The sequence below is a fragment of the Oncorhynchus kisutch genome, linkage group LG4 (assembly GCF_002021735.2).
Source record: "Oncorhynchus kisutch isolate 150728-3 linkage group LG4, Okis_V2, whole genome shotgun sequence".
NCBI classification, from domain to species: domain Eukaryota; kingdom Metazoa; phylum Chordata; class Actinopteri; order Salmoniformes; family Salmonidae; genus Oncorhynchus; species Oncorhynchus kisutch.
In genome coordinates this window covers 9093933-9206981 of record NC_034177.2, presented here as the reverse complement: position 1 = coordinate 9206981, position 113049 = coordinate 9093933, and the positions used below count along the sequence as shown (strand labels likewise).

Genomic DNA, 113049 nt, shown 5'->3' with positions numbered 1-113049 from the left:
TTCTCATGCCGAAACCGGATTAAATACATACCGGTAGTCAAAAATTATGATATTCGCAATGTCATTAAGCAACAAAAAAAAAAAAAAACATAAATAGCTACTACAATTTCGAAACGTGATTTTGTCATCCATCATACCATTTGTTTGATTTTGTGGACCCACGACTAGACTTTATCCATGTTAGCTAGTCAGCATAGGCTGCTACGTGATAAACAGTTCGCGTTAGCGAATTAGCTACCTAGCTAGCCAGCCTAACAAGCTGTCAAATCCAATGGAAACCGATGCAACCCTGCTGGCAAATAAGGGCTAGCTAGATGACCCATGGTAACACTGAGGTCCCCATGAGTTTCAAGGCTTTAATAAGTGCGATCGTGTAGAAAAAAACTAATAAAATACTGGTTGATGAGCTAGCAAGACGGATATGACCGTTAACAGCGTGCATGCACAAATGCATGACGACACATTGTATCTCAGTGAAGCAGGCATGCAGAACGAGATCGCCCCACCAAGCCAGATAGTAGAGGGGTGCAACAACGCCGGTACACAGAGGCATAGCTCATACAATTATATTTTGTTCCAGACAATACATGTTGAATAATAAATACCTGTGTGAAATATATGGCATCGCATGCTAGTGCAAAGATAGCTTACATAGATTTTTTTTAAAACCGGTGACCACTAGATGTCCTCGTATACCCACATTTAGATCAAATGTACTTGATTTTTCATCAGTACTGTGAATGACAAGCCCACTGAATCTCGTTTAATAATCTTTTTACTCAGCAGGTAGAGGCCTAGGTACTTCAAAGCAGTGCTTAATTCGAGCAGGATCATGCCAGAACAGGATCCGGCACCGTTCTGTTCTGGACAGTTTTGTTCCGGAACCTATTTGGCCGAATCCGGTACCTCTCGTGCCATGAAAAATAATTTTCACTTTTTGCTATGTAACAATTATAATAAAAGCGATCAAAGTTCATTAGAGTTGCCTCTTCGTCAATTATCCTGCCCCCTCATCTCTCCAGAGTTGAACTTCATAATTTGTTTCCTTATAGAATCATAGCTGCATGAAGGGTTCTGGAGGAATTTTCTAAAGTCATGGAATTACTGCTGTCTGTTTTAGAAATAAATTAAATAATTCTGAATATTTTTAAACGTTATGAGAAGCCCTATAATTTAGCCACAGAGGACCAATAGCGTCTAAGAAGAAATTCTTATGACGGCTTACCAAAAGGCAAACGGCCTCCTGCGGGGACTGAGGCTGGTTCAAAAATAAATGAATAAAATAAAATAAAATATAGGAAAACACACACACACGACGAGACCTAAGACAACAACATAGCAAGGAAGCAACACATGACAACACAGCATGGTAGCAACACAACATAACCTGGTAGCGACACAACATGGTAGCAGCATAAAACATGGTACAAACATTATTGGGCATAGACAACAGCACAAAGGACAAGCACGTAGAGACAACAATACCTCATGCAAGGAATGCACAACTGTCAGTATGCGTGTCCATGATTGAGTCTTTGAATGAAGAGATGGAGATTAAACTGTCCAGTTTGAGTGATTGTTGCAACTCATTCCAGTCGTTAGCTGCAGCGAACTGAAAAGAGGAGCGACCCAGAGATGGGTGTGCTTTTGGGGCCTTAAACAGAATGTGACTGACAGAACGAACGGGTGTTGTATGTGGAGGATGAGGGCTGCAGTAGATATCTCAAATAGGGGGGGAGTGAGAACTAAGTGGTTCTTGCGACAGGTATACAGAGATGACGAGTTTACAGAGGAGTATGATGGAGATGGGGGTGTGAGCAGGTGTGATGTCGTTGATGTGTGTATGCTGTCGTATGTTTTGTAAAAAGAAGAAAATAAATATATATATATATATCTTACAAAAATATGAAATCATTTTGATATATGAGTATACGATGACACCTTGTGGTCGTAAGGGTGATTTGTCCCTAACCATCATTTAGCTTCAGTTTCTGTTTAGCCTGTTGCTATCTGGCAGTGATACTTACGTACATTTGGGGTATTTGAAAACTTAAAATATACTTCAATGTATGGGATACTTTTGTATCCCATACATTTTCCCTGATAGACCACCACAAGTACATTTTGAATGGTCAGGCATGACAGCCATCAAATCGTGTTGGTCACATGAACCTCCTGACCGCTCTGGAGCAGGTTGTCATTACAGATCTCTCTGTACTTCGCTCCGTTAATCTTACCCTTGATGCTGACTCGTTTCCCAGTCCCTGAAAAAAATCCCCACAGCATGATGCTGCCACAACCATGCGTCACTATAAGAATGGTGCCAGGTTTCCGCCAAACGTGACGCTTGGCATTCATGCCAAAGAGTTCAAGCTTATTTTCATCAGACCAGAGAATCTTGTTTCTTATGGTCAGAGTCCTTTAGGGACCTCTTGGCAAACTCCAAGTGGCCTGTTGTGCCTTTTACTGGGGAGTGGCTTCCATCTGGCCACTCAACCATAAAGGCCTGATTGGTGGAGTGGGGCAGAGATGGTTGTCCTTCTGGAATGTTCTCCCATCTCCACAGAAGAACTCTGGAGCTCTGTCATTAAGAATGGAGGCCACTGTGTTCTTGGGGACATTCAATGCTGTAGACATTTTTCAGTACACATCCACAGATCTGTACTTCGACAGAATCCTGTCTCAGCGCTCTACGGACAATTCCTTAGACCTGATGGCTTGGTTTTTGCTCTGATACGCACTGTCAACTGTGGGACCTTATATAGATAGGCGTGTTCCTTTCCAAATCATGTCCAATCAATTGAATTTACCACAGGTGGACTCCAATCAAGTTGTAGAAACATCTCAAGGATGATCAATGGAAACAGGATACACCTGAACTCAATTTTGAGTCTCATGACAAAGGGTCTGAATACGTATGTAAATAAGGTATTTCTGTTCTTTTTGAATACTTTTGCAAAAATGTCTAAAAACCTGTTTTCGCTTTATCGTTATGGGGTATTGTATGTAGATTGATGAGGAAAAATGTTTATTTCATCAATTTTATAAAAAGGCTGTAACGTAACAAAATATGGAAAAAGTATTAAAAGTATTACTATATATAGAGAGAGAGAGAGAGAGAGAGAGAGAGAGAGAGAGAGAGAGAGAGAGAGAGAGAGAGAGAGAGAGAGAGAGAGAGAGAGAGAGAGAGTTTACAAAACTGGAGTATGCGTATAACCCAGGGGTGGGCAATTCCAGTCCTCAAGGGCCTGATTGTTCTCACAGTTTTGCCCTGCCCCAGCAAACACACCTGACTCCAATAATCAACTAATTATGATCTTCATTTTAAAATGCAATTTGATTAATCAGCTGTGTTTTCTAGGGATGGAGACAAAGTGTGACACCAATCAGGACCTCGAGGACTGGAGTTGCCTACCCCTGAATTATAACCCAGTGCCACAATAAGTATGGCTACCATTGCAGGTCACTGGGAAGAATGCGTTGTTATAGCAACTCTATATTCTCGCGATGATAAAAAATAAGAGGGTGTCGGCGACGGTTGTCACTAGTTACCACAGCCATAAAATCAAAATGGTTTATATCGTCAAAAATCATGAAAACTAAAGCTTTTTGGTCCTAATGTAAGGTTAGACATAAAGTTGGCACTGAGGCTATAGTTAGGGTTAAGGGATTAGGTTTAGATTAAAATCAGATTTTAAGAGGAGGAATTGTAGAAACGGGCGGGGTTTATGACTTTGTGTCTGTGGTAAATCGTGACGACTGTCGGCGACTGCTGCGTTTTTGCCGCTAGTCGCCTCCTGTACTTCAGTGGTCGCCACAGACACAACAGCGTGCGACTTCGGGGGGCATGCCAAATACTTTCAGCGGTGAAGTTAAGCGTGTTAATGAGACAACCGAGAGTTTGGAGTGCAGGAACAGTTGTAACCTAATCGGGATTTTGTCTTTTTGAATCATAAAAGCAAAGGGCACAAAATTAAGGTGCATCCGCGTACCAACTAGTTCTGATAATTGACAACCACTCTCCAGTGAGTGACCTAGCGCTTGTGGAAATGGCAGCTCCCCGGCCAATAAAAGGTATTCTGAAGAACAAGAACAGCGGGACGGGTATCAAAGTGGGCCCAGTCGAAGAAGTGCCAGTAGAGACTCCAGAACAAGGCGATCCTGGACTTCTGGAAGATGACCAACAGTGAGTAGACAGACAGTCAGCTATCTTAGTTTCTTGTTGACACCGACAGTCTTGGTAGCGTTAGCTTAGCTTGCTCTGCGTTGTGTGCTGCCCTGGCTGAAAACTTTATGGACTTGCTAGCTAACGTAAACTCGTCAACAATGTGCCAGGTAGTGCATAACACGAACTAACTAGATAACGTTAGCAAGTCAGTTGTCATGCTTGCTTTCCAATTCACTCACATTCTTCTCACTAGGACTGTTAACGTACCAGTCAATGTTGGCTAGCCAATTTGCTAGCTAGTTTGCCCGAGAAGGTAACATTGGCTAGCTACGTTACCTAGCTAACGTTAGCAACGTCCCAAATATCTACTTGTCGATGTCAGTTGATAAGGTGGCTAGTTAATATTTTATCCAGTTTCACACCTGTAATCGCGAGTAAATGTGGCTTTATCATCAGCCAACTCACTGATGTTAGTTGTTTTCAAAGGTCGGCGATGAAATGGGTTGACTGGCTAGCTAGCCAAATTATAGTCTAGCCACAGATATTTTTACCAGCTCAAACAAACAATTCTGAAGTTTTTTTTTCTTCTACAGATATGTTTTTAGTAACAGACGATTTGAGTAATTTAGTTAAGATTTAAGAAACGTTATGTTGGCATCAGGTATGTTAGCCAGCAAGTTACCCATTCCTCCTCTCCATCACACACATGATGTACAGCAGTAGCTGAAGGATTCAGACCTGTAAATGATATTCACTTATCATTGTGTGGTGGGCACAGACTGTCCGATACAGTTTAGTTTCTAAGACTGTGGGTAAATGTGGAAGCTGGATGGTAGCTTACTGTACACTCCACCCTTAGTGTCTAGTGTGCCATCAGAGAGTGTCTGCTGTCAAGGCACTGACTTCCACATCCCAAGCTGTCACGTTATATTTACACCATTGCCCTCTGGGGTTGTCAGACCTGTGTTGAGTTTATGCCTGAAGTCAGGCATTGATCTAATTCACTTTGCACATTAAACTGTCAGTGAGCTAGTCCTTTTGAGCTGTTCAGTTGCTCAAATGATACCTCTAGCAAATACACCTCGGCTAATTGCACCATGAGTGTTTCTCAATTCCAGCTTGTCTTGAGCTGGTGGTCCATGTTTAGATGCACAGGTGGATAGAGATAGAGGTTGTTCGAGTTTCAATAATTCATGCATGTGATTTATGTAGTTCATTTATAGTGTTAGGTGGCTATCCTTCATATAACCTACTATGAGACTCATAACTTCCCGTCCATGTGAGACTGCCGTCCTTGTATGGCCTACTTATCAGTGAATTCCATTCCCAGCCGTAAGTCAAGCCAGTTCTGTGTTGATACCAAAATATTTTCTCTGTAAGAAATGGGTAAAAAGGTTTCCTGAACGATTCTCTTTCTTCAAATGGAGTGGGATGAGACCAGCACGGCTGGCTGCGCTGTAGCCTACTCCTTCAGTTCCAGCTATGTTTGTAGCAAACAAACAAGAACACACGCAGACAGCTGTATGCACACACCCCTTCAGCACCAGAACTCATAGGGTGTTGTTTATATCCTGTCTCTAACAGTCCTCAAACCAAAACCCACACACATGGCTTATTTTTTCATCACGACAATTTTTAGGCTCTTTCCCAAATGTTTTGCTTAATCCATCTGTCCATATTAGGGTACTACTTTCATTCTAAATCAGATTTAAATTTGATGGATGAGCAGTAGGGTTGGGACGACACCATTGTCACAACGTTTTTTCCATGCCAAAAATAAAAACACAAAGCAGGCAACTTTTTGGTCCTTTTAAAAACCTGCTTTATGTAAAATATTATGTGCCATAGCTTGGAAAATACATCTAATTTTGGATGACAACTGGTTGAGAGAATATCAAGGCAAAGGGTGGCTACTTTGAAGAATCTCAAATATAAAATATATTTATTTAGCACTTGTTTTTGCTTACTACATGATTCCATATGTGTTTTGATGTCTTCAGTATTATTCTACAATGTTGAAAATAGCTTTTAAAAAAACCTTGAATGAGTAGGTGTGTCCAAATGTTTGACTTGTACTGTATGTGCCAGGGAAATTATAACACTGCATGCTATTGTTATGGCGAAACAACAAGCCACATATTAAGTACTTTATCCTTCTACACCAACACTATTTGGCTATACCATCTCAAGGTTAGCTTACTTCGTTCAGTTTGCTGTGCTGGCAGACACATGAATGAACTAAAGCTATCGGAATTGTATCTATGTTAGGCTCATTGCCACAGCAGTGGAGTTTTCCCACGCTTTTCTAGATTTCAACAAAAAAAAAAAATCTCCAGGTAGGCTAGTTGAGAACAAGTTCTCATTTACACCTGCGACCTGGCCAAGATAAAGCAAAGCAGTGCGACACAAGCAACACAGAGTCAAACATGCAGTCAATAACACAATAGAAAGTCTATAGGCAATAAATAGGCCGTAGTGGCAAAATAATTACAATATAACAGTTAAACACTGGAGTGATAAATGTGCAGAAGATGAGTGTGCAAGTAGAGATACTGGGGTGCAAAGGAGCAAAATAAATAACAGTATGGGGGATGAGGTAGTTGGATGGGTTATTTACAGATGGGTTATGTGCAGTGATCTGTGAGCTGCTCTGACAGCTGGTGCTTAAAGCTAGTGAGGGAGATGAGTCTCCAGCTTCAGTGATTTTTGCAGTTCGTTCCAGTCATTGGCAGCAGAGAACTGGAAGGAAACGCGGCCAAAGGAGGAATTGGCTTTGGAGGTGACCAGTGAGAGAACTGCTGGAGCGAGTTCTACTGGTGGGTGCTGCTATGGTGACCAGTGAGCTGAAATAAGGCGGGGCTTTACCTAGCAGAGACTTTTATAGATGACCTGGAGCCAGTGGGTTTGGCGACGAATATGAAGCGAGGGCCAGCCAACGAGAGCATACAGGTTGCAGTGGTGGGTAGTATATGGGGCTTTGGTGACAAAACGGATGGCACTGTGATAGACTGCATCCAATTTGCTGAATAGAGTGTTGGAGGCTATTTTGTAAATGACATCGCCGAAGTCCAGGATCGGTAGGATAGTCAGTTGGGCATGAGTGAAGGAGGCTTTGTTGCAAAATAGGAAGCTGATTTTTAATTTTTTTTTAATTACATTTTGGATTGGAGATGCTTAATGTGAGTCTGGAAGGAGAGTTTACAGTCTAACCAGACACCCAGATATTTGTAGTTGTCCACATATTCTAAGTCAGAGCTGTCCAGAGTAGTGATGCTAGTCTGGCAGGTGGGTCCGGGCAGCGATTGGTTGAAAAGTATGCATTTAGTTTTACTTGCATTTAAGAGCAGTTGGAGGCAACGGAAGGAGTGTTGTATGGCATTGAAGCTCATCTGGAGGTTTGTTAGTACAGTGTCCAAAGAAGGGCCAGAAGTATACAGAATGGTGTCGTCTGCATAGAGGTGGATCAGAGAATCACCAGCAGCAAGAGTGACATAATTGATCTATACAGAGAAAAGAGTCTGCCCGAGAATTGAACCCTGTGGCACCCCAATAGAGACTGCCAGTTTCTCATTCTAGATACAGTTTCTCATTCTTTAAGTCATGTATTGTTTGGGAAAACGTGTTCCTATCTGTTGCTAGGTTTCCCTCCAATTGGTGGCAGATATTCTAAAACCTGCATAAAAACAATATGCACATTTTTTTCCACCTGAGATCGGTTTCCATCAAATTGACTTGTTTTCACTTAAAGGGTGTGCCTAACAAACTGCATTCTTTACTGAGTTGTAATGGGAGGGACCACACAACATACCATGGAAGTTTACTGCTTGTTATATCAATATTTGCGGTTTCCACTGCCTTTTCTCGCATGATTCATTTGACCAACTCAAAAAAGATCCTACCTTGACTAGCATATGTGGAAAATGTACAGATTTTTAAATTAGCTTTTTCCCATCAGGCCTGTGCGTAACATAACAAATCCAACATGCAACTTTATTCATGTGAAATGGTTGGATGGAACCCTGGAAAGGGTAAGTGGTACCTAGTCAGTTGTCCAAGTGAATGCATTCAACTGAAACTTCTGCATTTAACCCAACCCCTCTGAATCAGAGAGGTGAGGGACAATGACTACTGCCTTAATCCACGTCATTGGAGCCCGGGGAGCAGTTGTTGTTGGGGGTTAAGGGCATCTAGGGCAGATTTTTTAAATATTTTTTATATCACCTTTCCGGCTTGGGGATTCGAACCAGCGACCTTTCTATTACTGGCCCAACGCTCTTAACCACTAGGCTGTGTTGCCATCTCTTGTTTACCCAAAGGGGACAGAAAAGACTGGAGCTTTCAATTCATTATACAGCACCAAGGGGATATCCTGAGCCAGCTTTCCAAATATCCGTATTGCTGTCACAAAGAAGTTGTCCACTCTGCACCTGTCCAGAGTCCAAACAATCACAACTTCCTGCCATAGAGTTCTAGAAAGTGTCATGGGGCATGACTATTGGTGCCCCGTAAACAATAGTCAAGTATCTTCTCAATTTCAATGTAGGCCATTTCATTGCACTCACTAATCAGTCAACATTGACGCATGGACCCCCAAGCTCAGTCATTCATTATTCATGATAGTCAATGACTTTTAACTGAGTCACAGGCATGGTTCCATGAAACTCTATCTCTCCTCCATTGTCTTAGATGCCCAATCTGACCATTTCATGAGTGGGTTGAGGGACATTCATCGACTATCATGACTTTTGTGGGGAGAAAATGCCATTGGAGCAACCTGCATAGTAGCCTACTTCCTGCTCCAGTATAGTAGATCAAATGGGCACTGCAGTCCCTTGACAATGGGCTTCACTGGGTTCAAGCAACAACAACAAAAATAAAATTATTTTTAAACAGATTTATCTCAACATGAGTGGATTTTTTGTCTTTTCCCGCCTCTCCAAGTCCCTACTACTCCCTATATTGACTTTAGTGTGCTGGTTTTTTACAAACAACACATCTTAACATTTTAGTCATTTAACAGATGCTCTTATCCAGAGCGACTTACAGTAAAGCGGATGCATTTTTGTACTGGTCCCCCGTGGGAATCGAACCCACAACCCTGGCGTTTTTGAAAGCGCCATGCTCTACCAACTGAGCCACACATAGACCACGGCTGGAAAGCAGAGACCAGAGAGCTCTTTTAACACACTGCTTGTCTTGGCATATGCTATCTGATAGTGTAGTCACCTCCCACTTTTAGAGGGATGTACCCAGCTGTTGGCCTCTCCAAGAGATGCTCACTGCACACACACTGAATGGGAGAGTCAAATAGCATCCGTTCTCAAATCAAAGTTTATTAGTCACATCATGTGCCGAATACAACAGATGTAGACTTTACAGTGAAATGCTTACTTACGAGCCCTTAACCAACAAATCAGTTGAAAAATAATAATATAAGAATAACAGAAGTAATAAGATGTTGTTGTTTTACTTGAAGAGGTGGTTGTCGTCATTCCATTATGTATTTCTATTTTTTAGAAGAGAAAAAATCTGACTGGCTGCGTCAGGTCTTGAGTGGATTTGCACGGGTGCTGTGTACTGTAAATCAGGCCAGGCTGGCTGGCAGTGTCTGGGATGTGTTGTATAACCAACCCCCTCACACATACAGAAGGATAAAGACAGACGCAGAAATACACAGACTGACATACAGACATTTTAGAGCAGTGAAACTGGCTCCTCTCCTCTACTGGCTTGTCAACACTCCTCACATACATACAAAACTCACTACCTGCCCTGGCCCAGATGTAGTCACACTGGTTTGGCTAGTGTTTTTAAATGATTTAGCAATTGTCCATAAAGGTATGGTTCAAATGAGGTTAAAGTGCAGACTGTCAGCGTTAATTTGAGGATATTTTTATCCATATGGGATAAAACGTTTAGAAATTACTGCACTTTTTGTACATAGACCATTTTAGGCGACTAAAAGTATTGGGCCATTCACTTGTGTTCTCAAGCTTAGCATTTCATCACATATTCATAGCACGCAATGATTACATCAAGCTTGTGACTCTACAAACTTGTTGGATGCAGCTGCTGATTGTCTTTTGGTTGTTTCAGATGATTTTGTGCCCAATAGAAATTCATTGTAAGTAATGTATTTTGTCATTTTAGAGTGACTTTTATTGGAAATAAGAATATAATATGTTTCTAGACACTTCTACATTAATGTGGACGTGTACTATGATTACGTATAAAACTAGATGAATGAGAAATACACACGCACAAATATCATACCCCCAAGACATGCTAACCTTTCACCATTACAGTAACAGGGAATTGTTTTTTGTTTGTTTTGGTTATGATAATTATGCCTCTGAATTTATCATTCATCATTATTATTATTATTATTAATTCAGGATAATCCATAATTATGGTAGCTTCAACATTCATGTTGAAGTGTTTAGAAACATGCTATTCTTATTTACAATACATTCTTTACCATTTACATTGGGCACAAAATCATCTGAAACAAACTGCAAATGCATTCAACAAGTTTGTAGAGTAACAAGCTCGATGTAATCGTTGCTTGCTATGAATATAGGACCAAATACTCAACTTTTGACTACTTTAAGAAGCATATGAACCCAGCAAAAAAAAAAGAAACGCCCTCTCACTGTGTTTTATTTTCAGCAAATGTAATGTGTAAATATTTGTATGAACATAAGATTCAACAACTGAGACATAAACTGAACAAGTTCCATAGACATGTGACTAACAGAAATTGAATAATGTGTCCCTGAACAAAGTGGGGGTCAAAATCAAAAGCCAGCTGCATTAAGTACTGCAGTGCATCTCCTCATCATGGACAGCACCAGATTTTCCAGTTCTTGCTGTGAGATGTTACCCCACTCTTCCACCAAGGCACCTGCAAGTTCCCGGAAATGTCTGGGGGTAATGGCCCTATCCCTCACCCTCTGATAAAACAGGTCCCAGACGTGCTCAATGGGATTGAGATCCGTGCTCTTCACTGGCCATGGCAGAACACTGACATTCCTGTCTTGCAGGGGAAATCGCGCACAGAACGAGCAGTATGGCTGGTGGCATTGTCATGCTGTAGGGTCATGTCAGCATGAGCCTGCAGGAAGGGTACCACATGAGGGATGAGATTGCCTGCAATGGCAACAAGCTCAGTCAGATGATGCTGTGACACACTGCCCCAGACCATGACGAACCCTCCCCTCCAAATTGATCCTGCTCCAGAGTACAGGCCTTGGTGTAACGCTCATTCCTTCGACGATGAACGCGAATTCGACTATCACCCCTGGTGAGACAACCACGACTCGTCAGTGAAGAGCACTTTTTGCAAGTCCTGTCTGGTCCAGCGATGGTGGGTTTGTGCCCATAGGCAACGTTGTTGCTGGTGATGTAAGGCAGGTTTTCACCAGACAACAGGCCTACAAGCCCTCAGTCCAGCCTCTCTCAGCCTATTGCGGACAGTCTGAGCAACGATTGAGGGATCGTGCGTTCCTGGAGTAACTCGGGCAGTTGTTGTTACCATCCTGTACCTGTCCCTTAGGTGTGATGTTCGGATGTACCGATCCTGTGGTCTGCCACTGCGAGGATGATCAGCTGTCCGTCCTGTCTCCCTGTAGCTCTGTCTTTAGGTGTCTCACAGTACGGACATTGCAATTTATTGCCCTGGCCACATTTGCAGTCCTCATGCCTCCTTGCAGCATGCCTAAGACACGTTCACGCAGATGAGCAGGGACCCTGGGCATCTTTCTTTTGGTGTTTTTCAGAGTAAGTAGAAAGGCCTCTTTAGTTTCCTAAGTTTTCATAACTGTGACCTTAATTGCCTACCGTCTAAGCTGTTAGTGTCTTAACGACCGTTCCACAGGTGCATGTTCATTAATTGTTTATGGTTCATTGAACAAGCATGGTTAACAGTGATTAAACCCTTTACAATGAAGATCTGTGGAGTTATTTGGATTTTTACGAATTATCTTTGAAAGGCAGGGTCCTGAAAAGGGGACTTTTTGTTGTTGTTGCTGAGTGTAAGTGCATTTGTCCCCTACCATGGGGGGGACTAATGTACAGAAAGTGCTGTAATTTCTAAACGGTTCCCCTGATACGGATGAAAATACCTTCACGTTAAAGCTGACCGCCTGCCCTTTAACCTCAGTCATTATATAATTTCTGAAGTACAGAGCCAAAACAACATGTCTCACTGACATACTTTTGGAGCTCACTGTATGTCTGACAGTTTAATGTAATGATATCATATTATGTTTTGTGTTCACTAGCTTACATTGGTTTCTTACATGTATCCCATGGGTTATATATGTTGTGAAACAGTGGCTAAGAGCCGGCCTACCTCAGCAAGCCTGACTGAGCAGTATTGATATGTGCCTCATCCCATGATGTGCCATTTTAGTGTGAGACACAGCTGTACAGGGCACGTCTCCCATTGATTTAGCCCAGTGCCATCGACAGTCAAACTGCCTGCTGTGTGTGTGTGTGTGTGTGTGTGTGTGTGAGCAGCTAGCGATGGCTCTGCAGGATTACTGCAGCAGGGAGCAGATTTATCACCCCCCCCCCCGCCCCTCTCTACCATGATGGCAGGCCTCTGCCTCCATAAACACGTCCGGGAGGCTGGCTACTTTGACAAAGGGAGGGGGGCGCGCCAGCAGAGACAGTTTAACGGCTGTATTTGGCACTGTCTCCAAGTCCAGACAGCGGTGTTATTGAAGGCGCCAACTCTAGCCAGAAGCCCAGAGAGAGCCTACAATTTGTACCTGGGGAAAGTACATTCGTGAAGCATTTCAACCCACCCACTCACACTCACTCGCTTGATCAGCCTCAGCATCATGCTGAAGGTGAAGTGACCAACCTCTGTCATTTTTCCCAACAATGAATCATTTAATTGTACATAAGACCCTTATTTTTTTATTGCTGCCTTGTTTTTGTTCCCGAAATACACTATGGGAGTGAAAACTGGGTCACTGTGTAGTCCTAGATTAAATCTGCCAGGTCTCTAAGGTAATATCTGGTTGGTTTTTAGTACTACCCTGAGCTCATCTCTGGACTCATTCTTTCAGGAAGAAGTCACAGAAATGGGACGAGATGAACATCCTGGCCACGTACCACCCGGCAGACAAGGACTATGGGTTGATGAAGATCGACGAGCCCAGCACGCCCTACAACAGGTGAGTTGCCCCATTCGATGTGTAAAGCACGATGCAATTCATTCTCATGAACAGGTAAGGACAAAGTTACCCAGCTACTGTCAAAATGGCTTCCCATAGACAATGTTATCCAGTATTACCCGTTTTCAACTTTTTTTGTTTACGAATACCTCAATGGTATTCATTTATTCAATTAGTTAGGCCTATAACATGTGAAAATGACAGTTGGACTTTTCACACGACATATTCTTGGCCAAGGGAAAACCAAAAGACAAACTACTTTTCTCGAGTCAAATATACACGTTTGTTGAGAACAGAGATTTGTGATTGGCCTGAGAAGAAACTCTGCTCTGGTAAGTTTGGCGTCATCCTGCTTTTATAATGTGTGTGAACAGTCCCGAGATCCCAGACTAATGTGATGTAGAAAGGAGACTATAATTTGATCATTTTTGTAGAGAATATGCTCACCCCGGATTAGATACAATTTCGATAGCAGATTGGCCTGCTCTCACAGGGCACCTCAATTTTGCAGTGCAGGTTCAGTGTGTGTACGTGCGTGTGGATGAGTTTCTGCCTAGTCTGCATAAAGCGTAGGTGGGGTGGGCCATCTAAACTGGCACGTAACCCAATCTCCAAGGCCGCTGCATAGAAGGTCACCGTTGTGACACACTGTTCTCTCCTTCTCTCTTCCTCAGGATGGTGGGGGACGAGGAGGATGAAGGGGCGCACAGCGACTCAGAGGTCAACTTGCCCACTGTGGGTGACCTGGCCTCCAAGTAAGTTATTTCTGACTGAAGAGGTCTGGGAGGGTGAAGGAGGGTCATCACTGACTGAATAGGTCTGGGGGGAGGTCATCACTGACTGGATAGGTCTGGGGGGAGGTCATCACTGACTGGATAGGTCTGGGAGGGTGAAGGAGGGTCATCACTGACTGGATAGGTCTGGAAGGGGGGTCATCACTGACTGGATAGGTCTGGGAGGAGGGTCATCACTGACTGCATAGGTCTGGGGGGAGGTCATCACTGACTGGATAGGTCTGGGAGGGTGAAGGAGGGTCATCACTGACTGGATAGGTCTGGAAGGGGGAAGGGGGGTCATCACTGAATGGATAGGTCTGGGAGGAGGGTCATCACTGAATGGATAGGTCTGGGAGGAGGGTCATCACTGACTGGATAGGTCTGGGAGGAGGGTCATCACTGACTGCATAGGTCTGGGAGGAGGGTCATCACTGACTGCATAGGTCTGGGAGGAGGGTCATCACTGACTGGATAGGTCTGGGAGGAGGGTCATCACTGACTGGATAGGTCTGGAAGGGGGAAGGGGGGTCATCACTGACTGGATAGGTCTGGGAGGAGGGTCATCACTGACTGCATAGGTCTGGGAGGGGGAAGGAGGGTCATCACTGACTGGATAGGTCTGGAAGGGGGAAGGGGGGGGTCATCACTGACTGGATAGGTCTGGGAGGAGGGTCATCACTGACTGGATAGGTCTGGGAGGGGGAAGGAGGTTCATCACTGACTGGATAGGTCTGGGGGGGGGGGGGGGGGTCGTCATCACTGACTGGATAGGTCTGGGAGGAGGGTCATCACTGACTGGATAGGTCTGGGAGGGGGGGGGGGTCGTCATCACTGACTGGATAGGTCTGGGAGGAGGGTCATCACTGACTGGATAGGTCTGGGAGGGGGGGGGGGGGGGGGGTCGTCATCACTGACTGGATAGGTCTGGGAGGGGGAAGGAGGGCTGAAGTTAAGTTATTGGACTCAAAGGTTTGGAATGTTAAATGTATCAAGGCTGTATGAGAAGGGTAGTGATGCAACTCAAACATAGCATCTTGATACGTCTCGGTCTTATGAGACTGAAGGTGTGGGGGGGACTCCGTATGGAGTTACAGCTTGAACGCGCTGTATAACAGAATGTACTCATCTGGATTTCAACTATTTGCAATAGGGTCTGGCTGCAGCAGAAGCCTTCTTACAACATCAGACAGGATGTTGAATGGTGCCAGAGAAGATGGTGCGTTACCGCCACCAACAGCACAGGTGGTGAAATTACGTTTAGAATTAGAAGATGGGTACTTGCTAGTGTGTGCTAGCTAGCGTGTGCTAGAGAGAGTTTGTGCTAGCTAGCGTGTGCTAGAGAGAGTTTGTGCTAGCTAGCGTGTGCTAGAGAGAGTTTGTGCTAGCTAGCGTGTGCTAGAGAGAGTTTGTGCTAGCTAGCGTGTGCTAGAGAGAGTTTGTGCTAGAGAGCTGTTCAAGCAACGGTGGTTAACGCAACACCCTGGACCAGCGTTAGTGCGCCGACTGGTATGTGCACAGCACAGTGACGCCCTGGAATAAAGCCACTGACTCACGCGATACACCAGGCCCACAAAAGCCTACTGGTTGCACACAGCCGGATACTTCTCACTATTTGACATCAAGGGCATGCCCCCCCAATAACATTGAGTATAGAGTGAATGTTAATCTTGGTTAAATTGAATGAGCAGCTAAATACTTTTGTAGCTGTCAGAAGACGGTCTCAGCAGTTGAGTTAACAGTAGAGGTAAAACTGCAGAAGTGAAATCACCCCCATTAAAAAAAAAAAATATCTAAAATTAACACCCTTGCCTTTCGTGAACTTAAACTGTCGTATATTTTTTTCCTATTAGCACTGACTTTGCTGATAGCTACTTTATTGAGGAAAAATGTACTTATTATGACTGAGATGTGGTTGTCCCACCTAGCTGTCTTAAGATGAATGTACTAACGGTAAGCTTCACTGGAAAAGATTGTCTGCTAAATGACTCAAATCTAAATGTAATCCATTTGAACTCTGCCATCAAAAACCCTTATCCCATCAGATCCATTTGACTAAAGGAGAAGTAATTTTCCCCAATTAGCCTACAGTCCAAGATTTTTTAAATGTAACCTTTATTGAACTAGACAAGTCAGTTAAAAAAGAAATGATTATTTACAGTGACGGCCTTCTCTAACCCAGACGACGCTGGGCTAAATGTGCACCGCTCTCTGGGACTCCGAGCGCTCCGAGCGCTCTCTGGGACTCCGAGCGCTGGTTGTGACACAGCCTGTAAACTAACCAGGGTCTGTAGTGACGCCTCTAGCAATGCAGTGCTTTAGTCCACTGCGCCACTCGGGAGGTGTTAAGATAAGCCTCTTTCCAAACTCAAACATTGTGTGTGGTACACTTCCAGTAACTGATACCCTGTTTATTTACCTACAGTACCAGCCAAAAGTTTGGACACCTACTCCAATGGTTTTTCTTTATTTTTACTACTTTCTACATTGTAGAACAATAGTGAAGACATTAAACTATGAAATAACTAGTGAAGCACCGATATTACATTTTTGACAGATACCGATATCTGATATTTTCAAAGCCTGAAAAAACTATGCCAGTTATCTCAAATTTTAGCGGCATTTTAAACATTCTTTAAGTACAGGCACTGCTGCTGGCACAGCATACCACCCTGCATACCACTGCTGGCTTGCTTCTGAAGCTAAGCAGCGTTGGTCTTGGTCAGTTCCTGGATGGGAGACCAGATGCTGCTGGAAGTGGTGTCGGCGGGCCAGTAGGAGGCACTCTTTCCTCTGGTCTAAAAAAATATCCCTATGCCCCAGGGCTGTGATTGGGGACACTGTCCTGTGTAGTGTGCTGTCTTTCTGATGGGACGTTAAACGGGTGTCCTGACTCTCTGCGGTCATTAAAGATCCCATGGCACTTATCGTAAGAGTAGGGGTGTTAACCCCGGTGTCCTGGCTAAATTCCCAATCTGGCCATTAAACCATCACGGTCACCTAATAATCCCCAGTTTACAATTGGCTCATTCATCTCTCCCCTGTAACTATTCCCCAGCTCGTTGCTGCAAATGAGAATGTGTTCTCAGTCAACTTACCCGGTAAAATAACGGATATATAAGAGGCGTCACTACAGTCCCTTGGTTAGAATGCAGGCTGTAACACATCTGGTCGTGATTGGGAGTCCCATAGGGCGGCACACAATTGGCCCAGCGTCATCCGGGTTTGGGAGTCCCATAGGGCGGCACACAATTGGCCCAGCGTCATCCGGGTTTGGCCGCCCATTGGAAGTAAGAATTTGTTCTTAACTGACTTGCCTAGTTAAATAAAGGTTACACACACCACACTGACCAAATAGTAATTTTTTGGGCATTTATTCATGTCCCCATTACCAGTAAAACATAATCAAAACCTATTTCTTTCACTTACTTACTGTGCTGTTTCGTTGTTCAATCGTTTCATTCAACCAGGATTGCATCATACATGTCAAGCAGTGCAGTTTCAGCACTGTCTGTCCGAGGCCTCTTCCTCGGTGCGCACTGTCACTGTGTCCGTTTCCATCTTGTCCAGCTGTGTATGTAACATTTCACGTGAACCCTGTTTCTTGTCTGCATCGAAGTAGCGGTCCTTGTACATAGCATCGAGCATGGTGGTGACACCTAGCCTGTGTGGGCAGTTTTGTTACTAGGGCAAACTGTCAAGGGCAACTGTTTAATTCGCCAATGTGGGCCAGTAAAAGCATCTACCTCGTTGGGAAAAGGGGCCATCTAACGTTACACTCTAGCTGCTAGCTAACTGGTTATCTTAGTATTGGCGAAGTCAGAATGGGCCACTGTCGTGACAGAATCGGCGGCGTTAGAATTAGGATTAGAATACAAAGTCTACACTGAATAAAAATATAAACATGTAAAGGTTGTCCCATGTTTCATGAGCTGAAAAAAAAAGATTCCAGAAATGTTCCATACGCACATAAAGCTTATCTCAAATGTTGTGCACATTTTGTTTACATCCCTGTCAGTTTTGAGCAGGCGTTTCAATGCCATGACCGAGGGTATCACGTCTGCTGCAGGCACAGTTGATGAGTTTATTTCTCCAGTCTGTTGTTTGAATTGGACCTGTGCTAGTGTGTTCATGTTTCAAACATGTCCTCAAGTGCCATTGGAAATGGCAGCAGCGGTATGACAACCAGCATATTCATGAGCATGCAATACATCTTTCCTCAGTATGAAATCCTCGACGACCCACTGTGCTGTCAGACTCGGCATGCTCATGGGGCTGACATCGCTGGTCCAAATGTCAGTCGTAAAGCTAATAGCAGAGACTCTATTACTGTGTAACTCTGGTAGGGCAACATCTGAAAAATAGTACCCCTCAAAAAAAAAATGTGCTAGACCAGTCGGCAAAAGCCAACATCACCCACGGCAGAGAACGGTTGATTGTCAAGGGCAATGAATTCCATTATCTTGGCGATAATGGATTTTGCCTTTGGGTTGTCTCGCTGAAATGTGCTTACTTTTAAATGACTGCTCGACTTGACTGCTCGATCCACACAGCAGACATTGTGGGCTAGGTTAGGAATGCTGTGTAGCGCAACATTTTACATGGTGTCGTTACGTTATGTACCTATGTTATACATCAAAGATGTTCTTATCTGTGTTATGCACGTAAGCTTTGACATCGGTTTTGCACATCGGCGTTAAACTAGACATCGGGTCGATGTTGGCATTTTTAGCTAATATCGGACAATTCCGATATGTTCACCGACTATAATCGTGCATCCCTAGAAATAACCAAGAAAGTGTTAAACAAATCTAAATATATTTTAGATTCTTCCAAGTAGCCACCCTTTCAATTGACTGCCAAGAGTGTACAAAGCTTTCTCTCAACCAGCTTCACCTGGAATGCGTTTCTAACAGTCTTGAAGGAGTTCCCACACATGCTGAACACTTGCTGGCTGCTTTTCCTTCACTCTGCTATCCAACTCACCCCAAATCATCTCAATTGGGTTGAGGTTGGGTGATTGTGGAGATCAGGTCATCTGATGTCGCACTCCATCACTCTTGGTCAAATAGCCCTTACACAGCCTGGAGGTGTGTTTTTGGTTACTGAAAAACAAATGACACTCCCAATAAATGCAAACCAGATGTGATGGCAGATCACTGCAGAATGCTGTGGTGGCAAGTGTGCTTTGAATTCTAAATGAATCACGGACAGTGTCACCAGCATAGCACCATCACACCACCTCCATGCTTCACGTGGGAACCACGCATGCGGAGATCATCCGTTCTCCTACTCTGCGTCTCACAAAGATACGCCGGTTGGAAGCAATAATCTGTCATTTGGACTCATCAGACCAAGGACAGATGTCCACTGGTCTAATGTCCATTGCTCATGTTTTTCTTGGCCCAAGCAAGTCTCTTCTCGTCTTCTTCTTTTTAGTGACCTATAGTAGTGGTTTCTTTGCAGCAATTCGACCCATGAAGGCCTGATTTACACGGTCTCCTCTGAACAGTTGATGTGTCTTTTACTTGAACTCTGAAGTATTTATCTGGGTTGTAATTTCCTTTCCTGTAGCGGTCCTCATGAGAGCCAGTTTCATCATAGCGCTTGATGTTTTTTGCGACTGCACTTGAAGAAACGTTCAAAGTTCTGGAAATGTCCTAAACTAATGATGGACTGTCGTTTTCTCTTTGCTTGTTTGAGCTGTTCTTGCTGTAATATGGATTTGGTATTTTACCAAATAGGGCTATCTTCTATATACCACCCCTACCTTGTCACAACACAACTGATTGGCTGAAACGCATTAAAGAAGGAAAGAAATTCCCCAATGCACTTTTAACAAGGCACACCTGTTAATTGAAATGCATTCCAGGTGACTACCTCATGAAGCTGGTTAAGAGAAGGCCAGGAGTGTGCAAAGCAGTCAAGGTAAAGAGTGGCTACTTTGAATAATCTCAAATATGACCTCTACTTTGATCTACAGTGAGGGGGAAAAAAGTATTTGATCCCCTGCTGATTCCCTCATTAAAATGCAAATCAATTTATAACATTTTTGACATGTGTTTTTCTGGATTTTTGTTGTTGTTATTCTGTCTCTCACTGTTCAAATAAACCTGCCATTAAAATTATAGACTGATCATTTCTTTGTCAGTGGGCAAACGTACAAAATCAGCAGGGGATCAAATACATTGTTCCCTCAATGTAACACTTTGTTTGGTTACTACATGATTCCATGGGTTATTTCATGGTTTCGATGTCTTCATTATTATTCTACACTGTAGAAAATTGTAAAAATAAAAAACTCTTGAATGAGTAGGTGTCCAAACTTTTGACTGGTACTGTATAAATATTAGATTGAGCAATGTCGGCGTGGCATTGACTAACACGCAGTATGAGATGAGTAAAGCAGCATGCAAACATTTTTAAAGTGACTAGTGATTCCAGGTCTATGTACATAGGCCAGCAGCCTCCAAGGTGGAAGCCGGCTAGTGATAGACACTTCCTTTCAGTCTCTCGGTCCCAGCTTTGATGCACCTGTACTGACCTCGCCTTCTGGATGATAACGGGGTGAACAGGCCGTGGCTCGTGTGGTCGATGTCCTTGATGATCTATTTGGCCTTCTTGTGACATCAGGTGTTGTTGGTTTCCTGTGAGGGCAGGTATTCCCCAGCGACGCACCACCCTCTGGGGAACCCCTGCAGTTACGATGCGGTGCAGTTGCCGTGCCAGGCGGTGATACATCCCGGCAGGATGCTCTCAATTGTGCATTTGTTACTGGTACCTTATATACCATAACACGGTGAGAGAGAGAGAGAGAGGGGCATGGCTATGATAACACTGTAGATTTTCAATAGCGACGCAGTAGGAGCCAGTCTACTGCTTTAGCATTAGCCCTCATCATAGAGTGGAGCAGATGCTCCGTCACAGCCTGAAGGCCAAACTCCACTGAGGCAAAGGTCTGTCACATGTTCTGTTACCACATGTTTTTATACCCACTTAACAGGCAGGGAGGTCAGCCCTTTGTGTGTGTAAGTAACATGCCATTATAGCAGTTTTTATCTAGTGTGTGTGTGTGTGTGTGTGTGTATTTTTTGGTGCATATGTGTCCCATGCGGGAATAGAATCCACGACCCTGGTATTGCAAGCGCTGTGTCCACTCGGAAGTATTTCTATTCCCTCTAAATCGACTCTGCCTTGGACGACTGCATTAATCTCAGTGTTACCTTTATCCCTCAATGTGATCACACTACTGATGCACTGAGTGTTTTCTTTGTGTTTCAGACAGCGTTTCAGATTAATGCATGTGGGTTAGAGGGAGTGAGTAAGCCCTTGTGTCTCTTCACTGGTATGTGTTCTCTCGGACATTTTCATCCCGGTGTTGACTACTAGGCCACAGATGCTCAAGGCACAGAACTATCTCTAACCTCACTGATATTACCTCTCGTCCTAATCTCCCCCTAGTGGAACGTATTGGCTAAACATCACGTAATGGTGTTAGATGGATCTGCGCCCAGGAATTTGTTTCTGTGAAACAGCTTGGATCAATAAGTGCCACTCAATAGATCCCATCAACCCTGAATCCAGGGGAATGAGGACAATGTAACGGGAGGCGATTAGACTTGAATCAGTTTACTTCCTGCAGCGTTGACTCGACCTGTCCGATTGGTTTAAACCTGTGAAATGGAAATTAATAATTAACTTACACGCAGCCTTATTTGTGTTATGCCTCTTTTGACATGTTCAAATCAAAATGTGTTTGTCACATGCTTCGTAAACAAACGGTGTGGACTAACAGTGAAATGCTTACTTACGGGTCCTTCCAACTATGCAGAGGAAAGGGTAGCCTAGTGATTAGAGCGTTGGACTAGCAACCGGAAGGTTGCAAGTTCAAACCCCCGAGCTGACAAGGTACAAAATCTGTCGTTCTGCCCCTGAACAGGCAGTTAACCCTGTTAACACATTTTGTGTTACAGCCTGAATTCAAGCTCTGTCAAATTGGTTGTTGATCATTGCTAGTCAGTCATTTCAGGTCTTGCCGTAGATTTATGTCAAAACTAACTTGGTCACTCCGGAACATTCACTATCGGCTTGGTAAGCATTTTTTATCCCTATTTAAAAACTCCCCGGTCCTTAACGATTACAAGCATAACCATAAAATGATGCAGCCACCACTGTTTGAAAATATGGAGAGTGGTACTCTGTAATGTGTTTTGGATTTTCCCTATAATAACATTTTTTTTTATTCATTTAAAAAAATGAATTGCTTTGCCACATGCTTTGCAGTATTACTCTGTCAATTACGTTAGTATTGTGTAGTAACTACAATGTTGTCGATCCATCTTCAGTTTTCTCCTATCACAACCATTAAACTCTAACTGCCTCATGGTGAAATCCCCGAGCGGTTTCCTTCCTCTCCGGCAACTAAGTTAGGAAGGAGTCCTGTGTCTTTGTAGTGACTGGGTGTATTCATACACCATCCAAAATGAGGGAATGTTTAATCCTGATCTTTAGGCTTGCAGTAACTGAGGGGTTGACACTTGATTCAAGGCATTTCAGATTTTCATTTTTATGAATTAGTAAAAAATTTGTAAAACAGTTCATTTGGAAAGTATTCAGATCCCTTGACTTTTTTCCAGATTTTGTTACGTTATAACGTAAATTAAAAAATCCTCTTCAATTTACACAATACCCCATAATAATAAAGTATGCAAATGTATTAACAGAAAATGGATACATTTACATAAGTATTCAGACCCTTTGCTATGAGACTCGGGTGCATCCTGTTTCCATTGATCATCCTTGATGTTTCTACAACATTTTACCCAACCTGTGGTAAATTCAATTGATTGGACATGATTTGGAATGGCACACACCTGTCTATATAAGGTCCCACAGTTGACAGTGCATCTCAGAGCAAAAACCAAGCCGTGAGGTCGAGGGAATTGTCCATAGAGCTCCGAGACAGGATCGTTTCGAAGAACAGATCTGGGGAAGGGTACCAACATTTTCTGCAGCATTGAAGGTCCCCAAGAACACTTGCCTCCATTCTTAAATGGAAGAAGTTTGTAACCACCAATACTCTTCCTTAAGCTGGCTGCCCGGCCAAACTGAGCAATTTTGGGAGAAGGGCCTTGGTCAGGGATATGACCAAGAACCCGATGGTCACTGACAGAGCTCCAGAGTTCCTCTCTGGAGATGGGAAAACCTTCCAGAAGGACAACCATCTCTGCAGCACACCACCAATCAGGCCTTTATGTTAGAGTGGCCAGACGGAAGCCACTCCTCCAGTAACTGGCACATGACAGCTCCCTTGGAGATGGCGAAGAGGCACCTAAAGGACTCTGACCATGAGAAACATGATTCTCTGGTCTGATGAAACCAAGATTGAACTCTTTGGCCTGAATGTCAAGCCTGGAGGAAACCTGGTACCATCCCGACGGTGAAGCATGGTGGTGGTGGCAGCATCTTGCTGTGGGGATGTTTTTCAGCGGCATTGGACTGGAGACTTGTCAGGATTGAGGGGGAAAAATGAACGGCGCAAAATACAGAGAGCCTTGATGAAAACCTGCTCAGGACCTCAGACTGGGGCGAAGGTTCACCTTCCAACAGGACAACGACCCTAAGCACACAGCCAACACAACGCAGCAGTGGCTTCAGGACAAGTCTCTGAATGTCCTTGAGTGGCCCAGACAGAGCCCGGACTTAAACCCAATCTAACATCTCTGGAGAGACTTGAAAATAGCTGTGCAGCAACGCTCTCCATCCAACCTGACAGCTAGAGAGGATCTGCATAGAAAAGGGGGAGAAACTCTCCAAATACAGGTGCACCAACACTTGTGGCATCATACCCAAGAAGACTTGATGCTGTAATTGTTGCCAAAGGTGCTTCAACAAAGTACTGAGTAAAGGGTCTGAATACTTATGTAAATGTACTATAAACTTTTTTTTTTTTGCATTGTCATTATCGGGTATTGTGTGTAGATTGTTGGAGGGGGGATAAGGCTGTAACGTAACAAAATCAAGGCGTCTGAATACTTTCTGAATGCACTGAAGTTCCACTTTTATCTCATGGGGTTTTGTGTGTAGGCCAGTGACGATAATCTCAATTGAAAACATTTTTAAATCGTCTAACAATTGTTTTTTTTTATAAAGTCTGTGGGAATACTTTCTGAAAGCACTGTATATGTACATATCTACTCCAATTACCTCCTACCCCTGCACATTGACTCGGTACTGGTACCCTGTGTATATAGCCAAGTTATGTAGGAGTGAAGTGACTAGGGGTTACTAGGCAACAGGATTAACAGTTGATTTAGGTTATGTGATGAGTCAAAAGCGTTTGTGCAAAGAGAGTAAATGCAGATAGTCCTAGTAGCTATTTGGGTAACTATTTAGTAGTGTTATGGCTTAGGGGTAGAAGCTGTTTCAGGGTCCTGTTGGTTCCAGACTTAGTGCGTTGTTACTGTTTCCCGTGCGGTAGTAGAGAGAACAGTATGACTTGGGTGGCTGGACAATTTGACAATTTTTTTATTTTAGGTCCTTCAGCTGACACCGCCTGGTATAGCGGTCCGGGATTGCAGGAAGCTACCCACTGTAGCGCCATGTGGTCAGATGCCAAGCAGTTGCCATACCAAGCTGTGACGCAGCCATTCAAGATGCCGTCAAATGGTGCAGCTAAAAAACTTTTTGAGGAACTGAGGGGCCCATGCAAAATGTTTTGGTGTGTGTGGACCATGTTAATTCCTTAGTAATGTGAACACGCTGTCGACCCGCTCCACTACAGCCCTGTCGATGTGCTTGGCCCTCCGTTTCCTGTAGTCCACAATCGGCTCATTTGTCTTATCGCGGTAATTTATTTCTACATTGAAATGAATGATATATATCCTAGGCCTACACACTTAACTGCCTCAACGGATGCTGCACATTGCATATCCCCCATTTTAGTTGGAGGGATAAAGACCACGTAGTTCAGTATTACATATTTAACACAGTATTCGTCGCGTGACACTACAAATTTAAACGTTTTTCCGGCTTTGTCACCATCAACACGTCTAAAATAATGTTTGTTTGACTATTCAGTCCATTTCTCCCTCAACTGTCAAACTTAATGCACCGCCATCTTCAGAACAAGACACAGGATATCATGGCGGCTGTTCAAGGAAATAAAAGCACTTGGAAAGGTTTAAAGGACGCTGTTTGAAGTATTACATCAGTGGCCGTCTGGTCGGCTATTGTGCAATCATATTGGGTCTGGTCTAGGCTTGAAAGAAATGTCTGTTTATGCTCTGGGCCTGTATGTGCATTGCTCGTGTCTACTCACATCAAAAGCCTGGTGTTCTGGAGATGGATGTCAGTAAATAAGTGAAGAGGATTGTTCTGCTCCGGCCTGAAACTCTATCTGAAGGCATTGTTTATTTTCACTCAGTGTACCATTGTTCAACCTCATCCGATTTAAAATGGCTACTGCCTGGTCTCTCTCGCTCCTTCGTTTTCTTTGTCCCTCTTTCTCTTACTCACATACTCGTTTTGTTTCTCTCTACTTTCCCCTTACTCCCTTCCTCCTTACCCTCTTGCGTTTACTCGTTCTCTCCCCCTCCCCAAATCTATCCTCCCTCCCTTTCTTATTCTGTCTTTCGTCTCACTCTGTTCCTGCCCTCATCTGTATCTCTCTCCAAGTGAACCAGGGCCTGTTTTTAAATAATTCTGCTCTTCCTCCTTTAAAAAGTAATTTAGAAAGTGAATGTTGACCAGGAAAAGTTGTGACCGTGACTACTGGGATGCTCATCCTCTTCCAGTAGGGAACTTCATAGATATATAGAAGCTCATAATCATGCTATGATATTGTCTGAGTCAAGCTCTTCTGGCCTTCACGAACAAGAATGTTAATTAAGGACAACATTTTATTTTAGTAGAAGTGTTTCTCACAGTCAAAAGTCAGATTCTTGTGCCATATCCCAAACTTCACCCAGATTTTTTTTTTTGAGGCAAAGAATTGAATGGTTTTGTCTGAAGGCGTGAAAGGTCACGCAACTGGAAAATATTTGCCTGATTCAGCTGGTGGAAAAAAAGGGAATTAGCAAGGCACTGACTTAACACCAGCAGTGTGAATCTGACTTCCTCTAGGGTGTGCGCCTGTGTCGTACTGCATTTTCACCCATAAGAGTATAAGCCCTGTCTAAGCCGCGGGGGGTCTTTGGTACCAAGGATAATTTTGCTATTTGATTTTTGACCATTCGAAGTATAAAAAATATTTTTTTTATTTGGCCTTGCTGCTATTAGCTCATACAAACCCATTGAATAACAGATTCACTACATGGAACGATAGTTTGATCTGAACTGTCTGTCCTATATCTGAAAGATCAGGAAACATGGTTATTTTACATGTATTTAACCCCTTTGTTTAGTGTCAAAAATGTCTCCCATATATACTTCTATAAATGTTTCAACTGATACCGGGGAACCTTCAGTCGTGAGATCTGTGGGTGACCTAGTGCACGACAACCAACATGTTCATGATTCTCACCTTTTACACAGAGCGGTCATATTACTGTGTAGCCAAATCTGTAAGGACGCTACAGAGACAAGTTGGCAGAGTTGGTACCGACTTCAGACAAGTCCCAAGACGCTTGTGGGGGGTCGTAGAGTGAAACGGAGAACACCATCGTGTTCGAGAGTCATCTTTCCGTAAAGGGGTCATAATAGTTTGTAGGCCACAAATGATTTTGTGAGGAGACTTAAACCATTTTTTGGGGGGGGGGATGTCTCATGGTCTGACAAACACCGCTCTAGCTCTGTCACCTTTCACCTCAGAAGTATTACGTAGGAAGATGTGGTGGATTGGAGACTCATCCAATGCAAATAAAATATCTCTAGCTTAAACTGACTCTGTCTGTAGCGTCCTTACAGTAATGGCTACACACTTATATGACCCTTCTGTTTAATGTGAGACCCTCATGAACACGTACATGTTGGTAATTAGATTTCCGTGGGGATGTGGACATTGATCTTGGAGGGTTGACTTTGATTCACGTGTGCTGATGGCCACATCTACTTCCTCTGCACATGTTTATTTCTGTCTTTTTTAGACACTTTCTCACTTTTATTTCTCCCCCCCCAGGTTGACGGCAGCAGAAGGAACAGAACCTCGCTTCATGAGAGAGGAAGAGGAGGAGAGCAGTGAGGAAGAGGATGAACTAACCCCAGAGGCTCAAGGTGGGGCCTGCCCCCCCCCCTTCGTTGTCCTCCTCTCACCCCCCTCACGTCCCTATTCCCACTGGGCATCAGGCCCTGACTTTTCCCTGACCTCTCCTTGTGTTGTGTCAAGCGTTCTGTGCCTGATAACGGATTCTCTCAGCTCAGCAGCCCCGGGCACTGCCAACGGTCCAAACGGAGCTTGCTCCCGGTCACTGTTCCAATTGACTGTAGTCCATTTAGGCTCCAGACACACTTGTCTCTCTCCTCGCTTTCCTGCATTTTTATCTCTGGAGTAAAGGGGAAAGCAAGAGCTTAACGTGTAAATTCTCCCCAAATACTGAAATGTGTGTCCAGGCATACTCTCATAGATTAATAGTGTTGCTATGAGTTAGAATCCTACCCGTTTAAAAAAATTGTGTTTCTAAAAATAAATAAACAATCACCTATAATATATTTGTATATGAGACCTGCTGACCTTCATACATACTATTCTTCAGAGTTAGACGGGCCATCAACTGAATACAGCATGTATTTAATATTAGATTATCTTTTGATTTTCTAAATTATGAGTGAGCTGAATTTGAAGTAGTGTGCTTCGAACAATCAGCAAGGGAATTGATTGATTGGAGTGATCTTGACGACTAGTAGTAACAAAATTCATCCCCAACACATTGAGCCAGCTGTCCCCTAACCTCCCACTGTTATTACTCCATGAGACTGTACTAATGTGACATCACTAAGCCTCCAGACATTGGCTTCCAAATTTGAAATCTGTGTCACATCCTCTCTGCCACCTAGTTTCCATGTAACAATGTCCCTCAAGGTTGTTGCTTCACACTCCAAAGCTATTGTTTGATAAAAATAAGCCTCTCCTGACAGCCTCTCGTGTACGGCTGCAATTGCAAGTCATCTTTTGAAAATGTCTCTTATTGCTTTCAGAAAGGGTTCCTGGTATGTTGGCTGTAAACATTGTTATTTTATTTTTTTAGCTCGTCGGCATTTACTTTTCATATAGCCACCATTTTTACTTTTCATATAGCCACCATTTTTACTTTTCATATAGCCACCATTTTTACTTTTCATATAGCCACCATTTTTACTTTTCATATAGCCACCATTTTTACTTTTCATATAGCCACCATTTTTACTTTTCATATAGCCACCATTTTTACTTTTCATATAGCCACCATTTTTACTTTTCATATAGCCACCATTTTTACTTTTCATATAGCCACCATTTTTACTTTTCATATAGCCACCATTTTTACTTTTCATATAGCCACCATTTTTACTTTTGCGGGGAAGGAGCAAGAAACGTTAAACTTTGACAGCTGCATGTTCTAAATATCTTTTATCAATAGACTTTCCACTCCTTTTAAATTCTTCCATTCACTACACTAGATTAGCAGCTTGCCCTAGCCTACGTGTAAATGGGGCGGCAGGGTAGCCTAGTGGTTAGAGCATTGGACTAGTAACCGGAAGGTTGCGAGTTCAAACCCCCGAGCTGACAAGGTACAAATCTGTCGTTCTGCCCCTGAACAGGCAGTTAACCCACTGTTCCCAGGCCGTCATTGAAAATAAGAATGTGTTCTTAACTGACTTGCCTGGTTAAATAAAGGTAAAATGTAAAAAAAAAATTGTAAAAAAATCTATTACCTTGTATTTTCCTGTTCTGGTGAGTAGAAAGTTGGCTAATGGTGGGACTATTAAATATGTTACAACAATCATGACTAGATCGGTTGGCAGAAATAGAAGTACAGCACTATCAACAAGGCAGGTCCCACAGGCCCTAGGTTTGACACACCTGGACTACTGTTCAGTCGGGCGTTGTTTTGATATAAAGACCGGTGGCAAAACGTTGACTGAAACTTATTGGTATAAAAGGTATATTTGTGTAGTAGTAGATTGATTGCTGGAATTAGAAAGCAGTTATTTTGACTGTTTCATCTCAGAACCATGTCCTTGAAGGTAGATTAGATTCAACTGGAACTGTTCAGTCAGGATCCTCAGGAAAGTTTGTTTATGGTGTATTGATCCTTCAACTGCCATTTTGAGGACAAGCATGTTAAAACTCTCCCCTTTCAACTAAAACTTCCTCCCCTTTTTCCTTTAGCTTTTGAATACGCCATCCTAGCCTCTACTAAAGTAACTCTATGTATCACTGTCCCCTCCACAGACTGGAAATCAGGATATTTACAGTATGTGTCTGAGTTGTGGCTCCCCCTAGCCTCGCTCTCTTTCAACCCACCTCAATTCAAAGGGCTTTATTGGCATGAAACCTCTCTCTTTCTCCCCATCAGCGAAAAAGAAGCAGTTTGAAATGATGAGGAAGATGCATTACAACGAGGGCCTCAGCATCAGGATGGCCCGACAACTCATAGCCAATGAACAGGCGGAAGAAGAGGACGAGGACGAGGAGATGAAGGAGGACATGGAAACAGAGGACTTTATTGTAGATCCCCCGCATGACGGTAAGACTAACGGGCATACTCCAACCTTAAGACGGTAAGCAGGGCGTATGCAGGTCCTTAACTATTGTGCCGTGTTCAAATACTCACACTAACCATACTATTTGTGACGTTAAATTGAGTACGCTTATTGGTCATAGTATGGATATAGTTAGTATGCCAAAAGTTCCCGGATGTCGTACTAAATTCGCCAAAATACGAAGTATCCACCATATTTGAAGAAAATGGTGGAAAATATTCAGTCGAAGTCCGAGCGCATACAAATTCATTACTTTAACTAATTATGACAAATGTTGAGCACTGTAATTAAGTAGTTACCGTTCAAATCAGTTGCGTTACACGTTAGGTTGGCTGACAATTTGTTAGCTACGATGTCCTTACGTACCGCATAGCATTACAGCAGTATGTTTTTTATTTAAAAAATATATATTTTACCTTTTAAAAAAAAAATTTACTAGGCAAGTCCGTTAAGAACAAATAGTTATTTTCAATGACGGTCTAGGAACAGTGGGTTAACTGCCTTGTTCAGGGGCAGAATTAGTTTTAAATATATATATATTTTTTAACTGTGTCGGGGATTCGATCTTGCAACATTACTACTAGTCCAACGCTCTAACCATGAGGCTACCTGCCGCCAGAATGTTAGTTACCTAACATTAGTTGGTTACTAATACATCGAACTTTCCAGGCAGTATATTAACTATAATCGAACTACCCAACGTTCATTGACTTGATTATTCACGTCATTCTTAGCTAAGTGGTATAGTCGTTGTGCGTTCTCCATGGACATGGCTAATTCTGGCTATCTACTCCGATTTCAGAGCACTCTTGTCTGAGTGTGCCAGAGTGCAGAATAACTGATGAATTTACGAACACTCGACGCCCGTTGAATATGGCCGGGGCCAGTAAACGTCCGCAATTAAATTGTTGCCAGCAGCACAGTTACAAGCACCAACAATCTGAATAACATAAACTGCCTAACCAGCTAGGGTGGGTAAAATGGGTAATGTGTTCTCTCATTTGTCTGGGAATAGCTAGTCAACGTTACCCAGTTAGCTTGGGTGCTTGACTGCCGTTGTGAGGTCAGAACTCGGATCAACTCTTCGGCCAGAGAGTCCAGTGAAGCACTCCAAGAGCGACACGCTCTGAATTTACGAACGACCAGAGCGCTCTCCAGATTGAATTTACGAACGACCAGAGCGCTCTCCAGATTGAAATTACGAACGACCAGAGCGCTCTCCAGATTGAATTTACGAACGACCAGAGCGCGCTCCAGATTGAATTTACGAACGACCAGAGCGCTCTCCAGATTGAATTTACGAACGACCAGAGCGCTCTCCAGATTGAATTTACGAACACACCCGAAATCGTAAAATGTCTAGCTAGTAATTTGTTATGCTAACAAGCTAGCAAGAGGTTGCATAGGAACAGCATCAACTTCCGGTAGATAGGCGAAGCTAGTACGTTCAACTGAAAGGATACAGTTTGTTTATAGTATACTAATAGTATGCCGTGTATATACTCATTAAGTATGTCGTATACAGTATGTTAGTATGGGTATTCGACTACACAGCTTTGGTCTTAAATGAAATCTGATTTTAAAGGCCTTAATAATCTTAATGTATTTTGTTTTGAACGGTCCTAGGAAGTGCGACGGAGATGACTATGGTGTTTGTGCCACTGCTTAGTTGTTTGCACGTCATGTGCATTTTTCAAACGTCAGTATATAGAGGAAATGATACCACTTTACAGAGTATGTCATTGAGATGATGTGCAAGCAGAACAAAGCATATTTAGAGTTAGCAATCTAGCTAATGTGTTTTGAGTTTCCACTTCCTCCGGAGGTAAGTGATATGGGGCGTAGCCTAGATCAATATGCACACAAAAAAAACATGCAAGGCAAATGAATCTCTAAAGAGACAAAACAATATCTGATTATAATGGATTCTATTTTAAATATCCATCATGCATTGCCTGAACATGTTAGATGACATAGCAAACTTTTTTTTTTTTCATGTCTCGCTTGCCACTGGAAGAAGTCCGTCCAGAGCCCTCCCACACCGCTAGACTACAGGAGAATGCTCACTGCTAGAATAGCACTGGTGAAAGAGCCCTCCCACACCGCTAGACTACAGGAGAATGATCACTGCTAGAATAGCACTGGTGACAGAGCCCTCCCACACCGCTAGACTACAGGAGAATGCTCACTGCTAGAATAGCACACCTACTTGTAAATATTAGCTATGTAGGTTATAGCCTTCGGTGAAAGAGCCAGCTCTACAAATACTACTCTTTGCTAACATTGGCTCATTTCTTGAGAGGAATATTAGGAGTGTGGTGCGCGAAGAACTCAAATGGTATTGCATTTCAAGTGTTATTAAATAGGTCTGAAGTCTTAAATTTAACCTCCGGATACTTTGAGTAAGACAAATGGGGGTTCTCAGAAACCTTAGGACAGGACTAGTAAGAAAATGAACATTGGGATCACACTCTGGCGATATCCATTGAAAGAGAGAAAATGGTTGATTTGTGTTTTTGTATAACATTTACTGCAGCAAGCTGACAGCGTGCTAAGAATCAATAGCCAATCCATCACGGGCTGGAAGCTATAGCGAGCCTTTATAGGTCAATCACGCCATGACATGGCCAAGCATTCTCTTTCTCCAACTTAAGCCCCGCCCACACTCTTTTCACTGAGCTTTTTTAAAATGTTGTTGCCCAGCTAACTTCGTTTGTAGTGAACAAACGTCACTGTGCAGACATCTCGGTGCTCTTGCTTTTCTGTTATTACCATGTATGTACAGTGGGGCAAAAAAAGTATTTAGTCAGCCACCAATTTTGCAAGTTTTGATTTTCTGGATTTTTTTTCTCATTTTGTCTGTCATAGTTGAAGTGTACCTATGATGAAAATTACATGCCTCTCTCATCTTTATAAGTGGGAGAACTTGCACAATTGGTGGCTGACTAAATACCTTTTTGCCCCACTGTATATCCTCAGAGGATTTATTTGCTTTCAATTACCCTCAGTGGAGCAATCGGATTTCCTTCAAGCCTTGCTGAGTAATATCATATGTTTTAGCAGACGTTTTTCTTTATCGCAGGGGTGGCACCGGGAATCGAACCCACAACCCTGCCGGTGCATGCGCCATGCTCTACCAACTGAGCCATACAGGACCACAGGAAGCACTGAGTACGCTGTGGAGACACTTCATTACCCTGTAGCCTGAAGTAGTAATATATAAACAGGGGGAAATGATAAATGTTCTCTTGGTTTTAAGACTTATGCACTAGTGTACATGCATGGGGAACCTTCTAGAAAGGCAGTTGGATTCTGAAGAGGGTTAGAAATGTGTAACGCTACACATAAACGTTACCATGCCCTGATTTTAGTAGGCCTTCCAAATTGCAAGAGGTCATGCAGTTCCTCTGCAGGGGGACTGATGTGGCGCGTTGGAGAAAAGATTAAAGGTGTTAATACTGGACTCAGCTGTTGACAGAAAACAGTCTGAATTGAGAAAGGGGCCCGTATTTAGGATCAGTTTGACCGACCCTTTTATTCATTGTGATTTAAAGGGGCAAAACTGATCCTAGATCAGCACTCTGACTCCGAGACACTTTGTGAATAGAGGCCCCATGTTCACTCTACTATAAGACTACTAAAATGTTAGCGTTTCTGTTGTTTCTCCGTTCCAGTTACTGTTGTAATGAATTGACGCATATGGTGCTGTCACTCACATGTCCTCTCTTTTTGGATTGCAGCTCTGGATTCCTAGAGGAGGAGGACACGCCACCTCTCCTGTCCCCAGCCTGTGTGTCTCGGCTCTCATAAAACATTCAAGAGACACTTTGCTACATGTGCCGGGCCATAGAGCAGACCGCTTCATAACCTCACCTCGAACCCCCCTCCCCCCACGCGTGTGTATATTTCCCAGAAACACTGCAATGCAAAGCATATCGACCCTGCCGGTCACTTCTCCTCGTTGTGAAAGAGTCCCTCTCAAAAAGTTGCCGTCACTTCAAAGGAAACCAGACCTATAGGATCCGAGACCTAAAGACTGTTATAACAGACTGTTATTATCAGTGAGGACTCCTGCCTCACTCCTTGCTCAATCACTCACCTGCTCGCTCGCTAGCTGCAGTCTGTCTGTCTTTGTTTGTCCGACTGTCCTGGCTCCTCCTGAGCCCCTGGCAAAAGCTGTCGGAAACCCCACTTCCTAAAAAAGCAGCAGCACCCATTGGATGGAAGTGGTGGTGTATAATTATGATGATGGTGGTAGGAGGATTTTGGTCTTTTTTTGTTGTTGTCTTTAGTTTCCCCTGTACCCGTACCTGTTTTTTATTTCATTTTAATTTGAACTAACTACCAACATAACCGTCGTTGAAGAAACCTTGGTGAGAGAGCTTCTGTCCTGGGTTTTTGTCTCAGTTTCCTCCGTTCCCCTGATCTTGGATGTAGGTTTGTCTGGTATGGATATAGGAACAGCAAACTTAACATTTACAACCAGCCCGCAAGGCACCTCGATGTCCAAGGTGACCAGCATTTCAGTCCTACATAATATATACACGCCCACTATAGGATATTTGGTACAGAACATACATGTCCACAGACTAATGGGAAAAGATATGTTTCCAACAAGGTACCATCATCTTAATAGGGTGGCTAAATGTACTGTAATTGACAGAAAAACCCATTTATTTTCGTGCAATAAAATGACCATTTATTATGGATTGCGTTGTGATAAGTAACCATAAAACAGTGTAATATAACGTCATTTCTCACAGGACATCTGCATATTAAAATTGCCATTATACCTATGGGACGCAGCTGTAATGTGCATGGCTACTAAAGCCTTGTGCTTATCAGCACTCATGCCATGTTCGCTCACGAAGATAATAAGAAGGACAACATTTGGGAAAGGAACCTCCCAGAGAAGGGTTTGTACTACTGATAAGCAGGGGTGTATTCACTAGTAACCAAACGGGCCAAAACAGCGAGGGACTAACTTGCATTTTATCCAATAAGAAATGCTTGTTTTCATTGCAAAACATTTTGCTACAGTGTACACTAAGGAAAATACTCCAGGACTGTTTCCTGTACAATGTCAATAATACTACTTACCATCCTGCAGTAGGACTTTTGGGGGTTTATGGTTTGATTGACTGCATGAATGGAAAGATTTCTGGTATGTAGTTGATATTATGTTCACTCTTACATTCTGTATGAAAGGTATGGTATTGTGAGGTCGTTGATTTGGATCAATTTACCCTCTTTTTAGTTTTTACTTCCCGTTACCATTTGTAATTTGCTAGCTAGCTTGGTGGACAAAATGAGTGATATCTGGGCAACCAAGACAGTTGGTTACTGTGTATTTATTGCCTCTATGATATTTACGTCATGGCACATCAATCTACATGAACCTCTGAGAACCACTGTCCTCCAGTGATAAATGAAGTCTTAAACATTGAGTTTTGATGTCCTCTTCCTGAATGAGCACATTTACAAAACATTTTTTTTGTTTTATCAGGGCATGTAGAGATGGTTTATTTCTTCTCAGAACTAGACTACCAAGCCCTTTTAATTCTGGGGACTGAATGACCATATAAGCTAGGTGTCCATCCATTGGTTTCTGTCCTCACGATTTCAAAAGCTCAGCAGTGCTGGATTCCTTTTGAAAATTACAGCATCACATCCACAGGAAACACTGATTGAAACACTGACTGTTCCCACTATCCTCCTTGCTCTTTGTTTTCTACTATTATCCAAATAATGAGGGAAGGCACATAGGAGAAAAACAAAGTCATTAACACTTAAGAGTTATTACTATGAAGATTTGATTTTTCTTCCAATTTTCAGGACTTAAGACACAAGGATGAGGTTGTCTGTGAATCAACTTGTATGACATTAACCCGGGGTGGTTATTACAAGGCAAATGTGCCTATATGATGTATTTATGTGTATTGTGAATGAATAGGCTATGCTCATGTTCTTCCCTGTGCAGTTCAAGGCTTGGATTCTACTGGCTACTTGTTGTCTTGCTTATATTCCACCATATTTTCTTTCTTTACGTTGGACAATGGACTAACATTCTGTCTCGTGATAATTTGTCTGTCCCCAAATAATGGACTTTGATTTATTTTAGTTTTTTTTGTATCTTTAAATTTGCATGTTCTTAAACATAAGGATGTGTGTATTTTTGTCTCCCATAATTAAAAGATGCTGTTTATGAAGCGTCTGCTTATGAGCTTGGTGTTTTTATGTGGAAGTAGAATGTAATACCATTGAACACCATTTATTCTCCGGTTCATGTTTTTGATCCAGTGTACCTACGCCTAACAGATCACGCAGGGGGCGGCAGGGTAGCCTAGTGGTTAGAGCGTTGCACTATTAACCAGAAGGTTGCAAGTTCAAACCCCCGAGCTGACAAGCTACAAATCTGTCGTTCTGCCCCTGAACAGGCAGTTAACCTACTGTTCCTAGGCCGTCATTGAAAATAAGAATTTGTTCTTAACTGACTTGCCTGGTTAAATAAAGGTAAAGAAAATAATAATAAAAATCACGCAGTACTTCTCTATGGCCACTAGATGGCAATAGTATCAAATCTTCATGTTGAGAGGTGCTATTACTCCATGCTGTTAGTTCTTTTGTATTAGAATAATCCATTGGCAACTAGATGAGGTATGATACAGAAATTAAGGGTAGATGTATTTAATTGAAAGAAATATTTAAACTTTTTTTTTTCTGTTACTCTACTAATCCTTATTGGGTTTTTTTTCAGTTGCTAACAAGCGTCGGTCAATACTGAAGCCAATTTTTCTGAACTCTTCAGTCTGCATTACCTACATGCATTTTGGCCAAAGCTCACCTCCAAAATGAACTCAAAACACTTCATACATGTCTCAAAATAAGCTCGTTCAACCATAACACTGGCAATAATTCTCACTCAGAAAGCATACATTGTCACTCAACACACGGACCTAAAAAATACTAACAGGGAGCATTACATAAATTATTAACTTTTATATTTTAGAAGTTAATATGAATTTTCACATCAGTATTTCTTTATAGAATAACACTTATTCACTTTATTGACTAAAGTATATGTAACAAGAATGAATCAGAAATGCAGCAATTTGCTTCAATAGACTTTATTTTTTCTATATCTTTGCATATAGTAATTTACTAGTGGAAAAATAAGTTGAAACAAAACAAATTCCTGAGATTCAATAATTATTACAACAAACATGTATAGTATAATCACACATACTTGTGCAGTCCTGTGAGAGTTCTAGTTCTCCCTCCCTCCTGCATTTGGCCCCAAGTTCTCATCACATCTTATGTCTTCTCTGGCGATGCATCTTGGAAAAATATCTAATGGAATGTCAAATCCAACCCTGGCAGTCTTCAGGAGAAGTGTCTCCACAACCCGCATTTATGGCATTCAGTAAGGACATCTGGTCATAAACCTTCCACCTCCACGCAGAGAGAAACTCTTCTATGGGGTTTAGGAAGGGGGAGTATGGAGGCAGGGATAGTACTGACATCCTGGGATGTGCAGCAAACCAGTCTGTGACTGCAGCAGAGTGGTGGAATGCCACATTATCCCACAGAACAACGAAGGTAGGGGTGTTTCTTTCCCTATCCTCTGCGTGCACAAATCGATTATGAAGGTCATTCAGAAAATAAATGAACCTCTCTGTATTGTAGGGGCCAGTGAGTGGCTTGTGTAACAGCAAACCATCATTGGACAGTGCTGTACACATTGTGATGTTAGCTCCTCTGGCCTGGGACATCTATGGTTGCTCTCTGTCCAATCCCATTTCTTCCCGCTGTGGGTTTTTTTTTTTTTTCCCAGGTTGAATCCAGGTTCATCCACAAAGATGAATATGTGCAGTTTGACTGGCTCCCATCTCCATTACTATCTAAAATACAGTTTTGCAGTACTTTACATAATGCATAGCTGTGTATGTCTGTTCAATAACCAAACAGGGTACGGTACATCTTACCTGGACATATTGATACTGGTGTTCTTTCACATGTTCACCGTTTCTCTTAAAGGGAACAACTGCTTCCTCCTTATTTTATGTTTCTCTAGGACTCTGGCAACTGTCGTTGTGCTGACCGTATTCACATTCCCAACAGTGATATTGTCGTTGTGCTGACCGTATTCACATTCCCAACAGTGATATTGTCGTTGTGCTGACCGTATTCACATTCCCGACAGTGATATTGTCGTTGTGCTGACCGTATTCACATTCCCAACAGTAATATTGTCTGCCAGCACTCAGTCCCGAATTTCCCTCCGTTTTATTGCGTTGTTGCCAATCACCACGTCAACAATGGCAATTTCCTGCGCGTCTGATAATATTTTGCCTCTCCCTCCTGTGGGAGGCAACCTTCGGATCCTACTGAAAAACACAAAACAATCAATATATTTCAAAATGTCAGTACATGTAAAAAATGTGAACATACTGTTTGAACACTGCAGATTTGGTTGGTTGCACCCTTAAACCGGCCTCTCTCAAAGAGAGACCATGGTTTACAACATGGTCAATAATTGTGGCCTCTCTCATTATAGACCACCGCTCTTGGTCTTCCTCTCCTTTGTCCTCCACACATTCTCCCTCTGTTGTTGTTATACAAAATGAACAACAGTGGGCCAAAATTTGAATCCTGCGGAACACCTGAGCACACCTCTATGGACTCAGATTTACAACCATCTGCCATTACACATTGTGTACGATTTGATAGGTAATTAATAAACCAATCTAGAGCATGACAATTAATTCCACAACATTTTAACCTTTGCACTAACACTGCATGGTCCACTGTGTCAAAAGCCTTTGACAAATCAATACAGACAGACATACAATGTAACTTCTTATCAAGAGCCCAGTGGATGTCATTTAAAACCTTCAATGTTGCTGAAACAGTGCTGTGGCCAGACCTAAAACCTGATTGCATTCCATTTAAGATGTTGTTTTCTTGGAAGTAGGTCTTTAGCTGCTTACTAAGGACTCCAGTACCTTTGACAGTACAGACGATGTTGATATGGGTCGATAGTTGTCAAGTAGCGAAGGATCTCCACCTATCAGGAGAGGCCGTACAAAAGCAGATTTCCGTAACTTGGGGATTTCCTTCACATCAAGCGTGAGGTTTAAAATACATGTTAAGTGGGAAGCAATGATGTCAGCAGCTAGGTGTAGGAAGCGGGGGTCTAGTTCATCAGGGCCAGGGGATTCCCCCCCCCCCCCCCCCCCCCCCCCATCAATTTCTTTCATGGCTTTACACACTTCTGAAAAAAGGGAAGGACGAAAAGGAGGAATTAGGAATTTAACCATCTCTCACACAGGCAATAGCACAGTGATCACATCTCATTTGCAAAAATACCAGTAGCATTCAAATGAAGAGTATTGGTTAAGATCAAATCAATCAAAGAGGATTTCAGAGGATACTTTATATTCAACCTTGTTACACACTTGACAATCTGAGTGAGATTTAATAGGTATTGCATTGAATTTATTTTAAATTGTTTGGTAACGAGACTAAAAACAGGACACCTCCGTAGGGTTTCAGCTGAAATTGCAATCAGCCGTCTTTGGAATGTTCCGATATTCTGCTGAGATGTTCCGATATTCTGCTGAGATGTTCCGATATTCTGCTGAGATTTTCTATATGTTTCAGTCTGGTTACTGCAGAAATGCAAGACATTTGCAATCATTCTGTTTTGAATGTGTTTTTAACAGTTTTGGAAACAGTGTTTTAGCATTTGAAAAGGTGCTGCAAATATATAGTTTTGCAGGTGGTGGAGTATGAATGAGAAGAGTTCATGGATTTCAGAGAATGTGGTCATTGAATGCATTTTTGTGTGTGAACGCAATGAAAAAGTATTCAGTTTGGTCCACATACACTGCTGTTTCGCTGACTGTGTGAAGAATTTTGACAATGTGACTTCAGTTTTGACTGAATGTTAACAATTGAAAACAAACTAATGTTAGATTGAGGAAGAGGCGATGTGAGAGGTTTTACTCCGCCCAAAATCTATCCACGAAAATAAGCCCACAAAGTGGGGGGTTTTTGTATGACGGTCAGCTAACTGCTAGTTTTCTACATGGGGCTCATTTGATTGAAAAGAAGTTGCATAATGTTTAGGTTGTTATGAATGACCTGATAGAAGTGGACACATGCCATTTGGCCAATTGTTAAAACAACTACTATATGAGAGTATTTCTGCTTGTCACAGAGAGAGAGGAATCATCATGGATATAAACCATCTTAGTATGAACATTGCCATTGAGGGCTTCCACCATTTTAAAGTAGTCAACTGGTTGGGGATTCCTATGAGTTGGGAGCGATCGGCCAATGAAGAAGAAAATGGGCTCTTGAGTGGAGTGACGCTGCGGTCTAAGGCACTGCATCTCAGTGCTAGAGGCGTCACTACAGACCTTGGTTCGATTCCAGCCTTTATCACAACCGGCGTCGTTAGGGTTTGGCCGGGGTGGGCTGTCATTGTAATTAAGAATTTGTTCTTAAGTGACTTGCCTAGTTAAATAAAACAATTCCGCTCACCACTAAATATGGTGATGAGGCAGTCTAGTGGGAGAAGATGGAGCGAGATGGATGGAACATTTTTATTTCAATAGAGTTTTCTATTCCCAAAACTAGACTCTGTTACAAACAGAGTGGACTACGTTTTGTAGACTTTTAGCCTTTGTCAAAGTTTTTTTTAAATTACATTGTTTTGGAGCGCAAGAGCGAATTGACCTACTGCAAATGCGCTGCTCCATAAAGTAGGCGTTCCATAACGGACAGCCAATAGAATCTCGCAAACTTGTGCTTGGCTCTGCCCACCTCCTTGCTTGTTCTGCCCACTATGATTAATTTGCTCCAATTGGACAACAGCCTGTCCCCCCCCCCCCCCATCTTGGGTTAATTATAAACATCTTTGGCATTAACATGGGCAGGGCCATTTGAAGAGCGTCCACCATTTTAATTTAGTCGACTGGCTGGGACTCCTCCTGGTGACCATGTTGGTGTCATGTCCAACCGGGTTATTAAGAGGGCTCAGCCAATCTTTAAGAAGACAATGTACTTCATTCAGTATGGTCTATACTGTCACAGACGCTACACTCGCACAGATACACAAAGAGGAGTCCTCTATTTATCTCTATGGGTACAGTTCCCGACTATACCACATGTCCAGCCTCCTAGTCCCGAAGAGAGCCTTCTCTTTGGATGGTCCAAGTATCACTCAAGTCGTTTTTTCATGGATCAGGAAACACTGGACACGATGATTCGTAGATACAGCAGCAGCAGCTTGTAATTGTATGCGTGAAATGAAAAGCCTCATCCCACTTGGCTGCTATAACCTAGCTAGTGAAGCGATATTTTCCGATTCAATTTAACAAACAAAAAAACAATATCCATTTAAAAAATATATCTATTTTATTTAAGTAGTTATTTTACTTGTAATTTGTTTATGGTTGCATTGTCGGGAACCTATTATTTGTCAGCCAGTTTTGCCGACGTGTTGTGGATTGATTCCCAGCTCTTTAACTGGGTAGCCGAGTCCAAAACAAGGGACAGCTGTTTATAATCCTAGTGTTTTAATCCCTGTTTTTACTTGTTCAAGAAGATGAAGATAACGGTGGAATTCGAGGAATGTCTCAAAGACTCTCCGAGATTCAGGTAGACCAAATGTCCTTGCTACTTTGTTCCTCCTACATTTATCTGACAAGTTAGTCAAGTTTTAGCGAGCTAATATTACGGAGACGTTAGCTTGCTTCTTGTCAAAAAAAGTATTAGCTTTATTAGCTCAGGGGACTCAGCTCTTGTCCCCGTAGCTAGCTAAATTACCTAACCATTTATCTGTGTATGTGAGACGGAATAACAACAAAATGTCAGTACAACGACTAGATTTATTTTATTTTGAAGAGGAATGGTAAGCTAGCGAAGTGATTGCTATTTTCATTGCCATGGTCAACTCGGTTGCACAGTGCTACCTGCATTGTAACCTCATCACAAGCACTTATTTTCTTTGGTTTGTTTGGTGGATGGGAGGTTGTCATATATTCTTATTACCAACATGAAAAATGAACATCTCCAGAGGTCTCAACTGGCAACCATAAAGTTACAAGTTTATTGTTGCTCATGATCCTACAGTAGTAACAAACATTGCAGCTTGGTTCTAGGTTTTCAACAGTGCTGTCATTGACCTCCATTTACATTGTCTTCAAGAATAGTAGGCAGTTAGTAGCTCCTAATATAATGTCCTGTGCTTGCTTTGGAACTGTAGAAGATGCCTCTGCCTATCAAAGGTTTTCCACCTTGTGTGGTTAAATGTTTTTGCTTTTTTTGTTATCAAATTGTTATTTCATCCTATTCAGTAAAACGTGGGCTTCCCGAGCTTTGAGAAAGAGCCTCCACTTCCTCTCGGACTGCCCCCTTCTCCCTCCCGCTGCGCTGAACAACATCCTCTCTCACAAAATGACAAGCAGATGTTAGAAAGTTGTTGGCAGGAAACGTGGAAAGAGGTTTTAAAAAAATATATAAAAAATGTTTTTGTTGAATGAAAACATTTCCTCAAGGATCAGCTTGGGGGATGAACAAAAAAGCCTTACAATCAGCTGAGCTTGAAACGATGACTGGTACTCTGGTTGGCACTGGTTGTGGCACCTGCGCTTTCGTTTTGGCTCCTTCACAAGACTCAAAATGCCTGCAATATTATAATATACGCCATTGAGCAGATGCATTTAGCCAGAGCACCTTAGGCATGCGTAATTTTTTTTGTTTTTTAAATTATTTTTTAATTTTTACATATGGGTGGTCCTGGGAATTGAACCCACTATTTTGGGATTGCAAGTGTCATGTTCCACCAACTGAGCCACAGAGGACGTTGTCATATCACACAGCCTAGTTTCCCTATCTGAATAATGTTAGAGGTGCTGCTCTGCTCTAGTGGACTGTCTGTGCCACTATTTAATTACATTTTTTGTATTTGTTATCATATAAGGCAAATGTGCCCAGGTCTCTACTGACCCCTGCACTGTGACAGGTAGACCTATGGACAGAGCCCAGGTTTCTACTGACCCCTGAACTGTGACAGGTAGACCTATGGACAGAGCCCAGGTTTCTACTGACCCCTGAACTGTGACAGGTAGACCTATGGACAGAGCCCAGGTTTCTACTGACCCCTGCACTGTGACAGGTAGACCTATGGACAGAGCCCAGGTTTCTACTGCACCGTGCACCGTGCCCCCCTGCACCGTGGGGGTCGTCGCTTCCAGTCACATGACCCTAAGCACCGCTGGGGTTCATTGTGGGTTAGAATTTGCCAAAGATCCTTAAACAACATACATTCTTTCCACTTTGACCACCATTGCTTCACTCTGTTTTCCATCATGTTTGATTTGGCAGAGAAGAGGACAAAGAGAGAGCGGGCGAGTAATGGATGAAAACGGGGATGCAGACCAGCAAAGAACTGTCTTTTGACATCTGTTTCCATTTGTGTGTGTGCACTTTCAACTCTGTGTCCAATGAATGTTTTCTTTTATTCCCAAGTGGGTAGGCTACACCCCACATTACCACCTCTAAGGTCTCATTTTTAGATGTAGCCGAAGTTATCATGTTGCCCTGAAACCTGTTTTCAACAACTTCTCCGGGACTCGGATGCCAAAAGGCTGCTGATTCTGTATACCTTATTTGCGATATGTTATGAGATTGCTGAAATAAATACTCTAGCTCACGTATCTACAGTCAAAGTTTTCAGTGACAGACAGGCCGAGACTATATGTCAGCTTTTGATGAACTTTGAACCAAATTTTAGGCTTTAATGCGCTTGTCAAACTCATTCCACGAATGCTTCGCTTCACCCTTGTACTTGGTTAATTAAGCTCACTAATTGGTAAGGAACTCTCCTCACCTGGCTGGCTAGGGCTTATTTGAAAAGAAAAGCCAAAAACCTGCAGACACTCAGCCTGTCGTGGAATATATATATTTTTGTGACAGTTTGGTTTTGCGCACTGTTGTTCGACACATTCATTTCAGCCTACAGTATTTTCAGCATTTTGAGGAAGTTTGCTGTTTAATTTTGCAATTCTGGATTGTCCTTATGTTCTCTTTCCTCCTCACCCTGTGACATTCTTTGTAATTGAGAGTGATGCAGAAACCGAGCTTGGCTGAGGGCCGTTTACATGATGTCATAGGCCGCTCGATAGTGGTAGCAATTTGACCTGCCTCATTGACAAACCCACAGCTGACACCTCATCACTGACATTGATAATGCAGAGCAGAGGACGGCACCAGGATAAATTCACCACAGTTCAAGAACGTTGATGGTGGGCCAGCCAGTCCCTGGTCTAACTTTAGTTAGCCTTTGAGTTTGTTCCTCACAGATGTCAAGTGGTGGTTGTACACTAACATCTTTGCTACCCTTCAGGTGAGCTCATTTGCACGCCCGATGTAGCCTCAGCCTAATCTACGATTCCCTCTGGAATTTACGGGACACCATTAGCAATGAACACACAGAACCTGTTTGCTTAACCGACTACTGAGCAGCTGGAACACTACTGGGTACAGGAGCTAATTAAATATTGATCACTGTCTTTTTAAAATAGGTATGATCAAGGTTGAGGTTTGTGGTTATGACTGATTTTTGGGTACACCTTTAGACCTGGCCTACAGTTGAGCAGAGCACTTGAGATGATGTCTGTCAGCTGATTTACACTGCAATAGAGTAGTGGTATGGGGATCGTCAGCCGATTTACACTGCAACAGAGTAGTGGTATGGGGATCGTCAGCCGATTTACACTGCAACAGAGTAGTGGAATGGAGATCGTCAGAGTTCTGGATGGAGTCAGAGGACTTGTGAAACACTAGGTAACACACTGATTGTGGTTCTCCCTTGGACTGGCTCCCTAGTTACTGTAACTGAATGACACACCCAAACACACACATGCTTACTCATTGAGTCACTTAGCCTACACCATATGGGGCCATACTGTACTTTGCCTAAGATCCTTCATTTGAATATTAGCACCAAGGATTTGATCTTGTTTGTTATTCCTTAGAGTTTGTGTGTAATGGTGGGTTCTTAACCCAGCGGACCCCCCCCCTTCCAACATCCCCGTTCTCTAACAATTACAGGATATATGCCACAGCACAGGGGCTCGACCCCGGTCTTTAATTTTTCCATCTAGAGTCACAGAGAAGTATGAAGTAGAAGTATCAATCGTTGGGACTGTCATCCTGTCCCTCTCAAACCACACTTCCTGCTTGTCTCGTAGGAACCTATATGATATCGACGTCCTCAAAAGTTGTCAGGAAGAGGCTGTGAGACACTGCTTTTGATTTGGGAGGTGTTACGGGGATTACAATTCCTGGAACTTTCAATAAATTCCCTTGTTTTCCAGAAATCCTGGTTGGAGGATTCTAGATTTTCTGCTTATTCTCTCCTGATTCTAGGGTACACCAGGGAATTTATAGAGAGTTCCCAGAAATTTGCAACCCAATAGTGTGACTAACCTGTTTTAAATACCTCACTCCCGCTCTTAAGCCTACCACACAAACCCCTCTTGGCTCACAGCCAGCAAACCTCCTCTAAGTAGCCAGAGGTTTACACAGGCAACGCTCAATGAGTCATTGGGAGGGAGTTCATTTACGTCTGTTTTTAGAATCAATACAGGTCAAAACCAGTGCTCCAGAACCTCTATTATGGCCATTTGATTGTCTTTGTGGTGTGGGCATGGGTGAGAAGGTTGGCTGAATGTAGGCTAAACAGACTCCCCACTACTCTCTGTCTTGACAAGCCTGTCCACACCCTCCCACTTGTAGCTCTGCATTGTGAAATGGTATAGCCGATTGTGTGTGTCAGCCTGGGCGACTTTGAGTGGTTTGGCCTAAAAAGGGGTGCTATATTTATATGAGAGACTTGGTACAGATGAAGTTGGACTTACATATATTCCTTGCTGTCCCCAGTCCACCTGGCCATGCTGCTGCTCCAGTTTCAACTGACCTGAGCCCTAGGACCATGCCCCAGGACTACCTGACATGATGACTCCTTGCTGTCCCCAGTCCACCTGGCCATGCTGCTGCTCCAGTTTCAACTTCCACCTGACTGTGCTGCTGCTCTAGTTTCAACTGTTCTGCCTTATTATTATTCCACCATGCTGGTCATTTATGAACATTTGAACATCTTGGCCATGTTCTGTTATAATCTCCACCCGGCACAGCCAGAAGAGGACTGGCCACCCCACATAGCCTGGTTCCTCTCTAGGTTTCTTCCTAGGTATTGGCCTTTCTAGGGAGTTTTTCCTAGCCACCGTGCTTCTACACCTGCATTGCTTGCTGTTTGGGGTTTTTAGGCTGGGTTTCTGTACAGCACTTTGAGATATCAGCTGATGTACGAAGGGCTATATAAATAAATTTGATTTGATTTGACATATGTGCCCTGTTGATGTCAAAGCTCCCCCAAACATCGATCTAGGATCAGCTTTCTCTCCCCTGATAAACTGAATCTAAACTACAGCAGCCAAACCCAAAACATTCTTGGACCAGTGCCTTGAGTCTACGTCTACCTCGTGGCCTAGACGGCTTCCTCTCTGTCGTTGCTGTGGTTTCCCCAGACCTGACTGAAATGAGTCTTCATGGACCTGTTTCAGCCTCCGTCATGCCACACACCAGTCTGAATCTCACTCGCACCCGAACTGCACGAAACACAGTTCCTCTGTCAATTTTTGAATTTTCATACCGCAATAAAGGGCTATTAACAATTGTTCTGTTGTCTGGCTTTTTCTGAGAGGGAAATCTGTATTCACATACTTTCACACGGACTCAAATGAAGAGGTTACTGAGTGTGCAGGTCTTGCCGGTCAGACGTGGATTGTGAAATGGAAGTAGACCAGATGACTCCCTGCCTGCCTTTTTGGCAGCTAGCCGTCTTTATTATTAGATGGAGAGACGCAGATACCTGCATTTTGGCCAGGATCCCTGTGAGAGGAAGACGGGACACCTCTATCTCCTCCATAATGTTGCTTTTATCACAGCTCAGTGTGAGTTCTGGTGCTGCTCGGATGGAAGCTGGATTACATTTTTTTTTTTTAAGCCATTATGAAAGGATGTGGTAATAACCAATGTATTATAACAATTTAAGATGTGTTGGCGCAAGATACAATCATTCTGCTACTGTAGGAGCCTTTTATGAATGAACAATATTCTTCAAGTGAGCGTCCAATTTCTTTGTTCTGCATCGACGCCAGTTTTCTTTGACGTGCATCCTATTTAAACTCTAGTGCTGCAGACCGGAGTACTGTGTCTGGAACTTTACCAATGCGTTTTAATGTTGGGAAATGCTGTCAAAGTATTCATACCCCTTGATTTTTTTTTTTCTCCACAATTTATTCTAAAAAGGATTAAATAGTTTCTATTATAGTGTCTGCAGATGTATTACAAATAAGAAACTGAATTCACATTTACGTAAGTATTCAGACCCTTTGTTGAAGCAGCGGTGACGGCCTCAAGTCGTCTTGGGTTTGACGCTACAAGCTTGGCACACCTGTATTTGTGGAGTTTCTCCCACTCTTCTCTGCAGATCCTCTCAAGCTCTGTCATGTTGGATTGGGAGCGTCACTGCTCAGCTATTTTCGTGTCTCCCCTGAGATGTTAGATTGGGTTTAAGTCTGGGCTCTGTCTGGGCCACTAAAGGACATGAAAATAAGAATTTGTTCTTAACTGACTTGCCTTGTTAAATAAAGGTCAAATAAATACATTCAGAGACTTCTCCTGAAGCCACTCCTGCGTTGTCTTGGCTGTGTGCTTAGTATTGTTGTCCTGTTGGAAGGTGAACCTTTGCTCCAGTCGGTGTTCCTGAGCACTCTGGAGCAGGTTGTCATCAAGGATCTCTCTGAACTTTGCTCCGTTAATCTTCGCCTTGATGCTGACTAGTATGCCAGTCCCTGCTGCTGAAAAACATCCCCACAGCATGATGCTGCCACCACCATGTTTCACCGTAAAGATGGTGCCAGGTTTCCTCCAGACGTGATGCTTGAAATTCAGGCCAAAGTGTTCTATCTTGGTTTCAACAGACACAAGAATCTTGTTTCTCATGGTCTGAGAGTCCTTTAGTTGCCTTTTGACAGCCTGGAGTTTGCCATGTGTCTTTTACTGAGGAGTGGCGTCTGACCACTCTACCATAAAGGCCTGATTTTGTGGAGTGCTGCAGAGATTTGTATTTACTGTGGATCCCCATTAGTTCTTGTAAAGGCAGCAGCTACTCATTCTGGGGTCCAGCAATATATTCACAACACACTGTTCCCTCAGGCCCCTACTCTACTACCACATATCTACAACACAACATCCATGTGTGTGTAGTGCATATTTTATTGTGTTTGTATGCATATCTCCCTTCTGTTCCATAAGGTGTATTTTTGTTATTATTATTATTTCTGATTCTACTGCTTGCATCTGTGGAATAGGGTTCCATAGTCATGGGTATATGTAGTACTGTGCGCCTCCCATAGTCTGTTCTGGACTTGGACTGTGAAGAGAGCTCTTGTGGGGTGTGCATGGGGTGTCCGAGCTGTGTGCCAGTAGTTCAAACAGACAGCTCGGTGCATTCAACATCTCAAGACCCCTCATAAATACAGGTGGGGATGAAGTCAATCTCAGGCTGTAGGACCTGACTTGTTGATCGTGTTCAGAATGCAGAGCAATGCTTTATTATGGAAAGACTTCTCCCCATCTTAGCTACTGTTGTATCAATATGTTTTGACCATGACAATCCAGGGTTACTCCAAGCAGTCTAGTCTCCTCATCTTGCTCAATTTCCACATTTTCTTTTCTTTTTACTATTTTCTATGTTGTAGAATAATAGTGAAGACAAACTAAGAAATAAGACCTATGGAATCATGTAGCAACCCAAAAAAGTTTTTCAACGAATCACAATATATTTTAGATTATTCAAATTAGCCACCCTTTGCCTTGATGACAGCTTTGCACACTCTTGGCATTCTCTCAACCCCAGTTTCATGAAGTAGTCACATGGAATGCATTTCAATTAACTGGTGTGCCTTGTTAAAAGTTAATTTCTGGAATTTCATTCCTTCTTAATGCATTTAAGCCAACCAGTTGTGTTGTGACACGGTAGGGGTGGTATACAGAAGATGGTCCATAATATTTTCCTGAGAACAGCTCAACTCAGCAAAGAGAAACAACAGTCCATCATTACTTTAAGACATGAATTTCAGTCGATGCAGAAAGTGTCAAGAACTTTGAAAGTTTCTTCAAGTGCATTTGCAAAAACCATCAGTAACCTCTATTACAGAGGAGAAGTTCATTAGAGTTAACTGCACCTCAGATTGCAGCCTAAATAAATGCTTCACAGAGTTCAAGTAACAGACACATCTCAACATCAGCTGTTCAGAGGAGACTGTGTGAATCAGGCCTTCATGGTCGAATTGCTGCAAAGAAATGACTACCAAAGGACACCAATAAGAAGAGACTTGCTTGGGCCAAGAAACATGAGCAATGGCCATTAGACCGGTGGAAATCTGTCCTTTGGTCTGATGAGTCCAAATTTGAGATTTTTGGTTCCAACTGCTGTGTCTTTGTGAGACGCAGAGTAGGTGAACGGATGATCTCCGCTTGTGGTTCCCACCGTGAAGCATGGAGGAGGTGGTGTGATGGTGTGGGGGTGTTTTGCTGGTGACACTGTCAGTGATTTATTTAGAATTAAAGGCACACTTAACCAGCATGGCTGCATCAGATGACCTGGCAGCAACATTAGTGGTAGCGCCAGCAACATTAGTGGTAGCGCCAGCAACGTTAGTGGTAGCGCCAGCAACGTTAGTGGTAGTGGTAGCAGCAGCAGCATTAGTGGTAGCGGCAGCAACGTTAGTGGTAGCGGCAGCAACGGTAGCGGTAGCGGCAGCAACGGTAGCGGCAGCAGCGGTAGCGGCAGCAACGGTAGCGGCAGCAGCGGTAGCGGCAGCAGCGGTAGCGGCAGCAGCGGTAGCGGCAGCAACGGTAGCGGCAGCAACGGTAGCGGCAGCAACGGTAGCGGTAGCGGCAGCAACGGTAGCGGTCAACCCTCGCAAGGCTGCAGGCCCAGACGGCATCCCCAGCCGCGCCCTCAGAACATGCGCAGACCAGCTGGCTGGTGTGTTTACGGACATATTCAATCAATCCCTATCCCAGTCTGTTGTTCCCACATGCTTCAAGAGGGCCACCATTGTTCCTGTTCCCAAGAAAGCTAAGGTAACTGAGCTAAACGACTACCGCCCCGTAGCACTCACTTCTGTCATCATGAAGTGCTTTGAGAGACTAGTCAAGGACCATATCACCTCTACCCTACCTGACACCCTAGACCCACTCCAATTTGCTTACCGCCCAAATAGGTCCACAGACGATGCAATCTCAACCACACTGCACACTGCCCTAACCCATCTGGACAAGAGGAATACCTATGTGAGAATGCTGTTCATCGACTACAGCTCGGCATTTAACACCATAGTGCCCTCCAAGCTTGTCATCAAGCTCGAGACCCTGGGTCTCGACCCCGCCCTGTGCAACTGGGTACTGGACTTCCTGACGGGCCGCCCCCAAGTGGTGAGGGTAGGCAACAACATCTCCACCCCGCTGATCCTCAACACTGGGGCCCCACAAGGGTGCGTTCTGAGCCCTCTCCTGTACTCCCTGTTCACCCACGACTGCGTGGCCACGCACGCCTCCAACTCAATCATCAAGTTTCAACAGTGGTAGGCTTGATTACCAACAACGACGAGACGGCCTACAGGGAGGAGGTGAGGGCCCTCGGAGTGTGGTGTCAGGAAAATAACCTCACACTCAACGTCAACAAAACTAAGGAGATGATTGTGGACTTCAGGAAACAGCAGAGGGAACACCCCCCTATCCACATCGATGGAACAGTAGTGGAGAGGGTAGTAAGTTTTAAGTTCCTCGGCGTACACATCACAGACAAACTGAATTGGTCCACCCACACAGACAGCATCGTGAAGAAGGCGCAGATCTTCAACCTCAGGAGGCTGAAGAAATTCGGCTTGTCACCAAAAGCACTCACAAACTTCTACAGATGCACAATCGAGAGCATCCTGTCGGGCTGTATCACCGCCTGGTACGGCAACTGCTCCGCCCACAACCGTAAGGCTCTCCAGAGGGTAGTGAGGCCTGCACAACGCATCACCGGGGGCAAACTACCTGCCCTCCAGGACACCTACACCACCCGATGTCACAGGAAGGCCATAAAGATCATCAAGGACAACAACCACCCGAGCCACTGCCTGTTCACCCCGCTATCATCCAGAAGGCGAGGTCAGTACAGGTGCATCAAAGCTGGGACCGAGAGACTGAAAAAGAGCTTCTATCTCAAGGCCATCAGACTGTTAAACAGCCACCACTAACATTGAGTGGCAGCTGCCAACACACTGACTCAACTTCAGCCACTTTAATAATGGGAATTGATGGGAAATGATGTAAAATATATCACTAGCCACTTTAAACAATGCTACCTAATATAATGTTTACATACCCTACATTATTCATCTCATATGTATACGTATATACTGTACTCTATATCATCTACTGCATCTTTATGTAATACATGTATCACTAGCCACTAACTATGCCACTTTGTTTACATACTCATCTCATATGTATATACTGCACTCAATACCATCTACTGTATCTTGCCTATGCCGCTCTGTACCATCACTCATTCATATATCTTATGTACATATTCTTTATCCCCTTACACTTGTGTCTATAAGGTAGTAGTTTTGGAATTGTTAGCTAGATTACTTGTTGGTTATTACTGCATTGTCGGAACTAGAAGCACAAGCATTTCGCTACACTCACACTAACATCTGCTAACCATGTGTATGTGACAAATAGTGGTAGCGGCGATATTGGCAGCCACATTAGCGGTAGCATTTGTGGTATTTAGCAGTACTGATAGCTGGGCCTGTGTTATTTATAGCTTTTGATGTGTCTGTGAATTCCTGGTCTAAAGCGCTGCCTTTGTCTCGGAACTTCCCTCATTAGTGTGACTCTTGCTCTCTGCTCATTATACAGACATACAATGGACTCGCTCCCAGGCTGTGACTGAGGCTACGTTCTAGATTTTGTTAGCCGGAATCACTCCTCAGCACTTTCACCAGTTCTCCCCCGAGGCACAGTTTCATATTAAAAGAAAACATTCATTTTCTCTTGGCTATAGAGAGCAGGAAAGTGGGCCAATTCATTTAGATTTGGGTTTGATAGGAGTTATTGGGATTTTTCAAAGGAATTAGCCCTAGTGCTACGTTATTCCCAGGGGGATTTGAAGTTGGGCCTAACCTTTTTTAAGTCTGTCCTTAAAGTTGAATCAGGTTGGATATTGTTAGTTGAGTTAGTGTTGTCATCGCAATGTTACATTTGTGATTTATACCCTAGTCATCGTCCATTGATATTTTCCAGGAGGCATAGTGATCCAGTTTAACCTTTTTATTATGAATGATAAATCAATGAAATGGCATTTGTCTGTGGCCACCCAGACACAGCCATTTTGATTTAACAGTGCTCTGTTATTGTGGAGAGCACAGGGATCATTTTAAGCGGTTGAATCCATTTTGTTTATTTCATTTAGTCCCAATCTATTTTTTATTTTTTTAACTGAAGGGGGGGGGGGGGGGGGATTATCCAATGCAAAGTAAGTGGTATTTTGTGCAGTTGGGGTGGAATCAACTGCTTCAGCAGCTGGAGTGTGCAGTCTACCATTATTGTCTTTGACGTGTCTATATTGCACATTGCAAGTAGTAATCAGTGGCAGCTCATATCAACCTAGAACTGCCCAGCGGAATTGTGAAACAAAGGAATGTGGCCTATTGTATGACTTGGCTTCTTGTCTGAAATATACTGGGTGGCTCGAGTCATAGCTCTTTTGGCTTCAGCCAGCTCCTGATTTAACAGTTCTCATTTGGATTGCTGTCAGACTGTGAGGATGCGTGGTGTCTGTAAATAGGCTTTTACTACTTCCTATTGTTTGTTAGTTCGGTGTAGGTGTGTTGATAAGTTGTTCAGCTCCATGTTATGCCAGTAGCCAAACAACCATTTCTTTGACTCCATTCTGACAACTTAGTATCAAGGGAAAGCGTCTGTCTGCACATCTCCCATACACACAGACAAGGACAGGCGGACGGAGTAGTCTTTAAGGGCTGAATTGGGATGATCTTTCGAAAAACATCTTCTCACTGCTCTGGGAGTCGACGGCAACATGTTTTAATTTTGTTATTCACACTCCGCTGCCAGATGCTGTGGCGGGACGTGGCAGTCATAGAAACAGCTGTAGGGGTTTTGGATGGGCTCTTCCGCCTGGTCCCCCCCCCCCCCCCCCCCCCTGCTACACTGTCTTCATTTGATTACGCCGGATGCACCATTCAACCCCAATGACGTCGCATCAAACCCAAAGGGGATCATTCCAACTTTCCCAATCGCCACTACCACGCGCTTATTCAGACTCGCTGATCCCTACCGTGATCCCTACCGCTATCCCGATGAGGAACGACGCTAGGGATGTTTGGAGGAAACGAGATAAGCTTTCACTGCAGTATGTGTTTGCAGTACGGAGGAATATCCCAGACTAACTGTGCACTCATTCATTTACAGTGTATTCAGAAAGTATTCAGACCCCTTGACATTGTCCACATTTTGTTACATTACAGCGTCATTCTGAAATATATTTTGTTTTCATCAATCTACACACAATACCCCGTAATATCAGTGAAAACAGGTTTTTAGACATGCATACACACTTTTAGAAATGTGTAAACATTTATGTATGCATTGCATATGCAGGTACGTCAATTAATTTTCATACATTTGCTAAAAATGTCAAATCCCAGTTTTGCTTGGTCATTATGGGGTATTGTTTGTAGATTGAGGGGGGAAAAACAATTTTAATCAATTTTAGAATAAGGCTCTATTGTTACAAAATGTGGAAGAAGTCGAGGGGTCTGAATACCTTATGAACGCACTGTACTTTATGAATGCTCTGTATTTGGCACTGTTTGTGCCAAATTGAAATAGGATGCGCCTACATAATTGATATTTAGGCGTGAGGGGGATCAATACAGTTTAATATCGGGATATGATTATTGAGCTAGTTTGCTGTACCTGCACCAAAACGCCGGTATTTGTTCTTTCATAACAAAGCCCATTTGTTATCAACCCTTCTATTTCCATGACTGAGCAACTCGTTTTCTTATGTTCTCTTCCCTCTGCAGCGATATATGGTGAGCAATATGTTTTGGAACATCGAATTGCAATAAAATCACTATAGAATCGCAATACCTATCCTATTGGCACCTAAGTATCGTGATCGTATCGTAGGTCCCTGGAAATTCCCAGCCCTAATATTTAGCTGGATTGCAGAATGTCTGGGTTACGTATTTTATTGATTTTATTTGTCATGTGCGCTGATTACCTTACAGTGAAATGCTAACTTACAGGCTCTAACCAATAGTGCAAAAAAGGTATTAGGTGAACAATCGGTAAGTAAAGAATGTTGAGAAGTCTTTTTGTCCTAGACTTGGCACTATGGTACCGCTTGCCATGCGGTAGTAGAGAGAACAGTCTCTGACTGGGGTCTTTGATAATGTTTAGGGCCTCCCTCTGACACTGCCTGGTGTAGAGGTCCTGGATGGCAGGAAGCTTAGCCCCAGTGATGTACTGGGCCGTCAGCACTACCCTCTAGTGCCTTGCGGTCGGAGGCCGAGCAATTGCCGTACCAGGCAGTGATGCAACCATTCAGGATGCTCTCGATGTTGCAGCTGTAGAACCTTTTGAGGATCTCAGGACCCATGCCAAATATTTTTAGTTTCCTGAGGGGGTATAGGCTTTAAAGCGAGCATAGACGTGATTTAGCTCGTCTGGTAGGCTCGTTTCACTGGGCAGCTCGCGGCTGTGCTTCCCTTTGTAGTCTGTAATAGTTTGCAAGCCCTGCCACATAAGACGAGCGTCGTAGCCGGTGTTGTATGATTCAATCTTAGCCCTGTATTGACGCTTTGCCTGTTTGATGGTTCGTCGCAGGGCATAGCAGGATTTCTTGTAAGCTTCCGGGTTGGAGTCCCGCATCTTGAAAGCGGCAGCTCTACCCTTTAGCTCAGTGCGAATGTTGCCTGTAATCCATGGCTTCTGGTTGGGGTATGTACATACAGTCACTGTGGGACGACATCCTCGATGCACTTGATAAAGCCAGTGACTGATGTGGTGTACTCCTCAATGCCATCGGAAGAATCCCGTAACATGTTCCAGTCTGTGCTAGCAAAACAGTCAACATATGACAACAATCTTATTTAACAGCCCTGGTTTTAGAAATCAGCCATATATAAATAAGACGGATCCTGCTTGTGATTCAGTGAGCACCAAGCTTCACGTAACCACATGGAACCACACGGATAAACGATTTCACAAATTCTTCTGTTTTTTCATCTTTGCTGTAATAAAGGTTTGACTTTTTTTTTTTTTCGTCTTTAGAACATCCTCTCTGGTATTACTTATATCATTTTAATGTTTACACTGTTCTAAATTCTCAAAAAATAATAACTTATTTTCCTTGATCTCCTTATTGTTATTACCATTGTTATTGTAATCATCATTATAATAAGTAATATCATCATTACTAGGCTATGTATAGTAGTCTTGTACAACCACTATTGAGCTGTATGCCTAAGACTGCATCCTGTTTAGTCTTCATACCGTAGCTAAATTATACAGTGCCTTGCGAAAGTATTCGGCCCCCTTGAACTTTGCGACCTTTTGCCACATTTCAGGCTTCAAACATAAAGATATAAAACAGTTTTTTTTGTGAAGAATCAACAACAAGTGGGACACAATCATGAAGTGGAACGACATTTATTGGATATTTCAAACTTTTTTAACAAATCAAAAACTGAAAAATTGGGTGTGCAAAATTATTCAGCCCCTTTACTTTCAGTGCAGCAAACTCTCTCCAGAAGTTCAGTGAGGATCTCTGAATGATCCAATGTTGACCTAAATGACTAATGATGATAAATACAATCCACCTGTGTGTAATCAAGTCTCCGTATAAATGCACCTGCACTGTGATAGTCTCAGAAGTCCGTTAAAAGCGCAGAGAGCATCATGAAGAACAAGGAACACACCAGGCAGGTCCGAGATACTGTTGTGAAGAAGTTTAAAGCCGGATTTGGATACAAAAATATTTCCCAAGCTTTAAACATTCCAAGGAGCACTGTGCAAGCGATAATATTGAAATGGAAGGAGTATCAGACCACTGCAAATCTACCAAGACCTGGCCGTCCCTCTAAACTTTCAGCTCATACAAGGAGAAGACTGATCAGAGATGCAGCCAAGAGGCCCATGATCACTCTGGATGAACTGCAGAGATCTACAGCTGAGGTGGGAGACTCTGTCCATAGGACAACAATCAGTCGTATATTTCACAAATCTGGCCTTTATGGAAGAGTGGCAAGAAGAAAGCCATTTCTTAAAGATATCCATAAAAAGTGTAGTTTAAAGTTTGCCACAAGCCACCTGGGAGACACACCAAACATGTGGAAGAAGGTGCTCTGGTCAGATGAAACCAAAATTGAACTTTTTGGCAACAATGCAAAACGTTATGTTTGGCGTAAAAGCAACACAGCTCATCACCCTGACCACACCATCCCCACTGTCAAACATGGTGGTGGCAGCATCATGGTTTGGGCCTGCTTTTCTTCAGCAGGGACAGGGAAGATGGTTAAAATTGATGGGAAGATGGATGGAGGCAAAATACAGGACCATTCTGGAAGAAAACCTGATGGAGTCTGCAAAAGACCTGAGACTGGGACGGAGATTTGTCTTCCAACAAGACAATGATCCAAAACATAAAGCAAAATCTACAATGGAATGGTTCAAAAATAAACATATCCAGGTGTTAGAATGGCCAAGTCAAAGTCCAGACCTGAATCCAATCGAGAATCTGTGGAAAGAACTGAAAACTGCTGTTCACAAATGCTCTCCATCCAACCTCACTGAGCTCGAGCTGTTTTGCAAGGAGGAATGGGAAAAAATGTCAGTCTCTCGATGTGCAAACCTGATAGAGACATACCCCAAGCGACTTACAGCTGTAATCGCAGCAAAAGGTGGCGCTACAAAGTATTAACTTAAGGGGGCTGAATAATTTTGCACGCCCAATTTTTCAGTTTTTGATTTGTTAAAAAAGTTTGAAATATCAAATAAATGTCGTTCCACTTCATGATTGTGTCCCACTTGTTGTTGTTTCTTCACAAAAAAATACAGTTTTATATCTTTATGTTTGAAGTCTGAAATGTGGCAAAAGGTCGCAAAGTTCAAGGGGGCCGAATACTTTCGCAAGGCACTGTATCTGTGTGTTTCAATGCTTTATTATAGGTTACTGAATCATCTATTCGTTCGTCATCACATGGCATGCAAGCCATTCATGATTTGTAATGCAATCAAGCATTTTAGTTATAAAATAAAACATCAAAGCAACCATTGAATATTTAGCGTAAAACAATACAAATTTATTCCAACCAACTCTCTGGTACGCTTATAATTATTATAATTTTTTTTACATTGTTCCAAATGGTCAGAGTAATTATATTGTAATCTAACAGCACACAACACTTGCTCCTTAACTTACTTTTCTTTATCTCCAGTATTTTCCACAACTAGTCAAATTTATTCCACACATCTGACTTTCCCTTTACCTCCTGAGCAACCAAACATTCCCCCGTTTTTTTGAATGTATTTGTCACGTCGTCTGCATCCGTTACGGTACGCTGCCAAAGGGCAGGCCCTGCTGGTCACGTCAATGTGTCACGCAAATAGAGCAAATGTTGAGGGAATGTATTTCCTAAACAAATGAGGGATTTCGGTTATAGAACCTTTCAGTCAGAAATGCCTGTAATTATGTTGGAGCGTCATTAACACGGACAGCGTGATTAGCACTGTTGCTGCAGCAGGGAGGCGAGAGCGACAACGAATGCTAGTCGCACATGCTATAATTTTTTTGAACACAGTGTAGCAAGTCTGATCCCGTTTGCACAATCAAATCAATTGCAGTCGGACACCATCTAGTCATTTGTGTGTGTATTTTTTTTAAACAGTGCGCTTAACATCTGACAAGCTCAGTGCATGTAGTTGATTAAAACACACAGGATGTGTCTATGGGAAAATCAATTGGTCGAAAGAACAGACGACTCTCGGTAGATTAAGATGTTGCTGTTGGACAGCCCTACTTTCTGTTCAATACTTTTTTTTTTTATAAGTCATAAAATGCATGTTCTCCTACTTCCACTCACGCTACAACCAGCACTGCAGCTGTAATGAATGACTACAAAGGTTTATCGATAAGCTTGCTTTGTTATTAGCGGCTTGCTTTTTATCAAAGAAAATGTCCCTTTCTCTGGTCGTATCAGTAACATGATTTTGTGCATGAGGCAGAATTAATGTGGTGCGACTTGAGTTTTTCCATCAGCTGGAACGGTGTTCCTTTTGTGTCGGCAGAGGAACTAGAGAGCGGAGTGAGTTTTGAGAGGTGGACCCTTAGTCTGCTGCTCTCTCCCTCCGCTGAGACTGACCATCAGATGCAGGCTCCATCAGCCCAGAGCCATAAAAATAAAACCTATTTTTAAATGTATGCTCACTGAGCTGTGCCTCACATGTAATACAACTGATCTATTACCAGTGCTGTGAAGAACAACAAAGCATTGGCAGGGCAATTCAAGCAAAACCAATATGCGATGCTGTTTTGCCCCTACTGCCCCCACCTGCACAAACCTCATTACTACAGAACTGTTTTTAATTGGTTAATGTTGCATAGTCTTAAAAAAAAATATATATATATATATCTTTTTTGTCATGGAAAAAAAAAACATGGCTGTCAATTTTGACTCCGTGATCTCGATTCAAAAAGGTTGATGACCTCTGTTCTAAAGTGACTTCTTGAAATTGTTATTCCAGTTTCCTCTTCCTCTCCAGTGGCTTGCTGCTGCTCCAAGGGTGTTGTTCCTGGGAAGACCAAAATGTGCTTTGCCACGTTTTAGTTGGAACAAAGTGGCAGATTTAGGCCCATGGCGTTACCCAATGTGTCATCTCTCAATCTGGCCCCTCGTGGGGTGTGTTCCCTTTTCCCTCCGCTTTTTGCTTCCTTTCTGCGTCAACCCTACACACAGCACCAACATCACGTGGAATGCTCATTTCAGTTGAATGACTCACCTTCCAGTACAAAGCAGTGTATCAACTGTCCATTTTCCCTTGTATCCTTTAAAATAAATCATTGACTGTTCAGTTGAAATGAACCCCCCCCCCCCCCCCCCCCTTCTACAAGTAGAGTAACTGTAATGCTGTTTTTCTCCTCACAGGGCCACTATAGAGGAGGTGGAAGGGGATGTTGGAGAGTTGGAGTCCAAACTCGACAAGGTGAGTCCATATGGTCCAGATTTGGGCTTGGATGAACACAGTGATGGAACTCCTGCTGTTTGTGTAGATGAACCCCTCCCTCGTCATAGTAACCCTGTATCCCGGTCCCCTTTAACTGGCCTGAGATCAGTACGAGTTGACCTGGAGCGACCCGGTGTCCCGGTCCCTTTTTATAACTGGCCTGAGATCAGTACGAGTTGACCTGGAGTGTCCCGGTCCCCTTTAACTGGCCTGAGATCAGTACGAGTTGACCTGGAGTGTCCCGGTCCCCTTTAACTGGCCTGAGATCAGTACGAGTTGACCTGGAGCGACCCGGTGTCCCGGTCCCTTTTTATAACTGGCCTGAGATCAGTACGAGTTGACCTGGAGTGTCCTGGTCCCCTTTAACTGGCCTGAGATCAGTACGAGTTGACCTGGATTGAGGGAACGAGAGTCTCAATCTGGAAAGATGGGTACATAAGGAGTGTGATGAAATCCCACTTGTAGTTCTATAAAGACCCTGCAGCCAGTCACTGGAGCATTTTTCTTTAAAAAACAAAATGTTTTGTTGGTGGAAGAGGTGGGATTTTACTTATTGCTTGCAAGTTTACTCACTTCCTATATCTCCAGTGATTGCGGACTGCATTGTTATTGGTGTCTCCCCCACCTCATACCATACCCTGGGGTCACTTCCCTGTTGCTCTGCAGAGGAAGGATCTGCTCCAGGAGTCGTGGTGTGACTGCAGGGTGAGGGATGGAGGGGTGTGCCTGGAAGAGGATGCTAAAGTTCAGGCTTTTCTTAGAAACTAGGCCTTGCCATTGAGAAAAAGAGCTACCCACACAACCAAGTTGAATCTTAAAGCAACAGGTTTCATTGGGACAATATTAATTCCCCTTGGGTGTAAAGAATATAAACTACAGATAATAACGTTGAATGACCAGTCATACAATCAAGGAAATCAGTGGCTATTATTATTATTTATTTACATTTTTTATTCAAGATTGAATCTGCTGCAGGACAAACATTGAAGTATCTAGGAGGTAGCAGTCAATGATGGCACGAATGCCCTGACTACACCGCCCGCGTCGCAAAATAAATGTAGGAATCTATGTTATTCAATTATTGCACCCACACTGCTTGCGTGCGTCAACGAGCGTCTGCGTTGCTAAGGGCTAAAATATAAGTAATTTCTATTTCTGACGCAGATCGCGCTGCAAGTCCTGCCTCTCTCATCTCCTCATTGGTTTATAGAATCAGGTACCCTGATTGAAAGACTAACTTTGTTGTCGGTCGTCGTATGTGAAATACTATGAAAGTTTAGATGCCAATCACCATATAAGTTCTAAGATGAAAAAGCCTGGAAGGAGGAGAGATGACTAGAAATTATTCGGTTGACCATTTTATGTGTGGATTAATTGTCGGAGTAGAGGACCTTGTGCATTTCAGGTAAAATAACAACTCGATGTTTATATCCCAGGACAAATTAGTTAGCAACAGCAAGCTATCTAAATAGGACAAATTAGCTAGCAATTGCACGCTAGCTAGCGAAATTGCCATACATGTTTAATGCTTTTCGACCTGTCCCCAAATTAATGTAACGGGTTCCGAGTTTGTTTTGATATTTTAACCTGCGTGTCGTGATCGCGTTTGGTGTGGGGGGGCAAAGTAAATATATGCATGATGGCGCACGCAGCCAGTTTGGGTTCCGTGTTACACGGAAGTGCGCAGCTTTCTTGGGAGGGAAATGCAACCATTTTTTTTTTCTGGCTCAAAAAGGGGCTTAGGTGGTGGCTGTGGCCGTGGTCGGCCCATTGGTGTGTGAATTTGAGAACATTTTAGAGGCCCCTCATCGTTGGCGGTGTATAGACATTTTAGCAATTTTCTTGCGATTCTACAAATGAATCCATGGAGCTGAGACCTTTTTTTGCGGCTTTAAAGCTAATTTCCTTTATTCTACACATTTTGTCATGCCGCTGAGAGAATGTTGCCGTTTTTAAGGGATCCTTCGGTATTTTAACAATGGGGCCCTTGGTCTACTTCCCCAGAGACTCAGATGAAGTCGTGGATACCATTTGTCTCTGTGTCAAGTATGAAGGAAATTGGAGGTAGTTTTGTGAGCCAAAGCTAATGCAATTCTATGCATTTTGCCATGGCTAATGCTGTGTTGTTCTGCTCAAACATAACAATATACTGCTGAATATTATTATTAGTATTTTTCTTATTCTTCCTGACTGTCTAGATTTTATTTTGGTGATTGATAGTTCTCAAGGATTATATAAAATAAAAAGTATATTTCTGGTGGATTTAATGTTAGATTATCATCCTTTCTCCAAGTTGTTTATTTATCAAACTTCCAGTGTTTGAACATGGACAAGTGTTCCAAAGGGCCAGCGTGGAAAGCAAGCGCTATTTCATCCATTACTGACTTCTGTCATCCCTCTCCCTTTCTCTCTCTCTCGTTCTCTCACCTCTAGCTGGTGAAGCTATGCATCGGGATGATCGACGCCGGCAAGGCTTACAACACGGCAAACAAACAGTTTGTCAATGGAATCCGCGAGCTCGCTGCGAGCTCCACCAAAGATGAAGTCATTGAGGTAAAAGACCTATGTTAACTTAGCTTGAGATTCTCAAGTCCGAACTGTCTGTTCATACTGTTAGACAACCGCCAGTTCCCTCGACTCTCTTTACTGGGACTCCTCTGTTATCTTCTCAGACATTTCTGCATTGAGGGTTCTGCATTTCTGTTCCTTTTTTGTGTCACTTTCCTTTACAGCTTCTCCCCTGGGTCTGAAGTTCAGCCATAGTGCATTTTTCTGAAAGAATGCCCTGGCTGAAGAATTCTCCCTGAATGCACAATTGTTGCTCAAGGTTCCAATGACCTAAAGCAGCATAGCTCTACACTCGTGGATTTCCTCTTACCCATACCTCAGTCACCCTCCGGAGGTTCTACTAGTCTGGAATTCAGTGTTTATACCCCGTCGTTCATAAGTGTGTTGTGTGTCAGGGCTTGACTAAATGTCCACTGGTGCCACTTCATTTTACAGTTGGTGGCACCGGCCCATGATTTGGTCACACCAGGAAAGAAATCTGAAACGTCACTCAATAGAAAAAGCAAGTAATTTCTTATTAAGCCATTCACAGTGCTTTATTAAGACGTGTAATAGACTACTGGGATGGTAGTCAAGAAATAATTTGAATCCAACGCATCCATACAGGAACGGTAAATTCCATGTCCTAAATAAAACGATGTGGTTGTAGCCACTCGTAATGGCCGATGCGGTTGTAGCCACTCGTAATGGCCGATGCGGTTGTAGCCACTCGTAATGGCCGATGCGGTTGTAGCCACTCGTAATGGCCGATGCGGTTGTAGCCACTCGTAATGGCCGATGCGGTTGTAGCCACTCGTAATGGCCGATGCGGGTTTTGCACACTCCATATCTCATAAAGCCATAGCAAAAAATCTTGGTTGTAAAATAGTTGCTATAGAACACAAATGAGAAATAAAAAATGATACCTACAGAAAGCTGAGAACCTCCTCTCTTTTCAAGCGTGTTTCTCCTGCAATTGGATTTCGAAATGTTAGTCTACAATCAGGACAAACACTTTATTCTCCCAGTGTGCTGGGGGGAGAGGGAGTAAGTGGCTTGCTCAGCACAGCAGTAGGTCCAGCGAAACTGGCACAGCTGCAGGGCGGGACTTTAATGACAGGATAAATGTGAGGATAATGCACATTTATGGTTTGACCAAATCCTGTTATTAGCCTCCTAAAGAAAAAAAAAGTGACCTTTGGCGTGAAGTGACCATGTAGAAAGGGCAGCCAAGTCAAAGGGTCGCAAAATGCAACTAAATGGTCGCAGCCTGGAGCCGTGTGTGTGTGAGACTATTTCATACAATAGGACTATTATCCATGGATAATACATTTGTCTTAGACGAAGGTTTTCACACAGCACTGTTCTGTCCCGTGTATCTGGACCTAACGTCGCTGTTCTGTCCCGTGTATCTGGACCTAACGTCGCTGTTCTGTCCCGTGTATCTGAACCTAACATCGCTGTTCTGTCCCGTGTATCTGGACCTAACGTCGCTATTCTGTCCCGTGTATCTGGACCTAACGTTGCTGTTCTGTCCCGTGTATCTGGACCTAACGTCGCTGTTCTGTCTGGACCTAACGTCGCTGTTCTGTCTGGACCTAACGTTGCTGTTCTGTCCCGTGTATCTGGCCCTAACGTCGCTGTTCTGTCTGGACCTAACGTCGCTGTTCTGTCTGGACCTAACGTCGCTGTTCTGTCTGGACCTAACGTTGCTGTTCTGTCCCGTGTATCTGGACCTAACGTCGCTGTTCTGTCTGGACCTAACGTCGCTGTTCTGTCTGGACCTAACGTCGCTGTTCTGTCTGGACCTAACGTCGCTGTTCTGTCTGGACCTAACGTTGCTGTTCTGTCCCGTGTATCTGGACCTAACGTTGCTGTTCTGTCCCGTGTATCTGGACCTAACGTCGCTGTTCTGTCTGGACCTAACGTCGCTGTTCTGTCTGGACCTAACGTTGCTGTTCTGTCCCGTGTATCTGGCCCTAACGTCGCTGTTCTGTCTGGACCTAACGTCGCTGTTCTGTCTGGACCTAACGTTGCTGTTCTGTCCCGTGTATCTGGACCTAACGTTGCTGTTCTGTCCCGTGTATCTGGACCTAACGTCGCTGTTCTGTCTGGACCTAACGTCGCTGTTCTGTCTGGACCTAACGTCGCTGTTCTGTCTGGACCTAACGTCGCTGTTCTGTCTGGACCTAACGTCGCTGTTCTGTCTGGACCTAACGTTGCTGTTCTGTCCCGTGTATCTGGACCTAACGTTGCTGTTCTGTCCCGTGTATCTGGACCTAACGTCGCTGTTCTGTCTGGACCTAACGTCGCTGTTCTGTCTGGACCTAACGTCGCTGTTCTGTCTGGACCTAACGTCGCTGTTCTGTCTGGACCTAACGTCGCTGTTCTGTCTGGACCTAACGTTGCTGTTCTGTCCCGTGTATCTGGACCTAACGTTGCTGTTCTGTCCCGTGTATCTGGACCTAACGTCGCTGTTCTGTCTGGACCTAACGTCGCTGTTCTGTCTGGACCTAACGTTGCTGTTCTGTCCCGTGTATCTGGACCTAACGTCGCTGTTCTGTCTGGACCTAACGTCGCTGTTCTGTCTGGACCTAACGTCGCTGTTCTGTCTGGACCTAACGTTGCTGTTCTGTCCCGTGTATCTGGACCTAACGTTGCTGTTCTGTCCCGTGTATCTGGACCTAACGTTGCTGTTCTGTCCCGTGTATCTGGACCTAACGTTGCTGTTCTGTCCCGTGTATCTGGACCTAACGTTGCTGTTCTGTCCCGTGTATCTGGACCTAACGTTGCTGTTCTGTCCCGTGTATCTGGACCTAACGTCACAATACAGATTGATTTAGATTTTTTTTATATTTAACATTATTTGTCACATGTGCCGAATACAACAAGTGTAGCAGGTAGCCTAATGGTTAGAGCGAATCCCCGAGCTGACAAGGTACAAATCTGTCCTTTTGCCCCTGAACAAGGCAGTTAACCCACTGTTCCCCGATAGGCCGTCCATGTAAATAAGAATTTGTTCTTAGTTAAATAAATAAAAACTGTGAAATGCTTACTTACAAGCCCTTAACCAACAGTGCAGTTTAAGAATGAGTTTACCAAATAAACTAAAGTAAAAGATAATAATTCACACAATAAAACAATGAGGCTATATACTGGGTGTACCGGTACCGAGTCAATGTGCGGGGGTACAGGTTAGTCGAGGTAATTTGTACATGTAGGTAGGGGTGAAGTGACTATGCATAATTAATAAACAGTGAGTAGAATGATTAATTTGATTTAACTGTTCAGAAGTTTGGGGGGTAGAAGCTGTTAAGGAGCCTTTTGGTCCTAAACATGGAGCTCCGGTACCTCTTGCCGTGCGGTAGCAGAGAGAACAGTCTATGACTTGGGTGACTGGAGACCTAGTATCTAACGTGCAGACCTAGTATCTAACGTGCAGACCTAGTATCTAACGTGCAGACCTAGTATCTAACGTGCAGACCTAGTATCTAACGTGCAGACCTAGTATCTAACGTGCAGACCTAGTATCTAACGTGCAGACCTAGTATCTAACGTGCAGACCTAGTATCTAACGTGCAGACCTAGTATCTAACGTGCAGACCTAGTATCTAACGTGCAGACCTAGTATCTTTATGTTACTCCTATTTTTTTTTCTCCCACAGTCCAGTCTCACAACATTTGCTGAGAGTCTGCAGGAGATGATCAACTATCACACGGTATGACATTTGATTTTAAAACAGAACGTGGTTGTGATATACAGTTGGCTTGTGTGTCTAACCCAAAGACCATCAATGTTAAGTGCCAGTGGGTGGTTTTGACAGGGAATGGGACCTTAAAATAGTCTGGCTTTCGTCTCGCTGAAAAGCAGAACTGCAAAACCAAAAACATCTCATGTTCCAAACACAGCTTTTAACCGCATGTAACAGGGAACAAACGTCCTGTCTGCTTAAATGCCTCCCTAGTCTCTTCTTTCAAGTGTGGTAGGACACTTGTTAATGTCCTACCCTCTCTACCATTCCCCCTAAACCCTATGGTGCACCAGAGCAGGTTTTAGATGGTGACTTAACACTGGAGAGACCTCCCAGGTCCTGTCTTAGTGTCCTACTGCCTAAACCCTATGGTCTGAGACCATGACTCGACACTGGAGACTGCAGTGAGATCAGCTGAATGATTTGTTCCAAGTTTGCTACTCCAGTGTAAACCCCGAGCACATGATCCTTAAAGCACAGAGCCAAAAATCTGTTTTGTCACCAGAGCACGGCCCTCCCCTCCTGTCCCAATCACACTGGTCGTATTGTCTGGTCCTGCATCAGCAGGTTCAACACCGTGAGGCCTTCAGTTTTGGTGTGTCTGAGGCTAATCTAGCTAACGGTCTGTTTTTGGAAGGAAGCTCTATGAGTCGGTGGTCTCTGACTAACTAGCTGCGTCACAGCATGTCATTATTGAGCTGATTGGGTTTTGAAACCTTATAGGCTGGTGTGAATTAAAATATGTCTGAAGGGGGACAGTCCGAACAATGCTGATTTTATTTGTCACGCTTTGTGAACTATAAATTCACAAAGCGTACACACCCTGGTGCGATGGAGTGCTGACTTGCAGAACACACACCATTTGCGTGTAAATAAATGAGTTTCACACACTCCAGCTCGTAATAATTAAATGTGAAAAGGTTGCGGCTGTTACTCAGTTGGACAGGTACTTAATCAGTCATTTGTTTCTCTGCTTATAGATTTTGTTTGACCAGGCCCAGCGATCGATTAAGACACAGCTTCTAACATTTGTCAAAGAGTAAGTATAAGTATGTCAACACATCACTGTTCAGTGTTCTTCTTGTACACAATAACAATGGACATTAAGTTATGAACAGTATCTCTGTATTTAACATACAAATGGTTTCTGATAGATCATGATCTTGGTCAAAAATAACTAAGGAAGTAAATGACATGGTTGAGCCGTGTACATTTTTTAAATTTTATTCACACCGCACAACTGCTCAAAAGGAGGAAGCCCACGCACACAAGCATCACATGCTTATGAATGAAGAGATTAGGGACAGCACATCGATACAATGGAGGATGGGATTAGACTCAGTCCAGGATGCAATGTGTAATACTAGGTTATTTGTTCAGAATATTAGCTTCTGTCATTTTCCCAGAGAGTTTGCGTAAGAGTTTAAGCCTGCCTTTGCCCACACCACATACAGGCAAAACTCCTACATCAGGGTTCTTTTTTTTTAAAGAAACACTCAAAACTATCTAACCAAACAATTACTCACTCCTCCTAAGCAGTCCAAGGTGACTTTTATTTTACTCAGACTCGAGCAGTACAAGCCAAAAAACAAGATTTTGAGTACAAGCCAAAAAACAACATTTTGAGTTGAGGTAGTAACCTTTTCCTCTGTTTAGAGTAACTAGTGTCCTCATATCTGTACCAATTCATTTTAAATGTACAATTCACACTGCACACACTAGCAAATGATTCAGGGTGCATGTGAGGCTAATAGCCGAATAGTCATTAATTGCTTTGTCAAGTACTTAACTCGAGCATATGACAATCACTCTGAAGGCGGTAGACTCATTTGGACTCACAAGAAGGGAGAGAAATTATATGTTTATGGACGTTACTTTCCTTTAAAATACTATAGACATAGAAGATAGACATTTTCCTCTAATGATTACGTAGCTAGACCGCTTGTTAATACATTTTTCAATGTCACACATTTTCTAATTTTCGCCTGATTGGCATCAATTGGTCCTTTCTTCTTGGTTACTGGTATTTGGGCTATTACAGCCAATTAAACCATGTGAATCATAGAATCTCACTTGCGCTTTTAAAAATGTATTTGAAAAAAAAAAATGAACCATGTGAAACCAGAGAGAATCTCATTGCCTTCTCCATTTTTAACTTGTACAACCAAAACATGGCTGCAAAGAAGGTCTCAAAAATAAAATAAACAATTGAATGCCAATGAATGAATGAATGAAAGAAAGCAATGCTATATTCCTGGATGAAGTACAATTTGACTAAATTGACAAACATTTAGCGGAGATGAGGCTTTCCTCAGTGTCATACCTATTTCTGACCTATGTTTTAACTCCCGCCCTTAGGGACCTGCGGAAGTTCAAAGAGGCCAAGAAGCAGTTTGACAAGGTGAGTGAGGAGAAGGAGGCGGCGTTGAACAAGAACGCCCAGGCGCCTCGCAACAAGCAGCACGAGGTAGAGGAGGCCACCAACATCCTGACGGCTACGCGCAAGTGCTTCCGCCACATCGTCCTTGACTACGTCCTCCAGGTACAGACCCAGGATCAGTTTACTTTATAAATCCTTAACTTAACCTTCGGAGGTAAGTAAACATGCTTAGACTGCCCTTTTTTTTATATACGTTTTTCAACTTCATCCTGTGTATGAAGTTGTCCCTCAAAGGCCCTTCTGCTAGCTTGCTAACCCCGGCTCGCTAGCTGCCTGAAGCCACTCACTGGACTCCTATGATCACTCGGCTACGAATGCCTCTCCCTAACGTCAAAATGCCTTGTCCATTGCAGTTTTGGTTAGTAATTATTCCCTTATTTCACTGTAGAGCCTCTAGCCCTGCTCAATATGCCTTCGTTAACACTTTAGTTCCACCTCCCACACATGCGGTGACATCAGCTGGTTTAAATGATAGTCTCTAGAAATATATCTCATCTTCACTCTATGTACAGGTTTACCCCCACTGTATTCACATCTTACCATCCCTTTTTCTGTACATTATGCCTTGAATCTATTCTACCTTGCCCAGAAACCTACTCCTTTTACTCTCTGTTCTGAACGTACTAGACGACCAGTTCTTTTAGCTTTTAGCCGTACACTTATCCTACTCCTCCTCTTTTCTTCTGGTGATGTGGAGGTTAATCCAGGCCCTGCTGTGCCTAGCTCCACTCCCATTCCCCAGGCACTCTCATTTGTTGACTTTTGTAACCGTAAAAGCCTTGGTTTCATGCATGTTAACATTAGAAGCCTCATCCCTAAGTTAGTTTTATTCACTGCCAATACACACTCTGCCAACCTGGATGTCCTAGCCGTGTCTGAATCCTGGCTTAGGAAGACCACCAAAAATCCTGAAATGTCCATCCGTAACTATAACATTTTCTGACAAGATGGAACTGCCAAAGGGGGCGGAGTTGCAATCTACTGCAGGGATAGCCTGCGGAGTTATCTTACTATCCAGGTCTGTGCCCAAACAATGAGCTTCTACTTTTAAAAATCCACCTCTCCAGAAACAAGTCTCTTACCGTTGCCGCTTGCTATAGACCACCACCTGCTCCAGCTGTGCTCTGGACACCATATGCGAATTGATTGCCCCCCATCTTTCTACAGAGCTCGTGCTGTTAGGTGACCTAAACTGGGACATCCTTAACACCCCGGCCATCCTACAAGCTAAGCTAGATGCCCTCAATCTCACACAAATTATCAATGAACCCACCAGGTACAACCCCAAATCCGTAAACACGGGCACCCTCATAGATATCATCCTAGCCAACCTGCACTCCAAATACACTCTGCTGTCTTCAACCAGGATCTCAGCGATCACTGCCTCATTGCCTGCGTCCGTAATGGGTCTGCGGTCAAGCGACCACCCCTCATCACTGTCAAACGCTCCCTAAAACACTTCAGCTAGCAGGGCTTTCTAATCGACCTGGCCTGGGTATCCTGGAAGGATGTTGACCTCATTCCGTCAGTAGAGGATGCCTGGTTATTCTTTAAAAGTGCTTCCTCACCATTTTAAGTAAGCATACCCCATTAAAAAAAATTTGAACCAGGAACAGATATAGCTTTTGGTTCACTCCAGACCTAACTGCCCTTGACCAGCACAAAAACATCCTGTGGGGTACTGCGTTAGCATCGAATAGCCCCCGCGATTTGTAACTTTTCAGGGAAGTTAGGAACCAATATACACAGGCAGTTAGGAATGCTAAGGCTAGCTTTTTCATGTGCATCCTATAGCACTAACTCCCAAAGGTTCTGGGACATTAAAGTCCATGGAGAATAAGAGCACCTCCTCCCAGCTGCCCACTGCATTGAGGCTAGGAAACACTGTCACAACAGATAATTCAGCGATTAATTGAGAGTTTCAATAAGCATTTTTCTACGGGCGGCCTGTTTTCCTCTGGCAGTCTCTATGGGTGTGCCACAGGGTTCAATCCTCGGGCCGACTATTTTCTCTATATACATCAATGATGTCGATCTTGCTACTGGTGATTCTCTGAACCACCTCTACACAGGTGTCACCATTCTGTATACTTCTGGCCCTTTTTTGGACGCTGTGTTAACAAACCTCCAGACGAGCTTCAATGCCATACAACTCTCCTTCTGTGGCCTCCAACTGCTCTTAAATGCAAGCTAAACTAAATGCATGCTCTTCAACCCATCGCTGCCCACACCTACCCACCCGTCCAGCATCACGACTTAGAATGTGTGGACAACTACAAATACCTAGGTGTCTGGTTAGACTGTAAACTCTCCTTCCAGACTGACATTAAGCATCTCCAATCCAAAGTTAAATCTAGAATCCTATTTCGCAGCAAAGCATCCTTCACTCATGCTGCCAAACATACCCTAGTAAAACTGACTATCCTGCCGATCCTTGACTTAGGCGATGTCATTTACACAATAGCCTCCAACACACAGAACATTGGATGCAGTCTATCAGTGCCATCCGTTTTGTCACCAAAGCCCCATATGCTACCCATCACTGCGACCTGTATGCACTCGTTGGCTGGCCCTCGCTTCATATCCGTCGCCAAACCCACTAGCTCCAGGTCATCTATAAGTCTTTGCTAGGTAAACCCTGCCTTATCTCAGCTCACTGGTCACCATAGCAGCACCCACCCGCAGCACGTGCTCCAGCAGGTATATTTCACTGGTCATCCCCATAGCAAATTCTATCACATTTACATAAGTATTCTGACACTTTACTCAGTACTTTGTTGAAGCACCATTGGCAGCGATTACAGCCTCGAGTCTTCTTGGGTATGATGCTGCAAGTTTTGGCACACCTGTATTTGGGCATTTCCTCCCATTCTTCTCTGCAGATCCTCTCAAGCTCTGTCAGGTTGGATGAGGAGTGTCGCTGCACAGCTATTTTCAGGTGACTCCAGAGATGTTAGTCCGGGCTCTAAGCAAGTCCACTCGAGCATTCAGAGACTTGTCCCGAAGCCGCTCCTGCGTTGTGTTGGCTGTGTGCTTAGGGTCGTTGTCCTGTTGGAAGGTGAACATTTGCCCTAGTCTGTGGTCCTGAGCTCTCTGGAGCAGGTTTTCATCAATGATCTCACTGTTCTTTGCTCCGTTCATCTTTGCCTCAATCCTGACTAGTCTCCCAGCCGCTGAAAAACATATACGTAGTATTGGCCAGGTGGTGAGCGGTGCATGGTTTCCAGGCATGACACTTGGCAATCAGGCCAAAGAGTTCGATCTTGTATTCATCAGACCTGAGATTCTTGTTTTTCATGGTGTGAGAGTTATTTAGGTGCCTGTTGTCAAAACTTTTGCTCTGACATGCACTGTCAACTGTGGGACCTTATATAGACTGGTTGGTTGCGGTCTCTCGTCTCTCACTCTCTCCTCCATGTTCCTGTGTCACTTGCTCACTTGGAGTAGCCTACACACACAGCACGGACCCTGCTAGAGCGTCCCCTCTCTCTACCTCCTCTCACAGTAGCCTACACACACAGCACGGCCCCTGCTAGAGGGCTACCTCTCTCTACCTCCTCTCACAGTAGCCTTACACACACAGCACGGCCCCTGCTAGAGGGCTACCTCTCTCTACCTCCTCTCACAGTAGCCTTACACACACAGCACGGCCCCTGCTAGAGGGTTACCTCTCTCTCCCTCCTCTCACAGTAGCCTACACACACAGCACGGCCCCTGCTAGAGGGTTACCTCTCTCTCCCTCCTCTCACAGTAGCCTTACACACACAGCACGGCCCCTGCTAGAGCGTCCCCTCTCTCTACCTCCTCTCACAGTGGCCTACACACACAGCACGGCCCCTGCTAGAGGGCTACCTCTACCTCCTCTCACAGTAGCCTACACACACAGCACGGCCCCTGCTAGAGGGTTACCTCTCTCTCTCCCTCCTCTCACAGTAGCCTACACACACAGCACGGCCCCTGCTAGAGGGTTACCTCTCTCTCCCTCCTCTCACAGTAGGCTACACACACAGCACGGCCCCTGCTAGAGGGTTACCTCTCTCTACCTCCTCTCACAGTAGCCTACACACACAGCACGGCCCCTGCTAGAGGGCTACCTCTCTCTACCTCCTCTCACAGTAGCCTTACACACACAGCACGGCCCCTGCTAGAGGGTTACCTCTCTCTCCCTCCTCTCTCTCGCGCTTTATCAGCTCCAGATGTAGCTTAATAAGTAGCTTAATAAGTAGCTTAATAAGTAGCTTAATAATGGACTTTTCTGCTGTATCTCTCCCTCGGATCGGACAGGGTCTGGGTCAAACCAGGTCTATACGGAATCTGTCTAGTTATCCTCGGGTCCGTTCAGAACGGGTCTCTCTTTTAAAAATTCATTTCTGCAAATCAGGGCCGTCTGGCAAAGTCCCTGGGCCCTTTCGGAACGAGTCCAACTTTTTGAAACTGTGAAGGCCTCTACTCTGTAGCGAGAAAGTAAAGGCCAAAGTGTCCATGCAATGCAGACCCTGATAAGAATCCTCACACTCGGGCACATTCAGCCTATAGGTCCAACAGGGTGCTGTTCACTCACTGGACCTCTGTCTTTCTGTCGTCCCATAGATGGTCATAGTGTTTAGGGCTGTCACATTTAGTCTGAAGACCCAGGTTTTGTTTTTTATAGTACACATGGCTTTTACAGTACACAAGGTATATTTCCCTGATAGCTTAGCTGACCTTTCACAATGGAGAGAACAGTTGTATATCACCGGAATACATTTACATGAATACAGCCCTGCCTGCTCCTGGGCGGCTGCTCCTGGGCGGCTGCTCCTGGGCGGCTGCTCCTGGGCGGCTGCTCCTGGGCGGCTGCTCCTGGGCGGCTGCTCCTGGGCGGCTGCTCCTGGGCGGCTGCTCCTGGGCGGCTGCTCCTGGGCGGCTGCTCCTGGGCGGCTGCTCCTGGGCGGCTGCTCCTGGGCGGCTGTAGTGATGATTCATGGACAATGTCGGCTGATAAGGGGACCAGCCGTAGCCATAATGTGCGGCCCAAATTACACCTTATTCTTAATTTTAGTGGACTGCTTTTGGACTAGGGCCCATAGGACTCTGGTCAAAAGTAGTGCGCTATATAGGGAATAGGGTGCCATAAGACTCTGGGCTAAAGTAGTGCACTATATAGGGAATAGGGTGCCGTTTGTGACGAAGACGGTGTTGCTGTGAATGGGGAAGTGGACTGTTTTCTAGTGCATACATTTCACAATGAGGGCATTTTTCTGTTTTTCAAGGGCTGATTGATAAATTATCTGTCTCTCTCATCCCTAAATGGGGTAGTGTAGTATTTAGCTTTTCTGCTATTAAGCGCCGATAACCTATAGCCCATGCCTTGAAATCACAGCTGGTAAATACAATTTAAAAGGGGGCATTCCACTTAAGTTGTACATTTTTGAATGTGTTCTGTACGAGTGAGTTGTTCGTGTCGACGACCCCCTTTTAACAGCTGTGCTGGAATATTAAGACCTTTTCCAGTTGACTCTGTGCTTTACGTTGCTCAATATCCTCTCAACTGCCCAGTGGGTAAACAACCAGCGCCCTAGAACCTTCCGCGGGTCTTTAATCCTTCAGCAGATATCAAGGAGATATGAAAGATGGTAGAAGCAACATGGTGATAGCGCTCCAACTCTCCCGTCCTTTGTCGCTTGCGTCCACCGATCATATATCTACACGCACTACATCATGAATTTGTCCGCGTTAGCCCAGATTAAGAAAAGCCCCTGTTTATTTTATAGCTCCTCCGGCTTGAAATGAACCTGATTTGACCTGCAGACTGCAACAGGCTTGTGTGTGTGTGTGTGTGTGTGTGTGAGACGTTAATTAACTCTGTCTAAAGGGTAAACCCGATAGGTCATAGCAGTTTGTGTACAGTGCAGCTGGGCATATGAGATCACAGGACACATCCTGACTGCAGCATCTCTCTGCTAGAGGGAGGAGGGGCTCCCCCTGATGTCAAAGAGAGGGATAGCCATCTATTCAATCTAGAGTGGCGTAATTCTTGCTAATTATATGCTAGTCATGATGCCCGTTTTAATGGGGACCAATTCATTTGAAATACATTTAAAGTTGACTGGTTGGAACTAGGAAGTGTTTTGATTCCATAATTTCACTAGTACAGTGCTCTCACTAGCTTTCTCATAGACATAATCTAACCCAGAACTTTCCTCCCCCTCCCCCCCCCCCCACACACACAGATCAATGTACTACAGTCCAAGAGAAGATCGGAAATTCTCAAATCGGTAAATATTGTTTTCCAGAGGACTTCCTCATATAAACCTAAGTACCAGTATGTTGATCCTACATCTCTTGCCTCATATCCGACATCTCTGATTGGTCCGTTTCTCTCCGCAGATGCTGTCCTTCATGTACGCCCACCTGACCTTCTTCCATCAGGGTTACGACCTTTTCAGTGAACTGCAACCGCTGATGAAACAACTGGGGGGACAGGTAGGCCTTTACCCTGTTGTCTCCCGTTGTACTGTAGCTACAGCTGGCCACAGCCCTGGGCCTCTCATGCCTTATAGCAGTGTTTTATCAAACCTCTCCTCGGGAGAGGTTTCATAGCCCTGAACTATCTCACCTGATTCACCTAGTCGGTCTTTATGATTAGTCGACATGTTGAATCAGGTGTTCTTGATCTGGATTATATCAAATGCATGTAACGTCAGGGCGCCCCCCCGAGGAGAGGTTTGAGAACCTCGGTCATGGGCAAGGCGCCCTCCGAGGAGAGGTTTGAGAACCTCGGTCATGGGCAGGGCGCCCCCCGAGGAGAGGTTTGAGAACCTCTGTCATGGGCAGGGCGCCCCCCGAGGAGAGGTTTGAGAACCTCGGTCATGGGCAGGGCGCCCCCCGAGGAGAGGTTTGAGAACCTCGGTCATGGGCAGGGCGCCCTCCGAAGAGAGGTTTGAGAACCTCGGTCATGGGCAGGGCGCCCTCCGAGGAGAGGTTTGAGAACCTCGGTCATGGGCAAGGCGCCCTCCGAGGAGAGGTTTGAGAACCTCGGTCATGGCATTGCTCTCGGTACAGAATGGTGTAGCCATGATGGAAGTTAACGCTTGGCCTCCCTGCTTCGGAGTTGAGCTGAAAACGAATTTCTTCTGCCTATAAACAGTTCTCTGTTCTGGGTTCACAAATGTGCCCTAGTTGTGGCACTAGGCAGGGTCTTTGGCCAGAAATACTGCACTTTCGTGTGTGTGTTTGCCGTGGTCACTGGTCAGATAAACAAGCAGATTTCTTCCTTGCCAGGGGAGGTTTAAACGGAAAATGTGACCGAGCTCTTCCTGCTGCTGTTTCTCCTGCTGCTGATCCTCCTGCTGCTGTTTCTCCTGCTGCTGATCCTCCTGCTGCTGTTCCTCCTGCTGCGATGATTATTATCTTGGTAGAGCAGAGTGGAAATGAGGAAGCTGGATGAGGAATGGTTATTTGTGGTTCATTGGAACTCTAAGCCTAAGTAATACGTTTCCTCTGTCATCGGGTAGTGTTTTCCTCTCTGTGAGATGAGTTATCCTAGCTGCTGATTTAGATTCACAAGAGGAGACTAGAATTACACTGATGTAGGAAACAAGCTCTGGTGTGATCCAGTGACCTAATTAAACAGTCAATAAGTTATTCAATCTGAAGTTGTTTTAATGGAGTGGATGTGGCGCTAACCACGAAGGAGAGAATAAATCTCCCCACGATCCAATTTCACACATGATAACGCATCAATGGTGGCATCCATTTTGTTCAAGGAGGAGAGCTCATCTCTTAGAGGAGCAGTTGTTTATCCACGGTACATCGACATGGCTATGGGCTAGTTTGAAAAGGAGCAAGCAGACTATCCTCTAGCTACATCAAAGGGCTGTTCAAGATAGTTTAGTAGCCTAGTTTGGGGTCTCTGATTGCTAGTTTTCAGTTTCCCCTACACAGACTTGATCTCCAAAATACTTGCTAATCTAAAGTGTCTTCCTCGTCTCACATCCTTCATCTGCACTGTTCTGAAAACACTAGATCCCCTATACCCGACTGGTGGGGTCAGTACGGGCCACAGGTCCTGACTACAAAATCACACACCAGAAAATATATATTTATTATAATTTTTTGGGGTGGAACTGTCAGGCTTCGACTTCTGGTATCATAAAAACACACGTCATGGAAAATGTGTCGAATTGCAGGAAATTAGCTTTAAAGTAGCGTTTTCTTTCTGTCCACAAGCGTGAACAGTTTTGGGGTTGCGAGATGGGGGGTTTGTTACTATGCCGATTTAAATGACAATATACATATGAACCTTTGTCACCTAGGACATTTGTGTGCCCATCGGACCTTCTCAGACAGTACTTCAGTACCCTAGCACTTCTCAGACAGTACTTCAGCACCCTAGCACTTCTCAGACAGTACTTCAGTACCCTAGCACTTCTCAGACAGTACTTCAGCACCCTAGCACTTCTCAGACAGTACTTCAGTACCCTAGCACTTCTCAGACAGTACTTCAGCACCCTAGCACTTCTCAGACAGTACTTCAGTACCCTAGCACTTCTCAGACAGTACTTCAGTACCCTAGCACTTCTCAGACAGTACTTCAGTAGCCTAGCACTGGAGGCATTAAAGCAATATTGCAGAAGCCTACTGGGGATTGTGGGGAACAGCGCTGGACCGTGTTCATTAGGCACCAGATGTAAGAATGGGAGGGACTTCCGGGACTTGTCCAATCAGATAGTCATATTCGATTATTGCCCAATGAACACAACCCTTTTTAGGTGAAGGAAGCCTCTTTAAGACTACTGGTATGGGCACAAGGTATTTGTAGGCTTAAGATGAGCAAAACCATGCAACCTGCTTTTAAAAATATTTTTAATTTTACCTTTATTTAACTAGGCAAGTCAGTTAACATATTCTTATTTTCAATGACGGCCTAGGAACAGTGGGTTAACTAACTGCCTGTTCAGAGGCAGAACGACAGATTTGTAGCTTGTCGGCTCGGGGGTTTGAGCTTGCAACCTTCCTGTTACTAGTCCAACGCTCTAACCGCTAGGCTACCCTGCCGCCCCACATTTACTCACACACTTAATGGTTTCACACACTCTGCTGTGTTTCAGCTGGATCTGCTGGTGGTGGATGCAGCCAAAGAGAAGAGGGACATGGAGCAGAAACACTCCACCATTCAACAGAAGGTACAACCCCCCCGTCCCCCCCCGTCCCCGTCAGCTCTATGAGCCTCTGGTCTAGAGTGGTGATCTGGGAGAGGAGATCTCTCAGCGATTTTAAAAAGCCTTTCTTATTATATTCCTACCCTTTGCTATTAGGACCAGCCCTGAAACTCTGCTATTAGGACCAGGCCTGAAACTCTGCTATTAGGACCAGCCCTGAAACTCTGCTATTAGGACCAGCCCTGAAACCCCCCCCCCCCACAGACATAGAAATATACAGTATGTATTGTTATGAATGGAGCCATTATTAACTATCTACATCATTGGACAGGCTTGGGTAATGGCATCTCATTGGACAGGCTTGGGTAATGGCATCTCATTGGACAAGCTTGGGTAATGGCATCTCACAGGCTACGTCCTAAAATGGCGTTCTGGTAAAAAGTGGTGCTCTACATAGTGAATAGGATGCCATTTAGTACACAACGTTAGGGTGATCTCATACAGTCACACAACTTACATTATTCAAGGGGGTCGGAAGCTCCGGAGGGCTCACTTAACAACGGGTACGTTTCACCATCACAGCCCTCTAATGCCACCGTGTTGGGTGGTAGATGTCATCTAGGCCTAAGTCACCAACTAAATCCTCAGAAAAATTCCCATTTAAAATGTGTGCATGCGAAAGAGACCTTGGTCTCAATGGAACTCCCCGTTAAAGGTCAAACAAATCAAATTCCTTTTGTATTGGTAGTTAATGTAAGTCCAAGACACTTGGGACAAGTCTAACTGAAACCTGTTTTTGTACATTTTGGTGAGTTTTAAGTGCGTCTGTGTGTTTCTGCCTGGCCTCGTCATGTAGTCTGCGTCTTCAAGGAAATGTCTTTCTCGCTCCCTTTTTTAGTGTGTGTGTGTAGGTGTGTGTGTGTGTGTGCGCGCACGTGGTGAGCAGCAGCTGGCTCTCCAGCCTAAGCACCATTTCCAGCCAGGACCTCTCTCATAGGTGGCCCGTGCCAACTTCTGCTCGTCCTTGAGCTCATTGCTTCCCAGCGCCCTCACTCTCTCTCCAACCCCCCCCCCCCCCCTCCCTTTCAGTAGAATGCTATTTTTATATTGTCTCGCTCCCTCCATCTCCCTCTGCCTCGGTACTTCATTCCCTCTTTCCCTCTCTCGCTGCCTCTTTCATACACTCCCTCTTTCCCTCTCTCTCTGCCTTTCTCCTAACTCCTTCTTTCACTCTCTCTCTGCCTTTTTCCTAACTCCTTCTCGTCCTTCCTCTCCCGCTCTGCCAGTATGTATAAGCAGTTCTAATCTCTCCTCTTTCTTCCTTCTCCACTCTCTACTCTTTCCCAGGCTGCTCTGCAGGTAAGCCTTTCCCCCTGCCCATTTTTGTCTCTGTCCTGTTTCTGTGCTGTCTCCTGTTCTTTCTGCATGTTGACTGCCCCTGACAGGAATTTAGTAGACTGCTAGAGCAAAACCGACCCAGTCATTCATGTAGACAGACTAGGGTAATCACCATGATGTATTATTGACAAATGCCAGACGTGACCGGGTTAATTACATGCCTGACGTGCTCTGTGTCGTGTGTATCCGTTGAAGTCCATGCATGCCGACTGTGGTAAATGCCAATCATTCATTCACCTTGTGTATTGTTGATACAGCATATTCTTTAACTCTCTGGTCATTAAGCCTTGCTGCAGAGGGAATGGAAGAGAGATTTTGTTAGGTTGATAAATCTCAAACAATGAGCTAAATGCTATAGGTGCTATAGCTATTGACATTCATCTTGCCTAGACTCATGTGCATTTAATTTTCATGAGTGTATTTTAGTACATCTTATATCTATCTACCTGTGTGAATTACTAATTGCCAGAGGGCACCATCGTGTCACAAAGAACCTCATTGGACGAAGGGGGCTTGAAGTTTATTCATGCTGCAGAAAAACATGTCTGTTCACAGGCGTACAGTGTGTGAGAGGGAGGAGTCGGCTCCATGGCTCTCAAACAGAAGCTGTATAAATGTTTCATGCCGGAGCTACTCTGCATGGAGTTGTGTTGGTTATTCTAACCCCATAGCACCAGCCAGCATCGACTTACACACACACTCACATCCCACCGACCTACACACACACACTCACATCCCATCGACCTACACACACACACTCACATCCCATCGACTTACACACACACTCACATCCCATTGACCTTCGCAAGCCGATGGGGCCTTAGCGGAAGGGGGAGGGGCCAAGCTCAGCCAGTAGCGGTGACAAGTGTTGATGACAGACACACACAGAGGGAAGGGAGGAAGGTTTTGTTGTGGGAGAGACAGCTAACCTGCAACTGTGACGGGGCTGTCACTAGAGATGCTGCGATGGGATAGGTGAAGGTAGATGACGCTAGCTAACCATCGTCACAGTGACTGGGGCACACACACACACTAACCTGTCACAGACATGGAGATGGAGATTTTCAGCAGGTTCCACTATGTGTGGTATCTGTGAGAGCGCTGGAGGAATAGGGCAAAACGTGTGTTTTTCTTTTCAGCTTGACATGGCTCTGTGCTTTGGGCATTCTCTGTGTGGTTAACAATCTCCATCTTGTATGTCAGAGAAACAAGTGTGATCTTTTATTTCTGTTTTTCAGTTTCTGTTTTTCTCAGCCTTTCTTGTTCTTCCGTTGTGAGTCTTTTAGGGGACAGAGGTTGATGGCCACAGCTTTTGCGCGTGGAGGTCCTCTGTACGTAATCGTTCATTTTAATTTGATATTTATTAATTGACCCCCCACCCCCCCACCCAACCCCACCTCTCCTGCCTGCACAACCGGAGTGATGACTGATTTGCATTGTCATGCTGTACATTAATGATTTTTGCCGAGGCGTGGGTTTTTTCCTCATTCTAATGTATGGCTCCAATTGTTTTCCTCCTCACTACAAAGCATTAGCCTGGTCCCAGATTAGTTTTGGCTGCCATTCCAACTCCTTGTCACTCATTGTCCAGTTGGCCGGTTGCTGTCATTACTTAGGCCCCGTTTTGAAACATTTACTTCCTCTTCTCCTTGAAGCAATACCTGATTGAACATGTATGGGAAGCTATGTGGTACAACCCTGCCTTCACCTTTCAATCCTGTTAGATTGCTGATTACTTCCAAGGTAGGAGAGAAGGATTCAAAAAATATATATAACTTTTAAAGCAGGGCGATGGTTTGCCCACACAATCGATTATTGCCTTGGTCTTTGACTGGTTGGGGTTTGGATTCTATGTCCCGGTCTGTCTTGAGCCCTTGCTGATTGGCCGCTGTGCTGTATGGCTTTGTGTTTGGGTCTTACAGACAGGCTCCAGTTGTAGTAGTGTCTTCAGAGGGATGGCATGTTTTCACCACTTCCCAAAATGAACAACTATTTCATTCCTCCGGGGTACATGCTGGGACACAGCCCCTGAATAATACATACAGCCCAAAAATACTTAAGAGTCTGACGAGGCTACACACTAGTGAGGCTACACTGTACAACCAGGCTACACACCAGTGAGGCTATACTGTACAACCAGGCTACACACTAGTGAGGCTACACTGTACAACCAGGCTACACACTAGTGAGGCTATACTGTACAACCAGGCTACACACTAGTGAGACTACACTGTACAACCAGGCTACACACTAGTGAGGCTACACTGTACAACCAGGCTACACAGTAGTGAGGCTATACTGTACAACCAGGCTACACACTAGTGAGGCTACACTGTACGACCAGGTTACACACTAGTGAGGCTACACTGTACGACCAGGTTACACACTAGTGAGGCTACACTGTACAACCAGGCTACACACCAGTGAGGCTATACTGTACAACCAGGCTACACACTAGTGAGGCTACACTGTACGACCAGGTTACACACTAGTGAGGCTACACTGTACAACCAGGCTACACACAAGTGAGGCTACACTGTACGACCAGGTTACACACTAGTGAGGCTACACTGTACAACCAGGTTACACACTAGTGAGGCTACACTGTACGACCAGGTTACACACTAGTGAGGCTATACTGTACAACCAGGCTACACACTAGTGAGGCTACACTGTACAACCAGGCTACACACAAGTGAGGCTACACTGTACAACAAGGCTACACAGTAGTGAGGCTACACTGTACGACCAGGTTACACACAAGTGAGACTACACTGTACAACCAGGTTACACACTAGTGAGGCTACACTGTACGACCAGGTTACACACTAGTGAGGCTATACTGTACAACCAGGCTACACACTAGTGAGACTACACTGTACAACCAGGCTACACACTAGTGAGGCTACACTGTACAACCAGGCTACACAGTAGTGAGGCTACACTGTACGACCAGGTTACACACAAGTGAGACTACACTGTACAACCAGGCTACACACTAGTGAGGCTACACTGTACAACCAGGCTACACACTAGTGAGGCTACACTGTACAACCAGGCTACACACCAGTGAGGCTACATTGTACAACGAGGCTACACACTAGTGAGGCTACACTGTACAACGAGGCTACACACCAGTGAGGCTATACTGTACAACCAGGCTACACACCAGTGAGGCTATACTGTACAACTAGGCTACACACCAGTGAGGCTATACTGTACAACCAGGCTACACACTAGTGAGGCTACACTGTACAACGAGGCTACACACTAGTGAGGCTACACTGTACAACGAGGCTACACACTAGTGAGGCTATACTGTACAACGAGGCTACACACTAGTGAGGCTACACTGTACAACGAGGCTACACACTAGTGAGGCTACACTGTACAACCAGGCTATACTGTACAACGAGGCTACACACTAGTAAGGCTACACTGTACAACGAGGCTACACACTAGTGAGGCTATACTGTACAACCAGGCTACACACCAGTGAGGCTACACTGTACAACCAGGCTACACACTAGTTAGGCTACACTGTACAACGAGGCTACACACTAGTGAGGCTACACTGTACAACCAGGCTACACACCAGTGAGGCTATACTGTACAACGAGGCTACACACTAGTAAGGCTACACTGTACAACGAGGCTACACACTAGTGAGGCTATACTGTACAACCAGGCTACACACCAGTGAGGCTACACTGTACAACCAGGCTACACACTAGTTAGGCTATACTGTACAACCAGGCTACACACCAGTGAGGCTACACTGTACAACCAGGCTACACACTAGTTAGGCTACACTGTACAATCAAATCACATTTTATTTGTCACATGTGCCGAATACAACAGGTGTAGTAGACCTTACAATGAAATGCTGAATACAACAGGTGTAGTAGACCTTACAGTGAAATTCTGAATACAACAGGTGTAGTAGACCTTACAGTGAAATGCTGAATACAACAGGTGTAGTAGAGCTGAATACAACAGGTGTAGTAGACCTGAATACAACAGGTGTAGTAGACCTGAATACAACAGGTGTAGTAGACCTGAATACAACAGGTGTAGTAGACCTGAATACAACAGGTGTAGTAGAACCTTACAGTGAAATGCTTTACAGGATACAACAAGGCAACACTGTAAAATGAGGCCTTAGTTACTGTAAGTAGACTGTGCACACTAGGGTAAATCATCTCCTCTTCCTCAGGTGTCTTTCGAGCATTACATTATATTTGTTCATTTTGTCCGTCAGTTCGACGTCTCAGACAGCACAGGCCCAGGTTTTGACTAAACTTGGGGGAATGATGCGTGTTGCCATAGAGAGCCGGCATTTTACTAAATGCCCCCTGATTGACCCTAAGGCTGGAGCTATGGTAATGAACTGGAATGTGTGAGTCACACCAGAGAGGAAGAAGCGAGGGTGTAACTTTTGAAGGCATTGTATTTTCAGTGTTCGATCGGCCCACTTGTATCTGGTCAATATATTGGATCATCTGTGGTCACACACAGTAATTGAAATGTGTTAGTCACATGCAATATCTCAATTGGCCCAAGTGTGGGGGGGGGGGGGGGGGGCTGCTGCATCATTTGTGGAGGACGACATGTTTACTGTTGCCTTGTTTGATCATGGTTAGTGATAAACCCAGCTGTCATATGAGACAGGATTTCCTTACCAAACTCTCTCTCAAGACTGATTGGAGAGGGTGTGAGGAGGGCTCTGTCCTTTTTGTCTTTGTCTTATTTAGAGTTGTTATTGTCACGGTGGAGGGCTGAAACATAATTATTTCCCCCCACGATGAAATGGGAGGGGGAGAGACTATGGTCTGGATCTATCTCAGTTCGTATGGCAGTCACACGCAATATCTCACACCACTGGCCCGACGACTGACCCATCCTGCTCACCACTGACCCGACGACTGACCCATCCTGCTCACCACTGGCCCGTCCTGCTCACCACTGACCCATCCTGCTCACCACTGACCCGACGACTGACCCGTCCTGCTCACCACTGACCCGTCCTGCTCACCACTGACCCGACGACTGACCCGTCCTGCTCACCACTGACCCGTCCTGCTCACCACTGACCCGTCCTGCTCACCACTGACCCATCCTGCTCACCACTGACCCATCCTGCTCACCACTGACCCGACGACTGACCCGTCCTGCTCACCACTGACCCGTCCTGCTCACCACTGACCCGTCCTGCTCACCACTGACCCGACGACTGACCCGTCTTGCTCACCACTGACCCGACGACTGACCCGTCTTGCTATGGAGATCCGGGGGGGAATCTGTTTTTATTTAAATTTTTTAACAACAATGCATTTTAAAACCGTGATGATATTTACTGGTAGTAAGAGTTGTGGTGCATTTAGTAGTTACCCTCTCTTTGATTGAAGGGGTTCATATAGTAGTTACCCTCTCTTTGATTGAAGGGGTTCATTTAGTAGTTACCCTCTCTTTGATTGAAGGGGTTCATTTAGTAGTTACCCTCTCTTTGATTGAAGGGGTTAATTTAGTAGTTACCCTCTCTTGGATTGAAGGGGTTCATATAGTAGTTACCCTCTCTTTGATTGAAGGGGTTCATATAGTAGTTACCCTCTCTTTGATTGAAGGGGTTCATATAGTAGTTACCCTCTCTTTGATTGAAGGGGTTCATATAGTAGTTACCCTCTCTTTGATTGACACAGTTGGGCATCTTTGTACAGACAGTTTCCGTCCCCCCTCCATTTGTCTGCCTGCCACTGCCTACATTCTGTACTGTACCCCCCCCCCCATCCAAAAATAACCTCTGTTGTCCTACAGTATAAGTGTGTATGTCAAACCAGGGGATTGCTAGGCTGAGGTGTTTAGCTCCAGGCCCCTTTGCTCAGGTTACAGTGCAGAGTGCAATCTGGTCGTGAGGACCCCCCCCCCCCCCCCCACCACCCCGTTAGCTGTATGTAGAGGCCGAAGGTTTGATGTTGAAGCACAACAACACAGTGGTCAAACTCCTGTTACACACAGATCAACCAACGGCGTCTTGCAGACAGATGCAGACCTTACTCTGGAGCGATTGGGACAACTATAGGCCAGTGGAACCAAGATCTGACAGTATTGGTTTGTGTTGCCGGGGGCAGATTTGACCGTGCCACTCTAAGGACATGTTGTGTGCTAGTAGTCATTTGGAACTGAGAGGATTACTGCCATCGTTTTACACTTGTTTATGTTTATTATCCTACAATTAAAGTGTTATCTTTCCTATCGCAGATAGAATTTGACTTGCTTTGTTAAATAAAAGTTCTTTAAAAAAACACACAGAAAACAAAATGATCTGTTTTTATTAAATCCGATTGTTTGTCTTCAAACTCTTAACGACAAGTTCAGCAGCACTTTGAACAGTGAATTCATAGAAGTTTTATCACCCCCATTCCCAACCTCTGACTGCATGGTGTCCAGTGTCCCAGAGGCTTAGGAAACTGTGGCAGGCTGGAGGGGAAGGGCTATCTCATGACAGTGGTGGCCGGTTGGTCAAGTTACAGGGGTGTCGGTGGCTCTTTCAGAGAGAAGGCAACTCTGCCCCAGACCACAGGTGTTAAAGGATCGAGTCAGCTTACTGTCACAGCATGAGGACCGATGCAACAGAACTAGAATGAGTAGAATGGACGTCCCCATTCAAGGTTTTTTTGTTTTTTTTACCTTTATTTTACTAGGCAAGTCGGTTAAGAACAAATTCTTATTTTCAATGACGGCCTAGGAACAGTGGGTTAACTTCCTGTTCAAGGGCAGAACGACAGATTTGTACCTTGTCAGCTTGGTGATTCGAACCTGCAACCTTTCGGTTACTAGTCCAACGCTCTAACCACTAGGCTACCCTTAATGACGCTATAATGGGTGGATTGGCAGCCGTTTTAAGAGTCTATTTCTATGGTCACTGCTACGTCCGCCTGGATCTCTCTTGGGCCTGGATCTCTCTTGGGCCTGGATCTCTCTTGGGCCTTGGATCTCTCTTGGGCCTTGGATCTCTCTTGGGCCTGGATCTCTCTTGGGCCTGGATCTCTCTTGGGCCTGGATCTCTCTTGGGCCTTGGATCTCTCTTGGGCCTTGGATCTCTCTTGGGCCTGGATCTCTCTTGGGCCTGGATCTCTCTTGGGCCTGGATCTCTCTTGGGCCTTGGATCTCTCTTGGGCCTGGATCTCTCTTGGGCCTGGATCTCTCTTGGGCCTTGGATCTCTTGGGCCTGGATCTCTCTTGGGCCTGGATCTCTCTTGGGCCTGGATCTCTCTTGGGCCTGGATCTCTCTTGGGCCTGGATCTCTCTTGGGCCTGGATCTCTCTTGGGCCTGGATCTCTCTTGGGCCTGGATCTCTCTTGGGCCTGGATCTCTCTTGGGCCTGGATCTCTCTTGGGCCTTGGATCTCTCTTGGGCCTTGGATCTCTCTTGGGCCTTGGATCACTCTTGGGCCTTGGATCACTCTTGGGCCTTGGATCTCTCTTGGGCCTTGGATCTCTCTTGGGCCTTGGATCTCTCTTGGGCCTTGGATCTCTCTTGGGCCTGGATCTCTCTTGGGCCTGGATCTCTCTTGGGCCTGGATCTCTCTTGGGCCTGGATCTCTCTTGGGCCTGGATCTCTCTTGGGCCTGGATCTCTCTTGGGCCTTGGATCTCTCTTGGGCCTTGGATCTCTCTTGGGCCTTGGATCTCTCTTGGGCCTTGGATCTCTCTTGGGCCTTGGATCTCTCTTGGGCCTTGGATCTCTCTTGGGCCTTGGATCTCTCTTGGGCCTTGGATCTCTCTTGGGCCTTGGATCTCTCTTGGGCCTTGGATCTCTCTTGGGCCTGGATCTCTAGAACATTTCTATTTCAAAGGACCGGGCATACTCAGTAGGCACTAAATAGGAAAATGTCTAGTTTGTGTGAGACTACCTCACCCGTTTACGAAAACGCATTCTCCCTGTTTTAATTTTGATCAAACCCAAATATTGAACCAACATCTTTTCAAAGTACCCTGCTCTTCCTCTCCAAACTCCATAGAAATACCATTTAATGTGAGTTGTATAATTAGCCATGACTTTTATAGAAACCCATTGCTTTTGTTTTTGTGTTTGTTACCTACTGAATTGTCCTTTTTTGTAAGGTCAACAGGGTTGTTCATTAATGCCCACCGTAGAAAAACATTGTGCAACGGAAAACGAAAGCAGGCTTTTCTTATTGGACAAGTTTAGTGGTTTTCTTCCTTTTCATGCCTAGTGAACATGACCCCAAAATGTGTTGCTCAATGGTGCTGAGTCGCTCTTCACGTGGACGCTCACAGTGAATCGGGATCAGACTGTTTTGCCCGCCTTACTGACTGAACGTGTCTGTACGCCACAAGCCTGTTTGTGTGCTGTGTATTCTGTGTAAAACCAAGTGCTACCAACACCAAATGCCATTGTCCATTCAAATGTATATTTTTCTCCCTTTCTTTTCTCCCTCTCTGTTCTCCTACCTCTGCTCTCTCTCCCTCTCTGTCTTCTCCTACCTCTGCTCTCTCTCCCTCTGTGTGTTCTCCTACCTCTGCTCTCTCTTTCAGGACTTCTCGAATGACGACACCAAGCTGGAGTACAATGTGGATGCAGACAATGGCATTGCGATGGAGGGCTACCTGTTTAAGAGGGCCAGCAACGCCTTCAAAACATGGAACAGGTTAGCTAGAGGACATGATGCAAATCTCTCTCCTTCTCCCCCTTCTCTCTCCTTCTCCCCCGCCTCCCCCTTCTCTCTCCTTCTCCCCGCCTCCCCCTTCTCTCTCCTTCTCCCCCGCCTCCCCCTTCTCTCTCCTTCTCCCCCGCCTCCCCCTTCTCTCTCCTTCTCCCCCGCCTCCCCCTTCTCTCTCCTTCTCCCCCGCCCTCCCCCTTCTCTCTCCTTCTCCCCCGCCTCCCCCTTCTCTTCCTTCTCCCCCGCCTCCCCCTCTCTCTCCTTCTCCACCGCCTCCCCCTTCTCTCTCCTTCTCCACCGCCTCCCCCTTCTCTCTCCTTCTCCACCGCCTCCCCCTTCTCTCTCCTTCTCCACCGCCTCCCCTTCTCTCTCCTTCTCCCCCGCCTCCCCCTTCTCTCTCCTTCTCCCCCGCCTCCCTTCTCTCCTCCTTCTCCCCGCCTCCCCCTTCTCTCTCCTTCTCCCCGCCTCCCCCTTCTCTCTCCTTCTCCCCGCCTCCCCCTTCTCTCTCCTTCTCCCCGCCTCCCCCTTCTCTCTCCTTCTCCCCCGCCTCCCCCTTCTCCCGCCTCCCCTTCTCCCCCGCCTCCCCCTCTCTCTCCTCCCCCTCCTCTCCTCTCCCCGCCTCCCTTCTCTCTCCTTCTCCCCCTTCTCTCTCCTTCTCCCCCGCCTCCCCCTTCTCTCTCCTTCTCCCCCTTCTCTCTCCTTCTCCCCCGCCTCCCCCTTCTCTCTCCTTCTCCCCCTTCTCTCTCCTTCTCTCTCCTTCTCCCCCTTCTCTCTCCTTCTCCCCTTCTCTCTCCTTCTCCCCTTCTCTCTCCTTCTCCCCCGCCTCCCCCTTCTCTCTCCTTCTCCCCCGCCCCTCCCCCTTCTCTCTCCTTCTCCCCCGCCTCCCCCTTCTCTCTCCTTCTCCCCCGCCTCCCCCTTCTCTCTCCTTCTCCCCCGCCTCCCCTTCTCTCTCCTTCTCCCCCGCCTCCCCCTTCTCCCCCGCCTCCCCTTCTCCCCCGCCTCCCCCTTCTCCCCCGCCTCCCCTTCTCCCCCGCCTCCCCCTTCTCTCTCCTTCTCCCCCTTCTCTCTCCTTCTCCCCCGCCTCCCCCTTCTCTCTCCTTCTCCCCCTTCTCTCTCCTTCTCCCCCGCCTCCCCCTCTCTCTCCTCTCCCCTTCTCTCTCCTTCTCTCTCCCTTCTCCCCCTTCTCTCTCCTTCTCCCCCTTCTCTCTCCTTCTCCCCCTTCTCTCTCCTTCTCCCCCGCCTCCCCCTTCTCTCTCCTTCTCCCCCGCCTCCCCCTTCTCTCTCCTTCTCCCCCGCCTCCCCCTTCTCTCTCCTTCTCCCCCACCTCCCCCTTCTCTCTCCTTCTCCCCCTTCTCTCTCCTTCTCCCCCGCCTCCCCCTTCTCTCTCCTTCTCCCCCTTCTCTCTCCTTCTCTCTCCTTCTCCCCCTTCTCTCTCCTTCTCCCCCTTCTCTCTCCTTCTCCCCCGCCTCCCCCTTCTCTCTCCTTCTCCCCCGCCTCCCCCTTCTCTCTCCTTCTCCCCCGCCTCCCCCTTCTCTCTCCTTCTCCCCCGCCTCCCCCTTCTCCCCCACCTCCCCCTTCTCTCTCCTTCTCCCCCGCCTCCCCCTTCTCTCTCCAGCTGTGCCCTGTAATGACTTCACCGTTGCGCTAAACACCATGTTCAGTAGGTAGAACATTCCTGGTAGCAGTAATCTTTCTGTGTCCTCTAACCTTACGGTGGTTTTTGTTACTAGCTGGGTGGGTAGGTGATAAGTCACTGTTTAGTATTCATTCATCCAGGGCAGTCAGTCAGGAGGGAATAATGGTGGGAGGGAGGTAGTGACGTGGTCTTCTGACACCTGGGAGAGCGCAGCGCTCCGTGAGCTGCATGGAGCTAGCAAGGAGAACACCAAGCCTTTTATTGTTCTGTAGCCTCCAAACACATTCCCTGTGCTGCGAGATGGTCTCCATGCTGTTTGAAAAATGCAATATTATAGTGCAGGGAAGCTTTTTCCCAGACCTTCCATCAAACCGTGACAAACGGTCTAGTTTTCTACCAGCCCTTCCAGAATAGGATTTAATCACCATAATATCAGATTATTATTTTGTCCATTTATTTGTCCTTCATTAAATCTCTATCAATTTTAATTGACTATTAAATACTTCAAATTGTCTCACCTGTTGACCGTGATGTGAACGTTCCTCTCCTTTCAGGCGCTGGTTCTCCATTCAAAACAATCAGCTAGTTTACCAGAAGAAGTTCAAGGTAAGTCGGATTATACCATTCGTGTCCCAAATTGGTTCCCTGTATAGTGCACTACTTTTGACCAGAGCCCTATGGGTAGTGCCCTGTATAGGGACAAAGGGTCCCATTTGGGATGTGGCCAACATGGAGGTAGCGTTGAATGTGGAGCACAGTTAACACAAAACAGATGAGTTTGTGGAATAGGGAGGGAAAACAGATGAGTTTGTGGAATAGGGAGGAAAAAACAGATGAGTTTGTGGAATAGGGAGGGAAAACAATTCACTTTGATGCAGGTAACCAGGTTACAATATGGAATTAAATTAACACCTGTGTTGTGTATACCTCTGAAGAAATTACATTTGCGTGCGTGTCTGTGTGTGCTCTCTTGAGGCTGCGCCGTGCAATTGTATATGAGTGTGTACATTGCATTGTGTGTGTGTGTTACGGAGGCTATGTTCTCCTTTCCCAGGATAATCCCACAGTGGTGGTGGAGGACTTGCGGCTATGTACAGTCAAACACTGTGAAGATATCGAACGCCGCTTCTGCTTTGAAGTGGTGTCACCCACCAAGTAAATACACACACACACACACACACTATAATGAACATATATACAAAAGTATGTGGACACGCCTTCAAATTAGTGGATTTGGCTGTTTCAGCCACACCCCTTGCTGACAGGTTTATACAATCGAGCTCACCGCCATGCAATCTCCATAGACAAACAATGGCCCATACTGTAGAGCTCAGTGACTTTCAACGTGGCACCGTCATAGGATGCCACCTTTCCAACAAAGGTCCAACACCTGTAAGTGCTGTTATTGTTAAGTGGAAATGTCTAGGAGCCACAACGGCTCACCCGAGAAGTGGTAGGCCACACGAGCTCACAGAATGGGATCGCTGAAGAACGTAGCGCATAAAAATTCTGTCCTCGGTTGCAACATTCACTACCTAGTTCCAAACTGCATCTGGAAGCAACGTCAGCACAAGAACTGCTAGAACTGTTCGTCGGGAGGGGTTTCCGTGACAGAGCAGCCACACACAAGACTAAGATCACCGTGTGCAATGCCAAGCGTCGGCTGAAGTGGTGTAAAGCTCGTCCGCCATTGGATTGTGGATCACTAAGAACGTGTTTTCTGGAGTGTTGAATCACGCTTCACCATCTGGCAGTCCAACGGACAAATCTGGGTTTGGTGGATGCCACGAGAACGCAACCTGCCCGAATGCATAGGGCCAACTGTAAAGTTTGGTGGAGGAATAATGGTCTGGGGCTGTTTTTCATGGTTCGGGCCCCTTAGTTCCAGTGAGGGGAATAATCACCCAACTTCAGTGCCCGACCTCACTAATGCTCTTGTAGCTGAACGCTGCACGGACTTGCTTCCAATGTTCCAACATCTAGTGGAAAGCCTTCGAGTGGAGGCTGTTATGGCAGCAAGGGGGGAACCAACTCCATATTAATGCCCCTGAATTTGGAATGAGATGTTTCACGAGCAGGTATCCACATACTTTTGGTCATGTAGTGTATATACACTTACAGATACAAGTGCACACAGAGTACCTAGACACCCCAATATTGTCACACCACACACAGTCTGGTGCTGCTCAGTAACAAATTGAAATCTAGTGTGTAGAGGTCTATCAGGCCAGGAAGCAGGCTGATGTCCCAGTGTCCCTCCCCCTCCAGGAGTTGTATTATGCAGGCTGACTCTGAGAAGCTGAGGCAGGCTTGGATCAAAGCTGTCCAGAACAGCATCGCCACTGCCTTCCGGGAGCAGGGAGAGGACGCTGAGGTGAGTCACCACGCGCTGCCAGAACTAAAGACCTCCATGACATTTCTCCATGTTATTTATTTGCCATTTTGTTTTCGTTTAGTACATGTCAGGATGAAAATGATCAGACGTACCTCTTGTGAACAAAAGTAAAGGATTTCCCTCGTGTGTGTGTGTGTGTGTGTGTGTGTGTGTGTGTGTGTGTGTGTCTGACAATAGACAATGAAGTAACGTTCTTCTAGTGTTATATGTTGTGTATAACGTCGTGTTCATGACCCTCCATGCCAGAAGCTGGACCGGAAATCTTCCACGTCCACAGGCAGCCTGGACTCAGGCGGCGAGCCCAAAGAGAGGTCACTGAAAGGGGAGAGCGCCCTCCAGAGGGTCATGGTCATTGGGGGCAACGCCTGCTGCTGTGACTGTGGTCAACCTGACCCACGCTGGGCCAGCATCAACCTGGGCATCACCCTCTGTATCCAGTGCTCTGGGATACACAGGTATACTACCAGTACTTCTGTATGTAGTAATACACTGAACAAAAATATAAACGCAACATGTAAAGTGTTGGTCCCGTGTTTCATGAGCTGAATTTTTTTTTTTTATGCACAAGAAGCTTATTTCTCTAAAACGTTGTGCACCAATATGTTTACATCCCTGTTAGTGAGCCAATAAAAGGCCACTTTAAAATGTGCGGTTTTGTCACACAACAGAATGACACAGATGTCTCAAGTTGAGGGAGCGTGCAAATTGACATGCTGACCGCAGGAATGTCCACCAGAGCTGTTGGCTCAGAATTTAATGTAAGCTCCAATGTCTTTTTTAGAGAATTACATCCGCAGACCACGTGTAACTTCGCCTGCCCCGGACCTCCACATCCAGCCGCTTCACCTGTGGGATTGTCTGAGGGGGGGGGGGGGGGGGGCTGGCTGAGGAGTATTTCTGTCTGTCATAAAGCCCTTTTGTGGGGGGGTGAACATAATCTGATTGGTTGGCTCCCCAGTGGGTGGGTCTATACCCTCCCAGGCCCGCCCCTGCCCAGTCATGTTAAATCCATAGATTAAAGCCTAATGAATGTATTTCAATGGACTGATTCTCTTTATATGAACTGTAGCTGTAGTAAAATCTTTGAAATTGTTGCATGTTTTAATTGCATATATTTTTGTTCACTGTATATATTTGTCACCCACTGCTTCCAGGATACACAGTACATTCCTATCACTGCAGATACTACACATCACGGTACTACTAACTTCATATGTATTCGTAGGCGTCATGCACATAGGGGGCACCGGAGGAAGTGTTTAATTTTTATTGATTTTTAATTTGATTTATTATACTAGCCAGTTAGCAATGTTATGAAGATAGTTTTAGCTAGCCCAGACAGGTTCCCAACCTCATAACTAGGCTGTCAATCAAGTTCGAGTCGCTAGCTTGTCTAACTATCTTAGCAGACATGTCTGCTGGCATGATTGGTAGACTTTTTTGAAAAGCAAGCAATAACTAAATGTACTGAATAAGACTCGCATTCCTTTCAATCGTTTACCCAGATGTTAGTAGAGAAGCATATTCAGTTCCTCTTCAATAAGAACCACTAGTTCTGAGGATACGCTCGAGAAGTGTGCTTAGATATATATATGTCTTTTGTTAAACATTTAATTCAGCATAATGGTGGTTACTCTAGATTTCAGGAAAAAGCTGTTTCAGCTGTTTGAAAAATCCCCAATTCTCCAACATACGGACGGACGGTGGACCGCATTTTAGACTGTAGAATGGTGCTGTACGACAACATACCGAACTGTAGACTGGTGCTGTACGACCACATTCCGAACTGTAGACTGGTGCTGTACGACAACATACGGACGGTGGACCGCATTTTAGACTGTAGAATGGTGCTGTACGACAACATACCGAACTGTAGACTGGTGCTGTACGACAACATACCGAACTGTAGACTGGTGCTGTACGACAACATACCGAACTGTAGACTGGTGCTGTACGACAACATACCGAACTGTAGACTGGTGCTGTACGACAACATACCGAACTGTAGACTGGTGCTGTACGACCACATTCCGAACTGTAGACTGGTGCTGTAAGACCACATTCCGAACTGTAGACTGGTGCTGTACGACAACATACCGAACTGTAGACTGGTGCTGTAAGACCACATTCCGAACTGTAGACTGGTGCTGTACGACAACATACCGAACTGTAGACTGGTGCTGTAAGACCACATTCCGAACTGTAGACTGGTGCTGTACGACAACATACCGAACTGTAGACTGGTGCTGTACAACAACATACCGAACTGTAGACTGGTGCTGTACGACAACATACCGAACTGTAGACTGGTGCTGTACAACAGTAGAAAGGTTCACCTTTTGTTTTTACTAGATGGGGAATAAAACAATCAAAAGCTCAGTAAATCTGTTCCCATGTGCATTTTAGACTGTAGACTTACTCTTACTAACTGCATACTCTCACCTTGTGGCCACAGTACAAACTACACCCTCAATTGAACAGCATGTTCCTGTGATGAAGCTGTGTGGACTCAGTTATTTTTAGACAGTCTCTTTGATGCATGAGTTAATAACAGACTCTCACCATCTGCAGGAGTCTGGGGGTCCATTTCTCCAAAGTGCGCTCGCTCACCCTGGACTCATGGGAACCGGAACTACTCAAGGTGAGAAAGGAAAGGGGGGAGGGTGAGAGATGGAGGGGCACAAAGAGAGAGGCAGGAGTTTTTCACACTCACATACTCCCTCTCTTGGATTCGCTAGTGACAGATCAATGCTAAAATGTAATGGTTACAGATTACTGTCTTTTACATGTCATGAATTTGCATGAATGACATGCTGTCCTCGGAATGTACTGGTTAATTTTGTCATAGTAACATAATTGTGTGTGTGTGTGGTGTGTTGAACACAGCTGATGTGTGAGCTGGGTAACGGGGTCATCAACCAGATCTACGAGGCTGGGAGAGAGGAGCTGGGAGCCATGAAGCCAAAGCCGACAGACCCCAGGTACTACCGCTGTGTTGTTCTATAGCTACCATTCATTGCAAGATGGCGCCGACAGAGATGGTCGCCTTGCTTCGAGTCCTTAGGATTATTTCTGTATTATTTCTTACATTGTTAGCCCAGAAAATCTTATGTATTATTACATACAACCGGAAAGAAGTATTGGATATAAGTGCGACGTCAATTTACCAACAACCACCAGGAATACGACTTTCCCGAAGCGGATCCTTTGTTCGGACCACCACCCAGGACAGTGGATCTAATCCCAGAAGATGACCCAAAACAACGTCGCCGCAGAAGAGGCAGACGGAGCGGCCTCCTGGTCAGGCTCCGTAGGCGGGCACATCGCCCACCGCTTCCGAGTATACTGCTCGCCAATGTCCAGTCTCTTGACAACAAGTTAGACTAAATTAGAGCAAGGGTTGCTTTACAGAGAGACATCAGAGATTGTATCTCTCGGGATTAAGTTGTCGGAGTCGGTTCAGCCATCAGGCTTTTTCATGTGTCACGCCGCCCGAGATACACCCCCGCCCTTCTTCCCAGAGAGGTGTTTATGCTTCATGATTAACCACTCATGGTGTAAACATAACAACATACAGGAACTCAAGTCCTTCTGCTCACCTGACCTAGAATTCCTTACAATCAAATGCCGGCCATATTATCTCCCAAGAGTATTCTCGTCAGTTGTCTTCACAGCTGTGTATATACCCCCTCAAGTAGACACCACGATGGCCCTCAAGAAACTTCACTGGACTCACAATGCAAATTTGAGAACAAGGTTACCTAAATTCTATCAGCATATTGATTGCAGCACTAGCGTGGGCAATACACTCGATCACTGCTACTCTAACTTCCTTGATGCATACAAGAACCCATTTCAAGATTGTTTTGATCACGCTGACTGGGAAATGTGCCGGACAGCCTCAGAGAACGTTGATCTATACGCTGACTCTGTGAGTGAGTTTATAAGGAAAGGCATTGGAGATGTTGCACCCACTGTGACTATTAAAACCTACCATAACCAGAAACCGTGGATGGATGGCGGCATTCGCGCAAAACTGAAAGCACGAACCACCACATTTAATCATGGAAAGAGGACTGGGAATACGGCGAATATAAACAATGTAGTTATTCCCTCCGCAAGGGAATCAAACAAACAAAATGTCGGTATAGGGACAAAGTGGAGTCGGAGTTCAACGGCTCAGACACGAGACGTATGTGGCAGGGTCTACAGGAAATCACGGACTACGAAAAGAAAACATGCCACATAACGAACACCGTCTCGCTCCCAGACAAACTAAAGGATAATACAGTCCCATAGTTGCTGCCCATTAAAAAAAGACTGCGCCCCCTTCTCCGTGGTTGACCTGAGTAAGACGTATAAACCCTAGCAAGGTTGCTGGCATCCCTAGCCCCGTCCTCAGCATGCGCAGACCAGCTTTCTGGTGTGTTTATGGACATATTCAATCGCTCCTTATCCCAGTCTGCTGTCCCCACATGCTTCAAAATGGCCAACATTGTTTCTTTACCCAAGAAGGCAAAGATAACTGAACTAAATGACTACCGCCCCATAGCACTCACTTCTGTCATCATGATGTGCTTTGAGAGACTAGTCAAGGATCATATCACCTCCACTTTACCTGCCACCCTAGACCCACTTCAATTTTCATACCGACCCAACAGGTCCACAGACGATGCAATCACACTGCCCTATCCCATCTGGACAAGAGGAATACCTATGTAAGAATGCTGTTCATTGACTACAGCTCAGCATTCAACACCATATTACCCTCCAAACTCATCATTAAGCTGTAGGCCCTAGGTCTCAACCCCGCCCTGTGCAATTGGGTCCTGGACTTTCTGACTTGCTGCCCCCAGGTGGTGAAGGTAGGAAACAACATCTCTACTTCGCCTACCCTCAACACTGGGGCCCCACAAGGGTGTGTTCTCAGCCCCCTCCTGTACTCCCTGTTCACCCATGACTGCGTGGCCATGCACGCGTCCAACTCAATCATCAAGTTTGCAAACGACACAACAGTATTAGGCCTGATTACCAACAATGATGAGACAGCCTAAAGGGAGGAGGTGAGGGCCCTCTGAGTGAGGTGTCAGGAAAACAACCTCTCGCTCAACGTCAACAAAACAAAGGAGATGATTGTGGACTTCAGGGAACAGCAGAGGGAGCACCCCCCTATCCACATTGAAGGGACAGCAGTGGAGAAGGTGGAAAGTTCCTTGGCGTACACATCACAGACAAACTGAAATGGTCCACACAGACAGTTTGGTGAAGGTGCAACAGCGCCTCTTCAACCTCAGGAGGCTGAAGAGATTTGGCCTGTCACCTAAAACCCTGACAAACTTTTACAGATGCACAATCGAGAGTATCCTGTCAGGCTGTATCACTGCCTGGTACGGCAACTGCACCGCCCTCAACCGCAAGGCTCTCCAGAGGGTAGTGAGGTCTGCACAACGCATCACCGGGGGCAACTACCTGCCCTCCAGGACACCTACAGCACCCGATGCCACAGGAAGGCCAATAAGATCAAGGACAACAACCACCTGAGCCACTGCCTGTTCACCTCGCTACCATCCAGAAGGGGAGGTCAGTACAGGTGCATCAAAGCTGGGACCGAGAGACTGAAAAACAGCTTCTATCTCAAGCCCATCAGACTACTAAACAGCCATCACTAACTCAGAGAGGCTGCTGCCTACATAGACTCAAATCACTGGCCACTTTAATAAATGGATCACCAGTCACTTTAAATAATTCCACTATAATAATGTTAACATTTCTTCCATTACTCATATGTATATACTGTACCTCATACCAGCTATTGCACCTTGCCTATGCCGCTCGGCCAACGCTCATCTGTACCTACTCTCATTCACCCCTTTTAGATTTGTGTGTATTAGGTAGTTGTTGGGGAACTGTTAGATTACTTGTTATATACTACTGCGCTGTCGGAACTAGAAGCACAAGCATTTCACTACACTCACATTTAACATCTGCTAACCATGTGTATGTGACCAATAAAATGTGATTTGATTTTAGCCACCACCATGTTTTTATAGCTTTTAATTTGTTTTCTTCTATAAAGCAAATAAAGGGTAGTCCCATACAAGTTGGAGGTGTCGTACTACAGCATTGCCATCTTTGCGTGGGTTGCCAGATTGGTTTAATTTGTTGATTTAGATAAAAATGTTGCTTGCTATCTTTGCCTGATTTGTTCAGGTTGTTGAATTCAGTCTTCCTCTCTCTCTGTGTCTTTCCCCAGGCAGGAGATCGAAGCCTACATCAGGGCCAAGTACGTGGACCGGCGTTTCGTGCAGCGCCCGTCCAATGAAGAGTTACGCGCCAAGGTGGTGTCCCTGGCCAAACGGGAGAAGAAGCTGAGCGGCAGCACGGAGCACCTGCCCCCCCGGCCGCCCCCGCCCACGCCCAAACTCCGGCCCTCCTCCAACGCCTCAGGTCAGTCAGGTAGGTGTCAATCCGTCCCAGGTCCGGTCTCTTAAAGGTGCACTCTGGAGCTCTTCCTCCTCGGTGGTGGTAGTATTGCGAATTCATGTATTCTGTGTACGCTAACTGTACAGAACACATAAACATGGTTCTAACCATGCAAATTCACCAAAAATACCCATCGATAGCGCCTGTTCCGTTTAGATTTTACACTTGGAAAGACTTCCTCCCGCTCAGTCCTTTACAACAATCAAGCCGTAGGGCTTGTTACTGTTGACCCAGGAATACAGTACAAGCTACGGAGTGTGCCTTTTTTTAAAGGATCAGCAACAGAATTGCGCTAATAGAACGATGTCATGCTCAGGACACACAACTGAAGGCACCCTCCCATCTTCTCTCTCGCGTTCTCTCTTTTCGTTGTAGCCTAACTGCCTGTGCTTCTATCCTCCTCCTCTCCTCTCAATCCCCCTCTTCTCCAACCTCCCCCTCTTCACCAACCTCCTCCTCTTCTCCACCCTCCTCCTCTTGCTCTGTGCTTCTGGACTAACCCCTTTCCCCTTGCTGCTTGTTATTTCTATCTTCCTACCCCTCCACCTTGTGCCCTTTTCTCTCTGACCTCATCCACTGCCCTTGCCTAGCTGCTGCCAAAGGCTTGAAGGCGCGCCGCGACTCTCTCTTCTGTCCAGACGAGCTTGACTCGCTCTTCTCCTACTTTGACACCTCTGCCAAGCTTAGGAGCAGTAAGTATAGCACTGTGTTTCACTCTCCACCTTCCTTCCCTCCTTCCTTCCATCCTGCCATCCATCTGTACTCACTGCTCTGGCTGTAGACTAATTCCCATTCCACGTTCCCTCATCTTGCTCCCTTAATGAGCCGTGCCGTCATGTTGAGTGTGTCGTTGTGGTCAGTGTCTGAGTTTCTAAGTCTCATTTGTCTTATTGTGGCTGTGGGGGTCAGCTGGGAAATTCTCACTGGCTGTGGTGACCAAAATGCACTGCATTCTCTAACCACTTAGTTAAAGTTGGTGAATGTGTGTGTGTGCTGGTGTGTAGTGATTGACTGCTTGATCCCTTGCAGTAAGAAGTGCAGACAGTGGCATCCAGAACAGTGCAGAAGGAAGTAGGGAGATGCTGGCCACCAACAGCCTGGCTGAAGCAGGTGATGCTCTCTCTCTCACACACACACATGCCCGATGAGTCTCACTCGTATCCAGCTTATGTTCAAACAGCTGTTCAATAACCCCACACACACTGAAATGGCCCCACACACGAGCGCACACTGAAATAACCCCACACACGAACGCCCACTGAAATGACCCCACACCTCTTAACTCCCTCTCTCTCTCCACCTTTCCCTCCACTCAGAAGCTGCCGAGGCGCCCCCCATGGCCATGCCTGCCACCCTGCCCCCTCCATCGCCCTGTAAGGAGCTGGTGGTGTTCTCAGAGCCCAAGGAGTACTCCTCGGGGCTGCAGCTGTACTGGGCCTCGTGTGCCCGCAGCCTGCCCGACATGGCCGAGGCCCTGGCCCACGGAGCGGAGGTCAACTGGGTCAACACCGACGACGACAAGAGGACCCCGCTCATCATGGCTGTGCAGGGGGTGAGGATACTTGAGTGTTGTGGACAGGCGTGGGGAGTGTTGTGGACAGGCGTGGGGAGTGTTGTGGACAGGCGTGGGGAGTGTTGTGGACAGGCGTGGGGGTGGATCTGACCCTGTGTGTATGTGTGCTCATGCGCGATAAATGTACTGGTACTTTTCTATTCTTCCAGGGCTCGTTGGTGACCTGTGAGTTCCTGCTCCAGAACGCAGGAAACGTGAACCAGCAGGACGCCCTGGGTCGAGGACCCCTCCACCACGCCACCATCCTGGGACACACCGGGTCCGTTCCCACCCCTTACCACCTACCACACCATCCAATCTGTCTGTTAGCAGAACGTTAAAGACCCCATGACCACGACTGCTCTCATAGAGAAGATATTAGAGAATACATTTATTTATTTAACTAGGCAAGTCCGTTAAGAGGGACGGCAGGTAGCCTAGTGGTTAGAGCATTGGACTTGTAACCGAAAGGTTGCAAGATCGAATCCCCGAGCTGACAAGGTACAAATCTGTAGTTCTGCACCTGAACAAGGCAGTTAAAAAATAAGAATTTGTTCTTAACTGACTTGCCTAGTTAAATAAAAGTCAAATGAAAAATGTAATTAAACATTTTCAATGATGGCCTACAGGGGAACTGCCATATTTGTACCTTGTCAGCTCAGGGATTCAATCCAGCAACCTTTACTGGTCCAACTCTCTAACCACTAGTCTACCTGCCGCCCCACAGCATTGGAGGTCTGTTATTTCTAGATCTCAGCTGGCATAGTAGTACACGGCAGACTGTTCCTTTTGTTCATGTGTTCTGGTTTAGATTAAAGCCTTTATGGCAAGCCTCGGATAAGCCTTTTTGTATGTTATATTTGATTTGTAATAGACGAGGGTAAGTGGGTTGAGGTTCATTTGGGGGTTGAGGTTCATTTGGGGGTTGAGGTTCATTTGGGGGTTGAGGTTCATTTGGGGGTTGAGGTTCATTTGGGGGTTGAGGTTCATTTGGGGGTTGAGGTTCATTTGGGGGGGTTGAGGTTCATTTGGGGGGGTTGAGGTTCATTTGGGGGGGTTGAGGTTCATTTGGGGGGGTTGAGGTTCATTTGGGGGGGTTGAGGTTCATTTGGGGGGGTTGAGGTTCATTTGGGGGGGTTGAGGTTCATTTGGGGGTTGAGGTTCATTTGGGGGTTGAGGTTCATTTGGGGGTTGAGGTTCATTTGGGGTTGAGGTTCATTTGGGGGTTGAGGTTCATTTGGGGGTTGAGGTTCATTTGGGGGTTGAGGTTCATTTGGGGGTTGAGGTTCATTTGTGGGGGTTGAGGTTCATTTGTGGGGGTTGAGGTTCATTTGTGGGGGTTGAGGTTCATTTGTGGGGGTTGAGGTTCATTTGTGGGGGTTGAGGTTCATTTGTGGGGGTTGAGGTTCATTTGTGGGGGTTGAGGTTCATTTGTGGGGGTTGAGGTTCATTTGTGGGGGTTGAGGTTCATTTGTGGGGGTTGAGGTTCATTTGTGGGGGTTGAGGTTCATTTGTGGGGGTTGAGGTTCATTTGTGGGGGTTGAGGTTCATTTGGGGGTTGAGGTTAATTAGTGGGGGTAGAGGTTAATTGTGGTGACAAAGGGGAACTCAGTCTATGATCTTAGTTCATGTGGGGGTATTACAATTGATTTTTTTCCCCTTTTTTAAATGTTATTCTCCAATCCAGTCAAGTGTGTTTGTTCCTGAAAAGAGGAGCCAATCAGAACGCGGCAGACATTGACGCGAAAACGCCCCTATCCATGGCAGTGGACGCTGCCAATGCAGACATCGTTACATTGTGAGTGCCAAGCCTTTTGGCCTTTAAAAAAAAATATTTAAAAAAAAATATATATATACACACACACACTGAACAAAAATATAAACGCAACATGTAAAGTGTTGGACCATTTAAAAAAAAAAACAAGCACACATAAATCTTAAAGCCATACATGCACATGAATAAAATCATGGAGGATAACACACAAAGTCTGGGACTTATTTCCATTGTTAAATCATGGAGGATAACACACAAAGTCTGGGACTTATTTCCATTGTTAAATCATGGAGGATAACACACAAAGTCTGGGACTTATTTCCATTGTTAAATCATGGAGGATAACACACAAAGTCTGGGACTTATTTCCATTGTTAAATCATGGAGGACAACACACAAAGTCTGGGATTTCCATTGTGGTCCTCTTGAGACAAGATGGCTGGACAAGATCCAACACAGTTAAACACAGTATGGCAGTGAAACAATAAAACAAAAACAGAGAAGAAGAACATCTATCTCATCAAAAACAGAGAAGAAGAACATCTATCTCATCAAAAACAGAGAAGAGGAACATCTATCTCATCAAAAACAGAGAAGAAGAACATCTATCTCATCAAAAACAGAGAAGAAGAACATCTCTCATCAAAAACAGAGAAGAAGAACATCTATCTCATCACAGGGTAGCCTAGTGGTTAGAGCGCTAGACTAGTAACCGGAAGGTTGCAAGTTCAAACCCCCGAGCCGACAAGGTACAAATCTGTCGTTCTGCCCCTGAACAGGCAGTTAACCCACTGTTCCTAGGCCGTCATTGAAAATAAGAATTTGTTCTTAACTGACTTGCCTAGTAAAATAAAGGTCAAATTAAATTTAAAATTCCAGTTACGTCATAGAGGTTATTCATATGGACAAAGAAGACATATTTGACAAGGTAACCCATCCACCTGACAGGTGTGACATATCAAGAAACTGATTTAAACAGCATGATCATTACACAGGTGCACCTTGTGCTGGGGGGGGCAATAAAAGGCCACTCTAAAATGTGCAGTTTTGTCTCACAACACAATGCCACAGATGTCTCAAGTTTTGAGGGAGCGTGCAATTGGCATGCTGACTGCAGGAATGTCCACCAGAGCTGTTGCCAGATAATTTAATGTTAATTTTCAACCACAAGCTGCCTCCAACGTTGTTTTAGAGAATTTGTCAGTACGTCCAACGGCCCCATGTCACAAGGATCTGTTCACAATTCCCTGATGCTGAAAATGTCCCAGTTCTTCCATGGCCTGCACACTCACCAGACATGTCACCCATTGAGCCTGTTTGGGATGCTCTGGATTGATGTGTTTGACAGCATTTTCCAGTTCCCACTACTATCCAGTCACTTCGCCCATCCATTGTAGAGGAGTGGGTACAACATTCCACAGGCCACGATCAACAGCCTGATCAACTCTATGCGAAGGAGATGTCGCTCTGCATGAGGCAAATGTTGGCCACACCAGATACTGACTGGTTTTCTGATCCACACCCCTACATTTTTTTTAAAGATATCTGTGACCAACAGATTGATATCTGTATTCCCAGTCATGTGAAATCCATAGATTAGTGCCTAATAATTTTATTTTAATTGACTAATTTCCTTTTATATAAACTAAAACTCAGAAAAGTCTTTGAAATTGTTGCATGTTGGTTTATATTTTTGTTCAGTATACATAAATATTAGATAAAGTGCTTTTTTTTATTTTATGGAAAAACAATTTGCCTTATTTGTCACTTAATCTCAAATTCAAAATGGAGTACTGAGGCAACATTTTATTTGACTTTACACTGTCCCAATTCATATTGATTGCTTCTATAAGTCTAAAGGTGGGTTGGATAAAGATGACAAAATGAATGACTGTCCTCCCCTCGCTCTCCTTTCCCCAGACTGCGATTGGCCAAGATGAACGAGGAGATGCGGGAGGCGGAGGGGCCCTACATGCAGTCAGGTCAATATTCCACCAACAGCCTCACAGAGATGCAATACAGGAAGTGTATGCAGGAGTTCATTTGCCTGCAGCTGGCTGAGCCTTAGAGATCATAGAGCCCCAATACAAAGACGAGAAGAAGCAACATACTTTTATTAAGCAGACATTGGGCCCTGTGATGTCCTGTGTTCAATACCAGCCAGGTGGTGAGCGAAGCTGCACCTTGTGATTTAGACAGAGGTGCTCTGCTTTTTATTTCCAACCGGGGTCGAAGCCATTAGCTCCAGAGCCATTGTTTTTACTACTGAACAGCGGTGACATAAACAGTCTTTTTTTAAATTTATTTTTATTTAAGTTGTCTGTTGCGTCCCAACTTTCAAACCGCCACGTCTTTATTAGTTGTGATGTCGAAGAGCACGGTGCGACAGAGGTTGTCATTACTTTCAAACAGCAACGTCGGTCTTGACTAGCAGGCTGTAATCCCGACTTTTGAATGGCGGTTTTGACCATCAGGCTGTTGAGTGGCTAGCAGTGTGTTGCCATGCACCAGGTGTGATTATTAGTGATTTACCTGAGGGAATATTTATGCACATTCCTGGTATGCTTATGCAATATCTCAGTGTGTTACATGTATAATTCCCACAGTGAGTCTTAACCTCTCCCCTTTTTAAAATACTTTTTCTTCTTCAGTTTGAACTGTTTGTTACAATGATGAAGTATCAATTTTGGCACATTTTATGTATGCATTTTACTTTTGTGGGGGAAAACAACTTTTTATTTTATTTTATAACAATTGGAACCATATAATGATAAGATGTCATTGTAAATGATGTATTGTACATAAATATACATACATTTCTATATCATATACAGTATAAGCAGAATAGGAAGTAAAGTTAAGCGAGATTCTCGGCAGCGGTAATGTCAGAAAGACAACACATTATGAACAAGGGTGAGTACTGTAAGTCGAATGTGCTTGCATCCTTGTTTTTGTGTGGGTTTTTTGTTTGTATTTTCTACACCTGTTTTAAGACTATTATGATTTCATTGATTGTTGGTCTAGCTGGAACATAGAACATAGAACATAGAACCCCCCCCGGCAATCCTGTTCTTTCTGACATTTGACATTAATTATACAGTCCTTAAATGGATACTTTGGATTTTAGCAGAGTCTACTACTTCCCCAGAGTCTGAGGAACTTGTGGGTACCATTTTTATGTCTCTGTGTCCAGTATGAAGGATGTTTTAGGTAGTTTTGCAAGTCAATGCTAACTAGCATTAGCGCAATGACTGGAAGTCTATGGTTATCTGCTAGCATTAGAAGTATCCTTTTAATGTTAGCTGACACTGGTAAGGGTGTGAATTTAAGTTTAGACGAGATATCCACGTTTACCCATGTACAGCATTTTACCGCATAATAGTTACATAATTAACTTAACTTATTGGATAACAAAGAGACGTTCACAAAAATGTTTAATATAGGACAGCGTGAAGCCCTCTCCAGTATTGTTGGTAAATGATGAATGAAATGTTCCCCTTTTTAAATGTCATCCTTTCGTCTTCCCCATCACGCAGTCTTTGCCACCTGTCAATGTACCTGGGCCTGATGGGTAATTTTTAAATTGGCACAAAAAGCACTTTTATCAGCCTCCATAGTTACTGACGTATCCAAACTGAAGTCTGTACAAGCCAATATGCTCCCTAGCGCTTACTGAGTATCAGTGTTCCATGATCCAGGCTCTGTGGCCAAAGAGGATGGATATCAGCTGAAAGAGAACACGCTGGCCCAATCCCAAATCCAAGCCCTAAGAACATGTGAAGATCTGAGAGGATTTTATTGGTGTACGAAATATGTTAAACATAGGATTTAGGGGTGAGATTGGGCCAGAGGCTCCATGTCTCTCGTCAGCCATCTTATTGTATGTTGAGCCAGTTGGACATTTCAGAGGAAAGACGCGTTTCATTATGTCAATGGTGGTCTCATGCACCATGGAGTCTTGCTCTGACAACAGCCAGTGGTGATGCACCATGGAGTCTTGCTCTGACAACAGCCAGTGGTGATGCACCATGGAGTCTTGCTCTGACAACAGCCAGTGGTGATGCACCATGGAGTCTTGCTCTGACAACAGCCAGTGGTGATGCACCATGGAGTCTTGCTCTGACAACAGCCAGTGGTGATGCACCATGGAGTCTTGCTCTGACAACAGCCAGTGGTGATGCACCATGGAGTCTTGCTCTGACAACAGCCAGTGGTGATGCACCATGGAGTCTTGCTCTGACAACAGCCAGTGGTGATGCACCATGGAGTCTTGCTCTGACAACAGCCAGTGGTGATGCACCATGGAGTCTTGCTCTGACAACAGCCAGTGGTGATGCACCATGGAGTCTTGCTCTGACAACAGCCAGTGGTGATGCACCATGGAGTCTTGCTCTGACAACAGCCAGTGGTGATGCACCATGGAGTCTTGCTCTGACAACAGCCAGTGGTGATGCACCATGGAGTCTTGCTCTGACAACAGCCAGTGGTGATGCACCATGGAGTCTTGCTCTGACAACAGCCAGTGGTGATGCACCATGGAGTCTTGCTCTGACAACAGCCAGTGGTGATGCACCATGGAGTCTTGCTCTGACAACAGCCAGTGGTGATGCACCATGGAGTCTTGCTCTGACAACAGCCAGTGGTGATGCACCGAGGAGATTTGAATATCAGTTTAAATATAGAGATTTTAATGATTGCCCAATAGTGCTGTTCCTGAAAAGTCTAGTCTAAGGCTAGTTTGTAGTGGGTCTGACAGAGTGAGGAAGCAACTAGTTTGTAGTGGGTCTGACAGAGTGAGTAAACAACTCGTTTGTAGTGGGTCTGACAGGGTGAGGAAACAACTAGTCTGTAGTGGGTCTGACGGGGTGAGGAAACAACTAGTTTGTAGTGGGTCTGACAGGGTGAGTAAACAACTAGTTTGTAGTGGGTCTGACAGAGTGAGTAAACAACTAGTCTGTAGTGGGTCTGACGGGGTGAGGAAACAACTAGTTTGTAGTGGGTCTGACAGGGTGAGTAAACAACTAGTTTGTAGTGGGTCTGACAGGGTGAGGAAACAACTAGTCTGTAGTGGGTCTGACGGGGTGAGGAAACAACTAGTTTGTAGTGGGTCTGACAGGGTGAGTAAACAACTAGTTTGTAGTGGGTCTGACAGGGTGAGGAAACAACTAGTCTGTAGTGGGTCTGACGGGGTGAGGAAACAACTAGTTTGTAGTGGGTCTGACAGGGTGAGTAAACAACTAGTTTGTAGTGGGTCTGACAGGGTGAGGAAACAACTAGTCTGTAGTGGGTCTGACGGGGTGAGGAAACAACTAGTTTGTAGTGGGTCTGACAGGGTGAGTAAACAACTAGTTTGTAGTGGGTCTGACACAGTGAGGAAACTGGTCCAATTACCTCGTGTGGCCACTGGAGGGAGTGCTCCGTTTAGAAATTCCCCACTTCACTCTGAGTGAGTGGAATATAAATGTAGAGTTTGACAGGGAGGTGACCCAGCATGCTGTTCTTTGGACTTAATGTAGTTCTACTGGATATAGTTCCTCCACTTCAAAAGTGTTTGGTCATTGAGTATTCCAAACTTTTGGAACACCTTCCACCTTCCTAATATTCAGTTGCACCCCCTTTCCCCTCAGAACAGCCTCAATTCGTCAGGGCATAGACTCTGCAAGGTGTCGAAAGCGTTCCACAGGGATGCTGGCCCATGTTGACTCCAATGCACAGTTGTCAAGTTGGCTGGATGACCTTTGGTAGTGAACCATTCTTGATACACACGGGAAACTGTTGAGCGTGAACAACCCAGCAGCATTGCCTGGCACCTACTATCATACCCCCCCGTTCAAAGGCACATAAATATTTTGTCTTGCACATTCACCCTCTGAATGGCACACACACAATCCATGTCTCAAGGCTTAAAAATCCTTCTTTAACCCGTCTCCTCCCTTTTCATCTACACTGATTTGAAATGAATTTAACAAGTCACGTCAATAAGGGATCATAGCTTTCACCTGGTCAGTGTCATGGAAAGAGCATGATTTTGTATACTCAGTGTAGATTCAGTCAATGACCCATAGATTCTTGGACCTGTAACGAGAAGAATAGTTGATTTTAATACGGCTGTTCATGTACCGTTTTCTGTCATGATTTAAATCCAATGTGAGTGATATTTGCCTGTTATTACCTTGAAGTCAACAACAGACAGTTGTAGTAGTTGGGGATACAGTAGTGTTTTCTACAAAGACAATGTTTTACATTTTGTTAGTGTACAAACCTGAAGTGTATGAATGTGTTGTTGGGAAGGGATCCAATGGAACGATGCTGTCTGCTCAGTTACTTGTTGCACTCTTATTCTCTCATTGCTTGTCTCGGTGTCTCTCTCTCTCATTTCTTCTCTCTCTCTGTCTATCACTTTGTCCTGTACTCTTTCTCTTTCTCTCTCCCCGGAGTTTGTGCCTTTCTTCTGTTCTCTCGTTTCTTTGGGATGCTGAGTCCAACACAGCTGTATTTTTGTACATAAATCCTGCACTTTAAATACAATACAGTTGGTAACTAAACTAATCTTGTGGGCATCTTTTTTTCTTCCACATCACAATTCACTGCAAAGAGTGGGGCTCCTTGCCTTAGTACTGCTTTAGGCCTGCACACTCCTCAAACATTGGGCTGCTTCTTCTTTCATTGTTACATCTTCCTCTGCATAATGCTGTTTCTCTCTACTGCCTCACAGTGACGCTTTAAGGTATGGCCACTTCTATTTCTTTCACTCCCTCTTCAAACCTTTGGCAATAAAAGAAACCTTCCTATTTTACCTGTATTATGTGTGTCTGTGACAAAAGTCTGAGCTCTTGAAAATCTTCCTTTTGCAAGCTTGCATTTTATTCTACAGTACCAACTAGTTTTATTCTACAGTACCAACTAGTTTTATTCTACAGTACCAACTAGTTTTATTCTACAGTACCAACTAGTTTTATTCTACAGTACCAATTAGTTTTATTCTACAGTACCAATTAGTTTTATTCTACAGTACCAACTAGTTTTATTCTACAGTACCAACTAGTTTTATTCTACAGTACCAACTAGTTTTATTCTACAGTACCAACTAGTTTTATTCTACAGTACCAACTAGTTTTATTCTACAGTACCAACTAGTTTTATTCTACAGTACCAACTAGTTTTATTCTACAGTACCAACTAGTTTTATTCTACAGTACCAACTAGTTTTATTCTACAGTACCAACTAGTTTTATTCTACAGTACCAACTAGTTTTATTCTACAGTACCAATTAGTTTTATTCTACAGTACCAATTAGTTTTATTCTACAGTACCAACTAGTTTTATTCTACAGTACCAACTAGTTTTATTCTACAGTACCAACTAGTTTTATTCTACAGTACCAACTAGTTTTATTCTACAGTACCAACTAGTTTTATTCTACAGTACCAACTAGTTTTATTCTACAGTACCAATTCGTTTTATTCTACAGTACCAACTAGTTTTATTCTACAGTACCAACTAGTTTTATTCTACAGTACCAACTAGTTTTATTCTACAGTACCAACTAGTTTTATTCTACAGTACCAACTAGTTTTATTCTACAGTACCAACTAGTTTTATTCTACAGTACCAACTAGTTTTATTCTACAGTACCAATTAGTTTTATTCTACAGTACCAATTAGTTTTATTCTACAGTACCAATTAGTTTTATTCTACAGTACCAATTAGTTTTATTCTACAGTACCAACTAGTTTTATTCTACAGTACCAACTAGTTTTATTCTACAGTACCAACTAGTTTTATTCTACAGTACCAATTAGTTTTATTCTACAGTACCAACTAGTTTTATTCTACAGTACCAACTAGTTTTATTCTACAGTACCAACTAGTTTTATTCTTTAAGTGTCTGATAGTATTACTCCTAGTATTACCGAGTCGTACTTACACTGTAATGGTTTACTTTGTCCTTGCAGGAGATGAAACCTACCAAGACATTTTCCAGGATTTTTCCCAGATGGCTTCAAACGATCCGGAGAAGCTGAACCGCTACCAGCAGTATGACTCGCAGCAGAGGCCATGAGGGAGGGAGATGACCTGGAAGTCTGTGGAAGCAGTCTGGGCTTTTTCCTGGTCAGTGCTGTACTCAGCACGAGTATTGGAGGGTCTGTTTCACCTGAACCTCAATGGTGAAGTGGTATATCACTTTTAATTGGTTTGAATGGGTCTAAAAATGTATACATTTCATTGAGGCTGGATGGCTCAGGATTGTGAACCTAAACAATGTTTTATGAGACTCTGGACTGGTGCCCAGTTGGTAAAACAGTTCACATTTGAACCTGAACGGTACAGTATTATGCTTTATATATAATGTGACAGTTTGGTTCAAAACATAACCATAAACAAAAATCGAGTCGTAATTGTTGTTTCTGAATTCATATAAACCAAATAGTGTCTTGATGTTTAGTAGGCTTTTTACATGTAGATATTTTTTTTACAATATATATATATATATAAAAACTATAAAAAACATTTTATTTGTGCTATCAATTTGCTTATATCGTCCCAATACAATGTGGTGTTTTTTGTTGATAAATAAGCAGCACCTTTTTATGATTTTTAGCTATAGTGTGTTTTCACAGCATTTATCTGTTGTATGTTAATGGCTGGCCACCCACTTTCCTCGTCAACACTGTTTAGTACGGTGAAACGTTGGTGTGAAGTGCTCATGTTGCTGAGGTGTAGGTTTGTCACTCTTCCGTTACTGTTGAAAACCCCTTAATGTGGCTCATGCATAAATGTTGATTGTGGGTATTTTGCGGTTTTACATTTTTTTTGATGAGGCAATACTTTTTTGTTTTGTGATTTTTAAAGATCTGAAGGAGGGTAATCTGTTTATTTTGTTGTGTGTGTGAGGAAGACGAGCCTTATGTTTTAAAGTATCATTTCATATTCAATCTTGTTTTAGACCGGAAACAATGACTGTTAAAAAGAGAAAAGATGACATGTTAGGTCCCCATATTGTAGTATCCACTTTTTCTGACGCCTCACTATTTTAAACAGTATTATAGCATCCTGTTCATTGGATGGCTAAAAACGACTTCTATAAAATATACCTTGTTTATTAGTGTATTAGAAACACTAACGAGCATGTACCACCTTCCTGGATACGTACTACTGTGGCATTGCATTTACAATATGAGGAGCTTTCTTAAGCCCTGGTTATACTTGGTGCTAATGCTCTCAAGCCCTGTTTATACCTGGTGCTATCATTTGCCTTTTGTCCTGATCCTGTCCACATTCTGATTGTGCCCACATTTTTAAATGGGTGTAGATGATTAAAGCAACTGATTGTGATCAGATCCTCCTTACCACTTCTGAAAGGAGGTCTTTGTAAACCGATCTGGATTGGCAAACCATTTAAATCCACCCTCATCATTGACATGGGCCACCATGGACCGAAGGCATCAATATTGGTCTATAACATAAAATAAAATGATTACAGCACATGTAAATGAGTAATGTGATTTTCCTTTCTTGACTTTTATTGGACTCTAACTTGTAAACTCTGCCCACTGAGCTTTCATCCAACCAATTAATTTGTCCCAACTACTTCTGTAGGTGGTCAGGAAGATCTGATCAGTGTTTTTTACATTTTTTGTTAGCACCAGTTATAAACTGGGCTATTCTTAAATACAACATGTGATACAGATCTTGTACAGCTTTTGAATATGCATAAGTTAAATCTAAAGTAGTGGTACTTGAATCATTAAATAAGCGCTTGTAAATGCTGATAATATAAAAAAGACAATTACAAGATTACATTTTCTCCCTATACCACTCAGATATGCATATTATCGATATAATTAAGGACTATATTACATTTACTGCAAATCATGGACTGAATTTCTTGCTGAATGTTGAACTGTTTTGTTGTATTGATTTTATAAAGCAATTTTCCTTTCTGATTGTCTGTTTTATTACATTTAATTAAAGGGATACTTCACTATTTTGCCAATGATACCATTTTTGTCTGCATCCAGTATGAAGGAAGTTAGAATTGACTCCCGAAACTACCTCTTAACTAACGCAATAACTGTTAGTCTATTGTATCTACTAGTATGCTAGCAGTTACCATAGACATCGTCATTGCGCTAACCCTAGTTAGCAACCTTAAACTGCACACAGAGTTCATCTGACTCTAGGAAAGTAGACAAAGGGCTTCACTCCCAAAATCTTGAAGTATCCCTTTAAGGGCTTTACTCTTATACACAAAAATTGGCGTCCTCATTTTATCCCTGACGCATAGATGTTATCTGATCCTTCTGAGAAATGTTGTCCACTCTTCCATGCAGAGTGCTTACCTCATGAAGGATTGCTGTTTCTACTTCATAGAAGGCTGCCAAATATACTGAACAAAAATGTAAACACAACATGCAACAATTTTGAAGATTTGACTTGAGTTACAGTTCATGGAATGAAATCGGTCAATTGAAATTCATTAGGTCCTAATCTACGGATTTCACATGACTGGTGGAGGGGCATAGGCCGGCCCACCCAATCAATCAGAATCATTTTTTCCCCACAAAAGGGCTTCATGACAGACTGAAATGCACCCCTCCTCAGACGAAGAAGCCGGATGTGGAGGTCCTGCCTAGGCTGGCGTGGTTACACGGTCTGCGGTTGTGAGGCGGGGGCTTGTGGTAGAGAAATGAACATTCAATTGTCTGGCAACAGCTCCGTTGGACACTTTACATGTTGTGTTTATGTTCAGTATACAAACAATGCATGGGTGTCTGAGCCTCTCCAGCCATCCTTTCGCTGTGCTCACAGCTGTGATGTCACAGATAAGCTATTCTTCCTTTCCCTATGGATCACCTTGTTGCTCCAACACAAGCCGCGCTTGTACCTGGGGCTAACATGCATCCGTTGTCCACATTCAGATTGTGCCCACATTTTCGGGAAGGGAAAAGAGATACCTAATTAGTTGCACAACCGAATGCATTTAACATGTTATGGAAATTCTACAAAGGGATACAGTCAAACTTAGATGCATAAAATACCAGTCTGAAGTGAGCTTTTCTGGTCTGGTTAGTTCTCGAACACTGGTTCATTCATGTGACTGACCAACACTGGTTCGTTCATGTGACTGACCAACACTGGTTCGTTCATAGCTTATCATTCATTCATGTGACTGACCAACACTGGTTCATTCATAGCTTATCATTCATTCATGTGACTGACCAATACTGGTTCATTCATAGCTTATTGTTCATTCATGTGACTGACCAATACTGGTTCATTCATGTGACTGACCAACACTGGTTCATTCATAGCTTTTCATTCATTCATGTGACTGACCAATACTGGTTTGTTCATAGCTTATTGTTCATTCATGTGACTGACCAATACTGGTTCATTCATAGCTTATTGTTCATTCATGTGACTGACCAACACCTCACAATGCTTCTTCTCTCTAATTCCTTTACTTATATTTGTGTATTAGATATTACTGCACTGTTGGAGCTAGAAACACAAAATTTGATTTGATTTTAAACAGATCTTTCATTCTCAAAATAAGGGTCTGTGCATACTGCCAAAATGCAGATACTGATGGTGAAGATTTGTTCAAACAGTCACTTGTATGAACACAGAAATTGGTCATTAGAAAAGAAAACAGCATAACCCAAACCCTCAATCAGAGCTGTGCGGGGGGCTGCCTTAATCAACATTCACGTCATCGGGGTGCAGTTATCGTCGGGGGCTAACTGCCTTAAGGGCAGAACGTCAGATTAAAAATGTTTTTAAAAATCCACGAGCGACCTTTCGGTTACTAGCCCAATGCTAGACATGGTATTAAAATGAGTCTGTTATCTGTCCAATGTGTCTGCATTGTGACCAGATTTTATTGTCCCTCCCTGTATGTAAACTATTTGAAAGATATTCTTTCATAATAATATATATTTTAAGCCACATTAAATCATCATTGACTTATGGCATCAAAA

General features: G+C 44.4%; 2 protein-coding genes across 15 annotated transcripts; both read left to right on the top strand.

The window, feature by feature from the left end:
* The first annotated feature begins 3473 nt into the window (after positions 1-3473).
* ppp1r2 (protein phosphatase 1, regulatory (inhibitor) subunit 2) lies at positions 3474-36030 on the top strand. 2 transcript variants are annotated; one of them, XM_020468665.2, is made up of 7 exons: positions 3474-4186; positions 13246-13353; positions 14028-14108; positions 27244-27338; positions 29621-29791; positions 32890-32978; positions 33548-36030. In XM_020468665.2, the coding sequence occupies exons 1-6, from the start codon at positions 4050-4052 to the stop codon at positions 32949-32951; spliced, it is 654 nt and encodes a 217-aa protein (XP_020324254.1). In that variant the 5' UTR covers positions 3474-4049; the 3' UTR covers positions 32952-32978; positions 33548-36030. The 2 variants fall into 2 exon arrangements, with proteins under 2 accessions (XP_020324254.1, XP_020324255.1); XM_020468666.2 differs by lacking the exon at positions 32890-32978.
* Positions 36031-40893: 4863 nt separating this feature from the next.
* On the top strand, positions 40894-111009 carry LOC109876210 (arf-GAP with coiled-coil, ANK repeat and PH domain-containing protein 2). 13 transcript variants are annotated; one of them, XM_031822378.1, is made up of 27 exons: positions 40894-41111; positions 41422-41474; positions 59183-59240; positions 61695-61814; positions 65474-65527; positions 66541-66599; positions 67919-68102; positions 74213-74257; positions 74370-74465; positions 77093-77167; positions 78491-78502; positions 79828-79872; positions 87099-87211; positions 89414-89465; positions 89914-90014; positions 91128-91233; positions 91501-91709; positions 93826-93895; positions 94141-94235; positions 97508-97710; positions 98328-98429; positions 98767-98847; positions 99054-99289; positions 99460-99569; positions 100977-101087; positions 102984-103045; positions 109021-111009. In XM_031822378.1, exons 2-27 carry the CDS (start codon positions 41422-41424, stop codon positions 109125-109127), a joined length of 2559 nt encoding a protein of 852 aa, XP_031678238.1. In that variant the 5' UTR covers positions 40894-41111; the 3' UTR covers positions 109128-111009. The 13 variants fall into 13 exon arrangements, with proteins under 13 accessions (XP_031678238.1, XP_031678237.1, XP_031678246.1 ...); XM_031822377.1 differs by having other exon boundaries at positions 41419-41474; XM_031822379.1 differs by lacking the exon at positions 40894-41111 and having other exon boundaries at positions 41123-41474; positions 91504-91709.
* Positions 111010-113049: the final 2040 nt, after the last annotated feature.

Excerpts from the sequence above, each read along its gene's own strand:
- ppp1r2 (XM_020468665.2), top strand. The coding sequence starts at position 4,050 with ATGGCAGCTCCCCGGCCAATAAAAGGTATTCTGAAGAACAAGAACAGC. Across the intron at positions 4,187-13,245 it reads CTTCTGGAAGATGACCAACA|GAAGAAGTCACAGAAATGGG; the intron begins GTGAGTAGACAG and ends TCATTCTTTCAG. Across the intron at positions 14,109-27,243 it reads GTGGGTGACCTGGCCTCCAA|GTTGACGGCAGCAGAAGGAA; the intron begins GTAAGTTATTTC and ends CTCCCCCCCCAG.
- LOC109876210 (XM_031822378.1), top strand. The coding sequence starts at position 41,422 with ATGAAGATAACGGTGGAATTCGAGGAATGTCTCAAAGACTCTCCGAGA. Across the intron at positions 91,710-93,825 it reads CAGTGCTCTGGGATACACAG|GAGTCTGGGGGTCCATTTCT; the intron begins GTATACTACCAG and ends CACCATCTGCAG. Across the intron at positions 99,290-99,459 it reads TCATCATGGCTGTGCAGGGG|GGCTCGTTGGTGACCTGTGA; the intron begins GTGAGGATACTT and ends CTATTCTTCCAG.